Consider the following 144,179-nt stretch of genomic DNA (forward strand, 5'->3'; position numbering starts at 1 on the left):
CGATCCCACACAGCACGAAGTAGTGCGCGAAGCGGCAGGCGGCCTGGGAGGAGCCCGAGCCCGGGCCGGGGGCTGCGCCGCTCCCGCTCATCCCGGCCCCGCTGCTCCGGCCGCCGCCGCCCGGGAAGGTTCGCTGCCGCGGCTGCCGCTCAGGCTGCGGTCTCCGCGCGCCCGTCCTAGGGCGACACCGGCGCGCCCATGGCCGCACTGCCACCACTAGTCACCGCAGCCTGGCTCCTCGCGCGGCGCCGGGGAAGCGGCCGCGAGCTCGCTCCCGGTCAGTTCGGCTCCGGGTCCCGGTGGGGGAAGGGCGCGGAGGGGGAGTGTCGGCGGAAGAGGCTCACGCCCGCCGCAGCTGCGCCTGTGAGCGGTGAGCCCGGCGTCTGGCGCCCGCCGGTCAGCTGAGCGGCGCTCAGGCTGTGGGAGCGCAGGGAGGGTGGGGGCGCCCGTGACCGGCCGTGGGGCGGGAGAACGGAGACGCGGGGGAGGCGGCGCGCGCGAGTAGCACGCGTTTCGGCCGTGCGCGCACGCGCCCAGCGGGCTCGCGGGAAGCGCCAGGCGCGGTCGGGATGCGTGCCCGCCAGACGGGGTTGCGGCGATGGGGCCGGCCACTTGCACACACACACACAGTCGCCTCCTTTGCCGCGCTGGCCAATTAAAGGATTAGCCGCAGAGCGGGATTCTGCCTTCTAAATAGATTCTGCCTATTCAGTTTTGGGCACGGTTAACAGCCACTCTGAGATTATTTCCCGCAAGGTCTGGACCATCAACATCTTTTAAACTGTGACATGAGCAGATGCCAGTCTCACTTTAAAATCCTAGTCCTTGACTCCTTCTCCAGGCCTTCACTTCCCATTTACCAGCGATCCCCTCTCAGTGAATTGGTAACATCTCAGAGGCGGGCCTGGAAGTGGGAGGGAGGGCAACTCAATATCCTCAAAGCATTGAGACTTCTAAAAGGACTACCATACCCAACTTCTCCTTCTCACTCCCCCACCACCCTAACCCCCGCCAATTCCGTAATTTATCCTGACATTTTCCAGGTCACTGTAAAATAGCCTAGGCGCCCCAGTTCCTAGCTCTGTACTCATTTGATATTACCAGCTCTTGATCAGAGACTGATAAAGCAAAAGGAATTCGACCCTGAACTCTGCTCCTCACAAGGCCATGGTTTTCTTACCTCCTATTTCCTCTGACTATCCATTCTTCAGAAGGAGCTCACCAACAAGTTCTTAGTCCTTCGAAAGGTGAAAAACTGAATGCATTACATCTCCACATTGTTGTCTCTTCCACACCACTCCCTCCTCTCTTCTTTCAGGATCTTAGTATAAGATCGGATGGGTTGGGGTGGGGGGTGTCATGAACACCACTGTAGACACACACTAGCAAACCTTCCAGGGAAGTGAACTAATACAACGAACCTCAATTCTTTGACCAAATAATGTTCTTTCCCGAAGATGCGTATGCATACATACCATCATTTACTGTAGCTTCTATCCTCCTTTCTCTCTCTTCAATTTTCAAATGTAAGAAAAAATCAAGAAATCAGGATGAGCCACGGCCCCGGTAATTGACCTTCAGTTTCTACTGCACCCTGCCCCTTTCCTTCAAAACACTTATAGTGACTTTCCCTGTGTCTGTTTTCATTAGCTGGATTGTGAACTGCACAGACCAGGAGTCATGCTCTCTGCTTCGTCATATCTCTAATATCTAGCAGAACCCTGGTCCCACATGGCTCTTCAACTTACATGTTCCTAAAGATGTTATTTATTTATTTTTAGAGAGAGGGGAAGGAAGGGAGGAAAAGAGGTAGAGAAACATCCAACAGTTGCCTCTGGCACTCCTCCAACAAGGACCTTGCCCAGAACCCAGGCACGTGCCCTGAGCAGGAATCCAAATGATGACCTTTCAGTTTGCAGTATAACGCCCAGCCCGCTGAGCCATACCAGTCAGGGGTCAACTTATATTTATTGAACAAATAAAAGAAGATGGTTATCTAGGTAGTAACAAGTTGTCGTGCTACTAGGAAAATATACAAACTTTAATATATGTAACAGATATATGAATATATGCTAATTTGTTCTTATGCAATTATTGCATTTCCTCAAATAGAGGGTACTGAAATGTGTAAGACAATTTCACTAATAAAAAGGGAAGGGAGTGACTGGATATATATGTGTTTCTCCTGTTTTCGTTGGTAGCTTCTTATAGAATGTTAGATTCTAGACTAATCAAACAATGCACAATAGGAAGTTAATTTAGTGTTTACACTAACCAAAAGATATGTCATTTTTTGTTCATTTGAAGGTAACTGATTTATGAGCTTGAAAGTTCCACATTAATGTTTTTAATATGGTGAAATAGAATAAAGCCCAAAGAGAATGTATTGAATTATAACATATAAATCTCTTCAAAATTGACCAAAAATCTCTAAAATCTTTCGTAAAGATTTCAAGAAAATAGTCACACATTACAAGATTACAGTGTAATTTGAAAGTCTTAGGGTATGTTTCTAATTATCACTTCAAAATGACACTGGGTAGGTATATTTTGCATTAAGCTGCGATGAAACAGTTGAAAAGATAATCAAGAATTACCTATACATCATTACATTCATGTTTTTCTCCCACATAAAGACATAAACAAATTAGCTTAGTGAACACAAATGAGGTGCAATAAATCTTCAAAATATTTAAATTGTCGTGAGGAGGAGAGAGATCATATCCTCTTCTTATGCTAAAATAACCTTTGTCAAAACCCATTCTTCAGGAGAAAAATGGGGACAACCGTAACTGAACAACAATAAAGTTTTTTTAAAAAACCATGCTTCACCTCTCTCATGCCATCCGCACATACACCCAACCGGGAGAGAAGGCGTGACTGAAGTAACTGTCAGAGCCCCAGACACTCAGAGGACCGTGTTTTCCTCGTGGTCATTCACTGCAAGCCACCAGCTCAGCAATGCTATCAGTTTCCACTCCCCTGCTCCCCACAGGCAGCAGCACCGGCTGGGCTCAGCCACGCTAACTCATGCTCTTGGGTTAAGGTTTTACCAGAGTCTGTTAAAGGTAGCAGATAGTTGCTCAGAAACTTGGAGCATTGTCTTCCATTCTGCTATTGTTCCTTGTGCATTTGCTGCCCGAATTGAATGGAGAATTTACCTGAGTGGAGACATTAATCCCAATTTTAACTCCTAAATAGCATAAAACATGACAAATAATCACAATTCCAAAAAAAGAAAATCTCGAGTAACATTTTCTTCTGCCAGGGTTTTAGCTTTTTGGAAAAAATCTTACTGTAACAAGAGGTTATTTGGAAAAATCAATAATCATATTCCCTTATAGTTTCAGAGAAAGGGTCAATTTATGCCAATCAGCATTTGGTACAGAACAGATGACTCATAATTTTGCATAAATCTGTTTCTGCCTTACACAATAAGTTCAATATTATCCCCCCAAAAATCTTTATATAAGTCATTGTGCTATCTATGCTTTGAGCACATGAAACTAAAAAGACATGATCCCTCTTCTTCAGGAGTTTATAATCTAGTAGGAAGGAAACTATTTTTCAGGCATAATTAAAATAGCCCTGGCTGTTGTGGCTCAGTGGATTGAGCGCCAGCCTGTGAACCAAAGGGTTACTGGTTTGATTCCCAGTCTGGGCACACGCCTGGGTTGTGTGTGGGCCAGGTCCCCAGTGGGGGGCGTGCAAGAGGCAACCACACATTGATGCTTCTCTCTCTCCCTTCCCCTTTCTCTAAAAATGAATAAACTACATCTTTAAAAATATAATTAAAATTCCAAAAAGAAATGATAGAAATAAAATGTAGTATATTCCATGTGGCATGTTCAGAAAATGCTATGGGATTTAGTGAGCAGAAGTATCACATTTTAGTAAGAAATCCAGTTAGTTAGACACTACAAAAATGCTAATATGTGAGAAGAGCTTTATAAGAGAAATAAGATTTTATCAAGTATAGACAGGAAGGAAGACATTCCAGGCACAGAAGAAATGACTAGGGCACAGAAGGTGTATAGAGGACAGTAGTTCAGTTGGAGCCCAAGCGTTAACAGCCTTGAATGCCAAGCGAGTAGGGTTGACTCACTTTCTTTTACTCCTATACCTACCTACCTTGCTGGTACCTGAAGGCTAGTCTTAGCTAGCTTTGAGCTTAACATAGAACATTTGAGATCAAATAAATATCTAAGTCTTGCAGAATTTTGGCAACACGTACATTGTTAGTGAACTAGAAGCAAAGCATAAAAGACTAGACTATAGGATATCTTAAAGTCCCTTTTAATGCTAATATCTATAGACCTATGAAATCTACTTGAGTTTAGTCACCTTTCCCCCATATGCTACTTATAACTTATTTTCAGAGATCCAGTTTGGAATTTGATTATTTTTTCTTTTTATAATGGAAAAATTTTAAATATACAGAAAGACTAAAATAGTAAATGCCTACTTACACATCACCTAATTTTAATATCAATCTTTGTCATTTTCATTTCATCTAGTTGTTTTTTTATTAAAGTACTTGAAAATGAGTAAGGCATAACATTCGTCAACATTTCGATTATGTCTCTGTCTTACCTAAAGTTTCACATGAATTTTTTTTTACTTTCTCAATGAAATCTCCATACTCTCTTCTCTCTTTCCTGCACATAAAATGTCTAACATTAGTTCCTATTCATCATCTAGTCCTATTCTCTCACACTCTTTTCCAATAATCTATAGTAGATTCGTATACGTCAGGGTTTTCTCAGTACTGCCTCCATCTTTCCAAACCCACTTCCCTTCATCCCACCCAAATTGTTCTCTCAGGAGCTCCAATGATATGCTACCACTTCACACACACACACACACACACACACACACACCCCCCCCAGTTGACTGGTCCAAAAGGAGGCTAGTGCCCAGGCTGGGCCAGTGAACAGTTTCCCATTGGTCTTGGACTTAGGTCTCGAAGAGTTCAGGCGGTCTCTCTGCAGGTGGACAACTCTGTTAGCTGAAAAGCCCAGGAAATATCAGTGTCCATCTTTCTATCATGTGAGGAAAGAAGGGAGAATAAGGCTGATGTGCAGAACAGAGAGGACAATTGGAGCAACCATTCTCCATTGTTATCATGAATTTTACTTTTGTTCCTAAACTAATTTAAACTGGGGTTCTGGCACTTGCAACCAAAGTGTGATTGGTCAGTGCAGTTTGGCCTGGGGGATAGCAGTAGGAAGAATGGGAAAACCTGCAGATTACCCCTGACTTAAATGCATAAAGACCACTCTAAACACTTACCTGCTCCCACAATCAAAACTTAAAAGAGAAGTTGTAATTCTGTGTGTGTTTAATTCTGTGTAATTCTGTGTATCTCTCTATAGTTATAAATACATAAACCTATAAAAACTAACTGTACTTATCTTTCTACTTATTGAGACAATAGCAAACCTATATTAAAAATATAATAAAGTTTTTTTCTCCTGTTGGTAGATTTTACTTTGTGTTCAAAAATCTTAATGTTACATTGTTTGCAATACATGTATCTGACAAAAGACTTTTATATAGAATATTTAAAATTCTCAACTGGGGATATTTTTTAAAACAATTTTACTTATTTTTATGTTTAAAGAAAAGGAAAGGGAGGGAGAAAGAGAGGGAGAGAAACATTGATCAGTTGCTTCTCCCCAAACTGTGGACCTGGCCTGCAACCCAGGGATGTGCCCTGACTGGGAATCAAACTGGCAACCTTTTGGGTTGCAGGATGACACCCAATCCACTGAGCCACACCAGTCAGGGTCCAAGGATATGTTTTTATTGATTTTAGAGAGAGAAAGTAAGAATAGAGAGAAACATCAACGGGTTGCCTCCTGTGCAGACCCCAACAAGGATTGAACCTGCTACTTGGGTATGTGCCTGACCAGGAACCAAACCCACAACCCTTTTGACGTACAAAGATGACACTCCATTCAACTGAGCCACCTGGACAGGGCTACAAAACTCTTATAACTCAGTTAGACAACTCCATTTTTAAAGGGGTAAAATATCTGAACAAACACTTCCCAAATGAAAATATATAAGTGGCCAAAAAGTCCAGGAAAAGGTACCTAACATCACTGTTTCAAGAGACAGAGACGGAAAAGATCAGGGTTGACTAAAACACGAGGAGATAGCACTTCCTGTGCTCTAGAATGGCTAAAAATTAAAAGTCTGACAATACCAAGTGTTGGGAAAGATGTATATATTGCTGGTGGGAATACAAAATGACACAATTTGGAAAACAATTTGGTAGTTTCTGATAAAGTAAAACATATGCTCACCATCTGTCCAGGCAAATTCCACTTGTATATATCTCCCAAGAGAAATTGAAACATATGAGGCTCGTGGTGGTGGAGGATAAAAAAAAATTGAAACATGACCACAAAAAGTCTTGTTCCCACAAATGTTCATAGCCACTTTGCTCATAACAACCCCAAAGTAGAAATAACCTATGCCAGGTGTCGATTTATTGTCTCTTGAACACAACAAAGTTTCAGAGAAGGACTCGAACCCACTTTCTCTGCCCTGTTTTGTGATAGGGGAGCTGGAGCCGGTGAACATTTCTGGCCCGCCTGCTGGTACAACATCGGGCTTTGTCAGGGTGAGGGCACTGGAGGGGCATGACAAGATGGCATCAGCAGGAAGGCATTTCCCTTCTGGGTTCTGGTCCTTCTCCCATATTTTTATCCAGCGCAGGTACTAACACCTGGTAGCCCTCACCTCTGCAGCCCTCACTGGCCAGTTCCAACCAGTCTCAGGCCTTTTTCTTCTCACCCTCAGGCTGCTACTGGAGGCCAACTCCAAGCTGCCTGAATTGTCTGGAGGCTGCGGGCCACCTATGGGCCAGCTCTAGCTTGAGTCCTTTGGCAAGTTCCTTCATCACAGACAAACAGGTCATGCATTCCAGGGATTGCTACCTTCTCTTCAAAGAAGTCTGAGCCTTAGCCTGTGAGGGGCAGGGCACACTCTCCCAGGTCCTTTGTCCCTTCAGAGCTCACTCTCCCACAGCCCACTTGCTACTTCCAGACCCTCCTCTACCCTTTTATGTCATTAACCACCTTTTACTAGTTCCTAAGTATATTAAATTTTCCTGTTCAAGTGAATGGTTTCTGTCTCCTGACTGATCTATAACCTGGGAGTTCATCCCCAGGTAAATGGATAAATAAATTGGTATACATGTATCTTGGAATACTACTCAGCAGTAAAGAAGAATGAACTTCTCAGAAAGCTAAAATGAAACTGCCTTTTCATTCAGGATTACACCCTAAGAGCCCTGAAACACCAATGCAAAAGAACCTATGTACCCCAATGTTCATAGCAGCACAATTTACAATAGCCAAGTGCTGGAAGCAACCTACGTGCCCATCAGTAAATGGGTGGGTCAAGAGATTATGGTACATTTACACAATGGAATTCTATGCAGCAGGGAGAAAGAAGGAGCTCCTACCCTTTGCAACAGCATGGATGGAACTGGAAAGCATTATGCTGAGTGAAATAAGCCAAGCGGTCAGGGACAGATACCATATGATCTCATCTTTAACTGGAACATTATCAACAGAAGAAAAAAAGCAAGCAAAATATAACCAGAGTCATTGAAATTAAGAACAATCTAATAATAGCCAGAGGGGAGGGGGGAGGAGACAGTGGGGAGAAGGGTTTTCAGGAACTGCTATAAAGGACACATGGACAAAACCAAGGGGGAGGGTGGAAGCAAGGGAGGGAGGTGGGATTGGCTGGGGTTGGGGGGAATGCTGCAGAGAAAATGCAGACAACTGTAATTGAACAACAATAAAGTAATTTTTTTTAGAAAATGAACTTCTGATACTTGTAACCAGGTGATGACTGTCAAAACTTATGCTGCACAGGAAGATATCAGGTGCAAAAGAGACCATAGTATGTTATTTATGAGAAGTTCTTGGGCAGAAAGCAGGTCAGTGGCATCCTGGGGCCAGGGTAGGGGTCAAGGGGTAAAGAATTGACTACAAAGTTGCACAAGTGAATTTTCTAGAGTATAAAAAAATTGGATGTCTTGATTGTGGTAGTGATTTCACAAATACATATATTTGTCAAAAGGCACTGAATTGTGCTCTTAGAATGTGTGCATTAAAATATGTGTAAATTATGCCTTGATGAAATATATTGAAGAAGAAAAAAATAGCCCTGGCTGCTGTGGCTCAGTGGATTGAGTTCCAGCCTGCGCGACCCAAAGGGGCACCAGTTTGATTCCCAGTCAGGGCACATGCCTGGGTTGCAGGCCAGGTCCCCAGTGGGGGGCACCTGAGAGGTGGCTACACATTGGTGTTTTTCTCTTCCTCTGCCTCCCTCCCTTCCCCTCTCTCTAAAAATAAATAAAATATTTTTTAAGTAGAAAAAAAACAAAAAAAGTTATGTCAATTTAAATTTTTTAATTTAATTTATTTTTTAGAGAGAGGGAAACGGAGGGATAAAGAGAAGGAGAGATACATCTATGAGTGACAGAAACATCGATCTGTTGCTTATCACAAGCCCTGATCTGGCCCACAACCCAGGTATGTGCCCTGAGTGAGAATCAAACTGGAGACCTTTTGGTCTGCAGGCCAGTGCCTAACCTACTGAGCCACATTAGCCAGGGCAAATTATGTCCATTTTTAATGGCCTCTTATGTTTCAAAACTTTACAGTTTCTAAAAGTCTACTCATCTTTGTCGATTGACAAGACTTCATTCAAATTCTTACAAAAATCTTGTCCAATGTTCATTTGCTCAGCTGGCTTGTTTGGAGGCCATTGGGTCGACTGGTGAGGAGGATGGCCTTCAGGGTCACACGGCTGGGCTTCAAACCTCACTTCTCACCTCTAAGACAACCTGCTTAATGTTGTGACAATAAAAGTGGATTGATTTAAGTGCCTTATTCAACTAAGATTTAAGTGCCTTATTCGTACAGTCGAGATCAAAAAAAGGGTCATTGTAAAGTTCAGAGGAGATAATACATACATGGTTAGCATAGTGCCTGGCACACAGAAAGCCCCCAGTACATGTGAGGTATTGTTTTCATGAGTCAAGCATTGAGCTAAAGAGCTTAATGTACAATATCTCATGATTTGACTTTTAGCAGAAGTTATGGGATTGGAAAAGCAGTGCTTGGGTATTACTATAAATATTTGAAGTTCTTCATCAAAATTCTGAGAGGTCCACCCGGTTGGATAGCTCGTTTGGTTGGAATGTCATCCCAACACGACAAGGTTGCAGGTTTGATCTCCAGTCAGGGCACATACGAGAAGCAACTGATGAATGATAAATAAGTGGAAGAGCAAATCAGTGTCAGTCTCTCTCTAGCTCTGGAATCAATTTTTTTTTAAATTCCAAGAGGTCTACTGCTTCTTGGATAGCACCTCAGAACACAGCAGGACATGGTCAGTTATAATCAGACAGGGCAAGTGAGGGTATCGGACCCTGGCCCCCTGACCTGCTCAATTAAACATGACAAACACTGAGGAATGGGGCTGGGGATAACCCAGAATTCATGCTGGCGCCAGCAGCAGAGGTTGGCTCTGGCAGCCAAATTTGGCATCCAAGGAGGGCCACAATCTCTAGATGGTATCTAGACAGTCAGCTAAAGGGGTTATAGGACTTCTTGCAAAAGGTGGCGGACGAGAGGCTCTAGTGCAGGTAACCCTCAGAAGTCTGGGCAAGCAGTTGGCCTCAGGAAGCTGTAGGAGTCACGTGGGAGTCCTTTTGGAGTAAGAAGTGAAGTTAGTTGGTTTGGACCACGTCCTCCCGAAAGATACGTCCAAGACCTAACCCCTGGCACTTGTGAATGTAAACTTATTTGGAAATAGGGTCTTTGCTGATGTAATGAAGTTAAAGATTTCAAGATGAGGTCCTCTGGATTTAGGATGGGCCCTAAATCCGATCCTGGTGTCCTGATAAGAGAAAGGGAGATGTAAGATACAGAGACACACAAAAGGAAAGGTCACGTGAGAACAGAGGCAGCGACGGAGCGATGTCCCTACAAGCCGAGGCATGCCAAGGGTTACCTGCAGACACCAGAAACTAGGAGAGAGCCACGGCTCCACCAGGAACCAACCCGGGGGACGCTTTGATTTTGACCTTCTGGCACCCAGAACTGAGAAAATAAAATTTGGGGTTTTTTTTAAGCCACCAAGTTTGTGGTAATTTGTTGCCCCAGCCCTAGGAAACTGACACAGAGGGGGACAGGCAAGGGCCCAGTCTGAGAAAGGAACTGGAGGCCTAGGTCAATTACCAAAGTTGGATCCGTGTGTAGGACTCGGGGCTCATCAAAGGGGAGTGATGTCTGCATGTAAGATAAGACCCAATTTTGATAACCTAGTCACAACGACCAATTCTAAGTAGGAAACGCAGGGACTAGATTTGACAGAAGATCTAGACTTGAAGCAAAAGATGGGGCAAGGGAAGGCCTGGAAAATTATAGGCAGGTGCTTCCACTTATGGGAAGGAAAAGCCCAAAAGAGGCCAGAACCTGAAACAGGACGGCATCGGGTTTTAAAAGATCGCTAAACAATGTCTTCTCTCTGTACCAAGATGAGAACGAGTTCAGAAGGCATAGGACACCAAGAGATGAGGAAAAAAATACAGACTCTACTAATACAGCTGACTAGAAGAGAGAAATTATTTCTAGGGAAAAATGATTTGCTGCATTACTCCACCTCCCTCCAGCCTCCTCTTCTGTCAGGCCCGGCACAGTGCACAGAAGGGATGTGCGAGGCTGCAGAGCATCCACATTTACCCTGGTGTCGCTGTTCCACGGAAGCTCCACATCGAAAGAAGACAGATGAACCTCCCAAGCTTGCAACCTTTAATGGGATTAGCTCCATCAGAGACAGAATGAGGACCATGAATGTCAGACTTTGCTATCCGCCAGTCAGGCAGAGGCAAGCAGGAGGTAAAGGAGGGGTCCAGAGTGGGAGAGGGATAGAAGTTCCTCCGCGTGGAAGCTTGAGGCAAGAAGATAGGAAGTTCCTCCCCCAAAGGTGGTGGTTTACTCCGAACCAGTTCCCCTTCTCCTTCACTGTGAAGCGTTCATGTTGTTTGACATTGGCCTTACTCTTAACTCTAGGGTGAGGCTTTGTGAACCTATGTCCCTTATAAGAGTTCCTGATGTAAGGGTGGAAAATTGCCCTAAATGGTTGATTAGTATGAGGTCTGGGACTTTCGAGTGGCACTTGGAGGAAGAACCACCCTGTTCCTACACTGGATGTAAACAAGGAAGTGCACATCCTTGTCATTCCACCTACTGGGAGAGCCGGGTCAAGAATGAAGCCAATATGCAGAAGGGGCCGAGCCAAGGCAAAGTCTAAAAAGCAGATTATATACCACAGACTCTGGATCAAGTCTCACAAGAAGCCTGCAGATATCTCGAATTTGTCAGTGAATGTGAGCCAGTACATTCCTCTTGCTGTTTCAGCCAGTTTGAGTTATTTTCTTTCACTTAATACTAAAAGTACACCTTCAGATTAAGGGGGCCGACCTCTAAATTTCCTTCCATTTAAACTAATTATATTCTAACTCAAAAAGGAAGGAAGTCCACAATTCCATCTTCTGGAAAAAACAATCCCAGCGCCGTCTCTCCTGAAGGAGATGACGATGATGACAATCTGCCACAAGGGCCTCGGGCAGTGAAGAAGGACCTGAGCAGTCCTCTGTGGAAGACACTCTCCTTGGTTGGCTGGGTTCCTTCTCCCTAAACCAAGGTGGGCAATATAAAAACAGCTATTAAAATACAGATTCTCTAAATCAAAATTTAGGACATTTACACCCTTTGGTGCATCAGTGCTGGCCCTCAGAATCTCTCTTACAGCAACACACAAGTGAGGGGTGTGCACACAGTAATGTTCCCTGAAACAGTGTTCGTGGTCACCAAATAGCGGACAGAGTCCTATTTCTAACCAGGAGGAAAGGCCGTACACATCTGTGCGATGCAGTCGTAAGAATAAGGCAGCACTGGTGCAGAGAATACATCTAATACAGTTGAATGGAAAACATCAAGGAAGAAAAACACATGTAATATGACCCTATTGTTTGTGTTAAAATGAACTGTATACATCAGTTGTGCCTAAAAATGGAAGGTTTCTACTTTTTATTTTTCATATTTCTGTACTTTAAAAAATTTGTACAACAGACATCTATTGCTTTTTGTAATTTAAAACCTTTCTTTCTTAAATGTGTATATGGGTATTTTTCTGTGAGAAAAGATTATCAACATTGTGAATCATGATTATTAAAAAAGGAACTCAGACTTGTAACTATTTTGTTGACTTATTCTTGACACTAATTCAAATGACTATGTATACATTTATTATGCATATATATACACATGCATGCATGATCATTCATTAATTAAAAATTCTTATTGTGTGCCTACTATAGGCCAGGCATCGTTCTAGAAATATGCTCATGACTGATAATCCTGTAGATAAATCATGCCACATATATGTAGATCAACATAGTCTCAAAAATATAAGTAACTGTACATGTTGAGATGAAGCAAAATATATATGTTTATGTATGTATCGTTTTCAATCATCAAAAGACATTTCATTTGGCTATAAGTTAATGACCTTGATTTCATGTTATGAATTTGTAGTCTTTCTCAATTTTATCCAAAAAACTAATGGTTGAAAGCACTGAATTGAGCTGCGTATATTTTATACGCAGCATCTTTAGGCCCTGACCATGCGGCAGAATTTGAACCTGAGTTCTCAGTTTTAGACCTTACATACAATTTCTAATACCTCTAATCACAGAAATCTCACTCATTTATTCCCTCCCACTCTAAGTTCAGAGGCATATGTAATTAACCCTGCACAATTTAGGATTGCAATGTTAATTAATTCAGGTGTATAAATCTCTCGTTCCAACTTGTGCAGCTGAGAGCTTCTGGAAGTCAGGAACTGTTTTCCTCTTTTGTTACATTCACAAATCATATGGTTTATTTTTCCGGAAAATTGATTGACTAAATATATCCCTCAGCTTCTTCAACTAAGAGCTTTCATTTAAGCTAAAAATAGAACACAGATCCTCTGTGCTTTTCAGTCATAATCAATATTACTATTCATGAGGCAGTTACTTTAATTTTAGCCAGTTAGACGTAACCCCATTATTAAATTAGGCTCGAAATCTTAGAAAGAAATTTTAGGATATTTAGTCACCTTACCTCACTTTGAAGCAACTGTCTCCCAAGTGTAGAACCACTCTCGTAGGCATCTGTTTTTTAGGGAGCAATCTTAGTTTACGTAGTAGTTTTTGAAATACACTGTGGAAAGTACCTGTCAGGGGTTAAGAAAACTATGGACTCTATCTCTCTTTTGTTTAAAGAATTCTTCTCCAATGACTCTGTCCTTGAACTTCAGAGTCCAACAATAATTAAAGGTATTAAAAAAGATGCTGGGAGAGGAGCCAATTTAACTGTACTACCCTGAATAATTGTTTCTGAATTCCAGCTTGCTCATTGTGGTTTTCTTTCTTTCTTTTTTTGGCAGGAAAAATATTAATATCAGATTCCAACAATCTTCAAACAAGTAAAAATTGTAATCTGGTTGGGGCCTATTTAAAGTAACAGAAACCAAGGCAACACAAGAGCCTTAATTTTAGATATGCAGGTTATTAAGTAAATGTAGGAAAGAAAATTATCGAGTAGTGAAGAGCCAGGAACATGAAACAACCATCTCAAGTCTGTATTCCCACAGCCTGGCTGGGTTACTCAGAGGGCTGGAGTGTCGTTCCCACACACCGAGGCTGCAAGTTCATTCCCTAGTGGGGGCACATGAAGAAGCAACCAATGGATGCATAAATCAGTGGTACAACAAATCCGTGTTTCTCTCTCTCTCAAATCATAATAAAAATGCCTGCTCCCATTTCTTCAAAGTTTGAGGTGGATAAAATAACTCCAGCTCTCTGTATGTAGCTGCTCTGTCCTTGAGTCAAGTTTGACTCTATCATTTCACAAAATTGTTGACTACGTAGGCTTATAAAACCCCGAATTTCTTGTCTTTGTTAAGGCTGTTATAGCAATAAACCGACTGGGGGGCTTAAACAGTGGAAATGCTCACAGTTCTAAAGACTGGGAAGTCCAGGACCCAGGGGCCAGCAGATTGGGTGTCTGGTGAGGGCTCGCTCCCTGGTTGGCAGAAAGTCGTCTTTTTGTCATGTCTTCACTGGGGGCAGGGGAGGAAGCGTGGGAGGAACATGTTTATATGTATAATTTATAGCTAGAAATGTTAAATAGTGGGTAGCCAGCTTTTCAACATTGTTGGATAAAAAGTGAGTCTTGGAGACTCCTCTAAGGCAGTGTATGGCCAGATTATAATAAAGAATGAAGTCAATAACAGAATTAAAGTTTTACCTCCTCCCAAAATTAATTACTGAAAAATGGAAAGCTTGCTAAGTTAACATCTGAATTTGACACTAAAATGTCTGTCTTATCTAGAAATGTGTTTTCAAATGTTATCACTGGCTACAGGCAGGCAGTAGCTACACAAAGATAGCAATTAATGTGACAGCACTTGGCTGTTGAGACCAAATTAGGGGTAATTATTTACTCTCATTGCTATAATTGGAAATGTACATGAGGCACCCAGAAGCTACTATAAAGGGGCTTGTGGATAAATACACACTACTTTTTATATTAATCTGGAAATGCACAATTTTACAAAAATGTTTTTAAAAAAACAAATGACCCCTAAAGCAAGTGAAATACAGAAAACAATTTATAGTCTTATATCCTGTGCATTCTTTTTTGAATAGCAGCCATAGTCTACAAACATCAGATAAACACTGAACTCTTTTCTTTAACCATTGTTATGGAAATTCCCAAGCATACACAAAGTAGAAAGAACAGACCAATGGTACCCATGCATCTGTACCTGGTTTAATATTTATCATCATATGGTCAATCTTGTTTCATTTATAACTCTATTGTCCTGCCACACTAGATTATTTAAAATCCACTGTCAGATATCATAACATATCATTTCACCAGAAAACACTGTAGTTTGGAGTGGGATACAAGGGGACTAAATGGTAATGAAAAAAAATATTATAAAGATTATATTTTTAAAAAAACAAAATACTGTAGTTTGGGTATATTTTCATATACTGTTTTGCATTGAAATTATGTTCAAATGAATATATCTTATAAATCCCATTTCCACATTTAGTAGATTAGTTAGTTGGCTGATCGGTTTTATCCAAGGATTAGAAGTGAAGCCAGTGGGTTGGTTGCAAGTTAAGAAACAACAGAACTGAACTCTAACCTCTTGGCTTTTGAAAATAATTTCTCTGAGTCCAGGATGGAAGGAGAAATATTTTGACATCCTCTTTCCTAACACCATGGCTGATTGCTGCACTCACTGTTAAAATAATAAAATTCTTCTTAAAAGGTGGAAACCGGCGTTTCCACCCACCTTTTCCCCACACCCAACCCCTGGCTTCTCTGGCCCTGGGCCAAAGGCGTACCGGGCTCTGGTGGACCACTCTGCTGGCACCCTGGTGAGCAGTGCTTGGTGCCCATTTGGCCTCTCACCCTGGTTGACCAGCCTGCTATTCCACAGATAACCTTGTGTCTACTGTGGCAACCATGGCCTCTACGGGGTACCAAAGTGATTGTTAAATATTTTAAGTAACACCTTTACCTAAGTCCCTTCGTTTTTTTTTGTTGTTGTTCGGGAGTGTAGGTGAATTTAATTAGGGCTACAGGGGTGAGTGTGGACTTCAGAGTCAGGCCTGGTTCAGATCAGAATCCATCACCTGTGTTCTAGGTAAACTGTAAAATGGCAATATTAATAATATCTGACTCAAGCCCTGGCCGGTGTAGCTCAGTGGATTGAGTGCTGCCCTGTGAACCAAAGGGTCACTGCTTTGATTCCCAGTCAGGGCACATGCCTGGGTTGCATGTCAGGTCCCCAACAAGGTGCACATGAGTGGCAACTGCACATTGATGTTTCTCTCCCCCTCTTTCTCCCTCCCTTCCTCTCTCTAAAATAAATGAATAAAATCTTTTTAAAAAATATCTAACTCAACCTCTGGCCACAGTGGATTGAGTGAGCACTGGCCTATGAACCAAAAGGTCTCCAGTTCAATTCCTGGTTCAGGGCACATGCCTGGGTTGTGGGCCAGGCCCCCAATTGGAGGTGTGTGAGAGGCAGCTGGTTGTTGTTTCTCTCCTCTTCTTTCTCCCTCCCTTCCCCTCTCTCTGGAAATAAATAAATAAAAATCTTTAAAAAAATAATATCTAACTTAAAAAAATAGCTAACTCATTGAATCGGTTGGAGGATTGAATGAGATCACCTCTCAATGTCTAAATGTCTGGATTTCTGATATGGGACTTGATTCTCTCTGCAATCCTCCTCCTCACACAGTTCTCCTTATACCAGCCCAGGACACCGCCATTCACATTTGCTGAGGCCCCAAACCAGAAGTCATTCTTGACTTTTTCCTTTCCCTTACCACTAACATCTAACCCCACAGCGAGGGGGTCAGCCTCCAAATAGATCTTAAACGCAACCACTGTGTACCCCTCCATCGCGGCCATCCTAGTCTAGCAGTCCTCAAACTTTTAGTTTCAGGATCCCTCTACACTCTTTGAAACTGCTGTGGACTCCAAAGACCATTGTTTATGTCGGTTTTGTTAATATTTATCATCAGTATTTGAAATCAGAGCTGAAACACACTTAAAATATTTATGTATTCATTAAAAAGTAATGCTCCCATAGCATATCGATATAAATAATATATATGTATTTTAAAGTAACTGTCTTTTCCCCACAAAATTTTAAAAGGAGAGTGGCATTGCTTTGTTTTCCTTTTTTTTTCCTTTTTCTTTGGGCTGATCGCCTCAATGTCTGGCTTTAAAATGAGATTGGGTTTTCACAACTACTTCTGCATTCAGTCTGCTGCGGTATCACATGTCGTGTCGCCTCTGGAAAACTCTACCGCATACTCACGAAAGAATGAGAATGAGAAAGGCAAATAAGGCCCTACTGTCATTATAAACATAGTCTGGACCATGCAGACCCACTGGGTTCTGTCTCAGGGACTCCAAGAGTCCCCCAGACCATAATTTTTAACATTTTTTTGAAAATTGAGACATAATTTACACGCCCAAAACTTTATCCATTTAAGATACACTGTTCCATGTTTTCAGTATATTCACAAAGTTGTACAAAATAGCCATTACCTAACCCCAGAACGTTTTCGTCACTCCATATCAGCCATGACCCATTCTTCCTCATCCCAGCACCTGGTAACCACTAATCTACTTTCTTATTCTATAGATTTGCCAGTTCTGGACACTTCATAAAAACTGAATCATACCATGTGCGGTCTTTTCTGTCTGGCTTCTTTTATTTAGCCTAATATTTTCTAAATTCTTCCAGGTTGTAGCATGTATCAGTACTTCATGTATTGTATGGCCGAATAATACCCACTGCATGGGTTCATTGCATTGTATTTATTCTTCAGTTGATGGACGTCTGGGCTGTTTTTACTTTTTGGCTGTTAGCGGTAAGGCTGCTGTGAACCTGAGTGGTACCGGCGTGCGTTTTCAGTCCTGCCGGGCGTGCCCCCAGGAGTAGAACTACTGGGCCGTAGGACAGCACTACGTTCAGCTCTTTAAGGAGCCGCCAAGCCGGCAAGACCACGCTGAGAGCCACCTCCCTGGTCCGAGCCGTTCTCACTTACCTTCCGGACTATTGCAGGAGTTGCCTAACTAGCACCTCTCATGGGTGGGGAGTTTCCACCAGGGTGGTCTGCTGCCTCTGTGGTTTTCATTCCACACTTTCCAGAACCATCTTTTTTGGAGCTCACATTATAGCATGTCACTCCATTGTGTAAAACATTGCAATGGTTTCCCATTACTCATAGGATAAAATCCAAACTCCACCATGGCCCAAAACAAGGTCTACTGCCTGCCTACCTCTGTGACTGCATTTCCTCACCACTCTATCCCTCACTCCCCGTGGTCCACCCAGGCTTCTGCTTTTCAGACCTGCCAAGCCCTTCCAACTTCAGAGCTTTTTAACTTGTCCACTCCCTCTGGAACTTGCTGCCTTCTAATTTGGGGGTAGTTGGCTCCTTGTAGATCATTCAGATCTTACCTTGAATGGAACATCCTTAGAAGGGACTTTTTTGACCTTCTAATCTAAAATAACCACACCACTCTCATTAAGCAGTATTTATCTTAGCTCTATTTTATTCAGAGTAAACATTATTTACTTGTTTAATTGTTAATTTTCAACATATATCCAGCTTCTAGAACAGACACACAGTACGTATTCAACAAGTGTTTTGGAATGGGTGCATTAAAAAAAAGCAAAGTCACCTGGGGCTCCAGTTATCTATTGTGGCATAACACACTATCCCAAAACTTGGTGATTTAAAACAACTGTTTATTTTGGCTGGGCTCTGCTGAAAGATTTTTCTATTGGTCTTGCAAGTGGTCACTTGTGGAGCTGCAAGTAGCTGGCAGATTGGCTAAGGGCTGGGCTCAGCTGGCTCTTCCTCTCCCTTCTGACCTGGCCTCTGCCTGGTCTCTACAGTAAAGTAGCTAATTTCTTATATAGCAGCAAAGTGCTCTCAAGAACAGCAAGTAAAAGCTACCGTCCTTTCAGACATGAGCCTGCCCAGGCTGGTGTAGCTCAGTGGATTGAGTGCTGGCCTGCAAACCAAAGGGTCACCTGTTCAATTCCCAGTCAGGGCACATACCTGGGTTGCAGGTCAGGTCTCCACTAGGGGGTGCACAAGAAGCAACTGCACATTGATGTTTCTCTCCCTCTCTTTCTGCCTCCCCTCCCCTCTTTAAAATAAATAAATAAAATCTTAAAAAAAAGACATAAGCCTAGAACTAGCATAGCATCACTTCTACCTTTTGCTATTGGTCAATGGCCAGCCCAGATTCAAGGGACTACATAGGGGCACAAATACTAACAATAGTGTTTCAAGGGGATGGGTCACCAGGAGGTAACCAAGGAAATCGACAAACACACCATACAAGGGTTCGGTATATTTCACCTATTGTTATCATGACTCACTGGCAGCTGGAGATGGCAAATTATGGCATCTTTCCTAACATACAGTTGTATGAACAAAAGTAGGAAAAGCTTATGAATTATTTTGATTATAGAACTCTTTACTGCAACTTGATCAAAAAGCACACACCTAGATACGAAAATATTTTATTAGAAAATCTTGGTAGCTATATTTGTTTCAATGGAATTCTGATGGAATTCTAACCCAGGGAGCACAGTATAAGAGTTACCATTTTTCAGACTATAAGATGCACTTTCCGCCCTGGCTGGTGTAGCTCAGTGGACTAAGCGCGGGCCTGTGAACCAGAGGATCGAGGTTCAATTCCCAGTCAGGGCACATGCCTGGGTTGCAGGCCAGTTCCCCGCAGGGGCCAGTTCCCAGCAGGGGATGCACGAGAAGCAACCACACATTGATATTTCTCTCCCTCTCTCCTTCCCTTCCCCTCTAAAGATAAATAAATAAAAAATATTAAAAAAAAGATGAACTTTCCCCCAAAATTTGGGAGGAAATGGGGGTGCATCTTGTAGTCTGAATGTAGCTTCCCTGGCTCGCTGTGGGGGGGGGCAGCAGCCTATGTTATTTATGTTATTAAATATTTTACCACATTTTTTACTTCAAAAATTTTTTTCCCTATTTTCCTCCTCTAAAACCTAGGTGCGTCTTATGGCTCAGTGCATTTTACAGTCTGAAAAATTCAGTAAGTAGTACTCTGAGGCTAGACTGCGTGGGCTGAGTCCTGACTAGGCTGCTTACCAGCTGGTGATCACACACAAGTTTTTTAATCTCTTTGTGCTTCTGTCCTCATCTGCAAAATGAGCTTGGCGATAACAGGAGCTACATAGTAGGTTACTGAGAATGAAGTTTGTTCACACCTATAAAATACAGGATAATACCACATAATGACTGGTAGGTAAACATTTGTTAAAAAAACATCAATTTTAGGAAAAAATACAGAAATGTTCATTCTAGTAACATCAGTAACTGCTTTCATAGACTAGTGGAAAGAGTTTTTTTTTTTTACTTGTCAAAAGGCAATTGAACTAAATCAGAATAATTTACCGGGACGTTATCTAAACCCTTCCTTCTCCCAGGTTTTCTCTAATCATTAACTATATTACCACAACTAGTGGCCATTTCAACTAACCAGGCAGTTCTTTTTAAAAATTTGTTTATACAATGATTTAATCAGAATTTCTTAAGCTTTTGAGCTTTATTGTACTTTCTTTCACATTCCCTAATAACTCCTTCAAAAAGCACCCCTTCCCCCGAAACACCTGATGGTAATGACTAGCAAGATAAAGTAATATTGGAAAGCAATGCCTGTTCAAAGGTTGGGCTTCATTGTGAAGGGCTGAAGGTCACCCATAGCTGTGAGTGTCACAGTCCCAGGAGCACTGACTGGTCCTTGGTCTTTAGGACCCAGGGCAAACTCAAGGCTATTCCAGGACTTTTGCTTGCTATTCTGTCAGGATAGACTCTTCCAGATGACACAGCCACTTCACCTCCACGCGGAGGCCCCAGGCACAGAGAGGCTTTGAACAGGGGCTCCGAGTTAATCTAGTTCTCACTAGAGCATTCCAGGATAAATTTCCAGGCCAAATTCCAGCAACAATTTTAGAAACCATGGATAAGATGGAATCATTATGAAAAAGATTAAAATATCACCTTATGCTTATGTGTCATAGTAGCTTTTTAAAGTATTTTCAGTGTTATGTCATGAACAGTCTTAGGCACAGAGCAAGACTAATGCAATTCACTATTGCTTCTGTGACAGTGAGCATTCCGAAGATGAGGGGTCAAAGCCGAAGGTTAATTACAAATCAGAGCATCTGTGGATCCTTGGACCAACCTGGCGGTGTGTTCACACCTGAGTGAATTACAGAGACGGCCACGGGTTCCCTTCGTTTCCCTAGCAATTCTTCAGGACGAGTCCCTGCCAAGTTCTGAACACTGACAGAGCTTTACTTCTCTTATTTTCTCCTAATTTCCATTTTTTTGGTGAAGCTATAACAATAAAGAGAGAAATGGAAGGCATGCATAATCTTACCACCTTAATGCAATTATCTTCATTTCTATATATTGCCTCCCAGACTTCATCTGAATGCATGCAGGTTTTCACATAATTATCATCTTAAGGCACATGATTTTAATTTTACTTTTCCCTTTTATAGCAACATTTGCTCACGTTGTTTCATAATCTTCTTAATTATTGTGGCTTCATATTTCTGGGAACATGTGTGTTATTATGCGGCAATTTACTTAGTCATTTATCTGTTAGTAGACATGTAGTTGTTTCCACTTTCTTTGCTGCTGCTGTTACAAAAGTTGTAATGAACTTCTCTGTTTCATACTTTCTTTTACATCATTTCTGTGCTGTAAATTCCTAAGAGGAGGGTATGGGGCGTGGTGGATGGGACGTTCTCTAGAAGACGGCAACAGTATCACTTCCAATCTTATTGCTCTTGGGCAATGCAACCTTTGCATTCCCCCTTGAACCTGGGTGAGTCCTGTGACTGATTTGACCAATAGTATTTGGCAATAGTCACACTGCATCTATTTAAAAGGTAAAACCCTGAATTGGCCTGGTAACAGCTACTTCCTGTTTCCACAGAGTGCCTCTGTCCTGAGCTCACCTGCGGTGAGAAACTGCAGCCACTGAAGAAGCCCTGAGGTCTGAGGCCCCAGGTGGATGACAAGAAAATCCCAGAAGCACTGAGCTACCAGACGTATGAGCAAACACATCACTTGGATGTGTAGCATCTAGACCTTTCCACCCCACGAGAAGCCAGGCCAGCAAACTGCCCAGTCTAGCCCTTCCCAAATTTCTCACCCACAGAACTACATGCAAAATAAATTGTTGTATTAAGCCACAGGGTTTTGTGATAATTACTTAGTAATAAGATATTTGGAACAAGGGTCAAAAATTAAATGTTCTCCCAAAATGCTGGCAAAAGCAATTCTAGCAGATTTGAATCAGTTCACACCATTTGCAGGGTTTTGAAAATTCTATGCTTTTCAAAGTGCAAGGCTTTAGAAGGATTTTGCTCTAACTTTCTTTACTTGAGGGACAGCAATAGTCTTCAACTCTGGAGGGATTTTTTACTTTTGGCTCTCTTCTCAGAAGGTAACCACTTACTGTGGGAGTCCTCCACTAATTTTTCATCCTCATTATTTCTAGTTTGTTTCCTTCTCCCTTCTCGCTCCCCCAACTTTAAGCCCTGCTCATCTTCATTCAAAAATAATGCTACCATTTATCCACTTTGAATGGAAACACACGAAGTTCTTTGAAGTCACCTGGAGGAAGAAACCGAGGACTGAAATGCCTGTGGACACCTGTATGGTACACTGAAGACCAACACACGCTCATGGGGGAGGAAGAAGTTTTCCGCTCCTCTCTGTTCTTCCAGCTGGTCTACCAATCAAATTACCGAGAGAAAATATGTCCACATTTAACTGTATATGTCCATAATGGAACCTCACATACATCAGAGGTTCAGAGACACAGAGGTAACATGAGGTTACTGTGACACCCTGAGGTAAGGATGGGGTGAGGCACCTCGAGGCTTCAGAGAGGAGGAAGGGCATTCACAAGTTGACAAGACGAGCAGATGTTCAGTAACTAGAAGTTTGCCCTGGCCTGTAGATAGGTCATAAAGTTATTTCTCGGGATTACTATTATTATGGGCAAGGTTCCAGATGTAAAAGTTTCTTTTGAACTCACAGGGTCTCGGTTGCCTTCAGCTCATTATAATTCACAGGCCAAAGTGGCACATCTTGGGGAGGCCTGTTCTGAACCCCGTCAGTTGATTCATAAGTTCATCTGAAAACTGTCCTGTGCACCTATCCTGTGATAGTAATACAGATCCCCTCAGGTCGGACTCCGAGTAACGGGTGATAGAAACCCACTCAAAGTGGATCAGGGTGAACGGGAACTGACTGGCCTATGGCACTGAGGACTGGCTCCAGCGGAGGCCTGACTCGGGGCTCGAACCGTGTGCAGGAGACACAGAGTCCTCCGCTTCTCGGCTGACTCCACTCTCTCTTGTGTGCCGTGGTTCTGCGGCTCTGAGTCGTTGGTTGCAGCAGCAGCTCCAGCCTCACTGTCTGGTAGGTTCAACTTCAATGAGAGGGAAAGAGAGATTCTTCCAGGGACCTGCCACACAAGTCCTGGGATCCAACAGTTGGACCATCTTGGGTCTTGCGCCCATTTCTGAACGGGTCACAGTGATGGTGGGGGGCGGGGGTTGGAGGGTGGGGAGTATATGCTGATTGGCTGAGGTTGGGCCACCTGTTCCATCCCTGTGCAGTAGGAAGCACAGGACAGAGAGGGAGCAGAGGAAGTGGGACTATTCTGTGCAAGACGTAGCTGCAAATGTCACGCCCGTCGTCTCCTGCCTCTTCGCAGGAATTCTCTGCAGACGTTACGGTGTCACTGAGAGTCGCAGTGCGCAGCTTTGTTGACCAAATATTCTGCTCACGCTGCCACTATTTCACCAGTAACAGTCCCTGTAAGAGTGTTATGGTTTTACCCATGGTTCATACTCAGCTTTCCTTTGTTTTTGTTTGTTTGTTTGTTTGTTTTTTGGGTTTTTTTGCCCCGCATGCAAGGATATTTCTAAGTGCTTCATTGTTTCTCCTTCGAGGTGCCATGAAACACCCTTTTCTACAACAAGAAGCAGATTCTAGGTGCAGGAAAGAGGTCAACAGATGAAAAGTGACTTCTTTTCATCCACTCCTGGGAAAATACATAATTAGAATCTTCCAAGATGTAAAGAAAAAGGGCTAGAGCTAGATTCCCCAAGGTGGAGTGACAGTATTTTAGAATGAGAGAGGTAGATTAGACAACCCCCTCAAGTTCCTTCCAGTTCCAGGACTCTGTGATTCACTTCCTTTCTTTTCACAGGCAGTTTGGGGGTTCATTTTACTGTGGGAGTCCTCCACTAATTTTTCATCCTCATTATTTCTAGTTTGTTTCCTTCTCCCTTCTCGCTCCCCCAACTTTAAGCTCCCCCAACTTTAAGGGGAGAAGGTATTGGCTTCAGGAAAGAGGGAAGGGGCTGGGCAGGGAGGGCTAGTTGGAGGGAAAGACGCTGCACCCAAGCTCCAGTTGTCCTTATTGTCAATGGGCTGCTGCTCCTCGTTTCCCACATGGATGCTGAGCATTTCTCCAGATCCTCAGAATGAGTACCAGTCATCGGCGTGTCCTTGATAGCTCTATTCCCTTGGATCTGGGAATGGAAAGCAAACGAGAGCTCGCTGGCTCAGAGCCTGGCAGGAACATTCAATGACGGTGTCCATCAGGGTGGGGGCAGTCATCGCTCAGGGGCAGATGCAGGTCCAGGCCAGCTCCCAGCACACAGAGCAGGCAGTACGGATCACAGGACCAAGGGCAACGAAAAGAAGAGGAAGAAAGAAGAGGGGAAGTATTCTAGGAGCAAACTGGTTTAGAAAGCCCCGTCACATAAGCAAAAATGCTCGAATTTATTTAAGGGAAGCAGAGCAAGGAACACGGGAACCACTGGGTCTTCCCAGGCAGGCGGGAACCTCTGTGGGGGAAGCGGGCCAGTGCCTGCTGAGGGGGTGGGGGGAAGCAGACACAAGGCTGCCACTGGCACCCCAGAATGAGAGCTAGGCTGTCAATAGGGGTTAAAAGAAAATGCGACCTTAACATCTGTGCTGATGTTGCTTCATTTGAGTTTTATTCCTTCTTGATTTACTTGCAATTCAGAAGAAACACAAGAGCTACGCAACAAGTGAGTATGTTCCCAACAGTCCGGTTTGGCAAAGAAGGTACCCATGAACGAGCCCTGGCCCCTCTCCCTTGGGGACCTGCTCCTCTGTATGAGACTCCAAAACCTCTCAGGTCACACTGAAGCCCGGGTTTGGTCTTTTACCTGAAACACAACATTTTGGGAAACAGAAAACATGTAATTTGCAACCCGATCATGTTGACTCTTAACCAGAGTGAGCCTGATGAGCCTGGAAAACAGTAACAGGGATTAAGGAGTCCCCTGCCCCTTGACGTTCCAACAAAGGGCCCACCGTGAAGACCCACCCTTTCCCACAGGATTTAGAAAGGACTCGCCCTCCCTTACCTGTGATTAGACTAGGCCCAGACCCCTCAAATCCCTTTCTTTGCTTCATAAATAAATGGCTTGCTCCTCTGATCAGTACCAACAATATGCTGTCATCCAAACTATGGTTAAGTTTCTCTTCCTCCAGGCCCCTGAGCTGTGTGACGGCCCCTTGAGAATAGCCTGGCCTCAGGGTCCAGCATTCTCTGACCCACCATCTAGTGGCTCAGGCCACTTGTTCATTCCACTCCCCTACACCTGATTCGCCCTAGCCTTGTTTATTCTAGTCTACAACAGAAGTCTTTGCGTCACTCCTGAGATGCGGGCAGACCTTCAGGCCACGGCATTCTCTTACTGCAATAGTTCCTCTCCCCCCTTGCAATAATCTGTTTGACTCCAAGTCTCTTCTTACTAGGTCTGGAATATTCTTTAAAAATTTGACAAACCGGAAATGAAAGACAACCCATTGGCTCTTTTCCTGAGCTCCTTCTACCAATTCAGATTTTATGGGAGTTAAATCTTGTTTGATTCTTCAGCCCTCTGGCTGGGTTTCCAGAGCCCATGTGGTTTATCTAGAGAAGGGCAAATGATAAACAGGGCAGATAGTGTAAATGAAATGATTACTATGCAATAGGCACTGTTTTATATATGTTATGTTATTTCACTTAGATAAGTTGGTTTCCAAAACAAGTCCTCTTTTTAGCTCTGTGTGAGGAATGAGGAAACAGACACACAGAAGCTAAGTAACTTACTCAAGGTCACACAGCCAGGGAGCGGCAAAGCTGGCAGACAGAGTCAGGGCTGTCTGAGGCCGTGCTTAGGAATTTAATCACCGTGCCAGGGCTTTCCTGAGGGATGGCTTCCTGGGGGTGCTCCTGCTGGCCGCTGCTCCTTCCTATCTGTGGATAGGAAGCAGGTGAAAAGAAAAAAAGACTCTGACAACTGTCAGCAGGGAACTGGTTTAACACCCACCAAGCACAAACCATCTCAGATGAGATCGGGCACATTCAGGGTGGTATGGCCGTAGATGCCAGCCCATTTCATGGACCAGCAAGGTCTAGCCGGCGCCCTCCACCCACTTGGCATTCACACCTTTAGCACAAAAACAAGAACCCTGGGTGAACCTCAGAAATGACCAAACAGTCCCCTCTCCTGGCTAACAGGAGCAACTGCTGCTGCTTCATCAATGAGAGTCTTGGCTGGATCCCGTTCCTGCCCGCTCCTCAATAAAAACTCGGTCTCCAAAGTACCCCCCTTTCTGACAGCACCCACTTCAGAGGAATCCTCTCTCTGCCAAATACCTCTCAAAATCATCTAACAGAAACCCAAATCCTATCCTAACCCCCTCTTCATTTCCTCTTTTCTAGATGTGGCAAAGTTCCCAAAGGTTTTTCAAGTCATGTTTGCTTATTTAAATTGCTGAACTGGTGTACTTGAGACATAAATGTGATGCTTTCCTATGCTCCCCCTGGCGGTTATACCTTATCATAGCAGGAGCTTCTTTGGGGGCTGCATTTACATTCATTTATAGGCACATATTTAGTAGGTAATAGTAAACATTTTTCTGTGTTGCTGTATTTCAGATTCATTGTTATCCTATTTAATCCTTGCAGGGGAGGCAAAATTTTACCTTTCCCCTCTTAACCTTTTCTGGGCCTGAGAACTAAATTGACATAAGACAGATTAACAGGAGAAAAGCATATAGATTTTTATTTAATATAGGTTTTGTAACGTGGGAGCCCTTATAGAGAAATGAAGACCCAAAGCAGTGGCAAACCTGAAATGCTGTTATACTAGGTTGAACAAGGAAAGGCAGTTGTGGGAAAGGCTAGAGGAAGTTAAAAATTATTTTATCAAGATCTGTTTGGCCCTGGCTGGTGTAGCTCAGTGGATTGAGCCCAGGCCTGCAAACTAAAGGATTGCAGTTCGATTCCCAGTCATGGCACATGCCTGGGTTGCAGGCCAGTTCCCAGCAAGGGATGCATGAGAGGCAATCATACATCGATATTTCTCTCCCTCTCTCCTTCCCTTCCCCTCTAAAAGATTTAAAAAAAAATCTGTTTGTACAAAGTTCCCTCACTTTCAACTTTAAAAAAGATCTGTTTGTACAAAGTTCCCTCACTTTCAACTTTAAAAAAGATCTGTTTGTACAAAGTTCCCTCACTTTCAACTTCCTGCCCTCAATGACAGGAAGTGTGCTTTCATCTTTGCATAGAAAGGGCATCCTCCATATAGGAATTTTATCTTCTGCTTTTGGGGAAGAAAAGGGGGAGAGTCAGAGCACCCTTCTTGCACCTGCTGTGTTTTTAAATACCTTTAGCTCAAAATAACCCTTATGCCAAAGGGGCCTATTTTGAGCTGATAGCTTTTGCCATCCTCCTTCTCCACAAGAACTTTTGTGGCTGGTGTCATTCTTAATCTGTTTACAGATGAGGAGCTGACTAAATTGTGGAAGTTGTACCACTGGTAAACATCGGAGCCAGATTCTGAACTCCAGCTGTATGGTGTCCCAAACTATCAATCACAATATTGCACTGCCTCCTACTGACTGCTCTTTGGTTTGCTGACCAAAGGGGTTGCGGAGAGTACACGCATGCTCCGTGTAGATAACACAGCGTGGTGCGGCTACGTCAGGCAACAGAGCCTGCGCTGTCCCAAAGCTCCCCTGTGATAGTAAACACAATGGTAAGCCCGGGAGGGGCTGCTAGCTTGACACCATCTATGCAGCCCATCTCCGCCTTTCTGCGTTGTCAAAACCTGGGGTGCATTTCTCAATGACACCGCAAGATTAATTTAACTGCCTTGGTTTGTCGTTTGGGTAAATTAAATCTGGGACTATTCCATCACCATCACTTCCTTACCTCATTTCTGACCCATAGATGGGTTCTCCAAATTCTGTTTCAATTCATCAGAGTGAAAGAGTCCATTTGTCCCTGGGTCTCATTTTAAGTGCCCCCTCACCCCGCCCCCTGTCTTGCTTTCATTTATGAAATGAGGATAATCCTGGCCCTATTCCTTTGGAAAACTGAGGGTTATATTAGAGGACATGAAAGTGAAAGTACTTTGTAAACCGAGAAGCACTTCAAGTCAGCATCTCTGACTTGTGCCCCGTGCATCTCTCTCTGGACCGTGAAGGTGGATGAGTAGCTCTTAGCATTAATTATTAAGAAACAATTAATGAGAGTGCCCAGACATGACTAATGCTTTCTAAACAATGTGCAACCAACACAGACTCTTCCTCTTTAACCCCCCTCCCTTTTTTTAAGATTTTTTTTTGTTATGTTCACCCAAGGGCACTTTTTTTTTCACTGCTTTTAGACAGAGAGGAAGGCAGAGGGAGAAACCTCAATGCAAGAAACATTGATTGGTTGCCTCCTGTATACGCCCGGACTGGAGATCAAACCCGCAACCTAGGTATGTGCCCTGATCAGAAATCAAATCCACAACGCTTTGGTTACGGGACAACAGTCCAACCAACCGAGCCACAATGGCCAGGGCTTCCTCTGTAACCTCTTTCTATGAATATCTGTTTGCAATATCCTCCCGACAGAATGCTACCCTTCTCTGCTAATGTGAGTGCGTGCTCTCCTAGTGAATTTGGAGCAATGACAGAAAAGCTGCATTAGCTGCATTAGGCCTTCACATATCTATTCAAAGAATAAGACGGAAAACTGGTCCCAGCCTAGCCCTATTAAGTGTTGATGCATTTGTGTTTATTGCACTTTCCATATGCATCAGCTTCTCTCATCTTAAGGTGAAGAAAATAGTGTCTGCCATCTGCTTACCTCTCAGAGGTGTCGTGAGATTGAGATGACATATGAAGTGTTTATCTTAATATATAGATTTAAGATATGTTTATCTCTTTAAGATATGTATTTCTCTTTAAGGCCCGCATGGGTGAGACGAGGTTATCAACATCAGCGTGTCACCAGGGCATCGATAGCAATGGGAGTCGGCAGTTCTCAGGTCTTGGGGGTAAGCAGGGGTGGGCAGCGTGAAAGGCAAGGGGGATGACTGGGCAAGGTTCGAGAAGAAACAGTTGGAGATCATGACAGGAGAGCAGCATTCCGAGTTCGGGAAGTCTTGGAAAGGGAGTGGGAACTAGTTAATACCGGGAAGAGGATAAAAGGCAAAAGGCCCCTCGAAGTCAGCCCCAGCGGACAGAGGCCCGGCAATCAACGAGAGTGAGGTCGCAAACGGGTTACTGTTGGTGGTCCTAGGGCCAGAGTTACCTGACCTTGACTTGTTGTGTCTATGCCGGAATGGCTCTCCACGTTTTGCTGACACGGGGCGCTGAAGGCTGACGTTGGCACTTAGGAGAAGTGGCCGCCATCCAGTCAGTCAGTGTGGATCGCAGCTGTTCTTCTGTGCTATACGCCTGCCCCATCTGCAGCAACCGTGGGTCATCCTTGCAAGTGAAGCGACTATCGACACGTTCCTGTGCATGATCCGCCCCTTGGGCAAGTCCTGTGAGTGGCGTGACAAGAAATAACACATCAGGGGAGCAGGATAGATGCTCGAGTTGGCAATGTCCACATGCGGTTTCAGATAATGCTGTTACCTTGCTGGTGTATCTCAATGTTACTTTACTCAAATAATACTGATGAATGTTCATTCATGCTTCCTCGCCGGTGTTTGAATATTCGCTATAGGCTACAGTTCCTTGAAACACTACCAAACTTAATAGTTATTAATCATTCAACAAGTTTGCTTCAGATACCCAAAACAGTGAATAAAGAGTAGGAAGGATGTTGGCGGTATTTTAAGAAGACTTACTGTTTCTGGAATTCTTGGAAATTCTAATTTCTTATTTGTGAATCCCAAGGATTGGTATCTGCCAGGAATTTGGGAACATTAGTGTCTTTGTGGTGTGTGGGGCAGTTAAGGGTTTGCAGCTGCTCAGAAGCCAGAGCCCACGAGCGGTGGCAGGCTCTAACCTTGGCGGGGTCTGAGTCTGCAGGTGGGAAGGGCAGGGGGAAGGGGAGCAGGGTCAGCGTTCCTCCGTCCGTGGGGAGTGGTTTATAGTTAGAATCATCTTCTGGGTTAAGCAAAATCTCAATAGATTAAAATACTTACGTAGGTTAAAATGTATCTGATAATGTCACAAGGGTACAAAAGTTTCATTTCACTTCTCCCTGTTATTAGAACTTTTACAGAATACAAGAGAGTGGGGGTGAAATGGAAAGATATTTAGAGAAACAAATCATAATGAATGGGGGCGCCACAGCCGATTGTGTTCAACAGACCGTTTCACTTTCCTTTGGAGCGCCAAGGAAGACGACACGGCACGACTCCGTGGCGCGAAACACCTCTCTCTCAGGCTGGCCCCTGCCGCAGCTGCGTCATTGGACGTGAAGGTTCCAAGATGCTGAACACACATGATAGGAAGAACTCCAGTCCCTGAATTTGCTGCTTACAGAACAGCTGCCCTGGTGAACGTTCTGACCGGCATGACGGACAAACAAAACTTTACAGTGTTAAGACACTGAGAGTTCAGAGTTGGTGTGTTACCCAGCACCGCCTAGCCTGTCTTAATAGCATGCTGCTACTTCCTTATTCTTCTTTGGAGTGGGGGATATCAACCTGGGAGGAACACCATGTGGGATACACAGTGTGGTGAGTGACTATAAAATAAGTCATATGCATATTCTAGCGTAGACAAGCCATGAGAGGAAACTATCCCTCAGACTTGGAAATAATGTGCCCACTGAGAAACCAACCAAGAAAGCCCATATTTTATAGTGGAGGCTGCCATTTGTTGCAATAACCTCAAGAGCCCGAAAACTCTGTTCATTAACCCATGAGGCTCCATCATTATACCGATGCCCCATTTGTTCCTTAGGATTTAATAAATTGCAATTTATTGATTTTTGTATCATTCTCTTGGGAATGTGGTAGTATAAGACTCAGTCGTCATGCTCTGCCCAAGCAGGTTTTCGGGCTGTGATCAAGAGAATGAGACACAGGAATGTGAGGTCCCCACCAGCTTTCTGTTCCCCAGAAAAGATTTCCGTAGCAGTGTTGGCTGGACAGCAGACATTTCTCATGCAGTCCAGTTGCCCTTTATGTGGTTTAAAGTAATTCAGACCTTTACAAAAGAAATTGTTAGCAAGAGGAGAGAACTGAAAGGCAAACTACTGAACAACAAGAGAAGGGCTCCAAGCCCTGGCTGGTGTGGCTCAGTGGATTGGGCGCCAGCGTGCGAAGGGAGAGGTCATGACCAGGCAGGGCAGGAGGCTGGCTTGGGGCTAGGTCCCCAGTTAGGGGTGAGCAAGAGACAACAAATTCTTACATCGTACACATTAATGTTTCCCTCCTTCTGTTTTCTCTTTCTCCCTCCCTTCCCCTCTCTCTAAAAGTAAAAAAGAGAGGCAGAGACCGAGAGACTGGGAGAGCAAACAGGGGCCCCCCAGCCCTGAGGCAGCAACGTTCCCTGTGCCCACAGCAGAGAGCGTTGTGCAAACCCAGTGCAGTTGAATGGAGGCCGTTTTCTTGATGGAGGGTTTGGTTTTGTCCAGAATGTGATTCCTGTTTTGACATAATAGCATCTATGCAAATAAATGTAAGTGTGGCTGTTTAATTTAAGGATTTATAAAAATCTAAGGTCAGATTCTTAAATTTGTGTCCCAAAGTGCATAAAGGTTAAATATGCAGATAAAAGCTACTGGGGCCATGTCAGAACTGGAATTAATTCTCTTGAGAGAATGGAGAAGTGAATCACCCCCAAGACCACATTTAAAATCATGCACAGAAGGTGCCCTGACCGGGGTGGCTCAGCTGATGGGCGCTGTCCTGCAAAAGGAAAGGCTGCCGGTTTGATTCTGGATCAGGGCACATGCTTGGGTTGCAATCACCACACATGCTCTGTCCCAGTCAGGACGTGTGCGAGAGGCAACCAATGGATGTTTCTCCCCTTCTCTTTCCTCCTCCCTTCCCTTCTCTCTGAAAATAAATAAATAAACATCTTTAAAAAAAATAAAGGCATGTATCCACAGTATATTAGTGAACAGCAAACACCTAACTACATCCTAAATCTGTGGGGGTCTCTAGGCTACAATACCAATTTGCAAATGTCCCAGATGAATGAGTGCCAAATGAATGTATTAAACAACAGGTTGTTTTTTCCTTGTTTAGACAGCGCTCAAAGCAGCCACCCCCCACTTTTAGAGCCCATAGCCCGGCAGATATGAGCTGATGGTGCCCCCTCCTGGCCAATAGAGGGAACCACCGATTATGTGCCTCCTCCCTTTGCACTGGCGGAGCCTTTACTCTGGCACCTGTGCACAGCATTTCTGAAAATCGAAAGCGAGAAAGTTGTATTATGTACTCTGCATGAATTTACATTTCAAGAGAGTTCTCATTTCTAGAGAATCAAAATGGATAACCAAACTTTTAATTTTATTTCGCAATCTTCAAATACACGTTTCTAATACAATACTTGCCACGTACTCTCTCCGTTTCCTTCAGAGCTGGACTAGAAGACATTCGACTAAAACTCGGGATGTCTCCCTCTGAGAGTCATCACTGTCTGGACTGTGTTCTATTAATAGGGTTTGCATACTCTATTAAGAATGTTTCTACCACTTTTAAATTAAAATAAGGGGAAACAGAGTAAGGTAATTAAGTCACACGAGCAAACCGTGCTGAACAAAGATGGCCCACCGGCAGGAGCCTGCTGGGTACCGGCGTCTGTCCCAAAGGAGCGCAGGTGCGCACCATGCAGTGGTTGAAGATGTGAGAGTCAGTGGCTGTTATAAAACACTTTCTTTTTCTTTTTCCTTTTCATCCATTTTAAATCCACCTGTTTTTATTCAAGTGTCAATTTCAAGATGAGGAAAAATCTACTGATTTTATTGTTAATCACTATCCCATTTATTTTCTGTATTACAGTCGAATGATCTTGAATGGGTTTTTAAACTGCAAACAGGCAAGTCCTAAGTGACAGCACAGCCTTAAGAGCCGTTCGTTTGATGACCTGGGAACCAAGCATCACCTATTACAATGTGTCTGTGTCAAGATACAACCCAACCTCCCACCCAAAAAGGAGGAAACACCAGCCTAAAAAAAAAAAGACATACTCCAACTTTTGAAATAATGAATAGATGAGGACTTCCTATGCTAAGTTCACAAAACTGCTACCTGGTTTGACTCAGGCAGGGACAATAGAATTTATTGATTTGCTTAAAGAACAATGACTGTCATTATAAACATGCATTGAACGTTTTCTATGCTCCAGGCCCTGCTGTAAGAGGCTTGTACTCACTGACTCACAACGCAGGCGCCTCTGGTTGCCTCGGTTTGCGCACAAGGACACGGAAGCACAGAGAAGTTTTGTCCCTTAACCAGCCTATAGAGCTTTTTAAGTGGTGGAACAGTTTTAATTAGGAGCCACTGTGCTCTGCTGTTTTGCAGAATTTATTGTGTAACATAGGCACGTTTTGAAGTCTCAGTGAACGACTAAGATTTATATTAAAGCTCCTCAGAGGTAGGCACCAAGTCTTTGTTAATTTTGTTTCTCCCACTGGGTCAGCTCCTACTGGATTCTCAGTTAGTCGTTGACAGCTGAGCGGAGTGGCAATGCCTGTCTCTAATGGTGAACACTGTCCGTCATCCACAAGGTTTCTATGTTCCCACCATGCCCCGAAAGACATTCTTTAGCAAGTGTGAAAAGTCCAGTCATGCCGGTGTGGCTCAGTGGACTGAATGCGAGCCTGTGAACCAAAAATATCAGTGCCATAAATGTTGTTGTGATCTAATGAGCCTACGGGGCTGCCGGCTGGGAGACAGTCCATGCAGCCTGCAGCAGCACTCGGCTGGGTCAGGGGGCACCTTACACCCGAGGCACCTGCATCGTCCTGGTCCCACCCATTCTACCAGCAGCCTCCCGCTGCAAAATATATAGTGGGACCAGGGACACTGTGCGTGATGTGAGCTCTTGTTAAAGCAGCAGACCCAAAAGGAGGGGGCCAACAATTTCAGGTTTCCCTTTCCTTGGAGTCTTTCACTAGAGGCTGACAGGGGAGCAGGGGTGGTGGGAGATGCTGGACGCTGTCTCTAACGTGTCCGGGTGGGCTCACCTCCTCCCTGGCACAGCTGCCAACGTGCAAGGCAGTGTCTGTGGCAGCCAGCGGCTGTCCAAGCAGGCTGTCGCAGGAGGGCAGTTTTGCTGTAACTAGAGACAGTAATGGAAAGGACAACAGAGAGATGAAGTGCAGGGGCACGATATCGTGGGAAGTCGTGACCCAGACGGACCTGCCTCAGCATCCAGGTCCCACTACTGCCAGGCCCGTGGGAATTTGGGCCCGTTAGTAACGTAGGCTGTTTCACGGCCTCGGTTTCTGTTTACTGCACTGAAGCTGAGAATAATCATCTGCCTCACACGATTGTTGCAAGAAGGAAATGAGATGATGTGAATAATGAGCCTGCCGTTCAATCACAGTTGATAACTATTGTTTTATTTCCCCCTGAATTCCCTTCCTGTACTTCTGGCACATGAAAAAATAATTGGTAGAAATAGGCTGAGTGCAGGGGGAGAAGATAGACAAAGCTCTCCCGGATGACATTTTTATATGGATCAAGATCTTTGCCTCTGCAAATATGTGCAGTACTTAGTACCTGTAGGATATTACTGATATTTCTCCTGCTGTTCTTCTAGCTCCTGAGGGTCTCTGTGGGCCTGGGGTGGGGGCAGACGCTGTGCAGTGCTGCCCGCACCCCCAGCTCTCCGAAGCAGAGGCATGATTCAACAGCCAGGAGTCCGGCGATCTTCAGGTGTTGCAGAAATTGAGCCCTTGCGTGGATGACATTAATGTCTCCTCGCCATTCTGGAACCGAGGTGGCACAGGCTGCCATGCAGGTTACATGAACTCCTTTCTATTGAGGACGTGAAATGCAGTATAGTCATGTGCCACTGTAATAGTGATGTCTTTGTCTACAACGGCTGCACACACAGCCGCGGTCCTGTGAAATTCTGATGGGGCTGGAGATTCTCTGTCACCTGCTGCCATCACAGCCGTCATAATAACATGAAGATGGCAGCATTACTCACAGCTATCAATGTAAGAATATAAAGACACATTTTTGGACAGCTGTACATGTGTTTTAAGCAGAGTGATATTACAAAAGAATTGAAAACGTAGAAAGAATTTAACTTTATAAAGTAAAAAAGTTACAATAAGCTAAGGTTAACCTATTATTGAACAAAGAAAAATATTTCTTAAGAAACTTAGTGTATGCAGTCCTGGCTGTTGTGTCTCAGTGGACTGAGTGAATCGCTGGTTCAACTTCCAGTCAGGGCACATGCCTGGGTTGCGGGCCAGGTCCCCAGCATGGGGTTGCTCAAGTGGCAACCACACATTGATGTTTCTCTCTCTTTCTCCCTCCCTTCCCCGTCTCTAAAAAAATAAATTAGTGTAGCCTGAGCATATGGTGTGTATAAAGCCTACAGCAGTGTAGAGCATGTCTTAGGTCTTCCCACGCACTCACCACTCACCCACTGACTCCCCCAGAGCGACCCCCAGTCCTGCCGGCGGCGGCACCGTGTTCACCTTTTATCCTGCAGTACTTTTCCTAGGTCTTCTCTATGTTTAGATACACAAGTACTTGCCCCTGTGCTACAGCTGCCTGCAGTACCCAGTACAGTAACGTGCTGGACAGGCTGGCAGCGAAGGAGTATTACAGAACAGGGCCCAGGGGGTACGATATACTATTACCGAAAGGACCCCCCAGGTTCACTTTGCCTGCCGCCAGAGGAAAGACATCTCTCAATGCCAGAGATATGTGAAAAGGAAAAAAATGTTTATTTAAAGCTATACAGATTTAAAGTAGTGACCCAATGACTTCATTATAATATTAAAGTCTTTTAGGATGCGCACAGACACACGCACACAGTCCTTCCTCCTCCCTCTGCCCTAATCTGGGGTACCGTATCTCAGGAAAAGAAGAAGTCCATGATTCAGGCTCCCAGCACCATCACCTGTGTCGCCGCCATGATCTCCAGTTAATCCAAAGCCATGTGGCAACTTCTCATGGCCCACCAGCCAGAGTCCTTTCGCCCCTTTTTTTCCAGGCAAAGTCTCTCTTGCTTCCTAAGCCACATGGCAAAAGGGAGCACCCCAAAGCCACATAGTCCCCACTCTCACCAAAGCAGTGTGCTTCTCTCCTGCCAAAGCTGCGGGGGGCCCCCCACTCTGTCAAAAACCACGTGGTTCTCTCTCCATAATGGCTGCCACCTGGGTTTCAATCTCTGCACCAACCTTCCTCTGCAGCCCCCTTTCCCACTCCTCCTACAATTGGTTACACGTGCCAGCACTCCCGTATCCTCCCAGCTTTACTGGGCTGCCGTAGTGAGTCTGGGCAGGTGTGGCCCCGTGGGCTCCAAGCTCTCACGCAGGCACTGTAACCAGGAGGAGTTGCCCCCCAGTTACATCTCGGGTGGAAGTCACTCCCCCCCGCCCCCTCAGAGCATGGTCACAGCTGTTTAACATATCTATGCAACCAGTTTAAGGTTATAGATATGTTAAATGCCCATGCCAAAGGTTAGCTGCAAAGCTGTTGCTATGCAAAACAGCTCTCAATGGTCCTGCTCCACGTGTTCCTTCCCCCAACTCACACCTGTGGGGGTGGTGAGGCCATCCTATATGTATCTTTCTAATATTTCCTGGACACCTTGAGTTCGGACCCCATTCCAAATCCCTGTTTGGGGCCCCCCTCTTGGTTGTACCCTGTTACAGGAGCAGTAAGCTCTAACATACGGCCCAGGCACACAGTAGGCTGCTCTGTCTTGTTGGTGTAGTGGGCTCTCAGACGTTCACGTGAGGATGAAATCGCCTAACAATGTGCTTCTCGGAATGTATCCCTGTCACTAAGCAGCCCTTGGCTCTACATGGATGACACCAGGTCACGATGGTGCCATTACTGTTAACAATGGCTAGTTATTGACTTGGATATCTAATTTTATCTGATGGAGACAGGGCAAATTGGTGAGAATAACTGGGCTATCTTTCCACCTCTTAAAAATTTTTTTTAAAAGATTCTATTTATTTATTTTTTAGAGAGAAGGGAAGGGAGGGAGAAAGGGAGAAACACATCAGTGTGGTTGCCTCTTGCACACCCCCTACTGGGGACCTGGCCCACAACTCAGGCATGTGCTCTGACTGGGAATTGAACTCGTGACCCTTTGGTTTGAGGGCTGGGGCTCAGTCCACTGAGCCACACCAGCCAGGGCTCTTTCTACCTTTTTATAGCACATAATGAAATTCAGAGTAGTTTCAGCTTGGTGATGAAAATGCTTTTCGGTCACCCTCCCGATACTCCTCACTTTGTGTACTTTATTTTCAAAGGCCATTTACATGTTGGCAGCCATCGAACTGCTCTGTTTATTTTGTTCCTCCTCTGATCACATATCCATGATGACTCCCAGTTAAAATTCCCAGGGCAATCCAAGCTTCTCAGCCTGGCAATCAAGACCTCCATCAGCTGGCCCCACCCTGTCTTCCTTCCTCTCCCCGGTACCTGTGAATGCTCCCTTCCAGCCAGACTGGACCCTTTACTTTCTCCAGAATGAACCTGTAAGTTCTTGCCTTTCACTCTGCAGTTGACATATTTGAACTACGTTTCTCCTTCCTCATTACTGAGCCTAAATCCTTAAGGGCTGAGGAAATATAGCCTGGTCTTTACATGCACAGCTCTAGAAACAGGGCCCAGGCTTTCTCTCAGGCGTGGTTCAGTGGTCCCTCCCCCTGGGTCACCAGGTGGGGCTGAAAACCCTGATAGGTGATACTTGTACCCACCAGTATGGGGTCCCATCTCGTGCCATTTTGCAGGTGAGGCCTTCCCTGAGTTCTCTTTATAAAATAAGATTGTACCTCGACCCATTTTTCTTTTTTTAATCTTATTTATTTATGTATTTAATTCTTATTCAAGTACAGTTTTCTGTTTTATATTCCCTGCCCTGCCTCCCCAGTGTTCCCCACCTCCCTCCCATTTCCACCCCCCACCTTAATTATTGTCCGTGTCTTTTATACTTATTCATGTGAGTCCCTCCCCTTTTCCCCTATGATTCTCTCCCCTCTCCTCTCTGGACCCTGTCAGCCTGTTCTCTATTTCAGTGTCATTGGTCATATTTTGTTTGCTTGTTTGTTTTGTTGTTTAGATTCCTGTTAAAGCTGAGATCATATGGTATTTGTGTTTCACCGCCTGGCTTATTTTGCTCAGCATAATGCTTTCCAGTTCCATCCATGATGTTGCAAAGGGTGGTAGTTCCTTCTTCCTTTCTGCGGCATAGAATTCCATTGTGTAAATGTACCATAGCTTTTTGATCCAGTCGTTTACCAACGTTGCCTCCAACTTTTGGCTATCGTGAATGTGCTGCTATGAACATCGGGGTGCATAGGTTCTTTTGGATTGGTGTTTCAGGGTTCTTAGGATATACTCCTAATAGTGGAATTGCTGGGTCAAAAGGCACGTTCATTTTTAGTTTTCTTAGAAAGTTCCATACTGTTTTCCATAGTGGTTGTACCAGTCCGCAATCCCACCAACAGTGAACTAGGGTCCCCTTTTCTCCACAACCTCTCCAGCACTTGTTGTTTGTTTCTTTGTTTATGATAGCCATTCTGACTGGTGTAAAGTGGTATCTCATTGTGGTTTTGATTTGCTATCAGAGAGATGCAAATCGACCCATTTTTCTCTATTCCTATTATTGTGCTTTTCTTCTTAGAAATTATCAGTAGCTGACATATGTCTTTATTTCTTTATTATCTGCCTCTTCCCACTGTAAAGTAGACTCCACGAGGGCAAGGATTTTGTCCTTAGCTGTACCCACATGGGCTTGGCACCTGGTGGGCACTCAGTCCCCGTTTGCTGAGAGAACGAATGAATCTCATTTCCCAGCACTGGGTCACATGCGTACCCATCACTGGCAAAGGGGGAAAGGACAGCTGTGACTGGCTTGGACAGGTCGTGATTCACTCTCAGAGCTGAGTACCTCGCTGCCCAAAATTAAAGAAGAGACGATCGCTACTGGGTAAGCAACCAACTAACAGCGACATACGACTTTGGCCAGGTTTCCGTTTGTCTGCCTTTTCATTCAGTGTCAGTATTCCTCAGGCCCCTTCTGTGCTGGGTTCTCTTTATACCACATTCTTCTTGGCCGATTCCATCCACTTCCTGATGGTGCCAAATGCATGTTTCTAACCCAGGTCTCTCTCCTGGGCCCCAGGCCTATACTAGGGTGACCAGCTGCCCTGGTCTGCCTGGGACTGTACTGGGGTTTTTTTTATCACCGAGAACCCCATACATAAAGACCCCCACCCCCCCCCAGGCAAACCAGGGGGTCTCCCTACATACTGTCCACAGTGTCCACCTCAGAACTCTCTCGAACTCCAGAAGTGCATCCTAGTGTCTCTAGAACTTTCCATGGTCCCAGAGTCCCATGGTCAAATCACATTCATCATAAACTCAAATCTATACCTTCCATCCAAAATACTCTCCTTTTCTGGTACTTCTCCAATGGGGGAGTATTGCCACTATGCATACAGTTCTTCACAGATGATGTGGGCGTCGTCAGCAAAGGGAAGTGTCTACAGTGCATTTGCCTTAGCTCTCTGCAAAATTTTTGATTATTACAAAAATCTGAGAAGGTTTGGTAGAGTCTGTTGCTCAGGTAGCAAAGCGGGGGGGTGGGGAAAGGCTCTGGCATGCTCCGTGAAGTCACCTCCTTAACCTCAACTCGGGAATGGTTGAAAGGACTTGTTATAAATACCAGAAGATGCACCTATTACCCAGGAAATTCTGAAGGTGTTAGAAGTTTTGTGCCAGGAGTTAGGGACAAAGACCAAATATATATATATTTTAAATATACCACAGGTCTGAGGGTCCTAACAGTGAAAAGATGCTGGCACATTACTATTCGTCATTGATAATCAGTGTAGCCTGTCATCCTTATTCTGTGAAAAGGACTCCCAGAGTGAAGCCTCTCGGGTTCACAGGGTTCTGTTTAATCTCGTCAGGCATGGTCTCAAAAATACCTGGCTTCACCGTTCGAGTATCTGATAAACTGAGCTAAGAGATAATATAATATTATCTTTTCATAATAATATAATAATTACATCTTATTTAAGGGATAATATAATAAACTGGGTCTCTTTTGAGGTATTAATGTAAATTGGAATCTCTTTTTTCATATCTTATTTATTCACTCCTTTACCCTCAGCTACTCTTCCTGGTTGTCCAGGGTACCCAAGCTTCTCCGCCTTGGAAGGGACACTAGATTTGGCCGTTGTGCTCTCCCGCAAGGCACACAGCCATGCTCGTTACCAAGGGCCTCCCCCTAGTGGACACCTGCGCATATAGGTAGGTCACGGAACTGGGGGCTGCGTCATTGCTGCGTCATCACAACAATACATCCGCATCCCTGTTGGCCCCAATTTTGCCGTTTGGCGTGAAGGTACGACCTGAACTGGGATGAAGACCAAGTAAGTATTTTTTTTTTAAATAATCACAAAGTCTTTTAACGAGCCTTTGTGAAAAATCTTCCCTAACCCATCTGTCTGAATCACTGTTCTGGGGAAACTATGAAGATAAAACGTTGATATGAGCCCAAATCCTATGTCCTGTTCAAGCCTCTGCAAATGGACTTAGTTCGTCTTCCTCCTCGAGAGGTGGTAAATGCGCTCTCACCGCTCTTTCTCTGTCTCCTGGCAGGAGCCTGCTCTAGTGAAACAACTGTTCTGACGGCAGCAGAGAAGCTTAGTTTGTCTGTTTCCCACTCGGGGAAAACCCACCTAATCTGCGTAGTGATAAAGGAACCCAGTTCACTGAAAAGTAATTAAGGAACTCTCCACGGGTCTGTCACCACAACCTTAGCTGCCCTAAATGTGTGCAGTCCTTAGAGAAAATGGAAAGAATAAATATTAACTTGCGGAAGCACCAGAGGTATTTAACTTCCGTGGCAGTTGCCTGAGGGGTCTTTCCTGAACCATCATCTGAAAGTCTGATTAAGATGAAGATAAAGAAACAGAGCAGTTTATTAAGTCCTGGAGGAGATCATTCAGAATGACATCAAATGAGCACAGGAATGAAGCAGTCTGAGAGCTGGAAGGCAGAATAGAATGGCTTTCAAATTGGGTTTAAGGTGGGTTTGGGGGGAGGAGGTCAGGGGGAAGGCAGAAAACTGTGTTTGATCAACAATAAAAAAATTTGTAACTTGTAAGGGCCATTGTCTGCTAAACTTTTGGGCTGCTAGTCATTTGAGTTCCTTGTAAAATAGATTCCAGGGTTCCATCCCAAAGCTACTCAGTCATCATTTCCCATAGTGGGCCTGGGAACTAGAATTTAATCAAGGGGCTTAGGTGTTTCTTACCACCAGTGGAGTTGGGAATACATTGTTCTAAAACTGTGTTTGTAAACAGTAGCAGCACTTGGAGCTTTTGAAATGACAGCTTCCAGATTCTGCTCTGAAGATGCGGCACCTAAACGTGTAAGGGGGCGGGGTGTGCTTGTGTAATGTAAAAACTCGTTTCAGATGATGCCCATTGAAAGCACTGCCTCTCCCGGGAGGCTCCTGAAAAACGCAGACCCTGGGGCACCATCCTGACCTGAACCCGCATCTGACTTTTATCCAGTTTCCACGAGGTGATGGGTGTGCATGTGGAGGTCTGTGGAACACCAATCATGGGGCACTGAGAGGTGCAGGTCCCTTGAATCTGGTTCCCAGTTTGGGAGGAGTGCAGGCTCAATTCTGAGGGGCGGCCCAACGCACCGCTGGGGTCCCTGAAGGATGGACGGCGCAGGTGACAAATGAAGAGTTGGACACCGACTGGATGCCGGAAAACAGCCAGCCTGTGTGGGTCTGACCAAACTCGCAGAGTTTGATTAAGCTTTATTTTTATAGAGATGGTTACATAACATTAAAGGAACAGGCGTATGGCATGATCAGTTAAGCAGAAATGATCAATACAGAGGTAACTAGGAAAAGTGCAGGAAATTCCATAGTTTCAGTTGTGTTAAACAAAGGTTATTTTGACCAGGAGAGCCATTAATCAGACAATTAGAAATAGCTGTATGTACAGAGTTTTAAATGTCTTCTTGTTTATTAAAGTTCTTAGAATTTGGCATGGGGCAGCAGGATACGCTAGACTGAACAGTGGTTATAGGAAATTTATTATAAGGCCTTTGTGGCGTCTGACTTAGCTATCTATCTTTGTGTCTAAAATGTTTCTTTATGTACTATGGACTCTAACTCCTTGGTAATTGTTTCTACGTGCCTTGTTTGTAATAGTTAACCAGCTTCTCCTGCTTCTTTACTTGTCTAATTCTAATTAATATATATTTCTGTCTGGTATAGGAGGGGCTGTTATTCCATCAACTTTTAGACGTTCAGGGGCTACCCCATCGGGGGGCACTTTTGTTCTCTGGCCAAGAAATCATTTTGTACAACTTCATTGGAATTCTGTGGATCACTGGGCCTGAGATACAGGTGTCTAAAAATCCCACCACCTATTAATCACAAAAACAAACATGCAGGGAGAGATAGACGGGAAATCCAGCCACAGTTGCCTCTGCTGTGCAGATGCATCTCATCCATCCCGACTGTGTCAAGGGAACGGTGTTGGTTGGCTCCCAACAGAAGAGGAGCCGACCATGCCTTCTGGGGTTCTGGGTGATATTGCACTTGCAAAGCAGTTTTCTGCTGATGAGAAAGTGGGGAATAAGCAAAGGTGCAGTGATGCTTTGGAAAGAAAACTGAAGTGGGAGTAACCAAGTTTTGGGGGTTGACTTCAGGGGCTACAATATGGCTGGAAGGAATGTTGTGGACATGTCTGGAGACTATTTCTCCTTAGGGTGTATGCTTATTTGAAGCTTCTGGAAAGGGGTCATGGTTGATGATGCTCAGGCTACCCTTGGAGTCCCAATGGCTCTTTGGTAGACCACTCTGTCTCCCTAGACCTTAATCTTGACCTCTGTAAATACAAAGGACTTTGGCCAGGGACAAGTCCTTCTCAGCTCGAAGACTGGAAACAGGGAACAAGGAACTTTTTTTTGCATTGAAAATTAAAAACCAGTTCACTTTTCTTGTTTCATTTGTAATACTACATTTATTTAAAACAAACCTGACTGGCTTTGGATTTGACTCACTTGTTTGCTGTCCCAGATGTTTGTATGATTTCGTATCAGCCGTCTACGTAAAGAAAGTCTGATCCCTTTCTGATCTTTATGGGGAACAAAGGAATCTGCAGTGTTCCAAGTGTTTCCTCCGGGGCAAGAATAAATTCTTCAAACAAGTCTCATAATTCTCTAGGGAAACAAAATGTAGGATGCTGTGAACAGAAATGAAGAGCACCCAAATAGGAGCAAACAAGGAATGTGTTCAGACTTTGCATCACGGCAAGGCACTTGGCCAGCATCACTCTGTGTTTGGCAGAGACTCAGAGGGGGTGGGACGTCTCCAGGTGTGCTGGGATGGGAGGTTTCTGGTACGGGAAGCAGCTGTGCTTGCTAGAAGTAGGGTGTCTTATGAGGTTGTTTGGGGAGCATATCTTGCTTTCTTTGCTTGGTCCTGAGTTGGAAGTGGGGCAAATATCAGGGAAGCTGGCAGTCACTGACCTCCCTCTGAGTGCTGTGAGCTAGTTGCTGCGAGGCCGTGGTTTGCTTTCTGGGCCCGGCTGCTGCAGGTGCCTGGTTGCCGAACCATTGTGGTTCAGAGTTCTGTTGTCACACACGCTGGTTATTGTCTGTGTAGTCGGTGTCTCAATATGAAATTGTTGGAAAAAAGATAACGGATTTTTTGGTTTCTAAGAGTAGCTCCTATATGTCACAAGCCAGCCACATTTAGAATATGTTTTAAAGTATAGAAAACGTATTCTAGAGCTAATCTATTCTAAAAAATTTTGCTTTTGAAAAATACGAGAAGCCATGCCTACTGAAGACCAAGTTTCCAATCAGTTATCTACTCACAGTGTGATCAGCTTGATCAATAGGTGAGTGTGTGTATGTGGTGATGGGGGACGACAATAAAATGAATTCTGGCTATTAAAAATTCTCTCTCTGTTAATAATGTATCTAGGCATACCAGACTTCCAAATTTAGAACTTAATTAACAAGGCTTCTTCTATGGCTTGTCAATCAGTGAATTAGTTAATTCATTAATTAGTTAATTAAAGGGTAAAATCATTACTCCTGTGTATATGAGAAATAAACATGTGTTGAAGATTTTTAAAGACTCGTTACTGAGGAGCCCTGGCCTTCAGCTGCTGAGAGCATTGTCCTGACTTGCCGGTGTTGTGGGTTCGATCTCTGGTTCCATCTCTAGTCGGGGGCACATATAGGAAGCAGACAATGAAAGCATAAATAAGTGGAACAACGAGTAGATGTCTCTCTTTCTCTCTTCAAAATTTTTTTTAAACCTCATTGAGGAAACCACTTTGAAAAACCAAAGTTAAGGTCACAGTTTGTTACACCCATAAGCCAATCATCCACAGCCATGTAACCTGAACTTCAACTGTCCCAATTTCCCCCAAATGCTCACTCCGACTATAACCAAAAAATCTTAAGCGTTCTTCAAGTCAGCGTTCCTATGCAGCTTCCTAGCCAATCAGTCCTATGCAGCTTCCTAGCCAATCAGCTGAGAACAAGGAGTTTATGTAACGCTGTCATCACACTAGGAGTCAAGCCCTGAGGGGGTCTGCCTGGGGCCAGCTGTGGTGTGTGGGGTCTTGACTTCTTGTAGGAGAGATTTCATAATTCGAGTACAAGTAACTGTAAGGGTATGTTTACTACAGCTGGGGGCAGTGAAATGACGAAGGGCTTAGCATAGAAGAAGCAACAGGAGAGCCTAGGCCGGGCTGCCTTAGCTCCCTGGGAAGTTGCAGAAAAGAGGGATTTGGGGACAGGTTCAGATTGGCCTGGGAAGGGCTGCAGGCTGCCCCATTGCTTTAGTGGTTAGAAGTGTGCCTGTAGAGAAAGGAGTTCGGTGCGGGGAGAAGAAAGGAATGACGCCAGCTGTTCACCAGAGGGAGAGCTGAGACGTGCTGGGTCCTTTGAGGCCTGTCATTGTCACACAGGCGGGAATCCTAGGGGGGGTCTCAGGGGAGGGTGGCAGTAGAATATTCATCAGTTCTCCAGGTTTGCTCTTTTAGGGTCATGGTCTCCTCTGACTGGTCAGTGCAGTTGGCCTTGGTGTCATCCATCTGGTATTGCTGCTTTTCTGGGCCTAAAGCTGAAATACAACTGAGGACTCCAAGTGATCTCCTGAAAGGAAAGGTTACCCCGGGGGCGAGGTCCTTGTTTGCCCAGTTTTGCCCCCTGCCAAGCAGTCAGGGCCATTCGCACCAGGCTGCAGATGGCTGGGCCGTTGTGTTCAGCTGCGTGTCTCAGATTACCTGTTCCACTTGCCAAGGAATTTTCCTAGCTTCTTACTGTTCCGTCTCACTCAATGCAGCCACTCTAAGAGGAATTTAAGTGTCTAGTAACCAAAAACAGCAGAAAACAGAGAACTTCCTCATTCCTGCTTTATAAACTGGGCTATAATTGCTGAAAGATGAACTTCTTACTGCTTTTGGTTTTGAAATCTCCATTTGTCAAGTGTGTTTCTTCATCAATATAATATATTCATGGCAAGTGAAGCTCTGGGAATTTCCTTTTGACACTGGCAAGCTGGTACAGCCAGCGCAAAGAAGATGCCAACAGATTCATTTGCAGATCAGAAATATTGAAATGAATTGGTAAATGGAGCAAAAGTAGCTTCTTTTTCCACAGAGCAGGGGAGAAGGGCTTTGGACAGGACAGAATCTGCATGCTGATGTCAAGATTCATGTAGGACTGCTATCAGCTTGCCACAATTTACAGAAGTGTGAAATGGTTCCCGAAGATCAGAGTCAGGCGACCCAGAGGGTGAGTGTTAAACAATGTATGGTTTTCCACTGAAGCACTTGTCAGTCACTACACTTTAAGAATTCTGAGCATATTAAGTAAATGTTCATGGAGAAAATAAAAACCCAAGAACAATTTCCAATCAGTTACATAAATTTTATTAAAAGTTTTCACATGTTTTTTACCCCCAAGCTGTAGAAGACAGGTGATGTTCGAATGTACCACACAGCCATAAGGGATTAAAATTTTTTTCGAAGACTACAAACAAATTTTTAGGGAAGAATTATGGTAAGTCCTTTTATTTTCCAATTTTTTTTCAAGATTTTATTTATTTATTTTTAGAGAGAGGGGAAGGGAGAGGGAAAAAGAGGGAGACACAAGAGAGAAACATCTGTCAGTTGCCTTCTGTGCCCCGACGGGGGACCGAACCACAACCTGGGCATGTGCCCTGACCAGGAATTGAAATAGCAACCTTATGTTTTGTAGGATGATGCCCAACCAACTGAGTCACGCTGACTAGGGCAAGTTTTTTATTTCATTTTTTAATGTTTCAATGATAGTTGACATTCGGTATTTGTCAGAAGCCGACCAGCAGCCGTCCCTTGACACAGTCAGGATGGATGAGATGCATCTGCACAGCAGAGGCAACTGTGGCTGGATTTCCTGTCTGTCTCTCCTTGCATGTTTGTCTTTGCGGTTAATAGGTGGTGGGATTTTTAGACACCTGTATTTCAGGCCCAATGATCCGCAGAATTCCAATGAAGTTGTACAAAATGATTTCTTGGCCATGGAACGAAAGTCCCCCGTGATGGGGTAGCCCCTGAACGTCTAAAAGTTGATGGAGTAACAGCCCCTCCTATACCTTGGACAGGAGTATGTATTAATGGGATTAGACAGGTAAAGAAGCAGGAGAAGCTGGTTAACTATTACAAACTATGTACGTAGGAACCATTACTAAGGAGTTAGGGTCCAAAGTATATAAAGAAAGATTCTAGACAGGAAGATAGATAGCTAAGTTAGACACCACAAAGGCCTTATAATAAATTTCCTATAACCACTGTTTAGTCTAGCGTATCCTTTTGACCCATGCCAAATTCTGAGAACTTTAATAAACATCTATTCATCAATAGACATTTGAAGCTCTGTACATACAGCTATTTCGAATTGATTAATGGCTCCTAGTCAAAATAATCTTTGTTTAGAATAATTGAATTTATAGACCTTCCTGTGCTTTTCCAAGTTACTTCTGTACTGACTTTTTCTGCTTAGCTGATCACACCATGCACCTGTTCTTTTGATGCCATGTAACAGTCTCTATGAGAATAAAGCTGAATCAAACTCTGCGAGTCCGGTCAGACCCTCAGAGGCTGGCTGTTCTCCGGCATCCAGTTGGGTGTCCGGCTCTTCATCACTTGCGCCATCCATCCTTCAGGGACAATGAGATCTACCGAGGCTGGGCCCCGGCAAATATTATATTAGTTTCAGGTACACAGCATTGTGGTTAGACATTTCTATCACTTTAAAAGTGATCCTCCTTATAAATCTAGTATCCATTTGTCACCACACACAGTTATTACAGTATCATTGACTACATTCCCTATGCTGTACTTTACATCTCTGGTAAGTTCTAATTACTGTAACTATCAGTGTGATACCTGTTCAGAATGGGAAAATCTGAACTGGGTTTAATAGCATTCCTAAAATATCTTTTCTTTCCCTCTCAAGAAAGCCTTCAAAATTCAAGTCAGAGAAAGTGTTCTCTGTGTTATCAAGGGTTAATAACTTTGAATTCGCTCTAATTTATTTATTTTGGATTAAATTATTCATTCAACAAATATTCATTGGTCTCTTAGTCTGATCATTACTTTGTTCTAATGTGTAGGGAACAAAACAATAAAATGGATAATACCCCAGCCTTCAATAGCATGTGGAAATAAGTCATAGGGAAAGGCAAATCAAAAACTGCATTGAGCCCTGGCTAGTGTGGCTCAGTTGTTGAGCACTGGCCTGCGAATCAAAGGGTCACCAGTTTGATTCCCAGTCAGGGCACATGCCTGGGTTGTGAGCCAGGTCCCCAGTGAGGGGTGCAAAAGAGGCAACCACACATTGATGTTTCTCTCCCTCTCTTTCTACCTCCCTTCCCCTCTCTAAAAATAAATAAATGAAATCTTAAAAAAAAAAAACCGCAATGAGATACCACCCCATACCTGCTAGGATGGCTAAATTCGAAATGCCTGGCACCAGAGTTTAAGACGTGGAGCTCTTACACACAGCTGGTGAGATTCTGAAACTGTCTCACGGTTTCTTGTGAAGTTAAACATATACCTATCCTATATTTTAGCAATTTCACTCCTTGCTATTTTCCTAACAGACATGAAAACACATGAGCTCTACCGGAATGTTCATAGCAGCTTTATAGCTTGATTTATAATAGCCGCAACGTGAACACAACACAAATGTCAATAAACAGAGAAATAGGTGGTGTGAAGTAGGTTCATACAATGGAACACCACTGAATAACAAGAAGGAATATCCATATAAGCAACAAGATGGCTGAATTTCAAAAACATTAGGCTAAGCAAAAGAAGCCAGATGCAAAGGAGTACACACTGTGTAATTCCATTTACGTGAAATTCTAGAACAGGTAAAACTAACCCGTGGTGATAAAAATCAAAACAGTGGTTGCCTAGAGGAGGTGGGTGGATGGGTGAAACTGGCGGGGAGTGAGCAGGAAGCATCTTCTGGAGCAATGGGAGTATTCTGCACTTATATATCTGCGGGTACCAACACACATACATTTATCTAAACTCTCACCAGATAAACCGCTTAAGATGTGTGCATTTCAGTATATGGGAATAGACCTCAAAAGAAAATAAATCCCTATCCTCATGGCAACTCCCTGTCCTCATGAGAGTTCAGGTGCCTTTCAAGCTGCTCCCCTGGTGCTGGAGCTCAGAGTGAGTCTGAGTAGGTGGGTCCATGTGTGGGTTCTTCAAGAGGACCTGTTTGGGCCTCCAGAAGTTTCTTCCACTGACTCAATCCCTGCTCGTTTTTATAGCCAGAAGTTGTGGGGACTGACTTTCCTGGCGCCAGAACCCTGGGCTGGGGGGCCTGGTGTGGGACTGGGTCTCCTCGCTCCTGAGATATCACTCCTGAGTTTTTATCCACCTCAAGTGAGTGAGGGACCAGCCCATTCCCCGTCTGCAAGCCTCCTACCAGTATGGAAGGATGTGGTTTCTTTAATTCCGTAGTTGTCAGACTTCCATTCAACTCGATTTCCGATGGTTCTGAGTGATGGCTGTTCTATACTTTAGTTGTAATTTTGAAGTGGTTGTGCAAAGAGGTGAGCCAGGCCTGCTTACGCTGCCATCATGATTGAAAGTACACTTTTTAAAAACCATTTTAACAGATACACCTGGATGATACTAAGCTAAATTATCACTAGATGGCACTATAGCTTTAGTTCATTGAAGGTTTCAATTCTCAGTGGGAGCTCAGTATCTTTTATAGCAAACTGATCTCAAAGAGCCAGCAATCTGCATTTTTAGGCATGACTTAGGAACCTGTGTTTAGAAGTTTGCCTAATGACTAACCAGAATATTGTTAACCTCAAATAGTAGATAAGAAACCAATAAAAGGAAACATACAAAAATCACACAGACATCATGCTACAGATTTGTTGCAAGGGCAGCTTGGTGGAGAGAAAAAGCTAGAAGGAAGCTGAAGCTCTAAAAAACTCAAAACCACAAGCGATTCAAAAGTCTGAAGAGAAACACATTCTGGGATTGTAGGGCAAGTCACGGTTGCTTGGGTGTAGTTTATAAGTTGTTTGCCTCTCCATGCTGATTTGAAGACTAACTGAAGTGGCAATATTTTATTAGAAATAAAATAATATTTTATTTTATTAATTGTAAATTAATTGTAATATTTACAATTAAATATTAATTGTAAATCAATATTTATGATTTTATTTAGAATTTATATTTGTCACCATTTATAAATTATATATTTTCTTTATAAATAATAGTCTCCAAAAGAGGTAAGGAAAATTATTTTTTTCCTCATCTTTCCAGATAATTTCATTAGTATTATTGAACTGTTCTAGAGCTTAGGAAAAACAAGGCCCTTATATTTATTTTTTTAAGATTTTATCTATTTATTTTTAGAGAGAAGGGAAGGGAAGGCAAAAAGAGGGAGAGAAACATCAATGTGTGGTTGCCTCTCATGCACCCCCTAATGGGAACCTGGACTGCCCCCCAGGCATGTGCCCTGACTGGGAATCGAACAGGTGACCCTTTGGTTTGCAGGCTTCCACTGAGCTACACGAGCCGGGGCAAAGCCCTTATATTTAATGTACCTGAACTACGTAAGATTAGAGAAATAATGCAACATTTTGGATTTAAAATGAGGCACAGTTTGCCCTGGCTGGCATGGCTCAGTGGGTTGAGCACCAATCTGTGAACCAAAAGGTTGCTGATTTGAGTCCCAGTCAGGGCACATTCCTGGGTTGCGGGCCAGTTCCCGGCTGAGGGTGAGTGAAAGAGAACTGATTAATGTTTCTCTTGTACAGCCATTTTTCTCTTCCTGTCTCTCCCCCTCCTTTCCCCTCTACAAATAAATAAATTTTAAAAATTAAATAAAATGAGACAGAATTTGAATAAAAGATGGATGGATAGCAAAGGAGTTCATGGAAAAATGCTCAAAAGTGGTCAGTCATGGGGAAATGCAAATTAAAACCAGATGAGGTATCTGAGATACAGTTTCATACAGAGGCGGCTTTAATCAAAAAGACAGACGACAATAAGTGTTGGTGAGGGTGTGGAGGAACTGGAATTCAGTTACACTGATGGAGGAATGTAAAATGACAACCATTTTGGGAAAAGTTTGTCATTGATCACATAACCATATAATCTTGCCGCTCGACTCCTAAGTATCTACCCAATGGAAACTAAAGCAGAGGTCCACACAAAGACTTGAACACAAATGTCTATACCAGCTTTAGTTGTAACAGCTTTATATGTAACAACAACAACAAAACCCAGAAAAACCCAAACATCCATCAATAGGTAAATGGATAAACAATGATATATATACATATAATGGAACACTACTTAGCAACCAAAAGGAATGAGCTATTGATGCACAAAACTACATGGACGAATCTCAAAATAATCATGCTGAGTGAAAGAAAAGACAAAAAGAGTAGATGCTGTATGACTGCATTTATATAAAAATCTATATAATGCAAACTTGTCTTTAGTGACAGAGAGCAGATCAGTGGCTGCTTGTGCATGGGGGAAAGACAGGGAGGGACAACAGGGCACCCTAAATATGTCCACTGCCTCAATACCGGTGATGGTTCTGTGAGTGTACACATGTATCAAAACATTAAATTACACACTTTAAATTTGTGAAGTTTATTGTGTGTCCGTTATAACTTGATAAAGCCATTAACATTTTAAAATGAGACATTGAGATATGATATATGTTAATTCACTCATTTATCTGCTTTTTCTTTCCTTGAACAGAATTTGAGTGTCCAACTCAAATCCAACAGAGGATAAAGGAGGAATTAGATGGTCTGTCTCTAAGTCCAGGTCAGGAGCCAGGCAATGACAGTTCTGCATGACATGCTTCTTGACTATACCTATAGGAAGCTGAGAAAATGTCAAGATCAGTGTGTGTTGGAGAAGGCTTTTCAGAGGACCTTCAGCTCGAGTTGCATTCTGAAGGATAAGGAGATGGTTAGGGAGAGTGAGGAGAGGGGTGTGTGGGGTGGTGATGGTGGCACCTTAAGCAAGGCTTAGGGTGAGAGAATGGGTCCTGTGCAAGGAAAGCAAATTGTAGAGGAGAAGAGGGGGGTTTTGAAACAAGGCAGGATAGATAAGTAGGCACTGATCAATAAGAGCCTGGGAAACTGTGATCAGAGATTTGGCTTTGATATTGAAGGCCTGGGGAGCCAGGGGGGAGTTTGAGCCAGGGAGAACATGGTCAGATAGCATGGTGATCAAGAGCACAGGTAGACTGAGAAATCAAAACTGACACATTGCCCTTAGTTGTCTATTGTTATGGTTAAGCAAGCATATTTAGTCAGTCTGCAATTCCTGCTAATAGCTGCTCCTAAATCATTTTCAGAGGTGTCCAGTTCTTTTCTTTTCTTCCCTGTTGCAATTGCCTTAGTTCTGATCCTCACTGTTGCTCAGATTTTCACGATATCCTCGAACTTGTTGTCTCCTGTCTTCAGTCCTGCCCCTCTTTAAACTATTTGCCGCCTGCAGCTTAAATATTTTTCGCAAACTCAGGTCTGATCTGTTAGCTGAGAATCTGATCTTCAGCCTCCAGTCTTGCCCCTTAACCAGCACTATCTCTGTATTTCCAATAATAATAATCAAAGTAATAGTGCACTTACCAAGCATTTGCTATGTGCTCTTAACTTGGGCTAAGCACTTTACTCTTGTCTTACTAAATTCTCTAATACATTATCGTTATTTTCAACACTTTACAGATGAGAAAACTGACTTTGTAGGGGAGGAAAAAGTTTCCTCTACCCTCATATGTTTGGTGTCTGGGACACATGAGTTACACTGACAAAAGACAGATCAATAAGGAAAAACCCAGAATTTACAAGTGCAACACACATACATGCAGGAGAATTTAGTGATGAGTAACTTAAAGGGGTGGTTAGAATTTGAGGCTTATACACCTAACTTAATAGGTAATGGGGAAGGGGAGAAGGGGCACGTATGGAAATGACTTTTTAGAAAGATAAATCAAGAAAAAGACAAATTCTCCCTTAGGAGAATAGATGGGAGAGAGTCTGGTGAAGATGTCTGTTTGGTTCTGGTGTCTACTTTTCAAGTCAAGAAGATAAGAGTTGCTCTTGGAAAGGAGGATTATGACAATTGAGTTCTTTCAGGAGTCCCTGCTTTAGGCAGATAAGTGATTTCAGGAACTCAACTGCCCTTGGGTCAAAAGAATTCTTATGCTCAAGTAGGAAGGTTTAATAATGTACTTGAGGTCATACAGCTAATAAATATAAAAAGAAAATCAAACACCTGGCTGGTGTAGCTCAGTGGGTTGAGTGCAGGCTGCAAATCAAAAGATTGCCAGTTCGATTCCCAGTCAGGGCACATGCCTGGGTTGCAGGCCAGGTCCCCCATAGAGGGCACAGGAGTGGCAACCACACATTAATATTTCTCTCCCTCTCTCCCTCCTTTCCCTCCTCTCTAAAAATAAATAAATTAAATTTTAAAAAAATTAAAAACATTTAAACATAAATTTGAGTAGGAAATAAATTTTTTTGACTTGCACATGCAAGAAAGATCTGTTTTCAGAGAGCCATCTCTCTGAACTAAAGTATAGGCTGATAATTAAAAGCAAAAACCATGTGGGGGAGGAAGTTTCCTTTCCACTCAAGATTCTTCATGAGACAGGTTAGCAAAAAGAAAAAACAATTTAATACATAAGAATGAGAACTTCATATTTATAACAGAGTCATACATAACTTCGCATACATAACGGACTTGGGTCTCTACCCAACATGCTTGGGTTCAGAGATAGAAAGAAAACATGGGCAGATGAGACATGTGAGCTAGGGATGAGGTAAGGGGCCTTGGAGGTTTCAAAAGGGCACTGCAGGATAAGAGCAGCAGACCTTTAGCAAATAGAAGTTTGCCTGTCCTATAGATAGGTCAAAAGAAGTTATCTCTGTTAATCCCTTATGGACACTGTGTCTAATTCAAATTCTTCTAGGTAGTTAAGATGTTTTTCTTGAGCCTGTGGCTAATGTTACCTTTAGCTCAAAACAATCTGCATACCACAGAGGCACACCTCGGGGTGATTCATTCTGGGCCACCACAATCACAAGGTCAGAGACAGTTCCAATTGTTATCAAATGGTAAGTCTGTTTGGTTGTATTTAGGTCAATTTTGAAAAAGCAATTAAAAATTTCTTTCAATTAAAAACCAGCAACATTTAACACCAAACAATACCAGAAAACGGAGGTGTCTGTTTTTCTGCCTTATCTGGGACTATAGGAATGTAAGGCCTTTTCTGGACTATAAGAATGTAAATTCCAGAAAAGACCATTTGAGCTGCAGTATAAAGAGTGGGTTAGAAGGCAGGATTGGAGAGAGAGCCCAGTTAGAAGACTTCAGGCAAGCTCTCACTAGGGGGAAATAAGGCAGTGGTGGGTGAAGAGGGGTTGGAAAGAAGTGGATCAAAGTTAAAGTCTAAAACTAGGAAGGGAAGGAAAGGATCTAGCAATCTCTTTAGCAGAGTTCCAAGTTTTGGGTAAGGTGTCTTTACATTATTAAATTCATCTTCAGTGGTGATCATCAAAATTTTTCCTGGAAATGCTAGCCCTGTCTCTTCTCTGGCTTCCTGGGCGACCATGGGATGTTCTTGCCACTCACTGGGATACAACACAAGCCGGTTAAAAACAATTCTTAGACAAGTTGATCTTGGAGATGTATTAAAGTTTAGTGTTTGCAAGAGAATTGGTGAGTGTATGGAATTGAGGAGTTATAGTTGAGAAAACAAAGGTTTATGTAAGCAGCTAATTAAAACAGCTAGTACATTAATGACGATAGTTTTATTCACAGGCATAGAAACACCATACTAGTAATTATAGAGGAAATGAAAGCAGAATACTACGAAATGCCAGGTGTGTAGCCTATCAGAAATGCATACGCTATATTCATCTAAGAATCTGATGATGGGGATCCACTTGGCACTGTTCATGGAAATGAGAGTTTCATTTCATTTCATTTCGTTTCGTTTCGTTTCGTTTCATTTCATTACCAGGTCCCAGTTTACAGAAGCAGCAGAAACCCCATCTCTAAAGAAGGCAGAAGCAGAGAACCCAAGCAACAAGCGTTGAACAGGCAGCTGCCAAACTACCACGTTAGAAGTAAAAACACGGTTTGCCTAGTTTTTGGTTTGAGACCATTTTCCCCCCGCTTTGGCACATGTGGAGCACGTTTTAAATGTGGTCAGGTGAGATGGTGAGTTAATTTTGGAATACGCTGAGTTGAGGGATCAGTGGGATATCCGAGTCTGGTTGGAAGATGAACATCTGGGTCCAGAACTTGACTGATTTAAGTTGCAAAAAAGTTTAGATTGCACGTTTATTAGCCTTAATTATAAAACGGAGGCTTACATTATGATTTAGTTGCAGTTCAATGTAAGCATCATAAAGAGTGCATACACTATGTTGCAAACAACTCTGTCCCCAGTGCGTAGAAGTGTGATTGGCACCAAGTGTTATAAATGGTTTAATACCGAATAGTTTACAAACCAGAACTTGACGTCTCCTTACAAAGCGAGGTCCGGACGCCCTCCGGTTTCGCCCCTCCCTGCCCCTTTAAGAAAGCGCAGGGAAGGCTAGAGAAAGCGCTGCTGGGAAGGAGGGCGGAGCCTGCTGCCCACGTTCCAGCTGCTCCTACTTCTGTACCAGCCTCTGGCTTGGGAAGCTGGACCCACGCGCAGCTGTAAAAAAAAAAAAAATGCGCGAAAAGACTCGCAACAGAGAGTGACAGACACCCTGTGCTTTAGCTTCCCAGGGCGGTGTTAGCAAAGCCAGGTAAAGCCAGGTAAGGCGAAAAGGAAGACTGTACCTGTCCCTTTAAGATCGATTCCTGTCCTCCTTGGGGGAAATACCAGGTCACAAACATTTTGTGGGATTTGCCCACTTTATCCCGTCTTATTTTCTGATCAGTTAATAACTGTAGGAAGTGTCGTCCACATAAGCACATATTCATAACCCATCGGCGCTGGTGGGCAGAGCAGGCGTCCGTGTGGAGGACACGGTGTCCAAACCAAGATCCCCTAACAATTAGACCAATGGGATGTCAGGCCGATAGAGACCCGGGCTGTTCCCAGGGCATAAACATGAGCTAACACCCCACAGAGGTGGCCTGGCAGGCATCGTGTCCTGCCCAGATGTTTGTTTTCAGAGCGAGAGAGGGGAAGGAAGGGAGACAGGGAGGGAGAGAAACGCGACGTGAGTGAGAAACATGATCGTTGCCTCTCCTACTCGCCAGGGTTGGGAAGCAGCCTCCACCCGCCCGTTACCGTGCAGTCAGCCGGCATCACTCGTTTATCATCACTGGTCTGCCTCCGGTTAGGCATCCGAGTTGTGGGCCCCTACTCTAAACACTTCCGTGGGGCAGTCTTAATACTTAGTAAGACTTATTAATATTTAATGAGACTGTTTAAAAACATTCAGGCAGAACAGACCAGAGGTCCCAAACGACTGTGTATAATTTGTGTTTCAACTGCTGTTTCTCATTCCTACTTTTTCTTTTCAAGGTTTTTCTCTTAGAACAAGTCTTCATCCCAGGGTTGGTAAAGATGAATCATCGCATATATTTATAGGACATTTGGGAGTCTTTCATTACAATGAAATCCACCAAGTTTTTTTTTTTTTAAGGGAAAAGCCTGAATCTTGTTTACATAGATGTTTTATGCCGTGATAAACATTATCGAAACGGAGTGTGGTTGGTCAGGGTAATCCGTATTCCTCTGCCTACAGAAAACTATGGTTTGTTAGCCTCCACCGCAGCTCGTGACTTGACTGCACAAAGGCAAAAATTGTGTTTGCCTGTTAATTGCTCAATCCCAGCACTAGAATCTAAGCTTCCCAGACTTTTATTTTGTTCACAGTTGCCAAGCACCGTGCCTGCTTAAGGGTAAGTGATTAAATGTATAAAAACTTTTGAGGTACACCTTATTTTCTGTAACAGGCATTGTTTCTGAAGATTTCTCTTAAAAGCAAATGTTTGTATATTTGTTGTTTGAAATTATTATAAAAGGATTCTGTTGTGAGAAGGCATGCTTTTAAAAGATTGGATTTTCCTAAATGGATGCACCAGTGCTTTGGTCTAAAAGGAACTTGTTCTTGTGGATCATCTGCTACAGAGCTCATACTGTAATATTTTCTTACCATGTAATAGGATTTAGAAGTGTTATGAGCCTTGGAATTTTCAGCACTGTTTCTGTTTTTAGAGATTTAGAGATTCCAGTTGACACCACATACTTGGCCTGTAAGGACCAGCTCTTAACAACAGCAGCGACAGAACCTGTGTTTTGGAAAAGGACCGATGGCTTTGAGCCCAGGTTGGAGAGCATTTGCGCTGCTTCCAGGGACTCACTGTGGTGTTTATCTGAAGGCCCTGAGAAGCAGTGGTCTTTCCTCGTTTCCCTGGGGCCACTGCCCCTGGAGAGGCACTGGAAGCTCTTTGGACCCTGAGATGAAAGCGTTCCTGGAGGAGAACACTGAAGTCACCAGCAGTGGCAGTCTCACCCCCGAAATCCGGTTGCGGCTTTTGACCCCCAGATGCAAGTTCTGGTGGGAAAGAGCTGACCTGTGGCCCCACAGCGATCCCTACTGGGCAATCTACTGGCCAGGAGGCCAAGCCCTATCTAGGTACTGCCCTAACTGAAATGGAAACCTTCCAGCTCTGCATTCTCCCTGCCCCTCACAAAGAAGCAGAGAAAAACCCAACATTCCTCTTGTTTTCTTAATTTAGAGTAGTTTAAGCATTTAAAAAAATTTTGGTTTGCTTTGTTGCATAGTTTTACTCCAAGCTTATCAAGGTGTTTATCCCAATACAGATCATTCTCCAAGAGAAATCCCAGGGTCAGCTGTCAAGGCTGGAGATAGCTATACATATGCAGATCTTACAGTGTTCTCAGGTTCATGGTTCATAATGTATGGCCAGTGCAGAGCTCCCGGATGGAACCTACAGCCCCAGTCCTTCAGCTCTCCTTCTTTAATCCTGTAAAAGCTGTTCCTTAAGCCTTACACCCCATCCATCATTGCCTCTTCTCAGTTTCCCAAAGAACAAGAGATGTGAGTGAGTGACCAGGCTCAAGGGAATTTTCTTCTCTAGTGGTTTATTGACAGCTCAGGTGAATGCAGACTTGAATCTGCATTTTTAAGCTCCCTCCCTCCAGCTTTCCCCACTGCAAAGGTCTTTAGGACATTTTCTCACACATTCACACTATGCTTTTTATTCAAACACAGCTGCTGAAACAAAGGCAGGAACTCTCAGCTTTCAGTCTAGCCTTTGCTCTTAGACTGGTAAATGGTTTCCTCTGTTTATGCTTTGAGGTTACAGAACTGTGAAATGAAAAAGATAAGGACTTCTTTTTCACAGGAGTTAATGCTGTGTATAGTTTAAAAATATGTGTATTGATTTGAGGGAGAGAAACAGTGATTGGTTGCCTCCCACATGCACTCCCACCAGGGGTCGAACCTGCAGCCTTTTGATGTAGAGGACAGTGCTCCAACCAGCTGAGCCACACTGGCCAGGGCTGTGTAGTTTTACATGCGAAATAAATGTGAACATAGAACATTTTGGAGAATACTGAGGACTAGGAAGCTTTTCAGGTGCTATCAAACAATATCAGTTTTCTGACTGCCGTGTTGCCAAATTTTCAAGCTTTACTGTTCACATCATATTTAAAAAGTACTGACATTATGTGACTGTTTTCTATGAAAGTTACTATTTATCAACTCCAAACAGACAGTCAGATTTCTTAAGAGACTGCCTGAATCAGAGAATACAGACTGGTGACCCACAAATGTATGTTGTTTGGCTTTTACTTATTGTGATGGGAAAAAAAAGTTTCTGCCTGGGCATTTTACGATGTGATAACCCTGCTTAAGCTCTGAGTCTGGGCATTTTTATAAGAACACGAGTTTAGGATGCCTGTTTTAAGTTTGCCTTTCCCAGAGCACCCTTTAAAATAACCACTTAGAGTTAAGCCCTAGAAGAGTTAGCAACCTCTGCCCCAAGTCACCTGGGACAGAGGACTGCCCTTCCCCCAGCTCATTGTGCCTCCTTGCTTCTGGGATCTGGAGGCAATAAATCTCGTGATTCTATTTCCTTTGTGGGTGTTTTGAAACTGTGCCTTCAATCAAAATGTCTTCAAGGTTTTCACCTTCCGAAAGTGGAAGCTTGCATGCAGAAGGAGCTAGCTAGCTGCCCGCTGTTTCAGTGCGGGTGGCTTGTGGGCCTTCATTTAGCAGGCCCTCCCTCACCTGCATGTTCTTAGTTCAACACACCAGCTCCGGTGTCTCGGCACACTTGCAAACTTAAAAAAAATCAGTTGCCAACAAAAATATGCATTGATTTGAGAAACAGGAATAATCTCTGATAACATGGGATTTCTGTGTGGCAACAATTAGCGCAAGAGGGCTAGCACCTGCCCCTTTAGACATGGCTTGTACACCACTACTTTGCTATAGTCCCGCTCTTCTTTTTTATTCCAGTACTAAGATCAAGTGTCAGTTGAAATTCAGTATTTCAGTGTTTCCCCACTCATCTTCACTTGTTTGGTAACTACTTAGCCGTGGTCTAAATTCTTTGGTTGAACTGGACTTTGATGGTACCTTACTAGACAGGTCATTACAAGACAATTCAAGCAGTTGGTAAAACTACTCCAATGAACAATCGAAAGGAGATGGGCCCTGGCTCAGTGGATCAGGTGGTTGGAGCATCGTCCTGTAAACCAGAAAGGTTGTGGGTTCCATCTCCCGTCAGGGCACATACTCAGGTTGCAGGTTTGATCCCAGGTTGGGGTGCATATGGGAGGCAGCTCATGGACGCTTCTCTATCACATCAGTGTTTCTCCTTCTCTCTCCCTTCCTCACTCCCTAAAACCAATAAATATATACTTTGGGCGAGGATTAAAAGGAAAAAGAAGGAGATGGTGTATTTTGGATCTGGTGTACTGAGTCCTGATTATAGTAGTATTTCGTCAGTCCATATTCTTGGTTCTTGGAAGTTTCTGGATATAGTAAGTGCTCAATACTTTTAAACAGTGGACTTGAACAGCCTGATCAGTCAGTGGTGTGGAATGGCTCTTCACACCTGCTGAAGAGAAATCAAATGACTGGGTCCTCGGTCTGCCACCTTTGTCTAGCTCTCAAGGTCAGCATTCTCTCTCACTCTAGTCAGGCAGAACCCGCTAAGGTTGGACCATGTTCTTCTGCAAAGTTTCACTATTTCTTGGTCCACTGAACCCAAAGAAATTATTTTGGGGGACAGCTCTTACTGAGTTTGTCCCATCTCTTACATAATGTTTTCCTCTTTCTTTCTAATTTAGGTATCTTTTGGACAATCCCGATGGTGTCAGAGGAAAATCTGTGTTAGATCTTGGGAGTGGATGTGGAGCTACAGCGATCGCTGCTCAGATGAGTGGGGCATCCAGGGTCTTGGCCAACGACATAGACCCTAGTAAGGATTTCGTATTTAAAACTATGTAAAGCTCATCTTTTTTCCCTTCCAGGATAAATATCTGCAGATACCTCAACATGATAGCTTGTACCCAGGTGCATTTTCTGATTCAATATTGTGAACTTACGGTCAGCAGGACATTATCTGTGGAAATTCTGGGAGACATAAGTTGACAGTGCATTTTCCCCCAGGATTTGTATTTGTGTGTCAGCTCTCTCCAAGTGATAGCAACCTGAGAACACTTACTGTTACTTCCTAGGCTAGGAATTTATTGAAATATTTGGTTGAGTTTATTTGATCCCAAACCCAAGTGAGGATGGGTCTGTGTCTTTGAGGGCAATTTTGTTCCATTAAAAGCCAAGCTGCAAGAGGTAAGTTTTAATTTTATCTGATTTCCTCCCAGTCCCTTTCACTGAGGATCTAGTCCTTGAAGATTCTTATACAGGGGACCCAGTTTTAATTTACCACATTGCTCAAGCATGAGGCTTGTTTCCCTGTCTCCTGTAACAAATCAACCCTTGTGGTTATTGAGATCAGCAAATGTTCATTCAAACCCCAACATTCCCAGGTATATTGTATTATTTGTTTTGTATTTGGGCTATCCATTCATACATTTGAAAATCTCAGTAAATAACTTATTTGGCGTACTCTTTAGGCTTCCTTACCTAAAAACATCTTTCAACAAAAAAGGGAGGAAACATTGTTAGGAGATTTTCTAAATTACTGATACTTAAATTAATCTATAGGAAATTAAAACAGCCTAGTATATACCCATTCATTATGTGCTTTTTTAAAGTTGCAGGAATGGCTATCACACTAAATTGTGAATTGAACCAACTGAATCCTTTCCCCATTTTAACCAAAAACGTTTTGGATTTGGAACAAGATAAGTGGGACCTTATTGTGCTTGGAGATATGTTTTATGATGAAGACCTTGCAGACAGCCTTCATCAATGGCTGAAGGACTGCTTTTGGACACACAAAACTCAAGTACTGATTGGTGACCCTGGCCGACCCCAGTTCAGAGGACACAGCATTCAGCATCAGCTGTACAAAGTGATAGAATATTCACTTCCAGAACCTACGAGGCAGGAAAACAATGGACTGACAACAAGCACAGTGTGGGAATTCCGGCCCTGAGTTATCCAACTGCTTCCAAGGATAAATGTAGCTAGGTTTGGGTTTAACCCTAAAAAACTCTCCAGTTTGAAGAGTTTTAATACAGTTCCTATTAAATGGCAAATGTTATTTCCGAAATATGAAGATTTAAAATTTTGTCAGCTTTTTTCATGTAACTAGTTGTGCATTCCAAATATATAAATCTGTGTCAGTAATTTTTTCTAGTTTTACTGCTCTAGGAATATAATTATGGACGGCAATACGCAACTGGCAGCAACATGTAATTTAAGTTGTGAAGGGAATTTGATATTGTAGCAGAGTCTGTTTCTGGACTTAAGGACAACTACATGATGTGTTATTTAATTAAACAAACAAAATGAAAAATATAGAAGAATATAGTATTTAGTACATAATAGGGCCTAAATTTGACAACCATGGATAAAAAAAGATGTTAAAATTCCCAAGACATCCAGCCAATATGGAGGTGTAGGTGGAAATACTGCACCTCCTTGCACAACCAAATTTAAGGACAACAAAGATTTAGAAACAAAAACACAACCAAAACAGACAGAAAAATCGAACTGTACCAAAGTCCGACAACAACGAACCATTCATCCGAACTGGTGAGAGGGGCGGAGTCAGTGGCCAGCAGAGAGGAGTCCAGGCAGGAAGAGGTGGTGGCTGGCAGAACCAGGTGTGGGGACGAATCAAGCAAACCCAGTGAGGCGCACAAGGCGGCTGGCTGACCGTGGTTACACATTCATGCACAGATACACCAGGCAGGTTTAGAAACAGTCAGTGAGACAGACCGTGCAACCCAGGGCCCCAGCAATGGGAAATAAAGTCTAAAAGCACCGACTAGAAAAACTTTCAGGGGTTGAGGTGCTGGGAGAGGCACCCAGCCTCTAGGACCCTGTAGGGGAGACCCACACAGGGTCCTAGAACATACACAAGCCCACACACCCAGGAACCAGCACCAGAAGGGCCCAATTTGCTTGCGGGAAGCAGCAGAGGGGATTAAAATCCAAGAGAGAGCAGAATAAGTGCCATTATTCCCTCTCTGACCCCACCCCCACATACAGCGTCACAACCCAGCAACTGGGTTGACCCGCTCTGGTGAACACCTAAGCCTTCGCCCCTCATACATAACAGGTGTGAACAGACCAAAACATTATAGCTGAAGCAGAAGAACAGCTCAAAGCCCCAGAACCAATACTTTTAAGCAACAAAGAGATAGCCAGCCTATTGGGATGTACAGTTCAAAATACTGGTGATCAGGATGCTTACAAAATACTGGTGATCAGGAGGCTCACAGATTTTAGTCACAAATTAGATGAAAAAATGAAGGGTACACTAAGTGAAATGAAGCAAAATGCACAGGGAACCAATAGTGATGTAAACAAAACTGGGACTAAAATCAATGGAGTGGACCAGAAGGAAGGAAGAAACAACCAAACAGAAAAGAATGAACAAGAATTCAAAAAAATTAGGAGAGGCTTATGAACCTCCAGGACATCTTTAAATGTTCCAACATCCGAATTATAGAGGTACCAGAAGGGGAAGAGGAAGAGCAACAAGAGGAAAACTTATTTGAATAAATAATAAAGGAGAACTTCCCCAATCTGGCTAAGGTAATAGACTTCCAGGAAGTCCAGGAAGCTCAGAGAGTGCCAAAGAAGTTGAACCCAAGGAGGAACACACCAAGGCACATGATAATTACATTACCCAAGATTCAAATGAAGGAGAGAATTGTAGAAGCAGCAAGAGATAAGGGGACAGTCACCTACAAAGGAGTTCCCATCATACTGTCAGCGGATTTCTCAAAAGAGACCTTACAGGCAAGAAGGGGCTGGAAAGAAGTATTCCAAGTCATGAAATCCAAAGACCTACATCCAAGATTGCTCTATCCAGCAAAGCTTTCATTTAGAATGGAAGGAGAGATAAAGTGCTTCTCAGATAAGGTCAAGTTCAAGGAGTTCATCATCACCAAGCCCTTATTATATGAAATGTTAAAGGGACTTATCTAAGAAAAAGAAGATTAAAAAAAAGAACAGTGAAAGGACAGCAAACTCATAATTATTAACAACCACACCTAAAACAAAAGCAAACTAAGTGGACAGCTAGTTCAGAAATGGAGGCACAGAAATGGAGATCACATGGAGGGTTAGCAACGGGGGAGTGGGAGGAGGAGAGTGGGGATGAAGGTACAGAGAATAAGTAGTATAGACGGTGGGGAGAAAATAGGGAGGGAAAGAATAATGTGGGAAATGTAGAAGCTAAAGAACTTGTGACACATGGACATGAACTAAATGGGAATGTGGAAAGGGAGTGTGCGGGTAGAGGGGAATGAAGGGGGGGAAATGTGACAACTGTAATGGAATAATCAATAAAATATATTTAAAAAATCCTCTACCTACTCTGTACTGACAACTTATGCCTCTTAGAAATTGGTTACGACCCCGCTACATGTCCCAGGCTTTGAGGATCCTATGTATCAATAAAAAACACTGTGATGTGAGAAACAATGTGAAAAAGAATGTGTATAGTATTCCACTCTGGAAAAAAGATGTACATACATATTGAGGAAAAGAATGAAGATAGGGAAAATACAAAATGGAGTCACCTTAACCAAGCTGCTAAATTATTAACATTATAAAGTTTGAGGCATAAGGAAATGATTTTTTGTCTTAACTTTCCTGGGAACTTAAACTTTTGAACCTTCCAGGCCCATGTCAATGCCAAGATACTGATTTACCTTCGAATAACCCTCTGACTACCCGCTAAAGGACTTGGGATGTGTCCAGGCCTCCTGGTGCCCATCCTCCAGACTCCCTGGCATCCATCATCCAGACCTCGACATTGGCTGGTAACCACCCTGGACCAATCCTACAGCTGAGAATGCAGCGCTGATTATTCTTGAGGACATGGCTTTTACTATAAGAACCCTTAACTTTTCTTCTTCAGAATACTTCTGGGTTTTTGCCTAGCTGTGTTTCCAGTTTGCAAATTCTAAGACCCTTGAATAAATCTTTGTGATTTTTTTAGCAAAGCCTCCAGAACCTTTTTGAGTCTGTATATGTGTGTATAAAATACATATTTGCTTGCAGTATACATAGAATACCTCTGGAAAGATAAATTAGAAACTGGTAATGGTGGTTGTCTTCTGAGAGGACACCAGATTGCCGGTGGACTGGGGTGGGAGGGAGACGTTTTTATCTTTGGGTCTTGTAGTTTTGTATTAATTTTGTGTTCTGTACTTTCTTTTTTAAAATATTTTATTTATTTATTTTTAGAGAGAGGAGAAAGGAAGGAGAAAGAGTGGGAGAGAAACATCAATGTGTGGTTGCCTCTCATGTGTCCCCTGCTGGGGACCTGGCCTGCAATCCAGGCATGTGCCCTGACTGGGAATCAAACTGGTGACCCTTTGCTTCACAGGCCCATGCTCAATCCACTGAGCTATGCCAGCCAGGGCTTTTATTGTAAATTTGGTCTCTCAGTCTCAGTTCCTGAAAATAGAGCCATAAAGATGAAAAGGTGTCTTGTTATCATAACTGAGTTTATGTTAATGAGTGTGACTTTTGCAAAGCACCTGAGGATGGGGGCTGGTTGCCATGAACTAGCCTTGAATAAGAGGTTGGAGCTTTCAGTCCCACACCTATTTTCTCTGGAGGTGTGAGCAGCTAGAGGTTGAATCAATCACCAATAATCAATGAATAAATCAATCTTGCCAAGTAATGAGTCCTCCATAAAAATCCCCAAGGCCCTGGATGGGTGACTCAGTTACTTGGAGTGTCGTCCCATATACCAAAAGGTGGCGGATTTGATCCCTGGTCATGGCACATACCTGGATTGTGGATTTGATCCCTGGGTGCTTACAGGAGGCAACTGATCTGTTTCTCACGGTGATGTTTCTCTCTCTCCCTCTGTCTCTCTAATGTCAATAAATATATCCTCAGGTGAGGATTAAAAATAAAAATAAAAACCACAGGGAGGGGATACGGAGAGCTTCTAGAAACCTTCCAACCTGTCACCGCTCTGGGCGTAAGCTCGGTGAGGAGAGAAGGCTCCTTTATGATCTCTCCCTATGTGTCTCTTCATCGGGCTGTTGATTCTTAGCCTTTACTATTCTTTGTAACAAACTGGTAATCTAGTGAGTAAACAGGTTTTCCTGAGTTCTGGGAGTCCTTCTAGGAAGTTAATCCAACCCAAGGAAGGGGTCCTGGGAACCTCCAATTTGTAGCCAGTTGGTCAGAAGCACAGTTAACAGCCAGCAACAGGTGTCTGAAGTGTATGTGTGGGGGGAGGGCAGCAGGGGGCAGTCTTGTAGCAGTGAACCTTTAACCTGTGGACTGTTTCAGTCTCCAGTATAGAATAGAATCTGATTCTATCCCCTCCCCCCCCCCCNCCCCCCCCCCCCCCCCCCCCCCCCCCCGCCAAATGTTGGAATTGGGTCCAGGAACCCTTTTCAGAAAAAGGGGCCATAAAAATCAATGGAATAAATGACTGAGCAAGGGCCTCAGTAACATTTCATATGCTGAAGGACTAAGGGGTATTGATGTCATGGATTACAACATTAAATATGGTATATCTTTGTTTCATTGAAACACTAAATTCGGTAAAGAATTTACAGGCATTTGTTCACCTTTGCTTTTGGCCAATGGGCATTTAAACGTATCAGGAAGGTAGAAACCAGAAAATAGCTAGAAAGGTAATTATGCTTTTAGAAATACCTTCACTTAGAATTTATCCATATTGGTGCATTTCTTTTACAAAAGCTCAAGTGTCCAGGTAGGAAAAGGAAATCTCCAGGGAAAACAAGTAATTTACAAAGGTTGTTATTTAAGAAACAAACACTGCCCTCAGCCCACCATCCCAAACCCCTCAGAAGGCATGCTAGGATTACCATTCAAAAACAACGACTCATCAAACAAACACAGAATAATAGCACTATTAAAGCGTTTAAGAGTCTGGTAAATCACAAACCACACTGTGTGTTGGAAAGTCAGTCTCCAAGACCACCATTTCCTGATGGTATGGAGAGCACAGCTTCAATAAGCATCAGTAAACAGTCCACGTCACTTGCTTTAATTTGCTTGGGCCTCTTAACTGCTCCAAGACTTCTCGGGAATGATCTACAAAAGGGAACAGTGACAATACATTAATTCACAGTAATCAGATATATTTCATGTGTCCTCATGCGTAAACGGGGGATGATGATAACTGTTATATCTCATAGGACTGTTTAAAGGATTAAATGAGACGATAGTATACAACTCCTGAGAGAGGGGAAAGGGGTTGGGTGGAGGTGAGCAAAGGGAGAAAAAGCAGGGACAACTATAATAGCATAAACAGTAAAATACAACAAAAAAGTATAGTATACAACTAAAAATACAATTAATTAATGGTAACCCTTGGTATTATTAGCTGCAGTGCACATATCATAGTAATATTTTTATTTTTTAAAATTTATTTACTTATTTATTTTTAGAGAGATGGGAAGGGAGGGAGAAAGGGGAAACATTGACATGTGAGAGAAACAATGATTGGCTGCCTCTCGCATGTCCCCAACTGGGGATGGCTCACAACCCAGGCATGTGCCCTAATGAGGAATTGAACCTGTGACCCTTCCCTTTGTAGAATGACTCCCAATCCTTGGAGCCATACCACTCAGGACCATGGTAATACCTTTAAAACACACACATATATTGCTTTCTCTGTAATTCCACCAAAGAGTAGTGGAGTAATTTCATTATCAACCTGTGTATGGCTTTTCTCACAGGCTCCTGTGAGGAAATAGATGACACACTAAAGGGAGGTGTTTGAACAGGGTTTGATGAAGCATCTATTTGCAAAGGAGTAAGCAGGATTAAAGAAAGCCAACAGGTCGGGTAAAGCACCTTGGGAAGCTGCAACATGTCCAAAAACATTAGAAGAGGGAGCAGTTACCAAAACAGAACAATGTGAAATCTATTATATAGGAAATTTAGATTAAAGACAGGTTTCTAATAGGTTGAAAGTAAAAGGATGGACAGATGTATCATGTAAACAGCAAATAAAGCTAGAGTGGCTATACTAATACTACAGGAAACAGCACTTCCCTGCATTAACCTGACACCAAAGCCAGACAAAGACACCACACACACACACACACACACACACAACTACAGACCAGTATCTCTTATCGATATGTACTAAAAATTTTTCAACACAACACTAGCAAACCAAATCTAGCAACACATAAAAAAGATTATATGCCATGATCAACCAGAACCTATCTTGGGAACGCAAGACTGATTTAATATCTGAAAATCAATTCATATAACACACTGCATTAGTTTCCTATTGCTGTTGTAATAAATTACCACCACCTTGATGGCTTAAAACAACACAAATTGATTGTTGTGGAGTTCTAGAGTCGGAATTCCGAAATGGGTCTCACTGGACTAAAATCAGGGCAGCACTCCTTCTTGGAGGCTCTGGGGGAGAACCCACCCAGCTTTGAGAGGCCACCACATTCCTTGCATTTCCCCATACTCAAAGTGAACAGCATTGGACAGCATCCTTCTCACACTCTCATCTCTAGCATTCTCCTTCTGTCTCCCTCCTGCACTTTTAAAGACTCTTAGGATTATATGGGGCCCACCTGAATAATCAGGCATAATTTCCCAATTTTAGGTCAACTGATAAGCAATTTTTAAATTCCATCTGCAACCTTACATAGCATAACACAGACACAGGTTCTGGGCATTAGAACACAGATGTCTCTGGATAGGGGCATTATTCTGCCTATGACATATAGCATATCAATGAAATAAAGGACAAAAACCACATAATCATCTCAATACTCATAGAAAAAGCATTCAACAAAAACCAATACTCATGATAAAACCATTTAACAAACTAGAAATAGAAGGGAACTTCTTCGACCTCATAAAGGGCACCTATAAAAATCCCCACAAGGCCCTGGCTGGTGTAGCTCAGTGGATGAGCACAGGCCTGCGAACCACATGATCGAGGTTCGATTCCAAGTCAGGGCACATGCCTGGATTGCAGGCCAGTTCCCAGCAGGGGACTCACGAGACACAACCATACATTGATATTTCTCTCCTTCCCTTCTCCTCTAAAGATAAATAAATAAAATCTTTTAAAAAAACCCACAGCTAATAATCATACTTAATGGTGAAACACCAATTGTTTCCCCCCTAAAGAGAGGAACAAGACAAGGACGTCTGTTCTTGCCACTTCTATTCAACATTGGACTGGAGGTTTCAGCCATGGAAATTAGGGAAGAAAAAGAAGAGTCATTCATGTTGGAAAGGAAGAAGTAAAACTAAATTTGTAGATTATGTAATATTATGTATAACATGTCCTAAGGAATCCTCTAAAAATTAGAAATAAGAAACATGTTCAGCGAGGTTGTAGGGTAGAAGATCAATATACAAAAATCAAATGTGTTCCCAATGAAGATGGCAGCATAGATAAACACAACTTGCCTTCTTTCACAATCACATCAAAATTACAACCAAGCTATAGAACAACCGTCATTCAGAATCATAAAAAATGAGTTGAATATAATCCTACAACTATAGAATTAAAGAAGAAACCACACGGAGACTGGTAGGAGCTGCAGAGATGGGGAATGGGCTGGTCCCACACCCATGTTTGGCAGATAAAAACCGGGAGGGATATCTCAGGAGCAAGGGATCCCAGACCCACACTAAGCTCCACAACCCAGGGTTCCAGAACCATGCAGAAAAGTTCCCATAACTTCTGGCTATAAAAACCAGTAGGGATTGAGGCTGTGGAAGACAGAAAGTGCTGGAGTCTCAGGCAGTTCCTCTCAAAGGGTCCATGCACAGACTTACTCACATTCACTCCCTCTGAACTCCAGCACAGGAGCAACAGGTTGAAAGGCATCAGAGACATATAGTGAGGAACTGAATTGTTCAGCATCAGGGCAATAGCTACGGAGCAGCTTTTTCCCAGACAGAAACGTTGGCAGAGGCCATTGTTCTTTTTGTGAGCCCTCCCCGCACAGAACCACAGAGCCCGCAGGTGGGCTCCATATCTGAGACTCCACCAACCTCGCTCACGCTGTTTCCCCACCCTTGTGATTTCCTGAGGCCCTGCCCCACCCGACTATTGGGCCCACCTCAGCTGTTTCCTGTGGCTTTTCCATATGAATGGCTTGTGTTGGCCCACACTTCAGATTTTCCTAAATTCCCTCAAACAAGTAGCCTCTGGCTTCAGCAACCCCTGTACCTCTTATTAAGTTGCCCAGGCCCAGCACTAGCAGCCGCCAGCCCTGGTTAACAGCTTAGCCTCACCTGGCCACCTCCAAGCCCAGTTCAAGTAGCTGCCATCTGCAGATTGTTTTGTAGCTTATGTTGTGTGACCTTGAACAGAATACAGTTGGTGGCTGATCGTAGATGTGCCAACAGCAATCAAGGCTCAACTATAACAGGAGGATGTATACAGTTCACATGGTGGCCACACCTTGAACACCCTGCTTGAACAATAGGGGAGGCTGTGCCACTGGCCTCTGCAAGACACCTACTACATTAGGCTCCTCTACCAAGCCTGGGAAACATAGGAGCTTTACCCAATACCTAAAACAAACACAGAGAGGCTGTCAAAATGAGAAGACAAGAGACATGGCCTAGATGAAAGAACAGATCACAACACCAGAAAAAGAACTAAACAAAATGGAGACAAGCAATCTATGAGAAGCAGAGCTCACAACATTGGTTTAAAGGATGTTCAAGGCACTTAGTGAGGACCTCAACAGTATAAAAAAGATCTAGTCAGAAATGAAGGATATACTAACTGATATGGACAATTTACAGGGAATTAACAGTAGAGTAAATGAAGCCAAGAATTGAATCAGTGATTTGGAATGTAAAGAAGCAAAAACAACTAATCAGCATAGAAAGAAGGAAAAAGAATCCAGAAAACTGAGGATAGTATAAGGAGACTCTGGGACAACTTCAAGCATTCCAACATTCACATCAGGAAGCTGCTGGAAGAAGGAGAGAGAGCAAGAAATTAAAAACCTGTTTGAAAAAATAATGACAGAAAACTTGCCTAACTTGGTGAAAGAAATAGACATACAAGTCCAGGAAGTACAGATAGTCTCAAACAAGATGAAGCCAAAAAGGCCCACACCAAGACACGTCATAATTAAAATGCCAACGGTTAAAGACAAAGAGAGAATCTTACAAGCAGCAGAAGAAAAGCAGTTAGTTACCAACAGGGGAGTTCCCATAAGACTGTCAGCTGTTTCTCAAAAGAAGCTTTGAAGGCTAAAAGGAGTTGGCAAGAGATATTCAAAGTGATGAAAAGCAGGGACCTACAACCAAGATTATTCTACCCAGCAAAGCTCTCATTTAGAATCAAAGGGCAGATAAAGAGCTTCCTAGACAAGCAAAAGCTAAAGGAGTTTATCACCACCAAACCAGTATTATATGAAATATTAAAGGGTCTTTTTTATGGAAAAAAGATAAGAACTATGAACAATAAAATGGCAATAAGTACATATCTATCAACAATTGAATCTAAAAAACAAAATAAATAAACAAGCATAACAGAAACAGAATCATAGATACAGAGAATGTTTGGATGGTTGCCAGATGGGAGGGGATTTTGGTGGATGAGTGAAAAAAGTGAAGGGATTAAGCAGTACAAATAGGTAGCTATAGAATAGTCATGGGGATGTAAAGTACTACATAGGGAACAGAGTAGCGAACGAACACATATGCATGACCCATGGACATGGAAAACAGTGGGGACTGCCTGAGGGGTGGGGGAAGGGCTGGGTAGTGATGTGCAACAAGGACAACTGTAATAGTATAAACAATAAAGTATAATTTAAAAAATCAAGTACTTCTATACACCATCAATGAACAGTCCAAAAATAAAACTAAGAAAATAATTTCACTTATATTATCACAAAGAAAAAAATACTTGGGAGTAAATTTGACAAGTGAAAAACTGAAAACCATACAACATTGTTGAAAGAAATTAAAGAAGATCTAAATAAATGGAAAGACATTCATGTGCATAGATCAGAAGACTTAATATTAAGATGGCACTATTCCCCAAATTCACAGATTCAATGTGATCCCTACCAAAATCTCCTTAAAAAAAAGAAATTGACAAGATGATCCTAATATTTATATGGGAATTCAAATAACCCAGAAGAATCAATACAATTTTGAAAAAGGACAAAATTGGAATTTTATTTATTTATTTATTTATTTATTAAGATTTTATTCACTCATCTCCAGAGGGAAAGGGAAGGGGAATTTCATTTTAGTTGGTGCTTCTAAGATTATTTTGGCATTTTTACTAGTTAGGAATATAGTTGTCAAACTATATATACATATTTGTTTTCTGACTCTATGTCACTCTTCTGTAGGAATTTACTGTTGAACATAAATAAGAAGATACTTTCCCTCCAATAGTAAGCATACGATATATTCTTACATAATTAAAAAATTTTCCCCGACCAGTGTGGCTCAATTGGTTGGGTGTCTGTCCTGCAAAGCGCAAGGTCACCAGTTTCCTTCCTGGTTGGCTGGGGCACATGCCTGGGTTGTGGCTTCAGTCCTGATGTTCCTCTCTCACATCAGTGTTTTCCTACCTCTTTCTCCCTCCCTTCCCTTCTCTCTAAAATAAAAATAAACAAAATCTTTAAAAAATTTTATGTAGATGGCAGTATTACATTACTCAAGTAGAAATATTCAATGCCTGTGAGTTTATCATGCTATAGGGAAAACACTCCAGGGCTTAGGAAATTGCTTTGTTGGGGAAAGAATTAGAGATTGTGGAGCAGGTAGCTTAGGTTTTAACTTCCAGTTCTACCTGCAACTATTTCTAAGATCTGGGGTGAGCCACTTACATTCATTGTTAGTTCCCTTATCTGTTCCCTTATCTGTAAAACGGGGGAGTGGTTTACAGGACTTCGGAGGAAACTTTCACCATGTCTTTAAAAATCTCTGAGTAACCTAGATGAAGGCCACTTTCTGAAAAGTGGTTCATGGTAGGAGCTTTTGGAGCAGCAAGAGGAAGAAACCATGGGAAACATAAATTAACAAACTAATTTTTTCTAATGGTTAGGGAAAATGTAATTTAGATATTCATGTAGAATGCACAGTGGAAAAAAGTGAGGCTGGGCACATTTGCCCAATGATCAGAGTTCTGATGCTTCACCAAGAGGTCCTGTTGTTCTGGATTAGTGATGAATGAACAAACAAGGATGAGCTAACAGCGTAATACAGGATTTAGAAAATGGAAAACATGAAATTAAAAAAAAAGAGTTGTCCTTTAAGTAAGGAATCAGCTTAATTACAGGGAAACTGAAGCAAACTCCTTGGGTCTTAAAATACTTTTGTTTTGGCTTTTTGTGGTAAATCTTGACAATCTTATCCCCTAGAAATCTATGAAAAGAACTTGCTTGTAAGGTAAGCAGGCTGAAACAAACCCTCAGATATAGCTGAAACTCCAGTCAATTCAAAGTAACAGATTTCCTGCTGGGGTTTTGCATCTCAGTGTAAACCCAAGGACTCTGAAACTGTCTAATTGCTTTATTGCCCTTCTTGAATACAAACCTCTATGCCTGTAAAAACAGTGCGAAACATCCAGATTGCTATGAGAAACCGAAATGCATGTCCATTGCAGAAGATTAACAAAAGTGTGATTGAACTTATTGATAATCATTATAGACATAATTAAATTAAAAACTTAATAATTTGAAAAGTATTTTCCTGTCTCTTGTCTATGATAAACAATATTTTAAAATAGCAGCTTAGTTTTGTCTCTTCTGCAAAAATAAAATCAGTGCTTCTAACAGTTTCAAGACCTAATTTAGGATATGGAGGAGTTTTGCTTATAGTCTGACTGTTAAGATAAAAAAATTTCATAAATATTTAGAAATACAGTATAGAGGATAAACCTGTTAATTCAGGGAATCTGGGATGGGTAACCACACTGGGCACTGCCAATTTGGGGGTCAGGTTGCTGTGAAGATAACGTAATAATAGAATTGTACAAACATATGTACATGCATATATTCTTTCTATAAACTATCAATTGTATTGCCTTACATAGTCATATTTGAGTCATAGTCATATATGAGTCATACATGAATACATAAACAAGAGTAAACATGTTGAAAATACTTTCAGAGAAAATAAAATACTTAAGAATAAATCTAAGAGAGGGCATGCGATATAAGGTGTCATAAAAGAACTTTCATTTTTTAAGATTTTATTTATTTATCTTTAGAGGGGAAAGGAAGGAGAGAGGAATATCAATGTATGGTTGCCTCTCATGCATCCCTTGCTGGGAACTGGCTGCAACCCAAGCATGTGCCCTGACTGGGAATTGAACCGCGATCCTTTGGTTCACAGACTCACGCTCAATCCACTGAGCTACACCAGCCAGGGCTGGAATTTTCATTTTTCAAGCAGAAAAAAAAAGCATTTGTCTTCTTTGCAGAAAAATATTACAAATTAAATGTAAGGTGAATATATTTGCCCACTTTATTTTCATTCAATGATGGCAGCAAAGATACAGAATGGTAGCCCTGCTGATGGGAAAGCAGGGAGAGGACAGATGATCTGGGTAGTTGAAAAACTTCAGCTTTTTCTCTTTTAGAAACTTTAATAATAAAAGAACATCGTGTATAAACGCTTGTATTTTTATCAGACTCTCCAACTGTATGACTGAAAATTATACATAAGGGAAAGTTGAAGTCCATAAAAAATAAGTTATTCAATGTTTGGAGAGATGGCAGGAAACTGGGGACAGGGTGCCCATTCACTACAGCTTGAGGTCTTAGCTGTAGTCTCAATACTATTATTAAAAACTGCCGCTGCCCGCAGCAGCAAGGGTAATCGCGAGGTGAGGCGAGGGACTTAAAAGAATGGAGAGGACCATAAGTTCTGCTGGCAAATGGCAACTTTATTCAAGGAACTGCTGGCTTATATGCAAACTGCTGTGGCCTAAAGCAAGACCGCAAGGGACTGGAGACAATGTTGCTTTTCAAACTTTGTACGCACCCTAGAGTTATCAAAAGGGCAAGATGTTCTCATATCCTGAGAACATTAGCCCAAAGATAACAGTGTCCTCATTACTATCATTTCCTTGGAACATGACGCATATGCCAAGATCTTGTTCTTCCCTTCAAGGCTGAGATCGAGAAGGTCCGGAAGATGTCAAGATACCCGCCAGCTCCAGGGACCAGAAACCAAGTCCCTCCACCATTTTCACAGTGGGGGACTCTGTCCTTGGTCCCCTGCGGCCTGGCGGGCTCCCACAAAAAAGTGTGTCACAATAGGCAAATAACATTCCAGTATCTCACTTTCCTACTCTATAAAGTCAGGAATCAGAAAAATAATGTAGCCCTGGCTGCTGTGGCTCAGTGGGTTGAGTGCTGGCCTGCAAACCAAAGGGTCACTGGTTTGATTCTGAGTAAGGGCACTGGTTTGATTCTGAGTGCCTGGATTATGGGTCAGGTCCCCATTTGGGGGCATACAAGAGGCAAACACATACTGATGTTTCACTCCCTCTCTTTCTCCCTCCCTTCCTCTCTTTTTGAAAATAAGTAAATAGCCCTGGCTGGCATAGCTCAGTGGATTGAGCGCGAGCCTGCGAACCGCAGGATCGCAGTTCGATTCCCAGTCAGGGCACATGCCTGGGTTGCAGGCCAGGTCCCAGCAGGGGACTCATGAGAGGCAACCATACATTGATATTTCTTTCCTTCTCTCCTTCCCTTCCTCTCTAAAGATAAATAAAATCTTTAAAAAAAGTTTAAAAAATAAAAATAAGTAAATAAAATCTTTTAAAGAAGAAAAATAATATACATAGTATTTTGCGCTAAAATTTTTTTGAGAAATTCTTGGATAAATAAATTTAAGTTTCTTAGCTATAGCATTTTCAGAGCCTTTGATAAATTAATACTTATTATAGTGGCGAGTTGCATTTCCCAAACTTTTTTGACATATAAACATTTCTTGTTTTATGCTATACCTCTGATGTCTTCTAGAACATCATACCCTGAATGTAATCTGTAGTTAGTGAATTCAAGGAATTTGGGGGCAGAGCAAAGAAAAAGATATGACCGCAAGGTGGCAGTAGAACACAAGAAACTTTATCTGGGCCGCGCTTTGATAGGCTTGCATGCAAAGGATGTCCCTCACAACATGAACCCCTCTAAAAGGGTGTGAGTGTGTTGGGGCGTATTGGGGAACACCACTTAAAAGTAGGGTAGTGTAAAAATAAGAAGTCTCTGGGTTAGAGAGCTCCAAGGTCAAGAGTAGCTTGGGGTCTTTTATAGCCCTGGGTTTTATCTTACCTATGGGTAGTAAAGGTTGAGTACATTTTTCATGGTATGCAAAGGAGCCAGACTCTATATGGATAGACTAAGAACCTGCTTATTTAGATTATATTTGAAACATATGGATGAGTGAAAATTTGAGTTTGGTACCAGAGGGCTTCTGAGTATATAGTACCAGTCTGCAGTGAAGTACCAACAATACAAGGCCAACATATAGAGCCATCCATAGCTCACTTGTTTAACAGTAATATAGGTGGTAAATGCTGGATTCGATGACCTTCCAGATCAAAAATATTATTATTCTACTCAAAATATTTTGAGTTCCTGCCACTTCAATATCTGCTTCCACTGCTTCATAAGCCACGTGAAAATATGAGATTTGAAAGGGATATTGTGTTCTTGCTACAAATGCTGAAGTTGACTGATAATTTTTCTTTATTATAAAGCAATGTTTCTCAAAGTACTATATACAGATCTTACAGTTCAAGATCCTTTCAGGATTGTGAGCTGAACTAGTCACTTTATTTGACTGAAAGAACCTCTGACAACCTAAGGTTTATTCAGACTTGGAAATTTGGCAGACTGTTTCTTGAAAAGGAGCAAAACAAGCCTATCACTTCAAAGAAAACAAATGATTATTTGTTGCCAGTGATAAAATTTTAGCCTTCGGGTGAAGTTTGGAAAATTTGTAGTTGTCATGTATCTTCAAAGCTACACAGTATTTTTGTGATGAAATCACTCAGAGAACCAACATTTTCCAAACTGCCTAGACATCACAAAATCATAGATGGGTAAAAGATTTATTCAAAATGTGAGCCAGATCAATGAATTGTAATGTAAATGTATGAAAATTTCATTGATATATTTTCAACTTTCACACTGCAATAACCTGTAAGAAATTACTAGTTCATGAATTAGGGGCAATATCAAAAAAGAGTATCCACAGTGGTCTGAAAAGTGATGATCTGAATAAAACTTCTCCTCCCTTTTCTGTGTAATAGGATTCTGTTTTTAAAAAATGAATTAATAAATCTATTTTTAAAGTCCCAACTTTATTTTTTAATGTAATCATATAACCTAAACAAAAACTCTTTGAGATCCTCAATATTTAAGAGTGTAAATGAGTCTTGAGATCCACTTGAAAAATGCTGCCATAAAGTGTTAACTCAATCGCTAAAAACTATAACTGGTTGTTTTATCTCATTACTAATGTAAGACAGCAAAAAAAAAAAAAAGAATTTCTTCTGAAACAAAGTGCAAGTACAAAATCTAAGAGTCTTCTTGAATTCTAGTTCTAGCACATATCTTTTAGAGAGAAGATAAAAACAAAATACTAGAGGGAAGGAGAAAAACATGCCTTAACATGCACACATAAGTCAACATCATCAGAACATTATTTCCTACAAAGAATAAACCATGAGACATTGCTTTCAGATGAATACAACTGTTCAACAGTATGTGTGAACGACTCCTCTCAGAGGAAGCTGCTTTGTTTTGGGACTATTTTTTATATATTCTGGTAGTTACAGAGATAGAAGAGTCCATGTGAATTTGCCAGCATGCCATGCCCCTAAAGTTATAAATTCCAGGACTACTAAATAAGCAATCTAAACGCGTCCTTTAAGTTGGCAAATAGAAACCCCTGGAAGTGGGAAACAGCTAGGTAAGTCTCTCAGTATTAGGAATCAGTTTAGGTTGCTGTACTTATTCTGTTTTCAGGTGTTATGACCTCTGAATAAATCAGAATATTGAAATATTTTTTCTTTTTCTGTAGAAAGAGAAGTAATCTTTAATTCACTATAGGCATGAGAATGATTTTTCTGATATTTTTCTGGTATTTCTATTTTTGTCATTATAATTATTACTTTATTGTGATTAAAAATATTTCTAAGTATATCATGATAGTTTTGGATAATGGTGCTTTAACTCATATGTTGAACAAGCACAGCTCTTAAAATACAATGTTGATACCAATTCTATTTTTGTCTTCCTTTGTCTCAGTTCATTGAATGATCATTCTTCCCTGGCTCTGGATGAACATTTTGGTAACACTCTGACTTTCTGATCATCCTTACTATAAAATATCCAACTACATTTTAAGGTGGAAAACATCCAATCCCCCCCTGCACCCATCAGCCTTGGATGGCTCTCTGCCCTACCATGCCCACATCTGGTCTGTGAGCAACACTTATGCACCCTCAGATCCTGGGAGGGTAGGCTGATTTTAATGCAGCAGCCGCTGGCCGCGGGTCAGGACCCAACAGTCCTGCTGAAGCCCTGGCGAGCTCCAGGTGAAAAGTCAAACAGCAGCACTCTCCAAAGAAGTCCTCACCCAAATTCTTTTTTTTTTAAAGATTTTATTCATTTATTTTTAGAGACAGGAAAAGGGAGGGATAAAGGGAGGAGAGAAGTATCAATGTTGTGTGAAAGAAACACTGATTGATCGGTTGCTTCTCAAATGTCCCCAAACAGGGACCTGGCCACGACCCAGGCATGTGTCTTAACTGGGAATCAAACAGGCAACATTTCCGTTCATGGGACAATGCCCGACCCACTGAGGTATGCCAGTCAGGGCAAATTCTTTCTCATTAATCATCATTTCTACCCTTTTAAAACCTCCATTACAGATGTCACTGATAATCAAATATAATCCATTACAAGTTTGGTTTATATCGGCAATCCAAACAACAACAACAACAACAGAACACAGAAGTTATCAAAAGGACTTCTGGGATAGTAACTCAGTCCAGAGAGTAACTGTTGGAAGGACTGGGACTTAGAGGTGATATCCAGGCTACACTCTGGCATGGGTAGGAGTAACATGAAGGGGGCAAGGCGCTGTGGTTTCGGGAGCGTGGTGGTTGGTATCTTGGCTCTTATACAGGCCAAATGAGCTGTGACTACTTTGTTCTCCATCAGTGAAGTATCACATTACAAATTATTCTGAATCTCAATGGCTACGGCTTGATGTGATTATAGATAACAGGTCACTTAGCCTATTTAGTAGATCTAATATTATAAACTTTTTATTGTCTCCATAAAGCATTGTGTTTAGTATCATGACCACTCCCACCACCACCATCATCATCCTCATCATAGTTAACATTTATTAGCACTTACCATCATTACCACCACCACGGTTAACATTTACCGAGCCTATGTATTCTGCACCATGTATTCTGCACCATGTACAGTGTTGCCAGATAATCATCACGACGAAGTTTATGAGGTAGGTTATACCGATGTTACAGATAAGGAAACTGAATAATGGAATGGGTAAAATTCCACTCAAGGTCATACAGTTACTAAAAGATAAAACCAGGATTTGAACTCAAGCAGTCTCTCATACTAACCTGTTAACAGGGGGCACCCATGGAACAGTAATATACGTATCTGAGGACAGCGAGTAATGACAGCTTCTATAGACTCATCAGTCAGATTCACACAATGTTCCATATGAATCTCCTATTTAAAAACAAAGGACAATCAGAAGAAAAAAATAGGTTTATAGTAACAGCATGAAAAAGTTTGAGAAATACTCTGATACAAAAGAAAAACTCTATAGAAAGCACCAATGTAAGTCTGCAGTCATTTGGAAGGTATAGCAGCTTCATCAGCTAAACGCCCAACCACTTTATAAAGCCACTTGGCAATGTCCACCAAAGCCGAAGGTGAGTGTACCTTAGAATGCAGCAGTTCCTACTGCAGATGTGCGTTGTTTAGAGAGAAGCCCTCGTATGTGGGCAAGGAAACAGTTTATAAATATGCCCACTGCAATATTATTTGTAATAGTAAAGGAGTGGGTAAATAAATGGTGATTCATTAATATAATAGAATAGACATAAATCTCAAACACAATGTTACCTCAAACTCTTTGGAAAACAGCATGGTAATATCTCATAAAGCTAAACATGTATGTACTGTATGATCCAGCAACTCCACTCCCAGGTGTTTACCCAAGATAAATAAAAACATGTATACATAAAGGCTTGCACGCAAATGTCCACAGTGGTGTTTATAATAGTCCAAAATGGAACAACCCAAATGTCCATCAAATGGTCAATGTAGGAACAAATCGTGTCATAGCCAGACTACAGAATACCACCCAGAATAAAAAGAGGAATGAAATATTAATGCATCCAACAATATGGGTAAATCTCAAAAACTAAATAAATTTAAAGAAGTAAAAGAAGAGTGTAAAAAACCCAAAAGACAATATACTACATGATTCCATTTATCTAAAATTCTAGAAAAGGCAGAACTATAACGACAAAGCAAATCACTGTGCTTGCAGGGAGGGCCACGGCAGGGCACAAAACTTCTTAGGGTGATGAAAATTGTCTAACCCCAATATGTTGGTGGTTCCAAGACTGTGTAACAATTACCAAAATCCATCAAACTGTACAGTTGAAATGGGTAAATTTTATTGTATGTAAATTATACATCGATAAAGCTTGGAACATTTCAAAAACACTTTGAATAAAAAAGCAAACTAGCCTTGGCTGGTGTTGCTCAGTGGGTTGAGCACCAGCCTGTGCACCAAAAGGTTACCAGTTCAATTCCTGGTCAGGGCACATGACAAGGTTATGGGCCACATCCCTGCCTGGAGGTGTGTTGAGAGGCAACCGATCAATGGTTCTCTCCCTCTCTTTCTCTCTTCTGTCCCCCCTCTCTAAAAAAATAAATAAAATCTGTTCTTCAAAAGCAAACTGTAAAAAAATACAAGCATTATGAAACTATTATGTAAAATTGTAGAATAATACCACAGAGAGAAAGATGAAGTACCCAAACTCACAAGAAAAGATACACAGGCATCTTTAGAATAGTGGTTACCTCTGAAGAAAGAAAGGGGTAGTGAGGGAAGGAGGAACTTTAGATAGAGCACATATGTTTTTGAGAAGAAATTAAGTAAATAAAAATGTCAAAATTCAAGTGATCAGCCTACAAGTCTCTGTTTTATTACTTTCTATACTTCTCCATATGTTTAAAATATTATATACCCTTTGTTTGATGCTCTAATTTGGAACACTTTTGCATTGCTGGTGAGAATATAAAATGGTACAGCTGCCGTGGAAACAGTGTGGCAGTTCTTCAATTAAATACAGAAGTACATGATCTAGCTTTCCCACTTCAATTCTTTCTAAAAAGAATTGAAAACAGGGACTTAAACAAATATTTGCATACCTATGTTCATAGCAGGGGTATTCACAGTACCCAAAAGGTAGAAACATATATCAAAAGGTGATTGTATATATTTGACCATAATTGTAAAAAAATTTAACAATTCTGGAAGATTCATCTAGTAGCTGATATATTATATTTATGGTAGCACTGTTTCTTTTCTCCTGAAAAGTCAATATTAAGTTGGTGTACATATTATAACTAATTTATGTTAGAGATAAAGAAAACCTGAGTATATGGAAAACTCATAAAAATTGAGCACGGGCCTGCGAACCACATGATCGCGGTTCGATTCCCAGTCAGGGCACATGCCTGGGTTGCAGGCCAGCTCCCAGCAGGGTACACACGAGAGGCAACCATACATCGATATTTCTCTCCTTCTCTCCTTCCCTTCCCCTCTAAAGATAAATAAATAAAATCTTTAAAAATTTTTGAGGAAAAAAGTATCCTGTGTCATAAATTGGCAAAGACTATAGACAAAGAAATATAATTTGAGAACAGCAGATGGAAGGAACAGTGTTTGACTCAGGTTTCATTTAAAATATAATAAATTAAGGTTCAAAAAAAGAAAAAATCTATCTGTCAAATTGAGGTCCTGGCAAAAATTATGAATTTACCACATAACCTTTGTGGGAAATAATTTAGCCATATGAATTTAGGACCATTAAAACAGTACTCAAATTCATGTATCTTCTTGTTCCATTTTGGAGAGTTTGTGACAGCAATGGAAGAAAAAAGTGATATGCTCCAACATATAACTATTTCTAACAGCTAAAAACTGTAAATAATCTGAATTACCAGCCGAAAAATTATTAAAGCAAAGAATGATACATTATATAAACAGATTTTGTTCTCTGAAATGCCAGTGCCTAGAACGTAGCAGGTACTTAATAAATATTTGTTGACTACATGAATAATTTTACATAGCAGGTTAAAGTTTTAATCATGAAGATTACAGAAAGTTACAAAATGACTACAATATAAGAATATGTGAACATTTATTGAGTACAGGTGTCTGTAATCACAGTAAAACCTAAAATAAACTGATGACAAAATGGCCCTGGCTGGTGTGGTTCAGTGGATTAAGTGCTGACCTATGACCCAAAGGGTCACCAGGTCAATTCCCAGCCAGGGCACATGCCTGGGTTGTGGGTCAGGTCCCCATTTGGGAGCATGAGAGAGGCAACCACACTTTGATGTTTCTCTCCCTCTCTCCCTCCCTTCCCCTTTCTCTAAAAACAAATAAATAAAATGCTTAAAACAATAGAAATGATGACAAAATGGTCCCTGCTCACTGGGAACTCAGATAAACAGAGATTTCAGAAATATTTATGACACTGAGTAAATGCTGTAACACAAGTTTGCACTAAGTGCTCGACGATCTCTCGGAAATGTCCTTAAACTTTTAATTAAATTTATTTTCAAGTTACAAACAATTTAGCAGGACTGATCATTTAATTTCCTAGACTAAAACAAATTAAAAGCCACAGATTGAAAGAGGGCATCTGATAAAAGGTAGGCATACAGATCACCCACAAGAGAAGAATCCGTTGAGTTTGTATTTCAATTTCTCAGAAACTGTGAACACAAATGTGCGGTGAGCCAAAGGTTAAAGTATGTTCACTCTATGTACTTTAAGGAAGAAATTAAATTCTGACAAATTTTAGATCATTTTCCATTTAAGCACTTACAGCAGTAAGTTTCAGAAAAATGAAAATTTCAATGATATGACACTACAAGTGCCAACACTCGTTACTGGATTTTCCTAAGTCTGCTTAGGTTAGTGCTCCGATTTTACCACACTACAGTAACTATGTAGGTATACTTCCTGTCACTGCATAACAACTCATTTCCTGGTGGTTTTATTAGAAAGCGATGAACTAGGTTAACTGAGAACTTTATTTAAAATGATGGTTGATTATAGAACAATGTTCTAAGAATTAAACAACCTAATGAATAAATGACAGGATAAAAGGCTTCTGAAATATACATATTTTTCATTGACTTGGGTTGGGGGAGAAGGAGAAGCATCAATTTGTTGCTTTTATTTATGCACTCATTTGCTGTATGTGCCCGGAGTGGGCATCAAACCCACAGCCTTGGTGCATCCAGACAATGCTCAAACCAGCGGAGCTACCTAGCCAGGGATATAACCATATTTTGAAACAGATTATTGAACCTAAAGACTGAACACTAATCTAAGATCTTTTTAAATGGCTATACAATGTAGCTATTGGAGAGGAAAAACCTTTTCCTTATCCTCTTAGGTTTTGTCTTTGGAGGCCTGCAAATTAAACTGACAAAAGATAGATAAGAAAGGAAAAAAAAGACAAAGTGTATTTGCTTGCATGCTCACAGAGAAAATGGCTCCAAAATGGCTAGAATTTAGAGTTTATATACAATCTTGATAGGTAAAAGGGATGGAGATAAAGTAGACTTCGAGAAAAATGACTTTTGAGAAAGACAAAATGGGCTTTTAGGAGGGTACATGGGAGGTACGATAGTCTTGTGTCAATTTTTGTTTATGCGATTTCTCATCCGACTTCTCCAGTGACAGGAGTGATGTCTGCTGTGTGGGGAGTCTTCCTTGGAGGGATTTGACGGCATGTGAGTTCTTTTGGAAGGCTCTGCCTTTAGGTAGATGGGGCAAGCACAGTAGTTCAGACAAAGCTTCTTTGTTCATGGGTTGATTCTCAAAAAATCTAAAAATAATTTTAATGCCATAGTGGTATCCTTTAAGGGTCCCTTCATAGATCCAGAAAATATAATGACAAGGGAATACGTAGTCCTGGTAGAAAATATCAGTCAGACACAAAACCTCAAGAACATCCCTTTACATTGACAAATTTTCAGTCTTCATCCAAAATAAGACTACCCTTAAATATGTTTGAAGCTAAACCTCTTGGAAAATAAGAATTTTCATTGAAAGTAAAATGGGTTTTTATTTTAAAGCATACTTTATCTCCTACTTTACCAGTTTTTATTTACTCTGGGAATAAAGAGGTAGAGACAAAAAAATCTATGGAAATCCTTAATTGATAAAAAGGCATTGGCTGTCTGCTAGGTTTAAAATATAAATTCTGAGGATAATACAAAAATTTAGTTAGCATCATCTTTATAGAGATCTTTAAATTACCTCTAACTTCTTGGCACAGGGTCCACTGACAAGCGCAACCACACCATTGTCAGACACCTAAGCAAAGGGGAAAAGCAGCACAGTACATAAATGGAGATGACGGAAGTAAATTGTTCTAAATATTATTGGTAATTTACATAGAGCTTTATCGCCTCTCATGCAGCGAATATGTGTTTTAGCCATATATACCTTCCTTACTTAAAAATTTGAGCAGAATGTGCCAAATGATACTGCAAGTATTTAACCACCAATGCATGAAATAATCAACAATTTCAATAAAAGTAATCATGTTCTTCTAAAGAGTCATTGAAAATACATTGAGCAAACACACACAACCTCTATATTTCAAGTCTATATTTCATTTACCTGAGTAGCTGAAATACCAACATATTGCAAAAATAAGCAGTTTTCTCCTAATGCATGTAAGGACACATCAGTAATGCGTGAGCAGCCACCTAAATCAATAATCTTTAGCAGACGGCAATTGCGTGCAAGGGCAAGGACTCCTTCATCAGTAAGATTGCAGCATCTTTTCAGACGAGCCTCATAAAGGTATGAGCAAGATGAAGCCACAGCTTTTATTCCTGGGGGAAAACACAATTATACATCAATGAGCTATAAGTGTATATATATGAGAAATGTGACTGATTTTCATTTTAGTGATCACTAGTACCGATATATTTACTTGTATGATGGCCCTTTTCAAAGTAGTCCATTTGTGTGAATATATACTTATTTTCCAGTGATGCTATAATTATTTAAAAGTCTTTGGAATGTTTCAGGAATTCTCTACACAATCTGTAGTATATTTTTCAGAATACCTGCCATTAATAGTCAGCCCTTATTGTTTATGAGTTGAGAGAAGGTTTGCTTTTAAGAAATAGCCAAGTCATTCAGAATCATATTAGGTAATTAAATAGTAAATGATTCTTCTTGTGTTAAAACAGAAGTTTTAAAGTAATAAAGTCAATTTTCTTATTACCTCTGAAGAAAAATCCAAGTTAAATTGCCCAAATGTCTTAAGTAAGGCTCCCAAGCTTATCCTTAGAACCATCCCTGCCTATGCACTCTCTCTTCCCTCCTTCACTCTGCACTTTTCTGCCACCTTATGCTCCCTCTGTGTTAGCCTAGACCAACCTTACTGAGGGTCAAGGAGGAAGAAGTCCTTAAATTGAATTAAACCGATACAAATGCACACTGGGAGACTGGCACATGAGAAAATGCTACATAAATAAAACTGTACTTCAGGATCCTAGGCCCTTCGGTCTACTATGAAAAGATACCTTTATGGACATAATACACAAAATAGAAGACAGTAAATTTATGTGTAGGTAATTTTTGCTGTTTCATAGCTTAAGAGAGAACTTTTTAAAAATTCATCTTTGAACAGAATGAGTTCTTTCTAGAATAATATGACTCTCTAGAGAGTCATTATTTATGTAAGCATTTAAAAACTTACAATTCTTCGCAATATTGTGAAAATCCTAACGTGTTAACCAAGATGATTACAAAATATAGCTGATCCACAAAAATTTCCAGAAATTTAGCTAAATAAGTCCTTCTTTCTTATATTGAAGAAAAAAATTTTAAAAATCCTATTTTGAAACAAAGGTAAAAATCCACTAATTCATGTATTAATGACACTGAAAAATGCACTTGTCTGGCTGTGTTTAAAAACCATGCATGGTGCAGACTGATAGGAGAGTGCCTGGTAAATCTAATCTGATGATAACTTAACTTTCTGTTTTAATGTTAGATTCCCAAAAGCCTTAACAAAGTATGAACTAGTTATTTCTTGTTCCATTGTGTCAGGGAAAATATTTAAAATATAGAGGTATCTATCTATGTTTATTTTGAATACATATTTAAAATACTGGGTAGCAACTTACCCGGTGTATTTCCTAACTGTCAGCACTGCTTATAAACAAGAAAGCTAATTTAGATTCTTTATCTTAGTTTTAATATCTTTGTTGGTGATTATAGTTTCTACTTCTTTGACATCTTCATACTTTCTTTTGACATATTTTCCCCCTTTTCCTCCTAAGTTATACCAGATGGTGAATAGTATTCTACCAATTCATAACAAACATACCTTTTGAGGTTATAGAAACTCTGTTTTCTTTTGAGGAATTTAAATTTAATTCCTTCAGTTTTTTGCAGTTACACAGGTGCAGGAGAGCAGTATCTGAAATATCACAGGTCTGTAGATATAGAGTTTGGACTTCAGGATGTAAAATCTGTAATAAATATATAATTTTGAAAAACTAGTTTTTCCTATAAATATAAATGATTTGGTGGTCATAACAGACAGCTCATGGATGGAAAATACAGCAAAAAATATAGAAACATGTCTGTGTGGAGACAGATACATAAAGTGATAAAAGTAAGCCTATTTCCCACTGGAGATGTACCTTCTAATGTTTCTAATGTCTTTAATGGAACAAATAGCACTGCTAAGAACGCACGGCTGGGTACAGAGTAAAGTCCCACTGGACCTGGGAAGCAGAATCAGTGTGGTGGAGGTGCTTCCTCTGTCCCAGTAAGTAGTTCCTGTCTATTATTAGAGACTCTAGCTATGTGCCTTGTATATACCAAATGCTTATAGTAGTATTGGTGACCATTTACCTCCTTCATTCTTATTTCTGGGACCCAGTACAAACAAACCTAATAATACTGAATAGTCACTTGAGGGCAACAAATACCAGATCAGTTTCAAAGCATTCTGAGCTCTCTCTCTGAGAGTATTTTTCTTTTATTTTTTCCAAAATAGAAAAATGACTTGACTTTTCTGAATATAGGAGTAATGTATTGTTATTGTGAAACATTCACCCAATTTATTTATATTAAACATTTTAAAAAGATTTTATTTATTTATCTTTAGAGAGGAAGGGAAGGAGAGAAGGAGAGAAATATCAGTGTATGGTTGCTTCTTGTGAGTCCCCTGCTGGGAACTGGCCTGCAACCCAGGCATGTGCCCTGACTGGAAATCAAACCGTGAACGTGTGGTTTGCAGGCTTGCACTCAATCCACTGAGCTACACCAGCCAAGACTTAAATTTTTAATTGATTAATTTTTAGAGAAATAGAGGATGGGAGAGAGATAAAGGAAGATGGGAGGAAGGGGGAGAAAGAGAGATCAATTTGTTATTCCTCTTATTTATGCATTAATTTGTTGATTCTTGTATATGCCCTGACCAGAGATTGAACCCAGAACCTTGGCATATTAAGATGACATTCTAACCATTGGAGCTACCTGGTCCAGGGCTTCAATTTAGAAGAATTATACAAATGTAGAAATAATGATTTCTACTTACTGGGTACTTAGCAGGAAGGGGACTAAGTATGCTGCATACGTTGTCATTTAATACTCTTTCTCTTGCCCTTTCTCTCTCACATACACACACCCTTGAGAGGCTGGTCATTGTCATTTTTTAATGAGTGAGTTGAAGCATACTGAGTTGAAAGAGCAACACAAACTACACAACCAAAAGAGGAGCAGAGCTGGGTTTGGAAACCAGGTGTTTGAAATCAGTAGCCTAATTTCAAAGGCTACTCTTTTAATCACTCATAATACCAATACCCAAAGAAACACATAATGTTTTGATGTTTTTTGAATGAAAAAAGTCTTTTGAAGAAAAAGGAGATCATATACACACACATACACATACACACAGACATACTTAGAAGCAAATTTTACAAAAATAATTGTGGTTGCATACTATTCCATAACTTATTAAATGCATCTTACACTAGCAAACACTTAAGTTGAACATTTAGGCTGATCTAAGGGGCAATATGGTACAGTGATTAGGAACATGTACTCTGGAGGCAGACTGAGTTTTACAGTATGAAAAAAATTTTACAAAACCCACTGTGAGTATGATAAAACTCTGTTTTTTTTGCGCCTCACTATTGTCATTATTAAACAGGGATAATATTTGGTTAGAAATAAAGTTACCTTGTTTATTATAGTATATGCTGTATATAACTATCAACTATCTTTTAAAAAATATTTTATTTATTTTTATTTATCTTTAGAGGGGAAGGGAAGGAGAGGAGAAGAGAAACATCAATGTATAGTTGCCTCTTGTGTGTCCCCCTCTGGGAACTGGCCTGCAACCCAGGCATGTGCCCTGACTGGGAATTGAACCGCGATCGTGTGGTTCGCAGGCCCGCGCTGAATCCACTGAGCTACACCAGCCAGGGCAGAAGTAAATGATAATTATGTGAGGTGACAGAGATGCTAAATAACCCTATTGTGGTAATCATTTTGCAATAAATGAGTATCAAATAATCATGTGTGTTTAATACGTTAAATGTATACAATGTCATGTCAATTATACCTCAATAAAACTAGAAAAAAAATATCAGAAATAAAATTGTTCAGTCAATGGTAAGCAAAATTTTGGGACTTTTGATGGTGCCAAACTGTCCTCCTAAAAGGCTTTTATTAATATCCACCCTCATCAGCAGAGGAAAAAAGTGACAGTCCCCCACACCATTTACAACACTGGGTATTCCTATTTTTTAAGTCTTTGCCAAATTAAAAGACAAACTGTGACTTTTATTTCTTTAATTATATTTTATTGATTATGCTATTACAATTGTCCCGATTTTCCCCCTTTTCCCCCTTCCCGACAGCACTCCCACTTCCTCAGGCAATCCCCACACCATTGTTCATGTCCGTGGGTCATGTGTATAAGTTCTCTGGCTACTCCATTTCCCATACTGTACTTTACATCCCCATGGCTGTTCTATAACTACCTATATGTACTTCTTAATCCCCTCACCTCTTCACCCATTTCTGCACTCCCCAATTGCATCTGGCAACTATGGAAATACTCCCTGTATCGTGATTCTGACTTTTATTTCTAATGGGGTTAAATATCCTTTTATTGAGATATATGTTATTGGTGATTTATATTTCTTTACTCTGAGTATTTACTGATTCTTCTATTTTAGTATTTGTTTGTTTTGTTTTTTCTTATTGGTTTGTGGGGATTCTTTATATTGTTAAGAGAAAAACCCCATAGAATTTCATATGTATTACATATATTTTTCCTAATAACTTGACTTTGCTTCTTATTTTTTCTTTTTGCCATAAAGAAGCTCATATTTTGATGTAATCAAATACATCGGTCTTTTATCTTCTTGGTTTCTAACTTTGGTGTTGTCAATTAATTTTGACCAAGAACTGCAAAGCAAAAAGAATTTTATTTGGGATCCTTATGAATTGCAGTTCTGAAGCTACAAATTTGGGTAGAAATCCAACTGTGTTCCAAGGGGGGAAGAGAGAGCTTTTATAAAGACAGAAAGAGGGGCACTATCAGAGGGGTCACACAAGTTGTTGTAAGCGCTGTGATTGCTGCTGTCAAGCAGACTTACACAGTGTTATCTGTACGCGATTATTGCTTTGTCTTTCAATAGGTGAAAATTTTACTTTTTAATAGAGAGTTCAGTGATGCAGAGCCAGTTCCAGGAACTGCATAGGAGGATGTAGTCATTTGTGAGTTAGCCGGCTTCCAAAGTTCAACTTCATATGGAGTGGTTGTGTTAGCTCAGCTTCCTGAGGGCCACCTGGCTCCATTTTAGATTGCTCTCTTGACAATACCAACTCCATTTTGCTGTTTTTCTTTCACAGTGCTATGTTAAAAAAAGGTCTTCTCCATTCAGGAACTACAAAAAGATTTAGGAAATATTTCAAAAAGAGCCACCCAAATATATGTGCAACTTTGCAACAGAAGTTACACTTGGTTTCATAAGAAGGGCTCTTGCGAGGATGGGGATTAGAGAGAGAGCACCAAGGAAAATCATACTTTTGTTTTCTCAGTCTCATTTATCACCTTAGCCAATTTTTATTCAAGTAAAATTAGGTTTAAATGAATATTAAAGATTGACATAAAACAAAAATTTAAATCATCGAAATATAGACTAAATCACCTTTTTTAACTGGGGTGTGGCAAGAGGCACACTGGTACGACATAAGAATTTTTAAAACATGCAATACCTGACTATTTATTAGGGGATATTGACTTCTTTTCCTTACATTGTCAAATTTAAAAAATGACAACAGTCAACTGAATAGCTGTCCAGTCTCAGTGAATCAAAATTATACATATTTCTTGTCAGATTGGCAAAGAATGTTTTTTGTTGTGTTGCAGAATTTCAGTGTTTATGTGTGCCATGAAATGGAAAAAATAGAAAATTGCTGGACTAAAGAGATGGAATGAAATGAGGACAGTAGAGAAGAGAAGAAACTCACCAATTTTCTGTAGTGTCATAATGTTTCATCTGGTAGTCACACGTAAATTATACATATCCATGGAACCATCAACAGTAAGAATCTGGATATTATTCTACCTCCACAGAGCTAAGCAGTCTACAACATTAAAATATCTGTGTTCAAATGCAAGCTAACATGAAGAAAATAAGCATTAAAGGTTAATGCTAGAAGAAACGCTAAGGTACACTGAAGCACAAGTACAATGTGAAATCACAGGGATGGGCCCTGGCTGGTGTAGCTCAGTGGACTGAGCGCGGGCCTGTGAAGCAAAGGGTTGCCAGTTCTATTCCCGGTCAGGGCACATGCCTGGGTTGCAGGCCAAGTCCCCAGTGGGGGACACATGAGAGGCAACCACACATTGATGTTTCTCTCCCACTCTTTCTCCTTCCCATCCCCTCTCTCTAAAAATAAATAAAAAAAATATTTTTAAAAATCACAGGGATGGTCATATGGTGGATTGTCATCATCAGTTTGCTTCCTTTTGATTACAGGCTTTAGGGAGAATGTGTAGCAAAAACAGCAATTAGTACAGTAATCCCCCCTTATCTGTGATTTCATTTTCCATAGTTTCAGGTACTTGTGGTCAACCACGGTCTAAAAATATTAAATGGAAAATTCTAGAAATGAAGAATCAGTAAGTTTTAAATTGTGCACCATCCTAGGTAGCATGATGACATCTTGCACTGCCCCACTCCATCCTGCCCCGCTTGTGAATCATCCCTTTGTCAAGTGTATCCACACTGTACACAATACCTGCATATTAGTCACTTAGTAACCATCTCAGTGACCAGAGTGACTGTCACAGGTTTGTGGTGCTTGTATTCAAGTACCCTTATTTTACGTAACAATGGCCCCAAAGCACAAAAGTAGTGATGCTGGCAATTCAGACATACCAAAAAGAAGCTGTAAAGTGCTTCCTTTAAGTGAAAAAGTATGTACGTATAGGAAAAAGTATATATAGGGTTCAGTACCATCCACAGTTTCAGAAATCCACCAGGAGACTTGGGACATATCCCCCACAGATGGGGTAAACTGCTGTAGTTCTAGTCTCTGTAGACAGTGACGATAGCTACAACCCCAAAACTGTCACGTACCACACATACACACACACCCCACATGATATCAGGTGAAGATGGAGCCCTACAGAGAAAGCCGGGAGGGGGCACAGACAGTGACAACAGCACCTGGATCTGCCCTTGGGTGCTCTCATGGTGTGAGAGGCCTGTCCTCCTCACATACACACACACAGCATGCACACATGTGCATGCACACACACAAGGGACTTTGGAAAACTGTCTGGGGCATGTGAGTGGGACAGTGGAACTTTTTTCAGTATCTTTCCTCTTTGAGTCTTCTCTGCTTTCTTTCTTTTCTTCCTTTTTTAAAAAAACAATAAAAGTAAAGGCACACTGGTATGACATAAGAATTTTTAAAACATGCAATACCTGACTATTTATTCAGGGATATTGACTTCTTTTCCTTCCACTGTCAAATTTAAAAATGACAACAGTCAACTGAATAACTGTCCACTCTGAATGAATCAAAATTATACGTATTTTTTTTTGTAGGACTGGCAAAGAATGTTTTTTGTTGTGTTGCAGAATTTCAGTAGTGAAATTTGTCTTTTTTAAATTTTTGAAGCTTTTATTTATTTATCTTTAGAAGGAAGGGAAGGAGAGCAGGAGAAAAATATCAATGTATGGTTGCCTCTCATGAGTCCCCTACGGGGAACTGGCCTGCAACCCAGGCATGTGCCCTGACTGGGAATCAAACCGCGATCGTGTGGTTCGCAGGCCCGTGCTCAATCCACTGAGCTACACCAGCCAGGGCTGAAATTTGTCTCTTAAAAAAACAAAACAAAACAAAAAAAGCAACCTGAGGTTAAATGTCAGAAAGAGTGGCAAAGCTAGGATTTTAACTCATGTTGGAGATGCTAACTATATTTACTACCTTAAAGAATAGCTAATTTTAGCTTAGTTGTAGGGAGGGAATAAGTATGAATTATTAGGATTTAGGTATCCAAAAGAGGAATGAGAAGAGTTTAAAAGGGTGATTTTTTAAAACTGCTGACTGTTATCCACAAATGGATAAAATCAATTTAGTAGGCTGTGATCAATATTTTAAAAGGAAATACGAGTACATAAGAGAATAAAATAGAGAATATCCAAGTGTACTGCATAAAGTACAGTGAGTCCTCACTTAACGCCATTGATAGGTTCTGTGACTTTAAGCCAAATGACATCTACTGAAATCAATTTTACCATAGGCTCATTGATATAAACATGAGCTAAGTTCCTATGACATCTCATCAATGTTTTAACAAAATGATGATGTTATTCCAGAACCTGGTGTATTGTTACAGCTGAGTGTGTTTTGTGTACTACAGTCACAATGTAAGACATATTTCTTACCCCAGGTCTTTTTCTGGTGCCATTGTTTATTAACCTTACATTTAATTTTTTTAGCTCTTCCAGCTTTATTGAGGTATAATTGATCAGCAAGTTTAAAACTTTTTGAAAACATGGAGATCAAGGGTGCTGGTCCTATGAAGACAATGGAAGTAACTGAAATAATGGTAGGGGGAGATTTTTTAGGAATTATTCCACATGAACATTTTGGTTATCTGTAGAAATAAACCCTGAAGCTTTATTATATTTTAAAATTATTAGTAATCTGAGTATATATCATTGCTCCAGAAACCTGAAACCATATCCAAATAGTAAAATACAATATACTTACTTTATAGTTGTACATACTCTTACCTCACTTATATTTGAATCTGTTATCTGCCCCTTCACACTCATTATTCTTATCAGTCTATCTTTTATGCCAGGAGGCAAAAGCTTAATGTCTGTGATATATCTGGAAATATTCTTCGTAAAGTACCAAAGACACCTGAAATACAAATGTATAATAATAAAGTAAATGATACTGTACCAGTACTAATTTGAAATTTATTTAATGCTTTTTATTAGTGCTTAGTCGTTCATAAAAGAGTACATTTTTTAAAAATATTTTATTTATTTATTTATTTATTTTTAGAGAGAGGGGACCAGAAGAAGTAAGAGTGGGAGAGAAACATCAATGTGTAGTTGCCTCTCATGTGTCCCCTACTAGGGACCTGGGCTGCAACCCAGGCATGTGCCCTGACTGGGAATTGAACTGAAGACCCTTTGCTTCACAGGACCATGCTCAATCCACTGAGCTACATCAGCAAGGACAAAAAGTACATTTTTAAAATTTTATTTTTCAGTTACAGTTTACATTTAATACCATTTTGTATTAATTTCGGGTATATAACATGGTGGTTAGACAATCATATACTTCACAAAGTGTTTTCCCCAATATTTCCAGTACTCACCTGGCTCCATACATAGACATTACATTGTTGAAGAGGGTGTACATTTTATATTAATATTTACAACTTAAGCTTCATAAGATGCAAAGCTTAGTCTGTGCTTAGTAATGGTCTTCCTTTTAGAAGTGATTTTTAACTGCTGTAAAAGTTAAAAAATTTCAAACTTTTTTTCTCAGCATACCTCATTTACTAAAATGCATTCTCAATGACCCCCCAAAAAGTGTTCTTTCTAAGTCAATCTCTCTAATTCTTAAGACACAAGATTTCAGTCCCATACTCCTAAGAAAGCATTAAACTAGGGCCTACTAATTGACAAGTTTTATCTGTTAATCTACCAAATTTGTTTTCACTATTCTTTTAAAAAAATTAAACAGGTAATGCAATCACTAGAGAACTATAAGCACCAAGATTCCATTAATAGCAATCATAGAGAAAACAAACTTAGTGCCAGGACTGTACGTATATGCTTAATGGAGAGTTACCAAAGTAGGCAACAACCAAGACCCATTAGACCACCATATGTATATGCAGCCTGAAATTCCACCTATCTGAGAAACTCATATTTTAAACAAACAAATGTAAAATTTATTTAATTTCTGCTTACAAATACCTGCCTAAATACATAATTTTACATTCATGAATAAATGTGGTCATTCACTTGAATTTTTCTAGTGTAATCTTTATTTTTCTCTTGTCCTCTTTCAGTTGCCTCTGCCATTCCTTCTTATCCTTCCCTCCTTCATTAGTTTAATTCTTCAAGCTAACTTAGTGTATGTTTTTTCATATTTTTCTGAGCTTGTACAGACACACACATACATATATACACTTGAAGGGTGAAAGGAAGATCACAGTTTCCTAAAATGGCAGCATTCTATACTTATTTTTCTACACCTTATTTTATTCAATAGCTTATTAATAAAATCAGCATTTTTAAAGCATCAAGTACAGTTTTATGGTTACCTAATATTTCATAGTGTGGATGATTTATATAGTCATTCCCCTACTGAAAAGCATTACACTGTTTCTAGGATATGTTAACATATATTGTCAGATTGTTTTCCAGGAAGCCTGTAACACTTCATATTTCTATCATCAGTATTAGAGGGTTCCTTTTCCTCTACAACCCTCAAGCACTAGATATTACTATTCATTTTATTTATTTTACCATTTATTTCCATTATCTCCATTTCCTGATCCCATCCCCCATCACTCTAGGAAAACATTCTAATGTCAAATGTGTTTCCTTCTGTTGTATTTGTCTCTTAAATATGATTGTTGTAGGCATGTGGTTCTACTTTATGTCTATTTGTCATAGATTTCTTTAGTTTTTCATTCAGCATTATGTTTCTAAGATTTATTTACTCTTAAACATTACAAGATCTTATGGGTGAAAAGGGCCATCTCATTAATTTGTATTTTTCTAATTATTAGTAAATTTAACATCTTCTCATGCATTTGCTGGCTATATAAATATGCTATTCTCTATATTGTCTGTTCATAGCCTTTGTCCATTTTGATATTTTTGACTTAAATTTGTAAGAGGCCCTGGCTGGTGTAGCTCAGTGGATTGAGCACAGGCCTGCGAACCAGAGGATCGTGGTTCGGTTCCCAGTCAGGGCACATGCGTGGGTTGAAGGCCGGTTCCCTGCAGGCCAATTCCCAGCAGGGGACACACAAAAGGCAACCATACATTGATGTTTCTCTCCCTCTCTCCTTTCCCCTCTAAAGATAAATAAATAAATAAAATCTTTTAAAAAAAAAAGTTTGTAAGAGATGTTTTTGTGGCCAAATGCATGACTAATTTTGTATATGCTCTATAAATATTCAAAGAATGTATATTCTTTATTTGAGAGATGTAGCATTCTATTATATGTGTGTCTAAATATGTTTATATATGTGTACACACAAATTAATTATGTGACTATATAAGCTATGTCCAGAAAAAGTCCAGCCATTGTTAATATAATGAGAACAGTTTGTGCAACATCACTGTAACCTGGCAGTCAAGGAGAGTGAACTGGAATGTGCAAGCATGAACAATGGTGACTTCCCTGTACTATACTCAGTGGAGGTGGTCGACACCACTGACTGGGCACAAGTACTGTGTGGCCATGGCATTCTAAATGAGTGAGTAGAACAACAAATCTGCATCAAATCTTGTGTTAAATATGAATGTTCCTCCACAGAACCTATTCAGATGATTCAGAAGGTTGCAGCTATAGGCAATTGGTGATTGGCAACTTCATCAAGACAATGAGCCCACTCTCATCTTCTGTAGAGGTTTTTTTGGAAACATCAAATGACCCAGGTGACTCAGACGCCCACAGCCAAGTTTTTGGCACTCTACAACTTCTGGCTTTTCCAAAAACTGAAATTACCTTTGAAAGGGAGGAGATTTCAGACCATTGATGAGATTCAGGAAAATATGATGCAGTAGCTGATGGCAACTGGGAGAACTATGTGAGGTCCCAAGGTGCCTACTGTGAAGGGGACTAAGGCATCATTGTCCTAAGTACAATGTTGGGGTTTTTTTGGAGGTGTTTTTTAAAAATTACATTTTATTGATTATACTATTACAGATGTCCCGATTTGTCACTGTTTGTCCTGATCCATGCAGCACTGCTCGCCCACTCAGGCAATCCCCCCACCATTGGTCACATCCATGGGTCACACATACAAGTTCTTTGGCTACTCCATTTCTTATACTGTACTTTACAGCCCCATGGCTGTTTTGTAACTACCTATTTGTACTTCTTAATCCCCTCACCTCTTCACTTAATCCTCCACAAACCCTCCCATCTGGCAATCATCAAAACACTCCATATGTATGTTACTCCCATGTTACTTATGAATCTCTTTTAGTATTAAAAGTATAATAAAATCATGGACAGAAACTGTCTCTGTTCTTCTTGTTTGCTTAGTTTGTTTTTTAGGTTCAATTTTTGATAGATTTGGTTTTTGTCATTTTATTGTTCATAGTTTTGATTTTCTTTTTCTTAAATAAGTCCCCTTAACATTTTACATAATAATCATTTGGTGGTAATGAACTCCTTTAGTTTTTTTTCTTGTCTGGGAAGCTATTTGTCTGCCCTTTGAAGCTAAATGGTATCTTTGCTGGGTAGAGGAATCTTGGCTGTAGCTCCCTGCTTTTCATGACTTTGAATATTTCTTACCAATCCTTTCTAGCCTGCACTGTCTCTCCTGAGAAATCAGCTGAGAGTCTTGTGGGAACTCCCCTATAGGTAACTAACTGCTCTTCTCTTGCTGTGTTTAAGATTCTCTCTTTATCTTTAACCTTTGGCATATTATAGATATATATTGGAGTGGGCCTCTTTGCATCCATCTTATTTGGGACTCTATGTGCTTCCTGTACTTGCATGTCTATTTTCACCAAGTTAGAGAAGTTTACTGTCATTATTTTTTCAAATAGATTTCTAATTTCTTTCTTTCTTCTCCTTCTGCCACACCTATGATGTGAATGTCAGAAAGCTTGGAGTTGTCCCAGAGGATGCTTACATTATTCTTGTTTTTTGGGATTCCTTTTTCTTTTTGTTGGACTGATTGTTTTTCTTCCTTATGTTCCAAATTATTTATTTGATTCTCAGCTTCATCCATTCTACTGTTGTTTTCCTGTAAATTGTTATTTCAATTAGTGCATCCTTTGTTTTTGACTAGAATTTTTTTTATGCTGTCAAGGTCCTCACTAAGTTCCTAGAGTATCCTTATAACCAGTGTTTTGAACTCTGCATCTGATAGACTGCTTATCTCCATTTTGCTTAGTTTTTTTCTGGAGTTTTGATCTCTTCTTTCATTTGGGCCATGTTTCTTTGTCTTCTCATTTTGGCACCCTCTGTGTTTGTTTCTATGTATTAGGTAAAGCTGCTTTGACTCTGTCTTGGTGGCATGGCCTAATGTAGTAGGTGTCCTGTAGCATGCAGTGGAACAGCTTCCCCATTACTCAAGCTGGGTACTTGAGGTATACATTTCATGTAGGCTGAGTACACCCTCCTCTAATAGTTGAGACTTGATTGCTGTTGGGAGGTTAATGGGAAGGATTTACCCAGGCCAGTCAGCTGCAAGGACTGACTGTGACCACTGACCACTATCTCTACCTTCTGTGGAGTATCAGCTGTGCAGGGCCAGTGTAGTGGTACTCTGATGTGATCTGTACCTGTCCACTGGTTGTGCAGGCTCTGGGGTTTCCTGGGTGCTCCAGGACAAAGTCAGCCCCCACCTATGTTCTGCCTGGGACCTCCCTGTATGAGCTATAAAGCACACTGAGATGCTTGCTACTTCTGCTGACTTAGAGAATCCCAGGTCAAGCCAAGCTATGAATACCATATTTTGGACAGGAAGGATTCTCAGGGGATTTCCAGGGCAGGGCAAAAAGTGTTAGCCTGGTTGATGGAGTCTCACAAATGGCATCTTCCTGTTGGCCCTGTGAGGGGAAGGGCTCAGAAAAGGGACAATGGCTTTTGCCTGCCTTTTGGTTTGGGAGACAGCTCTCCCCCATTTCCCGCCGTGATGCAGACACTTTGGTTCTTCCCTGTATGCCACTGGTGACTTTCAAGCTGCTTCCCTGGTGCTGGAGCTCAAAGGGAGTGAGTCTGAGTAGGTGAGCCCATGTGTGGGTTCTTTAAGGGGAACTATTGGGACTCCAGAAATTTCTTCCACCATCTCAATCCCTGCTGGAAATTTCAGCCAGAAGTTATAGGGACTTATCTTTCTGATACTGGATCCCTGGGCTGGGGGGCCTGGTGTGGGGTTGGGACTCCTTGCTCCTGAGGTATCCCTCCCGATTTTTTTACCCACCACATGTGGATGTGGGATGAGCCCTCTCTGTGTCTCTGCCCCTATTACTAGTCTAGATGAATGTGGTTTCTTTAATTTCATAGATTCAGGCTTCCATTCAATTTGATTTCTGATGGTTCTGAGAGATGTTTGGTCTATATTTTAAAGGTAATTGTACGTGTTTGTGTGATGAGGCAAGCTGTGTTTACCTACGTCACCATCTTAACCACAAGTCCTGTACAATGTTTCTTACATTTGTATCTTCTTCAATTAATGTCTCTATTTTTCATATCAAATGGCTGGATAACTTCTGGACAGACTTTATATGATTGATTATTGATGGTATTAATAATTCTGTTTTTCTATGAAATCTGTAGAATTCCTAGTTTATAATACTTGTATTTTGAATGTTTTCCTTTCATCTGTACTTGTTTTGGCTAGTTTATGTGCTTACTGTTTTAGAATGAAATTTTTAAAAAATACAGAAAAATAAAACAGAAATATATAAATTCATGTACCCGAAACCTAGAAATTTAAAATGTTACTATTTCATCATATTGGGTCAGACATCTTCTTAAAACATAAAATTTTTCAGATAAAATTCAAGCCTCTTTTGAATACTCAGGCTTACTCCCTTCATCTCCCTTTGCAGAGGCAACTTCCACCTTGAATTTTTAAAAACAGTTTCTGTCCATGATTTTATATTTTTAATACTAAAAAAGATCTATAAGCAACAAGGGATTACTGTTTTTCATAAAGTGTAGTGTATTAAGTTTCTACATAACTGAATTTGTCAACTGTCCATGGACTTGTGATTTTTTTTAATAAGACTATGGTGTTAGCTGTAAATTTATGATCATTATATCTTGTTGTGGAATATTCTTTTTATCATTAAGTCAAGCCTTACTCTATCCATATTATGGTTTTCACTTCAGATTCTATTCGATGTTTTGTTTTATTTTTTAGTATGTAAGATTTTATTTTTATTATTAGTTTTTTTAAAAGATTTTATTTATCTTCTGAGAGAGGAGAAGAGAAGGAGAGAGATGGAGAGAAACATCTATGTATGAGAGAAACATCAGTTAGTTGCCTCTTGCTCACCCCCAACTAGGGACCTGGCTAGAAACACAGGCATGTGCCTTGACAGGGAACTGAGCCAGTGACCTTTTGGTTCACAGGCTGATGCTCAATCCACTGTGCCACACCAGCCAGGGCAAATTTTATTTATTTTTTTAAATAATTTTTAAATTGTGTTTTTGCTCCATTACCATTTAGTCCCCTATGTCCCCCTCCTCCTCACACTGTTGTCCATGTCCATGAGTCCTTTCTTTCTTTAAGCCCTATCCCTCCACTCTTTCCATACCCCTCTTAGCTGTCATCCTGCTCTCTATCTATAGTCTGTACTTATTCTGCTTGTTAATTCAGTTTGTTCATTAGATTCCACATATAAGTGAAATCATATGGTATTTGTCTTTCTCTGACTGGCTTATTTCACTTAGCATAATCTTCTTCAAGTCCATCCACACTGTTGCAAAGGGTAAAAATCTCTCCCTTTTTATAGCTAAGTAATATTCTATTGTGTAAATGTCCCATAGTTGTTTTATCCACTCATACTGATGGATCCTTGGGCTGCTTCCATATCTTGGTACTTGTTAATAACACTACAATGAACATAGGTGTGCTTATGTTCTTTCAAATTAGCTTTGGGTTCCTTGGATAGGTACACAGAGTGAGACTGCTGGGTCAAAAAGATCCATTTTTAATTTATTTGAGGTTATCTCCACACTGCTTTATTCAGTGGCTGCACCAGTCTCCATTCCCACCAACAGTGTAAAAGGTTCCTCCTTCCCCACATCCTTGCCAGCACTTGTTGCTTGTCAATTAATTGATGATAGCTATTCTTTTTAAAAAAGATTATTTATTCATTTATTTTTAGAGAGAAGGGAAGTAAGAAGAAGGAGAGAAACATCAATGTATGCCTCTCTCACACCCCCTACTGGGGGCCTGGCCTGAAACCCAGGCATGTGCCCTAACTGGGAATCAAACCAGATATCTTTGGGTTCTTAGGCCTGCACTTAATCCACTGAGCTACACCATCCAGGGCTGATGATAGCCATTCTGAGAGTTGTGAGATGATATCTCATTGTGGCTTTAATTTGCATTTCTCTGATTGTGATGTTGAACATCTTTTCATATGTCTATTGGCCATCAATTTGTTCCCTTTGGAGAAGTGTCTATTCAGGTCTTTTGCCCATTTTTTATTTGGATGGTTTGCTTTTGTGGTGCTGACTCTTATAAGTTTTTTAAAAATAAATTTTGGATATTAACCCCTTATCAGACATATCATTAGTGAATACGTTCTTCCATTCAGTGGGTTGAATTTTTATTTTATTGATGGTTTCCTTTGCTGTGAAAAACCTTTTTAGTTTCATATAGTCCCATTTATTTATGTTTTCTTTTGTTCCCCTTGCCGGGGGTGGGGGGAAATATCTGATATATAATATTGCTATGAGCCATGTCTGAAATTTTTCTGCCTATGTTTTCTTCTAAGATTTTGATGGTTTGGGGTCTAACATTTAAGTCTTTAATTCATCTTAAATTTATTCTTGGGTGTGGTGTAAGAAGGTGGTCCAGTTTTACTTTTCTGGATGTATCTGTCCAATTTTCCCAACACCATTTATTGAATAAACTGTCTTTAGCCCACCGTATGTGCTTGCTTCCTCTGTCAAATATCAATTGACCACGAGGATGTAGGTTTATTACTAGGCTCCCTATTCTGTTCCATTGATCTATGTGTCTGTTTTTACATCAGGATCATGATAATTTGATTACTATGGCATAATAGTATACTTTGATATTAGATAGCATGATTCCTCCAACTCAGTTTTTTCTCAGCATCACTGTTGCTGTGCAGGGTCTTTTGTGGTTCCATATAAATTTTTAAAATATTTTTTCTATTTCTGTGAAATACATCATTGGAATCTTGATAGAAATTGCATTGAATCTATAAATTGCTCTGGGTAGTATAGACATTTTAATGATCCTAATTCTTCCCATTCATGAACACAGTATGTGCTTCCACTTATTTGTATCTTCTTCTGTTTATTTTTTTCAGTGCCTTATAATTTTCTGAGGACAGGTCTTTTACATCCTTGGTTAGATTTATTCCTAGGCATTTTATTCTTTTTTAAGCATTGTTGTAAATGAGATTGTTCTCTTAATTTGCTTTTCTTTTAGTTTGTTATTGGCATAAAAATGCAACTGATTTCTGAATATTAATTCTGTATCCTGCTACTTTGCTGAATTCATTTACCAGTCCCAGTAGTTTCTTGGTGCAGTCTTTGAGATCGTCTATGTACAGTATCATGTCATCTGCGATAAAGAAAGTTTTACTTCTTCCTTTCCAAATTGAATGCCTTTTATTTCTTATTCTTGCCTGATTGCTGTGGCTAGGACTTCCAGTACTATTTTGAATAAGAGATGTTAAAGTGGCCATCCCTGTCTTGTTCCCTATCTTAAGAGGAACGCTTGTAGTTTTTGCCTGGTGAGTATGATGCTGGCAGTGGGTCTGTCATATATGGTCTTCATTATGTTGAGGTATGTTCCTCTATTTCCACTTTGCTGAGAGTTTTTATCATAAATGGGTGCTGGATTTAATCAAATACTTTTTCTGCATCTATTGATATGATCATGTAGTTTTCATCCTTCATTTTGTTTAAGTGGTCAATCACATTTACTGATTTGTGAATAGTGAATATTGTATGAACCTTGCATTCTCAGAACAAATCCCACTTGATCATGGTGTATGATCTTTTTTAGATCATACAAATCCAGCATTGCTGGATTTTGTTTGCTAATATTTTGTTGAGGATGTTAGCATCTATGTTCATCAGAGATATTGGCTTATAATTTTTTTTGTAGTGTCTTTATCTGGTCTTGGAATTAGGATAATGCTGGCCTCATAAAATGAGCATGGGAGGCTTCCCTCCTCTTAAATTTTTTGGAATAATTTGAGGAGAGGTGTTAGTTCCACCCAGAATGTTTGGTAAAATTCACCTGTGAACCCATCAGTTCCAGGGCTTTTGTTTGTAGGTAGTTTTTTTATTACTGCTTCAGTTTCACTAGGTGTAATCTGTCTATTCAGATTCTCTAATTTTCCTGATTTCATTTTGGAAGACTGTACATTTCTAGGAATTACTCATTTTTCCCAGTTTGTTGGCATATAGTTGTTCACAATATTTTCTTACAATCCTTTGTATTTCTTTGGTATCAGTTATTATTTCTCCTCTTTCATTTTTTATTTATTTGGGTACTTTTTTTGTTGATGAGTCTGGTTAGAAGTTTGTAAATCTTGTTTATCTTTTCAAAGAACCAGCTCTTGGATTCATTGATCCTGAATCGCTTTTTTAGTCTCTATTTCACTTATTTCTGCTCTGATATTTATTATTTCCTTCCTTCTATTCACTTTGGGGTTTGTTACTTGTTCTTTTTCAAGTTTCTTTAATTGTAAAGTTAGATTGTTTGCTTGAGTTTTTTCTTATTTTTTGAGATAGACCTATAATGCTATGAATTTCCCTCTTAGGCTTGCTATCCCACTGTCTCACAGATTTTGATTTGTTCTCATTTTTATTTGTTTTAAGGGATCTTTGGATTTCTTGCTTAATCTCATTATTGATCCATTCATTATATAATGTTGTTAAGCTTCCATGTCACTGTGTGGTTTTCAGTGTTCTTGTGATTGGCTTCTAGTTTTATAGCACTGTGGTCAGAGAAGATGCTTAATATGATTTCAATCTTCTTAAATTTATTCAGATTCGTTTTGTGTCCTAACACGTGGTCTATCCTAGAAAACATTCCACATGCACTTGTAAAGTATGTATACTCTGCTTCTTTGGGGTGAAATGCTCTGAAGATACCAATTAAATCCATTTGATCTATTGTGTTGTTTAAGGCTGCTGTCTCCTTGTTGATTTTCTGTTTGGAAGATCTAGCCATTGAAGTCAAATGGATATTAAAATCCCCAACTATGACTGTATTTCTGTTGATCTCTCCCTTATGTCCATCAATATTTGCTTTACATATTTACATGCTCCTATGTTGGGTGCATACATGTTTATTAGGGTTATATCCTCTTGTTGGATTGTTCCCTTTATCATTGTGTAGTATCCTGTGTCTTAGTAGAGCCCTGGTTTTAAAGTCTATTTTGTTAGATATATGTATTGCTACTCCAGCTTTGTTTCTCCTTTCCATTGCACGAAGTATTTTTTTCAATCCCTTTACTTTTAGTCTATGTGTACCTTCCAACCTGAGACGGGTCTCTTGGAGGTTGCATATATATGGATCTTATTTTCTTTTTCTTTTTAAAAAGATTTTATTTATTTATCTTTAGAGGGGAAGGGAAGGAGAGAAGGAGAAAAGTATCAATGTATGGTTGCCTCCTGTGAGTCCCCTGCCGGGAACTGACCTGCAACCCAGTCATGTGCCCTGACTGGGAATCGAACAGCAATCGTGTGGTTTGCAGGCCCACACTCAATCCACTGAGCTATGCCAGCCAGGGCTTCTTTTTTTTTAAGATTTTATTTATTTATCTTTAGAGGGGGAAGGGGAGAGGGAGAGAAATATCAATGTATGGTTGCCTCTCGTGTGTTCCCTGCTGGGAACTGGCATGCAACCCAGGCATGTGCCGACTGGGAATCAGACTATGCTCCTTTGGTTCACAAGCCCACTCTCAATCCACTGAGCTACACCAGCCAGAGCTGGATCTTGTTTTCTAATCCACTCAGCTACCCTATGTCTTTTGATTGGAGCATTTAAACCATTTACATTTAAGGGGATTATTAATAAATACTTATTGCCATTTTATTTTAAAAATATTTTGTTTTTCTTTTTGTTCTTCTTCTTAAAGCAAACCTTTTAACATTTGTTGCAGTATTGGTTTGGTGTTAACAACCTCCTTTAGCTTTTTCTTGTTTGGGAAGCTCCTATTTGCTCTTCAGTTTTAAATGATGGCCTTGCTGGGTAAAGTATCCTTGGTTGAAGGGCCTTGCTTTTCATCAGCTTGAATATTTCATGCCATTCCCTTCCAGCCTGAAATATGTCTGTTGAGAAATCAGGTGACAGTCTAATTGGTGCTTCCTTGTATGTAACTATCTGCTTTTCTCTTGTGGCTTTTAGGATTCTCTCATCTTTGAGCCTTGCCATATTCATTATGATGTATCTTGGTGCAGGCCTCTTGGGGTCCAACTTGACTGGGACTCTCTGAGCTTCCTGGACTTATGTACCTTTTTCCTTCAGCACTTTCAGGAAGTTTTCAGCTATGATTTCTTCAAATCGGTTCTTGATCCCTTGCTCACTCTCTTCTGGTATCCACATGATGTGGATGTTGTTATGCTTCATATTGTTCCAAAGATTTCTTAAGTTCTCTCTCTTTTTTTAATTTTTAATTTTTTTCTGCTCTGGTTGGGCTTTTTTTTTTTTACCTTGTCTTCCAAACCACTGATTTCATCCTCTGCTTCATCTAACCTACTGTTTATGCCTTCCAGTGTATTATTTGTTTCATTCAGATATTGCATTCTTTATTTCTGATGGTTCCTTTTTATGGTTTCTGTCTTTTTTCATGTTGTTGATCCTCATAATCATTACTCTAAACACTCTGATAAATTGCTTGCCTCCATTTCTTCTAGTTCTTTTTCTGGAGAATTTTCTTGTTTTTTTCATTTGGGTCCTGCTTCTTTGTCTCCCCATTTGGGTTGCCTCTTTGTGTTTGTTTCTATGTGTTAGGTAGAACTGCCAGACTCGTCCATGACTAAGACAAACCCTGTCTGTAACTGGCCCTGGGCAACATGTTTTGAGCTATCAGCAATCCATATAGCTTGTGTCTCCCTCTGCTGGGCCTGGGTATGTGCAAAAAGAACTAGGCTGCACACCAAGGCCACCTTTTACCATGATCAGGCCTGTGGGTGGGTCAGTTAATGCTTCAGCTCCCAGAGATTTGCCTCTGCCTAAAGGCTTTCTCTTAGGCTTAAGGAGTGGAAGTTTTCCAGCTATACTCTTTAGCAACAGGGCTTAAGCAACATAGGGTGGGACAGAGTAATTCCTGTGGAGGGGGCTATTTCTTCCCCTCAGACTGATGCCACTTGCAGGGGAATGCTCTGCCTGAGAAAGATGGCTCCTGCAGTATGGGGAATGACTTGGCACAGGAATCCTGGCAGCTGTTTCTTCAGTTCTCTCCCTAGAGCCACCAGCCCTAGACTCTCCTCATGCATTGCTAGTCCACTCTACACTCCCTCTGCCACAGCCCAGGGTAAGTGGCTGCAAATGGAATTTTGTGTATTAGCCTTTTAAGAGGCTCTCTGCAGCTCCAGCCCCCTGGTAGACAGAAACTCCACTGCTTTTCACAGCCATATGTTATTTGGGTTCCTTCCTGGTTCTGGTGTTGTAGACTGGGGAGCTCAGCTTGGGGTTTATACCTCACACTTCTCCAGGGTAACCACCTGGCCACTGAAATCTCTCTCCAGGACTTCAGCTGCTGCCCATGAGAGCCCAGCCAGCCCTCCTGTGTGCCCTCCATACTCTCTACCTGGATTGTGAGGATGTGGCTTCTTCTATCTGTACATAGTTATAAGGCTTCTCTCCAGGTACTATTCAGTTGGTTATTCAAGATGATTTTTCTATAATTTTCTATAATTCTAGTTTGGTCCTAGGAGGAGGTTAGTATAGCTTCAGCTTATTCCTCCACCATTCTGGGTCTCTCTCAGATTGGCTTTAATATTGCTACATCATCTTTGGCTTCCTTTGTTAATACGTTGCAAGAGTCGCCTGCATCGATGCAGATAGCTGTGTCTGGACAATGTGCCCACTCACAGGTTGTGCAGTTTTTTTTATGAAACACTGAATGAACCACATGACTTAGCCCGGCTACAGCCCAGGTTTGGTACTCTATGACTTCTGGCTTTTCCTAAAACTAAAATCACCCACTCATATATACACATGCACATATACCTTTGAAAGAGAAGAGATTTTAGACAATCAGTGAGATTCAGGAAAATATGATGGGGTAGCTGATGGCGATTAGGAGAACTGTGTGAAGACCCAAGGTGTCTACTTTGAAGGGGACTGAGGCGTCATTGTCCTATGTACAGTGTTTTTTGTATCTTGTGCCTTCTTCAGCGAATGTCTATTTTTCACACTACATGTCTGGATACTTTCTTGACAGATCTTATATAGTAGCCATGCAATGTGGCTTTAAATTATAATACCTGATTATTACTTAATTTGGATGGCCTGTTTTAGAATATCTATTCAAGTATCTTGCCTGGTTTTCTTTTGAGTTTACAATTTTACTGGCTGATATGTAGGAGTCCTCTTATATTCTGGACATGAGCCTTCTGTGGGTTATATATATTGCAAATATACCTCCTATTCTGTGGAATGCCTTTCTACTCTCTTAATCATGTATTTTGCTGAAAAATAAAAACATCCTAATGTAGCCCAATATTGATATATTTTTCTTTATGACAAGTTTTTTTGTGTGTGTGTTTTCTGTGAATAAACTCTTACTGTCCTTGGTTCATAAAGACATTTTCCTATGTTTTCTTCTAGAAAAAATTTTACTAAATTTATTGTATTACCTTTTACTTTTTGATTTAAAAACTACCAGTAATTTAGTTTTGCATTTTTCAGGAAATGTGCAGGGTCTGAGAGTTTACCCTACTTAAAGTCTAAAATTAGCTTATTATCATTTCATGAATGCTGAGAGAAGACATGACATTGCTGGATCAGAGAAAAATAACTTTATTACTCACGACAAGAGCAGTATGCAGAATTTCACATTAATGTTAGTTTCCCATGGCCTCCTAACCCTACAGTATAATATCACTGGGCTCAGATAGATGCTTTCCCATGGAGTGCACTGTATTACAGGAGAGGAACAATGAGCTTGAGGAGTCATCACTTTTACAGCAAATTGAAGCAAGCCTGCTTTTTGGGGGGAAGGAGACAATACTTCACTCTTAAGGTTACTCGTTGCAAATACAACCTTGAGAAACGGCCTAGGTAAAGGTATAGGCCCTGGTATATGCCCTGCACTCTGGGCATATACAGCACAAATGTACCAGTTCATGGAAGACTGCCTCTCCCAACTATCCATGTTCTTGGCTAAACTCAAATATTTATATAAGTATGTCACTCTGACAGCTACTTAGATAATTCGACCAACAGATGCTAAAATCAAATCTGTTCAATTTGTTTCTTAAAGCACTTAAATAAGGCTACTATCAATAAATAGTAAACCAAGTAGTAGGATAAAGCCAACCCACAGTATGACCTCAATGTTGCCACCAGGGTCCCATACTCATCTTATCATATATGCATAAGTATAAAAGAAAGGGGAACCAGTAGGTCTTATTTTAGATAGATAGGATGTCCAGTCTATGAACCATTATGACACATACAAGGTAATCTAGATATTATTTGAAAGACTGTATTTTTCCTTCATAGGGCTTCTAGTTTTTAAAAGAGCATCTTCTAACCTGGCTGGCGTAGCTCAGTGGATTGAGCGTGGGCCTATGAACCGAAGGATTGCGGTTTGATTCCCAGTCAGGGCACATGCCTGGGTTGCAGGCCAGTTCCCAGCAAGGGACTCACGAGAAGCAACCATACATTGATATTTCTCTCCTTCTCTCCTTCCCTTCCCCTCTAAAGATAAATAAATAAAATATTTTTTAAAACAAATAAAATATTTAAAAAATAAAAAATACATAAAAGAACATCTTTTATTTGTGTTTTTCCTAAAAAATAACTATTCCTTTGTTTTTGAACATTTTAAATATATGTTTTAAAATATCTTTCAAATTGTTCTAGCATCTATTGTCCCTAAAATCAATTTTCTTATTCTGTTGAGTCTCTTTTATGCTATTTTTTTCTTTTCATGCTTTGTAAGTTTTGATTGTTAACTCTTCTCTGCACAAGTAGTTTTGCAGTATTCTTGTGTTGTTTGTATTGTGATGCATAGCCTTGGATGTAAGTACTGTCATGCTTGGATGACTGTGATTTTGGCTGGGCTTTCTCTGACTATCTCTTTCTTTCATTGTTTTGTTAAGCCAGCTGTTAGCATTCACTTATTGCAGATTGATTGCTCTGTTTTCAACAATGCCTGGAGCAAAAATTGTCCCACAATGTCATCTAATTCACTTTGGACTCCTTTGCAGTGTTAGTTTCTAAGGTTTGTTCTGACTCCAGGCAGACTCTTATAAGATGTCTCTTTCCTAGGTTTTCTCTAATAAACTTGCTGGCCTATGTTTATCTTGTATCTCACATGAAGCTATCAGCCTCTTTGTAATTACTTAATGCCAAAATCTCCATTGATTTTCTGAGTGCTCTTAGGCTTGAACTTCACCCACCCTCCGTTCAAATAAAGTCAGTTTCTTGGGAGTTTTGGTATTCTTTGTTTTGCAGCCTGCTTCTCCCTCTGGAACGAAAAGCTCTGAGTCACAGTTTCAGAGCTGAGTGCAGGGATAATGAAAGGATAAAGTCGTGGCACCATTTGCCTAGGGGGCCTATGACCTTGGTAAACATGACTGCCATTTTACCCTTCTCAGCTTTTAGCCCCAAGAATGGAAATTACTGAAAAGAACAGAATGTGACTAACCACTCCCTACAGGCACAGGCAAAAGAAAACAAACTGCAGCATCTTGTTACAATACTCTCAACAGCCCAGGGGCCTCACAACAGCAACCACCACCCTTTTATAATCCAGTTATAATTCAATAAAAGCTCAAAGCCCCTGTTGAGGGAAAAGGGGAACTAGCCAGAACATAGCTGTAAGGAAGCAAAAGGTGTTTTACTAACTAACGCAAAGAGGCTCCAGGACACACCCGAAGAGCGGGGTGTGTTCCAGGATGTGGTGTAAGAGCAACAAGGTTAGTCAAGCAGACAGCCACCTGGACAGTCACTAGGGAGGGGAATTTTACCCCTGTGCACAAGCTCAACTGACCAATCAAGTAAAGGAGCACGAGCCAGTGCACGAGTTAACTCACCAATGATCAGTAACCCTATTGTGCCCCTGAGCCAACCGCTAACTGCCACATCTGCTTCTGTATCCAGCTTGCTTGCGCTGCCTCCTTAAAACCCTAAGTCTGTAAGCGTTTGGCGCGACTCTCATTTGCAGCCCTTGCGGGCACCGTGTCTCCAGACACTTTGGAGAGTTCGCCCCTGCGCAGGTTAAACTTGGCCAATAAAGTAACATCTTTGGAACCCTGAAAGTCTCTGACATTTGTTCTCACGGTTTTGAGTGCAACAGCCCCTACCTCTAAAGGCTAGCTATCTCTCCACACCATGCCCCTCTCCTTTCTTGGAGAGTGAATAAAAACCTTACTCTCTATAATTTCTTCTCTTCAGGAATTCTTTCACAGCCATGTCACTGACCACCCTAATAGATAATGATTGCTTCTCTGTGAGTGACACCCTGGGTTAGGAGCAGGATGTTGAGCAATAACCTCTGGTCTTCTTGACTTGCCTCTCCTAGGGTGGGAACTTCACCCATGAGTGAGCTCAAATGAGGGAGACCAAGACCCCAGTATACTTAGCATAACATGCTGAGATAAGCCTCTGCCCTATGAGTGTGGAGTAGGTGGAAGTAGCACCCTCCACCCCCCAACCTCTTAGCCATACTTGACTAAAATTTAGCCTGAGATATCTGGGGTGGGAGATGATGAGAAGCACTGGCATCCCGTACTTCTCAGGAAGATATTGAACCCCTCAACTGGGAACTTAGAGGAGAGGTAGCCTCATTATCTGGAGTACACTCACCTGCAGTGAAGCTTCCAGTCAAGGGTGGCAGGGAGGGAGCAGGTGTAGTTGAAATGCCACAGAGTCTCACTGTTCTTAATTTTAATAAATTATCCTGAATGAATGTTTCTTTATTTGCTGCATGCCCTCAGGAGGATTTCTGAGGTACAGTGGTTATTTTTGTTTTGTAACTTTCAACTTCATGCTTATTTTACTGGGGAGCATGTTCATGGAATTCTCTCATTCTGCCAATCTGTAAGTCTTCCAAATATCATCAACCTTCTCATCCATTAACAGAAATCTGAATCCCATTAATTAATAGGAAATGCTGTGATTCCTTTTCTTTCAAATACATACTCAGTTTCTTTTCATATGGTCATTTTAAGTTTGCTGACTTTTGAGTACAAAGTTCTTCCACCTCATTAGATTCCAAGCAATTTTTGGGAAGGATGTGCGTGAGAGAGAGAGACAGAGAGAGAGAGAGAGAGAGAGAGAGACAGAGACACAGAGAAGGATGTGGGGGAGAGACATACTGATGTATTGTATATTTTAAAAACCCTATAAATTGTTAAATTGGGTTAAAAATTAAGTGAGATAATTTCCCAACTTCTGCCTTTTGGTCACAGTTAGGTCCTTCACACTTCTGTAAGTATGCCACAAATGAAAGGCCCCAATTGCTCTTTGTTTGGGTCATTTCTCAGGTTGGTTGTGTTTGCAACAAGCAATTCTGAGAGATTAGGTGTTGTCTCCCACCAGGACAAAGGGCAAGCATGTATATTGTTTGCTATAAAACAGTATATTATCCAAGCCTGTGTTCCTTTTCTGTAACGCACCCACAAATATGGTGCAGGTATCCACCTGAGACCTCTGTGTCACCCCCATGGGATTTAGGGAAGAAGGGGAACAGAGGCAAACATGTTAATGCTCATGCTACTTACTGTACTGTGAGTAACAAAGTCCTTTGTCTCTAGCCCAGGAATCTAGTGTCTACTGCCAGCACCCATGAAACAGCAGCAGTCTAATCTGTTAGTGTGGAAGTGAAGTAAAATCAAACCCTAGATCTGACAGTTTGGTAATGAAATTGGATGCTGACCAAAACATAGCTTTATAGAAGAGGAAGGGGAAAAGTCCTGTCAGGAAGGTTTGGGGATACGAGAAGACTCTCTGAGGTTTGGAAGCAAATGCTCTCACCCCACTGGTGGGTAAAGGCAAAAGGAGTAAGAGTTGTCCACTGTCCTCCATGTTGATACGGCTGAGTGATGAGAAGTAGGATTGAAACAAGCCACCTGAGTGGTGTTTGGTTGTTGCTCACTCTCCTCTATATGAGAGGAGGAAGGAATGTTATTATGACAATTAGGGTAGCAAACCCTGTGGCTTTAGTTAAGTGGCAATATTATTGTGGCTTCCGAAGTAAGCTGAAATAAATGGTATCAGTAGTGAGGATCTTGCTATTTGACAGTTTTGGGTGAGTCAAAACCATTACAAGTTCATCTCATTGAGCCACAGGGAGCAGCCCCTCAACACATAAGGAAATAATAAATCCTTGCCAAATAGTGCAAAGCCAGCTAGCTGCTCATGTATCTTGCTCCTACCACAGTCCAATGTGACTAGTGAGGATTATGGTGTGCCGAGCATAAACATGGCCAACATTACCAAGGACTGTAAGATAAAATGCAGTGGTATCCAGTGGGGCATAAAGAAAGGGACCTCTGAGCTGGGATGACCACCAGGAGGTACTCAGAGGAGGAAGCAGTGCCTATGCTCAGGTACCAATACTAGACTAGGCAGCCAAGGGAGAAAAAAGGCACCCTTGACATTCCCAAGATTCCCTGTGAGCTAGCCTCTCCGACCACTCTGCACTCCTCACACTGATAGCCATGTAATAACAGTCTCCTGTTGACTGTTGCTGTAATTAATGACTTATACATTAATTAAGCTTCTTGTCTCTTGCCCTGGCTTGTGTGGCTGTGTGAGGTAAGCACCAGCCTGTGAACCAAAAGGTCGCAGATCTGATTCCCAGTCAGGGCACATACCTGGGTTGTGGGCCAGGTCCCTAGCTGGGGCATGCTAGAGGCAACCAACTGCTGTTTCTCTTCCACATCAGTGTTTCTTTCCCTTCTTTCTCCCTCCCTTCCCCTCTCTCTAAAAAATAAAGAAAATCTTTTTTAAAAGCTTCTGGTCTCTGATACCTTAGGTATCAGAGAAAGGCATCTGAAAAGGCACCCAAATTCAACTGATGGGGTTTGGGTTAAGTTCTAAGTGAGGAAGAGAAGCTAAAGTGATGTTATGGGTGGAGCCCTTTGGTTCTATCAATAAATTGTTGTTGCAGCTTATGCTACTGAATGTATAATTGATATAAATGTGTTACATGGCTATATTTCCCTAGTACATAAGCATCAGAGCTGATTCTCCTGTTTAGGACAGTCACATGTAGAGGTGTAATATGGAACATGTTACTAGCTTCCTTGCCTACTTACCTCTCTGTCCCCTGCTGAGGAGTACAGCAGAAACAATATAGAATCAGAAGAGAAAGAGAAATCACAGCTTTAAAAACTTGAAAGCTACCAGAACATTCAAAGAAGCCTTTTTCAAGTACAGGCGAACCCTGCAGATATTGCAGGCTCAGTTCCAGACCACCACAATAGAATGAATATTGCAATAAAGTGAGTCACATGAATTTTGTTGGTTTCTCAGTGCATATAAAACTTTATACTATAATGTAGTTTATTAATTGTGCAGTAATATTATGTCTAAAAATTTATGGCCCTGGCTGGTGTAGCTCAGTGGATTGAGCTCACGCCTGTGAACCACATGATCGCGGTTCGATTCCTGGTCGGGGCATATGCCTGGGTTGCAGGCCAGTTCCCAGCAGGGGACTCACGAGAGGCAACCATACATTGATGTTTCTCTCCTTCTCTCCTTCCCTTTCTCTCTAAAGATAAATAAATAAAATATTTTAAAAAAATAAAAATAAAAAAATAATAAAAATTTATGTACCTAAGTATAAAAGTACCTTATTGCTAAAAGAAATACTAACCATCATCTGGGCCTTCAGTGGATTGTAACTTTTTTTGCTGGTGAAGGGTTTTGCCTTAATGTTGATGGCTGCTGACTGCTCAGGGTGGTGGTCACTAAAAACTGAGGTGGCTTTTGCGAGTTATTTCTTTCTTTTAAAATATGGAACACTTCATGAATTTGCATGTCATCCTTGTGCAGAGAGGTCATGCTAATCTTTGTATCATTCCAATTTTAGTATATGTGCTACTGAAGCAGCAAGCATGAGCAATTTCTCAAAATTAAAAAAAACTGTGAAGTTTCCACATTTATTACTTTTTCACACATAATTTCTCTGTAGCATGTGATATTATTTGATAGCATTTTATCCACTGTAAAACTTCTTTTAAAATTGGAATAAAAAAATTAAAGTCAATCCTTTCAAATTCTGCTGCTGCTTTACCAACTAAGTTCATGTAATATTCTAAATCCTTCTATGTCATTTCAACAATCTTCACTGCGTCTTCACCAGGAATCAATGCCATCTCAAGAAACCACTTTCTTTGCTCATCCATATGAAGCAAGTCCTCATCTGTTGAAGTTATTTTTAATGAGATTGCAGCAATTCAGTCACATCTTCAGACTCCACTTAAAATCCTAGTGCTCTTGCCCTGGCTGGGAGGCTCAGCTGGTTGGAGCATTGTCATATGCACCAAAGAACTGTGGGTTTGATCCCTAGTAGGGGCACATACCTGGGTTGTAGATTTGATCCCTGGTCAGGATGTGTGTGGGAAGCAAACAATCAATGTTTCTCTCATATCAATGTTTCTCTCTCTCTGTCTCTTGAAAATAAATATATGCATAAATAAATAAAAATTCTAGTCGTCTAGCTATTTCTACCCCACTGCAGTCCTGCCACCACCAAAGTCTTGACCCCCTTTGAAGTCATCCATAAACTTCTTCCAAACGCCTGTTGTTGATATTTTGACTTCTCATGAATCATGAATAGCATTTAGAATAGTGAATCCTTTCCAGGTTTTCAACTTACTTTACCCAGATCCATCTATAATTTACCATCTACCATCACTATCTATGGCAGCTTGAGCCTTCCAAAATATATTTCTTAAATAAGACTTGAGAGTTTAAATTACTCCTAACCCATGGGCTGCAGAACAGATGTTGTGTTAGCAGGCATGAAACAACATTAATCTCATGTACATCTCCATCACAGACTTTGGGTGACCAGGTACATTGTCAATGTGCAGTAATATTTCAAAAGGAATTTCTTTTCCTAAGCAGTAGGTTTAAACAGTGGGTTTAAAATATTTGATAAACCATGTTGTAAACAGATGTGCTGACATCCAGGCTTTGTTGTTCCATTTATAGAGCACAGGCAGAGAAAACTGAACATAATCCGTAAGGACCCTAGGATTTTTGGAATGGTAAATAAGCATGGGCTTTTACTTGGAAGCAGCACTTGCATTAGCCTCTAACAAAAGAGTCAACCTGTCCTTTGAAGCATTGGAGGCAGGCATTGATTTCTCCTCTGTAATTATGAAAGTCCTAAATGGCATTTTCTTCCAAAGAAGGCTGTTTTGCCTACATTAAAAATTTGTTGTTTAGTGTAGCCACCTTCATTAATTACCTTAGCTAGGTGTTCTGGATAACTTGCTGTAGCTTCTACAACAGCACTTGATGCTTTACCTTGTATGGATTTGGCTTCTCTCCTTAAACCCCATGAACAAAGATCTGCTAGTCTCAAACTTTCCTTCTTCAGGTTTCTGACCTCTCTCAGCCTTCATAAAATTAAAGAGAGTTAGAGCCTTACTCTAGATTAGCTTTGACGTAGGGGAATGTTGCAGCTGTTTTAATCTTCTAGACCAATAAAACTTTCTCCATCCAGCAATAAGGCTGTTTCACCTTCTTAGCATTCATGTATTCATTGGAGTAGCACTTTAAATTTTATTCAAGAATGTTTCCTTTGGATTCACAACTTGGCTGTTTGGAGCAAGAGGCCTAGCTTTTGACCTGTCTCAGCTCTTGATATGCCTTCCTCACTAAGCTTAATCATTTCTAATTTTTTATTTAAAGTGAGACATGTAACTTTTCCTTTCACTTGAACACTTAGAGGCCACTATAGGGTTATTAATTGGCCTAATGTCAATACTATTGGGTCTCAAGAAATAGGGAGGCCAAAGGAGAGGGAAAGAGAAGGGGGATTGGCTAGTTAGTGGAGTAGTCAGACTACACACATTTATTAATCAAGTTTGCTGTCTTATCTGGATGTAGTTTGTCAAGGACCCAAACAATTAAAATAGTAACATCAAATATCACTGATCATAGATCACCATGACAAATACAATAATAATATTTGAAATATTGTTAGTTTGAACAAAATGTGACACAGAAACACGAAGTGAGAAAATGTTGGGAAAATGGCACTGACAGACCTGCTCAGCAAAGGGTTGCCACAAACCTTTGATTTGTAAAAACTGCAAAGAGCAATAAAACAAAGGGCAATAAAATGAGGTATGCCTATACATTACTACCAGCCTGATGCAGCTGCCACCACATATTTTTTTAAGGCAAAAAATATAAGCTCTTATATTAATAAGCTCTTGTTGAATAAGCTCTTGAATGCCTGAGAATGAGATCTTGTGATTGACTACATGGCCTGATATCCTTATTTTGACATGGATCAACTTGGACTCTATAACTTATATGAGAAGGACCCAAAGGACTTGCTGATCATATGGAAATGGTATATTCAAGTTGATAAACTGGTATGGCCACAGAAAAAAATTAAAAACAGAACTACAATACAATCCAGCAATTTTATGTCTGGGTATTTATTCAAAGAAAATAGTAACACTCTTTTGAAAACATATATGTACCCCTATGTTCACTGCAGGATTATTTATAAAAGGTAAGATATGGAAACAACCTAGTTGTCCACTGATAGACAAATGAATATATAAGATACAGCATATATATATATATATATATATACACACACACAATATAATATTTACTTAGCTATGGGACAACATGGATAGTATTATGCTAAGTGAAATAAATCAAATACTGTATGATTTCACTTCTCTGCATAATTTAAAAAACAAGAAATGAACAAACAAATAAAAACAGAAACAGACTCGGTTTTTAAAATAGAGAACTGATAGTTACCAAAGGGGAGGATAGTAAGGGGAAGGGCAAAAAGGTAAAGAGGACTGAAGTACAAACTTCTAGTTATAAAATCAGTAAGTCATAGAAATGTAATGTATAGCACAGGAAATACAGTCAATACTATAGTAATAACTTTGTCATTGACAGATGGTTATTAGATTTTTCATGGTGGTCACTTTATTAAGGTCTACAGGTGTCAAGTCACTATGTTGTACACCTGAAACAAATATGATTGTTACAAATAATTTTTTTAAAAAAATCACAGTGGGCCTGGCTCTAAAGGGATCTTTGCTTTTTGTGGCAAAGTGACAGCTTTGGGGGACACTTTATTCACCACTCATACCACCTGAAGCAAAGCCATTGGCTCAATAGGGCCCTTGATTCACAGAAGTTTCCCTAAATGTCTGGGCCTAGGTATTTCACTGATGGTTCAGCTCAGTTGAAAGCTGATGGTGTTCACTGGGTGTAACAGCTGAATCAGAATTTTAGAAGACACAATGAGACTGCAGTATGGGCTGACTGGGGCAATGTGAAAGCTGTTATCCTTACCTTAGACCAGGGGTAAGAAAACTCTGGCCCATCAGCCAAATCTAGCCTATTGCCTGCATTTGTAAATAAAGTTTTCTTTGAACACAGCCAGGTCTATAGCCACTTTCACACTATAATGGCAGAGCTGAGACCACAACAGATCGAGTGTAAACAATATTCATATCTACTTCTGTGTGGACCACTCAGAAAGTTCACCAGAACACCTGATGACATCATCAAAGACATTCAAACTGCAAACCAGGAAAATCCAGCAGATTAAAATTGTCATCCTCATTCCATCACTTAAAGATTCTAGCTCAAATTCAGAAATCTTCTTGACTGGCTGCTCTCAACTCCAGATCTGAATTTATAATTGCTCTAACTATTAATCTTTGTCTTTTTTTGTTTCATAGAAATTCTTTTTATTAAATACCTAATTGCTTATACCATGTAAAGGCCTAACTTGAATGGGAACTTACTGCTAACACTGCCTCCTATTGAAATCAGGCATCCTCATGTTCATCCTAAGTAATCATGACATAGTTCAACATGGTAAGGCACTAAAGAAATATTGAAAGGCTTATTTTCACTAGGTCCAAAAAGGTTCTGTGATTTCCTTCCAAAAGAAGACAATGTGCTGCACACATTAGAACCTAGTTTATTGGCCCTGTGGCTTAGCTGGTTGGGCATCCTTCAACAAGGTGAAAGGTCACTGATTCTATTCCAGGATGTTTCTCTCTCACATCAGTGTTTCTCTTCATCTCTTTTTCCTTCCCTTCCCTGCTTTCTAAAAATAAATTAAAAATGAATGAAACAGTATAACAATCACTTTTATTCAATCCCCTGTGTCTCATTACATTATAATAACCATCCTGAAGTTTGAACAACTTCCTCACTCTGACTTTATAAGCCATCCTAACTACCTGTCTCTGAGCTCCTTGTTTCTCCCTCAAAAAAATATTCATATCAAGTAAGGCTCTCTGACATTTCTTTTAACACTAGGTATCCTTCTAAGGACTTTACATATGTCAAATTTCTTCCTCACCACAACTCCACTGGACCCGTAGTGTTATACTAATTTCGTTGGTCGAGCACTGGGGTGGGGCAGAGAGCGGCTGTTGCTCTCCCACGGGCACACAGCTGGTGGAAGGCAGGGCCGCGAGCTGCACCCCGTTATCGCGGTCAAGAAGTCCAGGCCGCCTCAAAGAATCAATGTTTATACCAGTTACTGCAACCGGGTGGAACTTGGCTGAAGGCTTCTGACAGCCCCATCTTGTGTTTTGTTCTACCGAGGTTTTCAACTACTCCCCTCACAAACAGGCCACGGCCAGGAACTACCGGGACGTCGAGCTGCCAAGGATGACACCCACCAGGGGACACGGCGGCAAACCTGCCCAGCAGCCCGCCGGGGAACAACAGTCATCCACGAGTAGACGACACCTCAGGAACCCAGGAGGTGGGAAGGGAGAGGGAGAGGCGCGCGGAGCCTGGCCGGGCGGGGCGGGGCAGGTGGTGGGCCGGGGTGAAGAGGAGGCGGGGACAGGGTTGACTCACAGATCCAGGAGCTTGTGGACCCGCCGCATCGCGGCGGTCCTCAAGAGTCTCTTCCGCGGTTCCAGGGCCGCCGGAACCCAGGCAGAGACCGTCCTTCAACTCCTCCCCACACAACTAGGAGGGCCTCGTGACGTTACACAGTTTCTTCCGGTGACTGGGATGGGACCTCGCTCCGGACTGAAAAGGCAAAGAACGAACCCTTGGGGCGGAGTCTTTGAGAGCTCCACGTCGGGGGCTGAAATGATAAAATAAAGAGTAGCCCTAAATTCGCGTGAAGCACTCTGGGAGTTGTAGTTCTTCCACCTGGCGGGTTCCAGCTCTGGGCGGTTTCCCGGCGGTTCCGGCCCCACGCCCAGCCTACTCCGGTGCATCTTTAGTCGCGCACTGCTGAGAGGTTTCTGGTCTTATTTGGCACGCCCTGCTGAGAAATTGCTGTATTCACTACAAGGATGCATTTGATGCTGGGCCATACGTTTGGCAGTGCACACTGGGAAGCCCCTTGGACCCAGGCTACATTACCGTTAAATGAAGCATTGTAGTATCGCAGGAGAAATGCGTTTTGCCGAGCACTTTCGGTGAAGCGCACCCTGTGCTACGTGCCTTCAATAATTAACAATATTCATTTACTCTTGTGAAGTTGGGATTATTGAGCCTAAGTTTACAGATGAGAACATTATATGTTACAAAAAAAGATCCGTAAGAATTTCATCATGGAGGCAGGAATTTTATGTTCAAATCATAAAGGTTTCTAAATGTCCACCCAGCACAGTCGGGAGGATTTGACTAGAAATAAGTGATAAACAGTCAAGTCAGAAACAAAACTAGGCATTACCCATAGTGTTGGGAAGAAGAAAAGCTGAGAGTTTTATATTTTAAATGTTTTTATTATAGTTGTCATTCTATATTAGTTTCAGGTGTGCATAGTGGTTTGACATTTATGTACCTTATGATGTGATCACCACACTAAGTCTAGAAACCATCTTTCACTGTGCCAAATTATTGCAATCTTAAGCTGAAGGTTTTACAATAATAAATCACATTCTTGAGAATAAACAGCCCTGCTTTCTCAGCCTTTGGATTTGTTCAAGATGGTAATCAGCTGTCAAGTGGTCTGGGTGATGAATGTCAGGTGGTCTGGAGATGTGAACATTCTTTCCTAAATTCTTCAGAGGGTTTGAATATAGAAGGAGCCACTTAGCAAACCTGACGAGCTCAGAGGAGGCCCATGCAAGCCTCACAAACCCAGAGACTGGTGGTAACCACACAGGGTGGTCTGAATGTAAAAATTTCTAGTTAAAAGCGGGTCATGGTAGGTAGTTGCATCTTTGGCCTGTAGTTTCCTTGACAAAGGTCAGTCCTTGCCTTTGAAACTGTCTATTGTCTTTGTGTATCTAAGATAACATACCTTTGAAATGTCAGAATAGCATTTTTCCAGACCTCTCAAAGGCACAACATTGGGCACCAGAGCCAGAGACCACTGAACCCCTTGTTGTTGTCTTATTGCCCAGACACCATCTGTGCGTGCTGGAACTGTTAACTATTGCGCACCCACCAGCGTAAAAGAAGTATGTATCCCTATGTTTTGCTTTTTATCCAATCTCAGAGATTTCCCCACTTTGCTTTCTCCTGCCTCCCTAATCTACCAACAATAAATTTCATGTAATTCTTCATGACTTCTCCTTTGATTCTAATGTATAAAATAAAGCTGCATAAGTACCATTCTCTGGAGCATTTTCTCAATCTGTTGAGATTTAGCTTCCTGGCAATTGTCAATTTGGTACAAATAAACTCTTATATGACTTTCTCTTAGACTAGATGTTCTTTCACCAAAAGAAATATATTTTATATATTATATATAAACATCAATGTGTATATATTTATATATCATATATAATATATACAATAAATATAACTATCCATAAGAAATCTTTATATTATAAAATAAATAATTAAATACATAATAGTCAATATTTGTATTTGTTATAAAATAGTAAATATAAAGTATTATATGTATATATTTATCTTCAGATGCAACAGAAAAGTTCAAACATTTAAGTTCCCAGGTTAGTTAAAGCAAGAACAGTGTTGCTTTGTCATACTTCAGCTTACTTGATTTTAAAATTGAGCCACTTGACTATAGTGATTCCATTTTATTTCTTTATTCTTTCCTCATAAGGAGGGGCAGCTTTTCCCAGTCCTTGGATATGCTACAGCATACATGCTACTTTTTAGTGCTTTTTCATCTTTCCTTTAGATTAATTTGTTATTTATATGACTGATTTTCCTTTCTTGAAAGTTGGAATCCAGTCTTATTCATCAGTCTTGTTCATCTCTCTTTTCTTTAATTTTCTTTATTTATTTTTAGAGAGAGGGGAAGGGAGGCAGAAGGAGAGGGAGAAACATCAATGTGTGGTTGCCCCTTGGATGTCCCCCACTGGGGGACCTGGCCTGCAACTCAGGCATGTGCTCTGACTGGAAATTGAACCAGCAACCCTTTGATTCGCAGTCACGCTCGATCCACTAAGCTACACCAGCCAGGGCTATTCACCTCTTCAGGATGCTGCTTATTCGTTCATCAACACACGTTTAGGAAATACTGAAGGAGAGCAGGGATTGTGCTGGGTGCTAAGGATTTGGTGGTGAACACTTGCACTAAACAGATAAACGGACAATCAGAATAACTGTTAAATGCTAAGGTAGAGTTAGTTCTATGACAGTACCAATGGAGGGGTGTGACAAGCAGGTCGAAGAGAAAAGGGTGATCTGTTAGGGACTTCAAATAATTTGGGATGGCTGCAGTGGGGAGTGGGGAGAAGTGAGTATAGAGCATGGGTTGCCAAACTTTTTCTATAAAGGGCCAGATGGTAAATATTTTAGGTTTTGTAGGCCCTACTGGTTTAGCCATTACTAATCAGCTTGTACATCAAAAGCAGCTATAGACAGCATGACTGGGAGGGGCTGTGTTCCAATAAAACTTTATTTATGGACACATAAGTTTGAATTTCATAGTTTTCAGTGTCATAGATTATTCATCTTTTGATTTCTTTCAACCACTTAAAAATGCAAAAACTTTAAATTGTATAAAAATAGGCAGTGGGCTGAATTTGGCTGCCTGGCAGTTTGCCCTCTCCTGATCCAGAAAGCTAAAATGGGGTCTGATGGTCTGTGTTATGTAAAACAATTTACGTTTGTTTAGAGGACTTTGGGCAGAGTTACAGATAGGTTTTAAGCAAGGATAGAGCATGCATGGGATAGATGAGTTTTAGAAAGAAATTTAAAGCTATTCAGTGGTTAGGGAATTGTAGAGATCACAGGTGGAGGTTCAGAGACTCCAGGGGAGTCTTTGATGATATCTTAAGTTAAAGTAATTAGCACTGGAATGGACAGATTCAAGAGGTAATGGAAGTAGAACTGATAGGATTTAGAAACTGATTGGGTTTGGATGGGGGAAACTGAAGAGTCAAGGCTAATTTCTAGGTTTGGGCTTTGGAGAATTGGGTGTCATATGATGGTGCCATTTATTGAGCTAAGAGGATTAAAGGGATGTTTTTTAAAGAGGGGGATATTATTTAAAATTTGGACATATGGATATTGAAGTGTCTGTGGAAAATAAAGTCTTGGGACTATAGATTTGGAAACTGTGCTGGTTTGGTGAAATAGTAGTGACAGTACATGAATTTACTTATGAATACAGTAATTTTTTAAAAGAATTCTCAGTTGCTCTGTGAGCAAATTATACCTTGGAAGACCATGGATGACCTTGACAGAGCTGATAAGGGCAGAACTTCATGGTCCTTCCTATCCATTGAATGCTGCCCAGCTTGAGTGCTGCCAAGCTGTCTATCTCGATCTTCCCATTGATTACTTGATTCTTCAAGGCCAAAAAAATTTCAGGTCACTTACCCTGGTATTATGAGGTGTTCAACTTTGGGTGCGTGTATTCTTCTCAATAGTCAAAAAAATAATAATGGCTGGGTGTTTTTTCCTTAAAAAAATATCAGTTATATAACAATGTAAGTCCTCGTCATTTCCGGCCAATTATTTCAAATGTCAAAGATGTGTAAGCCCTCATGATATTACAATTCTTAGAACTTGTTGTACAATGATTGCGTGCAGGGTTTAGGGCCAGCAATGTCTATACACCAGCCTCTTAGATACTTAGCATACCTGTTTCAAGAATTTACTTCAAGCCCTCACTGGTGTGGCACGCTGGGTTGGGCATCATCCTGGTAAACTGAAGGATCGCCAGTTCAATTTCTGGTCAGGGCACATACCTAGGTTGTGGTCCAAGTCTCCAGTTAGGACCGTACCTCTAAATAAATAAAATGTTCTGTTTTGTTTTAAAAAAGAATTTACTTTGAGTCTTTTGCCACTGAAAAGATAGATCTGATGTATGTTGTGGTTGCCTTGCCATGCTCATTTCATTCCTTCCTTATTTTATAGCAGCCATATAGTTTGGGGAACTGACCCCATCTTCAAAGGTGGGACAAGATTAAGCTAATCAGTGATTGCTGCAGTAATAGATACAGGGAGTGACAGGCCTAAACCAATCAGGAAGTCGTAATATTTCTTCAGCCACAAGGATGGGTTCAAGACTGGGCACATGGGCATGCGACCCTTTTGGGACCAGTAAGAAGCAGGAAAAGTTTTACTGAAGATTCTGGGAAAGAAGTTTCCTCACATTTATGACACTGTTTTGTGAAACAGCACACTGTCTTTTCTCAGCATCGTCATGTTGAATGCCGTTAAATAGAGGGAAACCGAAAGAGAAATTCGGGAGAATTTGGGGAGAACAGCTCTGATTGAACTCTTCCTGAACACCACCCCTCCACTCTACTGTCAAATAACAAAAATAAAACACTTCAGCCACAAGTTTGATATCCTCTACTCAAGGGCAAACAATTCATGGACTGGGAGCACACAGTGTCTCACAAGCACTGGAGCTTCTTGAGGGATGTTTGGGCAAGAGCAGGTTTTACAGAATGAAGCAATGAGGAAATGCACGGCTGGCTAGGAGGCTGGAAGTTTTCACATAAGGGTAGCAGGTTAGTTGGGGAATAAGCAAATAGTATTTGGCTGAAGTCGATAGACTGGGGCTGCAAATCTGAGAATAAGGAAATCATTCTGGTTTCTTGGCAGTTGGGTATTGGCTGGCTAAATATACTGTACCTCTGGTCAAGCAGAGCATTGACTGGGACGTGAAAGTTGTCCAAGGTTTGGTTTGCTGACATGGCACCCTAGGCAGGGGCAGCTCCATTATGGGCTGAGAAATGTAGTTCAACACTACTTTCTGTTATATAATGCAGTTAATCTCCTTCGTTGTTGTAAAATCAGCAGAGTTGAATTTTCTGTACCTTACAGTCAAAAACACGCTAACAATTACAAATTCAGAGCAGGAGTCACCAGCATATCGATGGAAATGGAAGGTACAGGAATACATGAGCTCACCCAACAGGTGTATGTAAAGTGAGGACAACCACCTTGGACGAGAGAGAGCTGAGGAACAGCAACTGGCTGGCAACTGACACTGAGAAGAAGCACCCAAAGAGGTAGGGAAGAAATATTAGGGTACTACAGAAGATAAACATGCTCAACATTGTTATATGCTGTGAAGAGGTCAAGTAAAATACACTTGAAGGTGATTTAGCAACAAGGAAGTCATTGGTAGTCATTGAGGTGGTGGTGGAGGATGTAGTCTGATTATAATGGGAAGAATGAATGGGAAGTGAGGAAATGAACAAATAAGTAGCCTCACACAATAAATACTTGTGCAGATGAACTGCTGCTTCTATTTAGACTCATGCTGAGAAGAAAGGACATAGCTCCACTTGAAAGCAAGTATAATGGGACATTTCAGAACTACTATTTATGGACCTTCTAGGTATCCAACATGATACATACTTATGTGATATCTTAAGTGTGATATCATGTAATCATCAAATAAGTCTGAGATATGCTATTTTATAGATAAAGGTGAAAGCTTTCTTGAATAAAAAAGTCTGTCAGACTCCAAAGACCATGTACTTTCTATTCCATTTTGGGTGCTCAGGAGAGGAGTTCATGGTGCCTCCAAGACCAGCAATATAACTTGCAGAGCCCCTTTTTAAAAAGTTATGAAGAATTTCAAGATGGCGACAGCAGAGCACTAAGCCAAAGCAGGGCCCTGTGCAGCTGCACAAGTGGCCCACCCCTAAGGCTGGCTCTTGGTGCATCCAAGGTCAGGACTTCTCAAAGAAAACCAGTTCCAGCTACTGACTGTTCAGGAACTCTCTGTCGAAATAAAATTCAGTGACAGATATGAACATGGGAAAACACTTTTACTAGCTGTTTCAGGGAACCAGGCTTTCAGAAGTAGTGGCTCATTAAATAGAATAAGAGGAATTTGTAGATCACATGATAGGACAGATATTTACAGCTCAGATATGGCAGTTGACAGTTCAGATTGGCTAAGAACAAGATGTTCCTGTCTTCTGGAAAGGAAAACAGGATGTTATTATTCTTGTGGCTTATCTTAGGAGGCAAAGCTTTTAGGATTTCCTGTTAGTCAAGACTTTTAGGAAGTTCCTGTTATTCATGGTTTATCTTGGAATGCAAGGTTAATAGCAAAAGTTTTTTCTGCTACATGGTAAGTGATTTGTGGACAGGGCAAGGCTAAGGGCAGGATGTCATTTTTCCTTTCTTACTTCTTTGCTTGCTGTTCCCATTTTACTGTATTTTTCTCTAGCTCAGAACCTTCTCCATTTTCTGTGCTGGGTACTAAGCAAAGAAAACTTTATTATAATTTGTTCTTCTGAATTGCTTTTCTTAAATAATGCTATTCATTCCTAGTGTGTGTTTGTGTATATAAAAAATATAATAAATGTATATATTAAGTATACTGACTAAGTATATCTCTTACATTATATATATATTACATATATACAATCTTAGGTCAATAAGAATGTGTGTACCTACAGTAGATGGCAAAAATTGTTGTTCAAATTGACTTTATATGTTGTATCTGAAAACACGAGAACAAGCTACAAGTAAGTTTCTTCACTTAAGCCATACTGTTCGTATTTTGATTCAAAATAGCAATTGCTCTTCTAATATGAATTTTCAATTCAGTATAACATTTACATCATCATCTATTACTAATCACAAATCATTTCAGTTGGGTTTTGTTAAGTGCCCAGACTAGGCCTAAGGCGGAGTCACTTACACTACTTCTCGCATCTGCAGACTGGAACAAAATAAATTTCTGTGCCCCTGCTCTCCCAGAAAAGGAAGTCTTAAGGCAGCCAATCAGTGCTTGTCTTCTCAGTGTAATTTACCTGATTCCACTCCTACACTTCCCTTTGCTCCATATAAGGAAAGTAACCCTGCTTTAACCAATCAGCAAATGCCCAGAATTATTTCCTTCTCACTTAAGTCTGTAAACATTTCATGGCTTGTACAGTTCTTCAGAGCTCCTTTCTATCTGCTGGATTAGATGCTTCCTCATTATGAATTGCTGAATAAAAGCCTACTAGATTAGTAAATTGTCTGTGGAAATTTTTTGACAGTTATCAAGGATAGTTGTGAACATTTATTGAGTGATTAGAATAATGCCTTCACACAGTAAGCATTTTAAAAGTTCTAATTTATTTAATCCTCAAAGCAACCCTGATTGGTAGGTATTTTTACCATTATTGCCCAATTTCCAGATGAGAAAGCAAGGATGCAATGAGATTAAGAAACATGCCCAAGCTCACGTGTCCAGTCAGTTGTAGAGCTGTGATTTAAAACCAATTAGGATGCAGAGCTGAGTTCTTAAGCACGACTATGAATATTGCTACCTTTATGTTTTTAGATCAAAAACTTGATCATCTTCACAATTATACACCAGTAAATATCAAAGATTTAGAGCTAATGGATATCTTGGCTATAATTTATTCCAACATCTTGATTTTACAGTTTGAGAAACTTTCCCAAAAAGTTGACTGATTTTTCAAGATGTGTGCAGACAAATGGCAAAGAATGGACTAGAACCTCCGTTTGCCCATCTCTTGGTCCATATATAATTTTATTTTTATTTATTTATTTTCAAATATTTTATTTATTTATCTTTAGAGAGGAAAGGAAGGAGAGAAGGAGAGAAACATCAGTGTATGGTTGCCTCTCGTGAGTTCCCTGCTGGGAACTGGCCCGCAACCCAGGCATGTGACCTAACTGGGAATCGAACTGCGATCGTGTGGTTCGCAGGCCCGCGCTCAATCCACTGAGCTACACCAGCCAGGGCCATATATAATTTTAAAGTTGATCTTTAGGTTATAACTCTGAAGAGTGCTGAAAATAAACAGAATAAAGCCAGATGAGCCACTACTTATCAACCTACTATGTATAGGTTATTTCCAAGTGGGAGTGTCCTTAACTTGTGCTGATGTGAAGATAATGCATGCTCTTTTTATTTAATTTTTTAAACATCTCATATTATGTTTTACTCTAAATTGGAAACTGTAATGTCCATGTTCATGAATTCTTGTGCATTGTTAAAATTTTTCATTGGCTGGACCCTTGATTTAATTGGATTCTAGGCTATTGCGGGTGCTAAAAAAATGAACAGTTTTCCTCCCACCTTCTAAGTTCTTCTACTGGGCTAATAATTAAATGAACAGAGACAGATTAACAGAAGAAAAACAAATTTTAATGCATGTGCATGATGAATTCACATAAACATGAAAATTCCAAAGACAGTGAAGCAACATTGGGTATATATATATGACATTTTTGGACAAAGGAGGAAGGGGGTGGGGTATTAGATTTCAAAAGTGAAAATAGCGATTACAGGTTGTTGAGGAAAAACAGAACCACATGGCAGGCAAACCCTTGCTCGGCAACCCAGAAACAATGGGACACAGGGGTTATCTAGCTAACAGGCCACTGCCCGGAGCCCTCCTATTTATCATACTTCATCCAAATCAGGCTATTCAGGCTAAGGAGAACATCCTAAGATGTCCCTGCCTGGAGTAGGTCTTTCCATCGGAATCTCTTAGGCAAGAAGAGGGTGGCTCAAACGTTCTTTCTGAGTCTTGTTTCTTGACAACCAACTTAAAACCGATATCCCCAAAAGGCAGCCTCAGGGTGGCAAAACTTTGGTTTCCTTCACTACAGACCCATGTCTTCAAATTCTCAAGAGTTTGTGCAATGTATGACTCAAAATCCAAGCAAGAGAAAGCTGGCCAAGTTCAGATAGGTTAAGCAAAGACATATTAATAAAGAGGCTGTTTACCAAGGCATGGGCAGAATTAAGGGAAAGCAGGGATAGGGATGGTTCAATATCCCAGAACTAGCAATACAAGGAAGCCCTTATGCCTCCTGGTCCTGAAAGAATGAGGAGGGAGCAGTTACCAAAACCGGGGAAGAGTGTCTGCCTGAAAGGAGCTATGGCTTCTGGGTCAGTAAAGGGACATAACCAGTCTGTGGCAAACCAGCCAGGAGGGAGCTTGAAGAACAAATACTGTAATCCCTTTTCCATCCTCCTCTTGCTGACCTGCTGGTGCCTCTCAGAGCTTCAATCCAATCAGAAGTTAAAGGTCAAGGATCTCCAGTTTATGCAGTTTATAAAGTTAGTCTGTTAGGGCCCAGAATAAAAAGGAACAAGAGTGAAAATTTTCCAAACAGACCACTGAGTTTTAGATAAAGTAATTAAATATCACAAACACTTTGAAAATTAGAACAATAGCTTATTCTGAGCCAAAATAATAACATGTCCTCTTGGAGTTTACATTTTAGTGTGAGAAATATTATAGAAAACAACTATACAAACAAAACTATGTGGAAATGAGGATTATAAAGAAAAAGATAGGATGGGGAGAGAGGGGGAAGGGAAGAGATGGAGAGGGATTACAGGTGTATCTTGTTTTCTTGCACTTTGCTTAATTACATTTTACAGGGGTTTAGTTTTTTTTACGAGCTCAAGGTAAGAACCTCCACCGGCAACAAAATTATGACTGGCTTTATTGTGATACTTTCTTTTCTGCAGCAGTCTGGAACTGCACGCGCAGTATCTCAGAGGTACACCCACACTTTGGCTTGAGTGGAACCCCCTAGCAAACCTAAAGTAGGGGCCCTCTGCAGACAGGATGTTGTTGTGGGGTGGGAGTGAAGGAGAAGGAGAAGTATAAAGCAGCGTAGAAGCAAAGAAAGGAAATTATTTGGTTGGCTGTAACTTAAAGCCTAGTGGGCTATTTGTGATTGCTTGCCCTAAGTGTTTCGATATTGTAACCTTGAGGCATTTACAGGCTTAGATTTTATTTCGCTTATGTAGACCGCAATGGAATTAGAGCCATCTCAGTCTAAGCGCCTCCTTATTTAATTAATTTAACAAATACGAAGGATAAAAAGGAGCTAACGGCACGGAGACCTAGGAGAGAAGGAAGATTACGACTCTGAAGCACATGTACTTGGTAAAGTTTGAAGGATTGAAGGTGGTATGTGTGGCTGAATGAAAGGTAGAATAGTAGGAAGTAGGACTAGCAAAGCCAGATCAGGTAAAACCTTGATGATCAAAGGTCTGAGTTTGAATGTTATTCAGAATGAGATAAGAAAACATTGAAAATTTAAAGAAGGGGATTGATACCACCCGGGCTGCAGTGTTAAGAATGGAGGGGGCTGTGGGGAGTGACTCACAGCATGTGTTAAACAGAGCTGAGCCTGGTTGGTGGTGGCCTCCCCAAAAGCTATACCTCTCCTTCGGTCCCATCTAGCATCCTCAGCCCACTTCATGACCAGGTGGAAGGTACCCTCCAGGGAAAGAATTCTCTGGGCTGGTGGTAAGCAGCAAGTGCATCTACAGGACCTCCTTACCTGGGACCCTGAGGCCTTCAATCCTCAGCTGTTGTCACGGCAACAATAGCTCTTGGAATCTCTGCATCACAGATTCCTAAATCTCAGAGTCATGGAAACTTCATGGTCCTAAAAGCTTGGGCTCTGACCTGAAAGTTGAACCCCTATTTTTGCCTAAGGTGAGTGTGATATTATTTATGATAAATACATGTTTGGTCTTCATCTTGTTTCTGGCACAGGGCTCCTAAAACTTTGGGAATTTCCTAAAAGCAATGGGAACATCTTTTGTTATGGTATTTGGTCTTTTGTCCTTGGTTCCTGAAATAGCTCCAGAGCCATCAATGTTAGAGGAGTGTCTTGTTATTCATAACAAACCCCTTTCAGCCAAACCAGAGTTTATGTTAATGAGGTGACTTTTGGAAAACCCCTAGGGACTGGAGGTGGGGGGGCTTGTTGCTAGGAAAACCAACCTTGTGATGAGAGCGTTGGAACTTTCAGTCTCATCTACTCACCTCTGTGGAGAGGAGAGTAGATGAGATGGATGTTAGGTCTATCAACAATGGCCAATGATTTGATCAATCAGGCCTATGTAGTGAGGCCTCCATAACAATCTCAAAGGAAAAGGTTTGGAGAGCTTCTAGGTTGGTGAATACTTGGAAATTTGGGGAGAATGGTGTGTCCGGACAGGGCCTGGAAGCTCTGTGCCCCTTCCTACAAAACTTGCCTTGTGCATCTCTTCCAATCTGGCTGTTGCTCAGATATATTGTTTTATAATAAACTGGTAATTTACTAAGTAAAATGCTTTCTCGAGACCTGTGAGCTGCTCTAACAAATACATTGAATCTGAGGAGGGGTTCATGGGAACCTCCAATTTTTAGACAGTGGGTTAGAAGGCTGGTAACAACCTGGGCTTGTGATTGGCATCTGAAGTGGGGACAGGGTGGGGAGGGGACCTGTGGGACTGAGCTACTGTCTCCAGGTAGAGCTGATGCTGTCTCCAGGGTAGACAGTGTCAGAATTGAGTTCAATTATAGAACACCCAGCTGCTCCATATGCGGAAGACCCACACAGCTGGTGTCAGAAGTGAAGTAGTATAGTAGTGAAGTATTGAGAACAGAGGGGAAACACATGGTGGTGGGTTTTCCTTAGATTGAATCACTTCTAGGTGATTTAATTTTTTCATCTGTAAAATGAGAAGAGTTATACAGTGCTGTTATCAGCCCTGCCCTGGTATGGTTTCTCTGGTCTGGTCTGATCCAGGGCCTTTGAACCCAAGAACCTCTGGGTTCTTGACTCACCCAAGAAAAATTTCAAGGACAAGTTGGAGCAAGAACAAAGAAACTTTTATTCAGGTAGAGAAGAAGAAAGATGTGAGAGAGAATAGGCGCCACTGTGAAAGAAGCCAAAAGTATGGGTCTGAGTGGATGTGAGCCAAGTCACGCCTGAATTGCACACCTGGTCAGTTAGTTCTTAAGATCTGAAGTGTTTCCAGTGTGGGGAGGGGTTGTCTCTAAGCTTTGTGGCACCAAATTCTGACTTAGCCTTCTGGTTGGGAGGGGGTCTTCTTCCTAAAATGGTCCATTCTGGAAATGTCTTGGCGTTTGTCCCCCATGGCTCCCTTTCTACTTGTGGTGTCAATTTTTATTATAATGATGGTATAATGAGCTTTGGGGTCATTCTCTGGTTAATTTTACCTCTATCTTGGATTAGTCTGGATCTTACTGGTTTTTTACCTTCCTCCCTGACTATGGTGGTTTAAATCACCCACTCTTAGGCATCTTCAGTTTGGGAGCATAGGGTGTTGTGATTTATTAGCTAGCTGTCTGTTGTTCTGGCCATTTGTTCAACCATTCTGTAAGAGTGGGGAATTGTAACCGACCCCACCATTCTTTTGACATTTTTTTCTCTAAGTGCTGACTCTGACTAATATGTAGCTTAGAGATAAACAGCATGTTTGTATAAGAATCCTAAGAACTAACTCCAAGAGATACAGACTCCAACCTTCCGGCATCTCAGCTCTGGGAGATTTGCTGGACTTCAGACACGGAGCCAGGATGACGTGCAGCCAGGATGACTAAACCAAGATAATGCACACCGGACCCTCACTTGCCTTATCAGAATGGACTGTGCTTGTCTGCATGTAGAGAACTTTTTAACTCCCTCCCCTTGATCTTTTTGTTCTGCTGGTAACATGAGTGAGCTTGGAAGTGGATCCTTCCTCATTTGAACCCAGATGAGACAGCAGTCCCAGCTGACACTTTGAAGCCTTGGGAGACCCTAAGCAGAGGAATGCTGCTTGGTCTCCTGACCAACAGAAACTTAGAGATAGTACATGCATGATGGTTTAAGTCACTAAGTTCGTGGTAATGTTGTTACCCAGCAATAGAAAAGTAATAATGGATATTCATGCCTTTATGTCCTATTTTTTTAATTTTATAAATAAAAAATTCTTTACAAATTATAAATAACTTAAATAACCTCACATCCATTCAGGACAAATTTTGTTACCAAGAGAGTTTGGGGAGCAAATATACGGAAAGCCTATTGGTTTTCAGAAATTTGGGGACTTCCAAATACAGATAAGAGATTGACTGTATAGGTGAAAGATTTTCTTAGGCTCTGCCGAGGAAGAAATGCCAATCAGTCACAAAGTTAAGTAGTATAGAGCTTTATTAGGGTTTGCGCAACTGGGCGAGGTTCTCTGGTCCGCAAAGTGGGGCTGGAGAAATTGCACCCAAGCAGGGAATGTGATGGGACTTTATTTTGGTGGACTCTCTTCGTGAGAGCTGGGGATTGGTCTCCTTTGAACAGAGTGGCAGCATATCATCGGTGGTTCTCCTCGGGCTCAGGTTGCTATGCGGATATCCGTTTTGGCAAAGCCCGCCCTTTCGGCTCCCTGGTTTGACGTCAGCTGTCTTTTCCGGGTTATAGTTCAGCCACCATTTTGTCCTAACCCACCCATCCTGATAATAGAATTTCTGGAAGATGGAGAAAGATACTATGTGTAAAGGGCATAGAACAGGATTTCGTTTATTAGGAAATGCTCCATAAATATTGGCCATTATTATGACGAGAGTCAGAGGTCATCAGGCAGGTCAGCCTATCTGCTCTGTTATTCCTTGCAAGTCATTTCTCAGTTTCCCCATCTCTAACAGGAAGGCCTCTCAGAGGAGACCAGCAAGGGAGGTGGGAAAGCAACTCTTATTTATTGAGCCTCTGCTCTAGCAAGATGAAATGTGAGCTGCTCCTGAGCAAAAAAGTATTTGGTCTGCTTGTAGCCTTACTGTGAATGATGCATGCTGGCTTCTCCTTGTGGAGTCTCAATTTCTCTGTCAACCGGGGCTGGCTTATCCCTCCCACCTAAATATACAAGAGTAGAGGTTATGAGAATGCATACTCACTCCGGACTGAGGGATTATTTTTGCCTGTAGTATCACTTGAGGGGAAGACCAGATGCAAGGGTTTGCTTGGCCCCTTCTTCTCTTCCCACCCTAATCCTCCACCCATGCACGGAGCATAGAGTGGCTTCTTGTTTCTCATCTAGTGTGCTGAACAACTGAAATAAAGACTGTGGGTCTCCGTCTGCCCAAACAACCATACATACTCACCTGTGCACCTTGCACAGGTAATAATCTGTATCAGTATACTTCTTCCACTTCCTCCACTAGACTATGGGTTCATGAGGGCAGCCCAGTATCCTGCGTGCACCTCCATAGAAGTGGAATAAATGAAAATAAGAAGGGAAGTGAGAAATTCGCCAGGTGAACAGGAAGGTGAGACAACGTTTCCAACCTGGACGTGCACTGATGGTAGCCCAGAGATGGTTAGACTAGATATATTTTGAAGACTGAACCAATAGATTTACCGAAGGATTGGAAGTGAGGGAAAGAGAAAGCAAAGCATTGTTTATTCATTCATTCTCAACTAATAGTTATTGTCTATTGACAAGATACCAGGTACTATCTAAGATACTTCAGGTTCAGTAACAAACAAGAGATTGTCCTTGATCTCAAGGCAACAGGAAATGACTGTAAGCAATAAATACTGCCATCCACGGAGAGTCAGGGAATTAAAAGGGGTGGTAGGGTGATATTCCTAGAGATGGTCATGTTTTACCTGAGTCTTGTTCAAGAAGTAGTTGCCAGCCTTAGGAAATCTGGGGACTCACATTCCAAATGTAAAGAAGAGTGAAAGTACTGCTTGTGGGAACAGGGTTCCTTGGGGGTGATAAAAATGTTTTAAAATTTATTGTGGTGATGGTTTCACACCTCAGTGAATATACTAAATATCTATATACTTTAGTGAGTGAATTGTATAATAGATAAATGATATCTCAAAGCTTTTTTTTTAAATAACAGTAAATGCAAATGCCTTGGGTCTAGACAAACTTGGTATGAATCACAAGAATTGTTTAATTCAGTGGGTCAGATTCAGTGGAGAATTCTCATAGCAGACCTTAGTGATAGTGATACAGGGTACAGCCAAAGGGGGGGCCCAGAAAAGATTTGGAATGGTGTCCAGAACTCAAAGTGTACAGGAATATTGGAGGAAATATTAACGTGTCCTCACCGCCCCCCCCACCCCAGGTGTCAGTTGGGGGAAGGGATGAATGGACCAGGGACATTGAGAACTGTTTTGCATAGCAACAGTTTTGCAGCTAACCTCTGGAATGGTCATTTAACATATCTATAACCTTTAACTGGTTTCATAGATATGTTAAATAGCTGTGGCCAAGTTTTGGGCCAGGGAGAAGTGAGTGGCAGCTACCCAGGATGGAATGGGGGCCTGCTTCTCTGAGAAAGTGGCTGCAGGAGAGGCATGTGGCTTTAGCAGAGTGAAGACCCCCTCTTGGCCAGGTGAGGGGGAGAGCCACGCTGTTTTGGAAAGATATAGACCCCTGTAGCCATTAGGAGAGCCAAGTGGTTTCAACAGAGTTAAGACCTCCTCTTGGCCAGGTGAAAGGGAAGACCACGCAGCTTTGCCAGAATGGAGATCCCTGCTGCCAGGTGAAGAAAGACGCGCTTTTGGTGGAGTGCGGCTTTGGTAGAAGAGGCCCACGCGGCTTTTGGGTGCTCCCTTTGGCGGAGTGGCCTGGAAAGCAGGAGAGACTTTGACTGGAACTTGGTACAAAGAACTCTTGCCAGTGAAAGGTGCCACATGACTTTGGATTAATTGGAGATCTTGCCTGGACAGGCAGGCGACACAGCTCACAGTGCCAGCAACCTGAAAAAAACGGATGTGTGCTCTTTTCCTGATTTACGGTACCTGGAGTTGGGACAGTGGGAGAAGGGAGCGCTGTGTGTGTGTGTGTGTAGGTGTATACCCTTAAAGACTTTAATATTTTAAGGAAGGCATTAGGCCTGAATAGCATTAAATAAACATTTTGTTTCCTTTTCACAAATCTCTGGCATTGAGAGATGTCTTTCCAATTGGCGGCAGACAGAAGAGCCCAGTAGACATTAGTATATTGTCCTTGGAAGGGGCCCCTGTTTTCTGAAGCAGTTTTTGGCATCCCTCGGTTGGCCAAGTATTGCCCCCCCGCCTCGGACCCTTGTTCAGTAACAATAGTTCATATATTAACAAAGGGTATAGAACTCAATTTCAGAACTTCTAATAAAAGATAGAGTAATACCCTGTATTTTCAGGTGTGATAGTCACTGTTTCTCTTTCTCTCCCAGGAATGTACATTTTTCCTAGGCTTCAAGCCACTCAGCATGTATGGCCTCCAACAGACCTTCAGCCCTTAGTAGGTAGGACCTTGTCTCATCTGAAGGGCTTAGTGATTTTTTAAAAATTAATTTATTTATTTTTAGAGAGAGGGGGAAGGAGGGAGAAAGAAAGGGAGAGAAACATCAATGTGTGGTTGCCTCTCACGTGGCCCCCACTGGGGAGCCAACCCAAGCCTGTGCTCTGACTGTGAATCAAACGTTGACCCTTTGGTTCACAGCCCACAGTCCATCTACTGAGCTACACCAGCCAGGGCCTTATTTTGTGATTTGTATAATTCTTCTTATATGTGACATCTGGTCCACTAATTAGGGTGATCATTTTTCTTTGGATATAAGCTTTAACAATAGATATTACCCAAATTTATTTCTGTTTTCCTCTTTTGTAGTTGAGATTACTTTTGTTGTTGTTGTTTTCTGGTGTTACACAGCTATAAGAAAATATTTTTTAACAGAGCTAGTGTTATTCACCTCGCAGGTGGGCCTTTCTAACTTCCTGCAGAGGTATGGAGGTGCAAGTGAATATATGCCAAGAACTGGCACTTTTCCAAAGTTGCGCAAGAGAGGGAGCTCAAGTCTATCTCGTATACGTAATTGAGGACCAAAAAAAGGCCAGTGTTGCTGGAGCTTAGGGAGAAAGGAGATAAGGACAAAGAGGTATTCTGGGACTAGGTTATATGGGGCCTTGAGGATTATGAAAGTTTACAGCTAACCACAATGGAAGCCACTGGAAGTCTTTTAAGCAAGAATGTAAGGTCCGATAAGCATTTTGAGCAGATAAATATGGAGCCATAAATTTGGGGCAAATATCTGTGATGCAAAAACTAGCAAAGACTAGTATCCAGAGTATGACAAGAACTTTTACAAATTAATATGATAAAAACAAAAAGATGAAAAATTAGCCAAACACTTAAGTAGGCAGTTTCCCAAATGAAGAAATCCAGATGATCAATAAACATAATAAATATTCAGTCTCATTAATCGACCAGGGAAATGCCTATTAAACCACAATAAAATCCCTGTATAAGCCACCAGATTGAACAAAGTGAAAAAATATGTATAACATTACCAAAGAACTTTGTCAATACCAATGAAAAATCACCCTCTGGGGGTCAGAGTCATAAACTAGTAGAACCATTTTGGAAAATTCAGCATGCCCACCTTCATGTTTATTAGACAGTCCAATATTGCATCCTCCTGGATATGTGTCTTAGAGAAACTCTTCCATGTGAGTACCAGAAGTCATGCATCAGAATGTTCATTGTAGCTCTAGTAATTGAAAACACCCCCTAGTCCATAAATAGTGTAATCTAATTGCATTAATTATGATATATTATACAATTTTATATAGAGCTACAGTTACATCCTTCAGTGTGGATGAAGTTTACAAACATACATTGAGCAAAAAGAAACAAGTCACAAAAATATATACAGTGGGACTCCATTCATATAATTTCAAGATTGATAAAACTAAATTATGAATGGGACACAAAGAAACACGGAATTAATTTATAAAAATTGTGTATTTATTCTTACATGTTTAAACTTTAGTCCCTCAAAGTACTCTCCATCTGATGAAATGCATCTATCAAAACTTTTTTCCAATACACAAGACAGTTTTTGAACTTGTTGATTTTGGTGCCTTTTAGTGCTTTTGCTGTTTTTTGTTTCAGTGCTTCCACATCAGCACTGAACATTTCCCTTTGAGGACTTTTTTCATCTGGTGAAACAGAAAAAAGTCACTCTGGGGTGAGGGATGAGATCAGGTGAATAGGGAAGATGGGGCCGAGGGGTCATGTTTTTTGGTCAAAAAGTGCTCAATGCTCAGCATGGTGTAGGCAGGTGCACATGTAAATCATCCATCATGAAATGGGTAAACATGTTGAAGAATCATAAAAAAAAATTTGCAGAAGTGGAACACAACATCTCACAACAATGTAAGCTGGTGCATTGATACAGATGGGTTCCTAGAACACTCACATAGTGGGGGAAACCTGTACTAAAAGGGGCACACCCACCACAAGATAACTTCCCTGTTTTTTAGGTTCCCCTCATACATTGTGTGTGTGTGTGTGTGTTTTGGAAAACTGAAGTAAAGGGAAAGAATGTTAAAAAAATAAAAGGATTGCCGTATCTCCACTTGAAGGGAAGAGAATATGAGGCACTGAAAATGCTCCATTTCTATGAAGCACAAAAGGTTTTAATTTTGATTAAGTTCAACTTGTTTCTTCAGTTGCTTGTGCTTTTGGTGTCATATTTAAGAAGTCTTTGCTAAATCCATGAACACAGATTTATTCCTATATTTTCTTCAAAGAGTTTTATAGTTTTAGTGCAGATTATTGGTCAATTTTTTAGTTACTTTTTGTATATAGTGTGAGGTAGAGAGCCCAATATCATTCTTCTGCATCTAGTGTTCTGCTTCTAAAGCTGTATGTGGGTATTTACATCATAATACAGTATATATATTCTTCTGTATGTGAAATATATTTCATAGGTTTAAAGGTACAAATAGGAAACAGTTGTTTTTGAGACTGTATGGAGTACCCTGTCTGTGGGGAATAAGTTGTAGTGAAATAAGAGACAAATCAGGAAGACTACTTGGATTTTTTGTTTTTGGCTGAAGCAGCAGGTGGCACCGTTTATTGAGATAGCAATGAATGCAGAAGGAGCAGGGTTTGGGAGGGAGAGACAAAATTATCTTTAGAGTATGTTAAATTTGAGTGCCTTTTTCAGCATACAAGTGGAAAAGGCAAAAAAGGCAATTGGATATGTTAATCTGGAGTTGGGGATAAAACAGGATATACATTTGGGACTCTGACATATGGTTGTCATAAAGCCATGGGACTGGTTTGGATTACAGGAAAAGGGTAATGGGTGTCCAACTTTTGATGTCTCTGGGCTACACTGGACGAAGAAGAGTTGTCTTGGGCCACACATTAAATAGATTGTGACATGTAATCACACACAAAAAATCTCACAATGTCTTAAGCAAATTTACTAGTTTGTGTTGGGCTACATTCATAGCCAACCCAAGCCACATATGGCCTGCAGGTTGGACACTCCTGGAAGAGCATCAAGGACCCAATTCTAGAGTGCGCTAAGATTTGGAGGATGGGCAGAGAAAGCAATAGGTACTGCAAAGGAGAATGAGAAGGAGCAGCCAGGGATGAAGAAAGAAAGTATGAAAGTGGTTTCAGAAAAGCTTAGAGAATAAAATGTTTCAAAAGAATGGTCAAATGCTGCTGAGAGATCAACTATGATTTGGAGAGTGAACTAATCATTAGACATTACAAGATAACAATGATTGGCAACTTCGATTAAGAGCTATTTGTAGGGGAAGCAGGTAAAAGCCTGACTGGCTTTACACGGCACACTGTGGAGTAGAATACTCAGGGGCCACCGTTTGGTTTATTTGCATTTCTTCTTACAGTTTCCTTCAAAGATTAGGAGGCATATTACTGAGCACCCATTCTTCTTGATGAAGCAATGCCTGTATTGGCTTTAATGTGCACCCTTTATTGTTACATGTATTTAGGTTCATCAGAAGTGAATCCAGCATAGCGTTCCTGCTCTGTGTTATGGCTCCCAAAATAGGGCACATAGTGATTAGTGGCTCCCTCCTATCTAAACAGACTATTTGCTAGCCTAGGACAGTAATTCTTCTTACAGGTTGAATTCTGTTGACATTACACAATGACAAATAAGTCGACAATGGAATTTTGCTAGTACATTGTTTCACTTTCTCTCCAAGTATATTTTCAATAGTTTTGCAGCTACTTTTTACAAATCTTTTAACATTGGTAAGAACTGTTTGTTATAGCATATAAGGAGTGCAACTTTGAATAAAATATCTGTAGTTTTGGCCTCTTTCTGACTTTAGCAAAAATAGTTATCTAATTTGGTACCAAATTGTATTATTTTAGTAACAAAAAATGTAATTGGGTTGCCAGAGGCCACAGTGTTTTGTTAGAAGTCGACCTGAAAGCATATTTCACTTCATGCTAAAACTTGACAAAAATTTCTAAGGAAATAACACAATAAGAAAAAATAAGCTGTATTGCTAATTCTCAGCTATCCACTCTTACACTTCTATTTCTATTTTTATTTTTCACGTTTCTTTAAAATTATCACAGTTGCCTCTCATCTAAAAATGGAAGTCTTGTTCACTTTTTATATTTGACATTCTGAACTTGAATATTTATTATTTCATCAGTATGTTTTTACTTCAGTAAAACACTTTCAAAGTCCTTGATAACAGTTTTTGACACTGGGGATAGGAGACCACACAGTGGCAACTCACATAAAATTGAAGTGTTATGAAAATATTTTAAACCAAGATAAGTTGCACCTAGTAACTGAATTAATGTAGTCAGTCACACTGCCAAATAGAGTTTTTAAAGTACATGAATGTAGTAGGACTTTAAGATTTGAAGACAGTAGTGTAAAGTTACCATTTTTCCTTTTTGAGGGGTAATTACCTAAAAGTCATAAGCATAATGAGAAGAAAATGCCATGAGACAAATCCATAAATTACAAAAGAAGCATTAAAGTTGAATATGGGAAGATGTTAAGAGTGCATATTTTAGAAAGGTCTCACGAGATTTAGGGTTTGGGATTGGATTTGGGTCAGGGTTAGGGTTAAGTAGCAAAATACACTACTTGAAGGTTAAGAACATTCAATTAAATCTCTTGTGAAGAGCCTAAATCTTTTGTTTCTTGAAGGTTAAGAACATTCAATTAAATCTCTTGTGAAGAGCCTAAATCTTTTGTTTCCGAGGCAGGAATGAGATTCACAGGCTGGTTGTGGGAACTTCCCTGGACTGCATAAGATTCCAAGAAGCAGAGAAAGTGCAGCAACATGGAGAAGTTGTATTTGCAGAAAACAAGTCTGTACCTGTGACAATGAGCAACCATATAAAGTCTGCATTGTGAACATCTCTGTAATGGCCTACCTCCATTGGCTAGGGAAAAGTCAAGGTCAAACTCAGAAATAATTTTTTGGTTATAAACCAAATTTCTGCTGGCTTGAAGAACAGTAGAGAGTCAGAGTAACAGGAAGTTACTTGGATAGGCAGGATGCCAGAAAGTACAGTGTTGGCCTGAGAAAGGATTCTTACAGCAAGACAATTGTTTTGGTTCTAAACCTTGGCACAACAGCCACTTGAACGAGCAGAACATAGGATGCTCTAAGCAAAATACCCCAAGGAGGAAGTGGCCTTGGTGACCAACACAAATAGAAACAAACCTTGTCTGGAAGAAAGCATTCCAAATTTCGTTAAGAGGACTCCCCAGATTATGATTAAACAATGAACTGAAAAAATTACCAAACACACAAGAAGACAATAACCATGAGTGAGAGTCAGTGGAAACAAGAAATCACAGATTTAGATTCCCCAATGATTTCAAGTATTGAAATTAAAATTACATGCGCACAACATAAAATAGCTATGTGTGAAGTGTTTACATTAAGCATGTAACTTAAAAAATGAATATTTAACTAGAAACACTTTGTAAATGTGTTACAGAAGCATTATGGAAACAATTTCAAAGAAACCAAAATTAGAAATGATTGTTGGTGGCAAAAAATAAAAAGGAAAGGGAAAAGAAAAGGGAAGGAAAACCTAAAAAGCTTAGTGATGGGACTGACTAGATTAGATAATTCAAGTGAAAATTTGTGAACCAGAAGGTATATCTGAAGTACTGATCTAGAACATAATAAAGAGAAACAAGGAAATGGAAAATATGGGGAAAAAAAAGTAAAGAGATATGGAAGCTAAAATAAAATTGTGTAACACTTAGAGTTCCAAATGGAATGCGAAAGGAGGAGAGGCAATAAATGAGGGTTAATAGTGTGAATTTTCAAGAACTGAGGGAAAACGTAAATCCATAAACCTTGAAAGCAAAGAAGAAAAAAATGACAAGATAGGAAAAAATTGTTAAATATAACTCAAGGAAAAATTTGCAGAACTAGGAGACTTGAGTCTGAGAATGCAAAATGGCATATACTTCTTTTAAAATGGTCCCATGTGGTCAACACCAGTATATATCCTCATAAACTTTTTAGATTTAAAAAAATATAGCATTTTTTAAAAGTCAAAGAAAGTATGTCACTCATAATGAGGAACACTTCAACCTGCTTCAGATTTCTTCTCCACATTCCTTCCTAGAAGACATTGTAGACAGAGTAAAAGAGAGAAAATTTTTAAGGAAAGAGGGGTGACTCAGGGATTTTATACCCAGTCATACTGTCACTTAATGATAAAGGCAAACAGTGTTGAAAACATAAGATCTTAGAGATAGTTTCCATGAACTCATTTGAAGAATATGCCAATGGACACATTTTATCAAAGAAGAGGCGGCTAGAAAGCATACGGTAGATAGTATGAGGATTATTGATAAGTAGGAGTAATAGTGAAACAAGTGTGGGGGTTATAGTTATTGAACAGAAAGGTAAACATAAAGTTAATATAATTAATTAAAATTGTAAAGTTATGGGGAGAAAGGAGAAGTGTAAAGAAGAGGAAAGCTACTAATTTCATTATTGTTTAGAACAGAACATTTATGATAGCGTCCAGAGAAAAAAGATTAGACATTAGTCAAAGATACAAACATTCATAATCATCAGAAGAAATGCACATATAAACAAGCAAAATCCCACACAGGCAAATTTTTTTTAAAAATGTTGAAAACATGAACTGTCATACAAAATAACAAGACATAACCATGATTAAACATACCTTTCATATCAATAATTATAACTAATTATAAGTAAGTTAAACTCACCCTTAAATGTCATATGGGATGCCAAAAATAAGATTCTGCACTGCATAAAGAGAGCAACCCAAAACTAAGAGATTCAGAAAAATGGAAAATGAAAAGAAAAAGTGATAAATGAATGGGTAAACCAGACTAGGCTAATGCAAACAAAAGTGATCACAATCTTCATTCCAAATATGAAAGAGTTCAGAACAAAATGCATTAAATAAGGCTAAGAAGGTCACTTTACATGATTAAATAACATAATTAATAAGATAGAGCTAATTGATGCATGCCAAAGTCTGTGATTCTAAAAAGAGATATACTTCCTATTTATATCCCCAATTGAAAAAGGAAACCTTGCCCTGGCTGGTGTGGCACAGTGGATTGCACCAGCCTGTGAACTGAAAGGTTGCTGGCTGGATTCCCAGTCAAGGCACATGCCTGGGTTGCAGGCCAGGTCCCCATCTGGGGATGTATGAGAGGCGACCAATGTTTCTCTCCTTTTCTTTTCCCCTCTCTTACCCTCTCTCTAAAAATAAATAAAAATAAAGATCTTTAAAAAAAAAAGAAAAGGAAACCTTTCCCTGGTCCATGTGGCCCAGTTGGTTGGAGCATAGCCTAGGGACCATGGGTTTAATTCCCAGTTAAGGCATATACCCAGGTTGTGGGTTCAATCCCCAGTTGGGGCATGTGTGAGAAGGCAATCAATCGATGTTTCTATTTCTGTTTCTCTCTCCCTTCCTCTGTCTCTCTAAAAGCAATGAACAAATGTCCTTGGGTGAGAATAAAAAATAAAATAAAATAAAATAAAATATTAAAGAAATAAAAAGGAAACCTCAATACATTCCAAAAAGATAAAACAGTGCAAACAATTGCTCCTTTTTTTAGGAGCAATGTAATAACATGAGAAGGCAAAAGCCCCTACCCACTCAAAAATAAAATATCTTGGGTTAAGCAGCTCTTGGCCCGAGAGAAAAATCCAAGTAGAATTGTAGACTGCTTAGAAAATAATGATAATAAAATCATTATGTATCACAAACCATGTCATACTGCTAAAGCACTATTTAAAGGAAACATTATATTTTGAATACTTTTATAATATGCTACAATAGCAGATATATTGACCCGAATTTATTCAGAATAGCTAGGAATTGTATTAGGAGATCTCAAAAACCTACTACATTTATAAATATATTATTTCATATGCAAAAATAACTGGCAGCCAAATTATAATGCAAAATCATTACCATTTTAGGAATCAAAGTATCTTTCAAACTCTTATGGTATCATGCAAAAATGCGAGTCTTGGTATTAGCAAGGCAAGACTTTATTAAGGGAGACAATGCAGTAAGGAGACACTCAAGACTTAGCTAAGTTAGAAACATTTCTGAGAAGGAATGAGCAGGCAAAACTTTTATATGCAGAGACCACAGGACAGGTGGCTGGTTGTACAAAGAAGAAGGGTGTACGAAAATTGCTGGAGGAAGTCTTGAATTTAGTGAACTGTGTCAAACATTGCAAAAACAGTAAGGTCAAGGCAGAATATTTTAGCTGGTGGTAGGCACATGCGTGGGATTTAGGTCTGAGATGGAGCAAACTAGTCACCATGCAAAAAAGTTTGCATCAAGTGCAGGTCCTAGTCACCCTTTAGCAGGTCAAAATTATACCAAGCACTAAGTTTGACCTGCCTTGTTATTGGCTTTCAGTGCTTGAATAATTTTGGTTTTTAATCAGAAATAAATTACTTACTTACATTCCAGGTCATAGTGACACAAGCATATCCTAGAATGCGGTCTACGAATATTCCAGACTAGGTCTTAGTCAGAGGTGAGTAAATGACAAAGCAGCTGCAATTCTTCACAAAACTAATAAGAAAGAATGAAAACAAATGAAGCAAGCACCTACATGAAGTTAAATAAAACTCACCAAAATAAATAAGAAAGCAGATACAAGAGGTTAAAAGTATAAAGGCAGAAACTACTCAATTGGAAAACAAAAGAAAGTTAGAATTAAATAATTCAAGAGCTGGATGCTTGAGAAAAAAATAGATAAAAGTTTAGCTAAATTAATTAAGAAAAAAGTAAAAATATACTTTATGCAAAAAATGAGAAATTCAGATAAAATGGATTTTTAAAGAAAGTATAATTTACTAAAACTGATCTCCAAAGAAACAAATACAAACAAATCAATTACCATAACAGAAAGTACATAGAAGAACTGTCCCCCCCACACAAGAAATCACCAGGTACTTTCCACAGCTGGTTATGCTGTATGTTTTAAGACTATTTCAGCTATTCCAGTACTTAGAGAAACCTTCCAAACTTTTTATCTGAAGCAAGATCATTTTGATACTAAATCTGACAAAGGCTATAAT

The 144,179-nt window shown here is 40.8% G+C and overlaps 3 protein-coding genes and 1 non-coding gene across 15 annotated transcripts in view; 1 reads left to right on the forward strand and 3 right to left on the reverse strand.

The window, feature by feature from the left end:
- DENND5B (DENN domain containing 5B) overlaps positions 1 to 432 on the reverse strand; it is a 173,589-nt gene extending 173,157 nt beyond the window's left edge. The window contains exon 1 of one of the 3 annotated variants that reach the window (XM_037033884.1): positions 1 to 432. This exon is cut by the window's left edge and continues 36 nt beyond it. In XM_037033884.1, the coding sequence (XP_036889779.1) occupies positions 1 to 91 (91 nt within the window). In that variant the 5' untranslated portion in view covers positions 92 to 432. The other 2 variants (XM_037033738.1, XM_037033822.1) reach the window with 2 other exon arrangements.
- A 54,399-nt stretch (positions 433 to 54,831) lies between these two features.
- Positions 54,832 to 61,519, forward strand: ETFBKMT (electron transfer flavoprotein subunit beta lysine methyltransferase). 7 transcript variants are annotated; one of them, XM_037034053.1, is made up of 5 exons: positions 55,449 to 55,597; positions 56,326 to 56,705; positions 57,022 to 57,442; positions 60,130 to 60,260; positions 61,057 to 61,519. In XM_037034053.1, the coding sequence occupies exons 3-5, from the start codon at positions 57,117 to 57,119 to the stop codon at positions 61,398 to 61,400; spliced, it is 801 nt and encodes a 266-aa protein (XP_036889948.1). In that variant the 5' UTR covers positions 55,449 to 55,597; positions 56,326 to 56,705; positions 57,022 to 57,116; the 3' UTR covers positions 61,401 to 61,519. The 7 variants fall into 7 exon arrangements, with proteins under 7 accessions (XP_036890330.1, XP_036889948.1, XP_036890110.1 ...); XM_037034215.1 differs by having other exon boundaries at positions 56,549 to 56,705; XM_037034292.1 differs by having other exon boundaries at positions 56,680 to 56,705.
- Positions 61,520 to 66,318: 4,799 nt separating this feature from the next.
- AMN1 (antagonist of mitotic exit network 1 homolog) lies at positions 66,319 to 118,636 on the reverse strand. Of its 4 annotated transcripts, XM_037034811.1 has the most exons (8): positions 117,149 to 118,348; positions 94,285 to 94,288; positions 93,079 to 93,211; positions 86,127 to 86,271; positions 84,401 to 84,618; positions 84,035 to 84,091; positions 79,071 to 79,182; positions 66,319 to 66,511 (listed from the first exon to the last, which is right to left on the reverse strand). In XM_037034811.1, exons 1-8 carry the CDS (start codon positions 117,204 to 117,206, stop codon positions 66,438 to 66,440), a joined length of 801 nt encoding a protein of 266 aa, XP_036890706.1. In that variant the 5' UTR covers positions 117,207 to 118,348; the 3' UTR covers positions 66,319 to 66,437. The 4 variants fall into 4 exon arrangements, with proteins under 4 accessions (XP_036890706.1, XP_036890463.1, XP_036890546.1 ...); XM_037034568.1 differs by lacking the exons at positions 94,285 to 94,288; positions 117,149 to 118,348 and adding an exon at positions 118,515 to 118,636; XM_037034651.1 differs by lacking the exons at positions 94,285 to 94,288; positions 117,149 to 118,348 and adding an exon at positions 118,355 to 118,600.
- On the reverse strand, positions 113,424 to 113,525 carry LOC118979224 (U6 spliceosomal RNA). The gene has a single exon (XR_005064872.1). It is a non-coding gene; the product is annotated as a U6 spliceosomal RNA (small nuclear RNA).
- Positions 118,637 to 144,179: the final 25,543 nt, after the last annotated feature.

Source organism: Sturnira hondurensis, unplaced genomic scaffold (genome assembly GCF_014824575.4).
Source record: "Sturnira hondurensis isolate 20B ecotype Veracruz unplaced genomic scaffold, ASM1482457v3 Scaffold0000362, whole genome shotgun sequence".
Lineage (NCBI taxonomy): Eukaryota > Metazoa > Chordata > Mammalia > Chiroptera > Phyllostomidae > Sturnira > Sturnira hondurensis.

What these genes read in the sequence shown, in the direction of transcription:
- AMN1 (XM_037034811.1), bottom strand. Translation starts at nt 117,206, where the DNA reads ATGTCTTTGATGATGTCATCAGGTGTTCTGGTGAACTTTCTGAGTGGT. An exon ending in CAGATTCAAATATAAGTGAG is followed by an intron (nt 86,272 to 93,078) that starts GTAAGAGTATGT and finishes TATTTATTACAG; the next exon opens with ATTTTACATCCTGAAGTCCA. An exon ending in TGGGTGCCCCCTGTTAACAG is followed by an intron (nt 66,512 to 79,070) that starts GTTAGTATGAGA and finishes TCCCTTTTGTAG; the next exon opens with ATCATTCCCGAGAAGTCTTG.
- ETFBKMT (XM_037034435.1), top strand. Translation starts at nt 57,117, where the DNA reads ATGGCTTTGAGCCCAGGTTGGAGAGCATTTGCGCTGCTTCCAGGGACT. An exon ending in GGAGGCCAAGCCCTATCTAG is followed by an intron (nt 57,443 to 60,129) that starts GTACTGCCCTAA and finishes TTTCTAATTTAG; the next exon opens with GTATCTTTTGGACAATCCCG. An exon ending in GGCCAACGACATAGACCCTA is followed by an intron (nt 60,261 to 61,056) that starts GTAAGGATTTCG and finishes GCTTTTTTAAAG; the next exon opens with TTGCAGGAATGGCTATCACA.